The sequence below is a fragment of the Apodemus sylvaticus genome, chromosome 5 (assembly GCF_947179515.1).
Source record: "Apodemus sylvaticus chromosome 5, mApoSyl1.1, whole genome shotgun sequence".
NCBI lineage: Eukaryota > Metazoa > Chordata > Mammalia > Rodentia > Muridae > Apodemus > Apodemus sylvaticus.
In genome coordinates, this window is record NC_067476.1 from 92,324,969 (window position 1) to 92,469,147 (window position 144,179).

A 144,179-nucleotide genomic window follows, 5' to 3' on the forward strand; every position below is an offset into this window, starting at 1 on the left:
TGTTGTTTTAAAGAGATTAAATTTAAAATGTATTTGTGGCACACATTAGGAACCTAGCAGTAGCACTCCACACATGATAGTTTACAGTTGGAGAGATTGGAGACTATGTCAGGAAAGCCCCTTGTCTTCCTGAGGCAGGAGGCCTGCCTTTGTAACTCATCTTTTTTTTGGGCTGATTCTTTGATCTATCTCCTGCTGTTTAGTTATCTTTAATTAGAAGAATGCATAATCAATTTTCACCTTTAGATTGATCTGTACTTAAAAACAGAGTTTGGGATTTTTTTGGCCCTCGTCCTGGCATGATATCAGGTCCCACAGGATGTATGCTTTTGTAGGATCATGCTGTTCTTTCTATATCCCTGGATTTACGGTCTAGCCTTCACTTGAGCTCAGGAGTCTGCCCTAATTACCATTCCTAGGCTGAATCTACAGAGAAGTGATATGGTCTTTAGTGCCAGGCATAGGTGAGATCAAATATTGCCTTAATCATTTATTGGGTTCAATCCTAAGTAAATAATTTTGCTTTTGAGAAACCTTACATTCACATATGAAAGGGAGTTCTTAATACTCTATTCAAAAAGCTTGAAAGTCAGGTGTTGCTGGGTGATGCCTTGTATGATCCTCGGGTCCTAACAGTGTGTATTGTAGTGAATTCCACCCTGTGAGCTGTCTTCTCTGCCAAGGTCAATGCAGCCTTTATTCTTTGTTTTAATAACAGCAGTGGCAGGAGGGGATGGAGGCTGGACTTTTCAGTTTGTTCTGGCCCCAGAATCCCCCTGGTTGTTGTTGTTTCAGTCTTTGTTTTAGGTCAAGGGAAATAAATTCACCTTGTTCCCTCATGTGTTTATTTTCTCAGAAGCAGACGCAGCTCAAATTCTTAGAACAGACTGTTCAGCTTAGCAATGTTCTGCTTGAGAGGTTGAGCTGTATCCCTCCACTGAGCAAGTTTGTCCCAGGTACCTTGCATGGGTAGATACTTAACTTATTGTTAATAGGTTAACAAATACATTTCCCTCAGGTTGCCAAAAGACTTTGTATATCTTCCAATATGAAACCCTGGTATGGTTGCATAATTATAGCATAATAATTATTTTTTAGCACAGAAATCCCAAGAAGTCAAATTTTAGTGCCCAGAAAATTAACAGTTTAATACTAAACTGTGGAAAATTGGGACAATTATATCAGAAGTTTTGAATGTGCCTTGAAACAGTTCACCAGTGTCCTCAAGTTGTGGGTGTCCAGACAGTGCCTGAATCGCCAGTAACTCCCTCTCATACAGTTTCCTATGGAATTCCTAATGACTATGTGTACATAATGATATCCTTTTCAACTTGTACCTTGGCATAAGTCTTGTACTCTGCATCAAAAGAATGATGATAACCATAGTATTTGCTATGAAAGTAGAAATAATTGATATATACAAAAGTTCACAACAGAACTCATCACCCAATAATCCATCTAAGCAACTATTGTTTTCAGCTATAATTTGGGTGTAGCTCTAATCTATAAAAGGGCCTTAGTAGATATTTGTATTCTGGATAATGATCCAATACCATGTTACTTGTTGTTTAGCTCAACAGCTTTGGCTGTTCCATGCCCCTTCAGGGTGACCCCTGCATATTAAACAGATTGCTTTGCTTTCTGTGTTCTCCCCGACTTTTTGTATAAAACATAGCTTCAGGGTCACCTTGCATTTTTCCTGCCCTGGCTCTCAGGCCATCAACTTTTTGGAAGATGCCTTTATTCCCTTGGCAAGAAATATGGCTGGAGATCAAGGCATAAGTTCTGGATGAGCTTACTTGTTTCAGAGATATCAGCATTTGCTCAATGAATCACTGAGCCGAGTTGGTTTGGGAGACGCCACCCGACAAGGTATAGAATAATGACATCAAGCAAAATGTATGTACTGACTGGAGCTTGAGTATGCTCCAAAGGAAGCCCTGGAGAGCAGAATCAGTAGGGAAGATGGAGGGTATTTGTCTAGATAGTGTGAAACAGAGACTCTACATTGAGTAACAGATGATTCCTGGCTTGTTTTGGATTGTTTAAAGTCTTTCATTGTGCTTTTAGATACTGCTATAAAACAAATTGTTCTAGAACTGAATAGTTTATAAGAATGATAATTTTTTTCCGTTTATTAATTTATTCACTCCACACCCCAATATCAGTCTCCCCTTCTCAATCCACCACCCCTATTCCACAGCATCTTTCTCCATTTCTTCCCTCCCCTTCTCCTCCAGGAAAGGGGACACTCCACAAACTACCACTTCTGGCACATCAAATCATTGCAGGACCAGGTGCACCCTCCCAAAATGAGGTCAGACAAGGCAGTCTAGCCAGGAGAACAGGATCTACAGGCAGGCAACAAGTTCAGAGGCAGATTACCCCACCTCCAGTTGGTGGTCAGTCTCTGGGATCCCCCAAGGTTTCATGTTAGTTGACTGTTAGTCTTCCTGTGGAGACGTCAGAGGATGATAACTTTATTATCTTATTCACTACACACCCCAATATCAGTCCCCTCTCTTCTCAATCCCCCACCCGTACTCCACAGCATCTTTCTCCATTTCCTCTCTCTCCTTCTCCTCCAGGAAAAGGGACCCTCCACAAACCACCACCCCTTTTTGTTTAGAGTGGGTTAGTGGTGTGGGGAATGGCTCTACTAGATGGTTCTAGCATCTTTCATGGTGTTTTGGGCATTGGTGGGTACAGCAGGGCCCAGTTAGATAACCTTTTCCCTCATTTCCTTCCTGCCTATTGTCTTAAGGCTTCTCCACGTGCTCCCTTCATGTGAACTAGTTAACTTCCTCAGCGTGTGGCAGCCTCAGAACATTTGGTCAGTTTGCTAGTAACCAAAGGCCTCAGTGCAGGCCTCCTACCAGGCAAAGCAAGAGGTAATTGCCACCTTTTCTGTCCTAGCTTTGGAATGCAATTGTATAGTAATCTGTGGGTTAAAAGTGAGTCACAGATGACTGCAAGTCACAGAGAGAAAGCACAGACTCACCTGTCAGTTGGTGAAACATCATCTTATACCTGAGCAAGTGGGGTAATCTTGTTTTAGTCATCTCTGGGGGGAAAGTTCTACTGGAAGCTCACCTACAATTCCAAAACATTTGTATTTGTGCTTCTTAAACTCATAAAGGCTGACAGACACAGCCCTAAAAGTAAACGATTGCCGCCTGCCGTCCTTCTGCGTCCCCCCCTTCTCTAGTTTCAGTCTCTCTTCCTTTTCTATGGAAGACATTTCTCTGCTTCGTCGTCATGCTTTTGCTCTCTATTGATTCACAGATGGATTTGGGCACAGGCCTTTAAGCTCAGTGCCTGGGGGGCCAAGGCAAACAGATCACCACACGTTCTAGGCCAGTCTGGTCTGTATATCAAGTTCTAGGCTAGTCAATGCTACATAGCCTGTCTCAAAACAAAATGTTCAAAATAAAACGAAGTGCTCTTTGCATTCAGTATGATTAAAACATTCCAAGGAAAGAAAGAATATGATGGAGGAAAAGGATGAACATCTGACAGCGCAAGGACAAAGGGACAACGGTGGGACAAACAGCCAGGGGTACAGAGTGTGGAAGAGCACACAGGCGAGACCAGAGGAAAGAGAATGGGGAGCTTCACCAGCTGTCACAGAGCAGGGGATTTAGAGATGGGGGACGGGCTTGGGCATATCCTTAAACCACTGAAAGTACATTTAAGGGGGATGGCCATAGCACTTGCCAGGCCTGCAGTGGGCCACGTGACCAACCCACCCCTGCCAGACACATGCTAAAGATCCTTCCTGTTCTGGAAAACTCACTCAAAGCTACATGCTGGTGTAAGTAAACAGGACTCTGGCATTTTGGTGCCTCTCATTCAGGACTGTAAATTATGTGCACTAGACTTGATCCTTTTGTCCACCCTCTTGTCCCTGGTCCTGTGAGCTACTATGCTGTTCCCTTTTCATGAAGTTTCCCCGCTAGCATTCATTCATTTCCTGTTTTTCTTATGCCCAAATCCACAGTCGTCTGTATTTCACCACTGAGCTTTCTCAGTGCACGCAGCCCCCCCCCCCACATACAGTCACAGAGACACAGACACATACACAGACGCATACACACAGAGACACACACAGACGCACCCAGACACACACACACACACACAGACACACACACACACACACACACACACACACACACACACACACACGTCTCACTTTTGGTTCTTTTTTCTTTTCTTTTCTTTTCTTTGACTTTTTTCTTTTTTTTAAATTTTATTCGATAAATTTTTTATTTACATTTCAAATGATTTCCCCTTTTCTGGTTCCCCACTCCCCAAAAGTCACATAAGCCCCCTTCCCTCCCTCTGTTCTCCCACCCATCCCTTCCCACTTCCCTGTTCTGGTTTTGTCTTATACTGCTACACTGGGTCTTTCCAGAACTAGGGGCCACTCCTCCACTCTTCTTGTACCTCATTTGAAGTGTGGATTATGTTTTGCATATTCCAGTTTTCCAAGCTAATATCCACTTATTAGTGAGTGCATACCATGATTGATCTTTTGAGACTGGGTTACCTCACTTAGTATGATGTTCTCCAGCTCCATCCATTTGCCTAAGAATTTCATGAATTCATTCTTTCTAATGGCTGAAATCCATTGTGTAGATATACCACATTTTTGCATCCACTCTTCTGTTGAGGGATACCTGTGTTCTTTCCAGCTTCTGGCTATTATAAATAGGGCTGCTATGAACATAGTGGAACATATATCCTTATTACATGCTGGGGAATCCTCTGGGTATATGCCCAGGAGTGGTATAGCAGGATCTTTCGGAAGTGACATGCCCAGTTTTCTGAGGGACTGCCAGACTGATTTCCAGAATGGTTGTACTAATTTGCAACCCCACCAGCAGTGGAGGAGTGTTCCTCTTTCTCCACATCTTCGCCAACATCTGCTGTCTCCTGAGTTTTTAATCTTAGCCATTCTGACTGGTGTAAGGTGAAATCTCAGGGTTGTTTTGATTTGCATTTCCCTGATGACTAGTGAAGTTGAGCATTTTTTAAGATGTTTCTCCGCCATCCGAAGTTCTTCAGGTGAGAATTATTTGTTTAACTCTGTACCCCATTTTTTAATAGGGTTACCTGGTTTTCTGGGGTCTAACTTCTTGAGTTCATTGTATATATTGGATATTAGCCCTCTATCTGATGTAGGGTTGGTGAAGATCTTTTCCCAATTTGTTGGTTGCCGATTTGTCCTTTTGATGGTGTCCTTTGCATAAGCTATTGGTGTTATGTTCAGGAACTTTCCCCCTGTACCGATGTCCACAAGGGTCTTCCCCAGTTTCTTTTCTATTAGCTCCAGAGTGTCTGGCTTTATATGGAGGTCCTTGATCCATTTGGAGTTGAGGTTCTTACTGTCTGTGTTCCTGCGTGCTTGATAAAAGCTGTGGGCTAATATTCGATCCGAGCCACTAGATGGCGACCCTGCCTAAAGTAGACACTGAAAGGCTGCTACTCTCCAGTCAGTTGTTTCCTCTGCCAAAGCAAACATCACTTACACTCCAGGCAAACCCCACCCCAGTCTAGGCAAAAATCTCTGTAAACTAGTTTTGCTGGGGACACGTAGCTTCAGTAATTTCCATTTTCTTACCCAGGGACTGCCTCCACAATGGATTTCCCCCCACCCCCCAATATACGTTCCTGCTGAATGCCAGAATGGTCAGTTTCCTGCTTATCTTCCATTTCTCCAGCATTTTGTGTTGTCTTTGAAGAGTTGTTTGCTACTTGTTAGGATTTTTGTTGTTGTTGTTGTTGCAATAATGCATTATAAACTATAAACAAGTGCGTTTGAAATGCCATAAATTTACTGCTATGGTTTGTAATTTACAATATGTTTCTGTCTTAATAATTTATCAAAGGCTACTATGAATAAAACATGCAAGAGAATCTTGCAAATACATGTGATACCGGTGATATGGGATTTTGGACATATGCAGGCAGTCTAAAACTAGCTAGCCTTTCTTTCTGGAGCTGAAGTTGTTTTTCTGGCTAATACTTATATACTGAATCAGCTAGTATATTTATTCTGAGGATTACTAGATACCAGTGTCCACTTACTATGCAACTGAAAGACCATTTATTCAACATAATATACATCAATTAATGAACTATAAATTTACACATATTTATTTGTGTCAAATTCAGCCTCAGACTGGAGATATATATAGGCTGACTAATCATTTGCAGGTTTTGCTTGGCTCATTTTTTTTGTTTGTTTGTACAAAAGCAATTGATTTGCATTGGACAAAGAATGACTTGTTCTCCAGCTCAGCTAGATGAAACACTGGGCCAACCTATGTTAGCCTGGGGAAAGCTAGACGCTGAACAGCCTCTCGTGTTCTCCTCTGTGGGCTGGTGAAGGTCAAGGGGGCTGGAGAAAAATCTCCACTCTGTCCTGAGCATTGCGGTTTCTGCCAATGGCGTCTGTGTTCAGTGTTCCTTTGTCTCCGCACCTCTCACATCTGAAACAGAGGGAGAGAGAACAGTCTGCCATCTTGGCCAGATGCTATTGTCCCCGCAAAAACACACTCTTACCTCCAAGGGTAGGGGATAGTTTAATCTAGAGCCAAATATGAGTGGGTGCAGGCCAGAAATGCAGATTTAATTTACTTCTAATTCCATATGACAACAGTTTTGTGAGTTTTATTTTTCCTCTTTTTTTATTAGATAAAGTCTTTATTAACATTTCATTTTGTGAAGTTTTATAAGTAACACAGTAACAATATAAAATAAGACATATTTTACATGCATTGAGAGAAACACCAGGTGGCTGGATTACAGTAAGTTAGGAAATCTCTCTTACAGGCTGTAAAGACCATTTGAACATATTCTTAGATTTTTGGTGGAAGCTAGTCATCTGTGAAGTTAGTGCATTCAAAGAGTCTCACCTAATGGTCACAGAAACAGAATTGGGCAAAAACTGGCTACAAAGGGGCTTAAAGATAGCCCCAGATAAATAGTAATTAGGCCCTGGATCTGTAACATTTCAAACTCCATAATTACTGACTTTCTAACAGTCAGCCTGCAGAAGGCTCAATGTAAGGTGCATTTCATTGCTGGGAATTTTTGTTCATAGTGTCAAAGACTGGAAAGAGGACATTATGCTGCTGTCTGGTTGATTAGTCCAACAGTGGAGAGGCTCTAACGGCTATGAGATAAACAGAGACCTAGCTTAAGCCTATTTTTTCCTAATGTCTCATATTAGGCCTAAATATTTAAGGCACAGTAGATGGTCCCTTAGGAAAAACACCAAGTCTAATCTCCTTTCTATAGATCTGTAAAGTCAGATGGATTTTGAAGAAAAATTGGTCCCTTATGCTCTAGGAGATCTACGTAGGGAGCAGATGCGAGAGAACATGAGGCATTGGGCAGGAAAAGTGAGGTAGAAATACATGCTGTGGCTTGTAGGTAAGAGAAACAGACCTACAGAGTTAGAAAGAGCAATTATCAAATTCATCTGGAACAACAAAAAACCCAGGATAGCTAAAACTATTCTCAGCAACAAAAGAAAATCTGGGGGAATCAGTATCCCTGACCTCAAGCAATACTACAGAGCAATAGTGTTAAAAACTGCATGGTATTGGTGCAGTGACAGGCAGGAGGATCAATGGAACAGGATTGAAGATCCAGAAATGAACCCACACACCTATGGCCACTTGATCTTCGACAAAGAGGCTGAAAACATCCAATGGAAAAAAGATAGCCTTTTCAACAAATGGTGATGGTTCAACTGGAGGTCAGCATGCAGAAGAATGCGAATCGATCCATCCTTGTCTCCTTGTACTAAGCTCAACTCCAAATGGATCAAGGACCTCCACATAAAGCCAGACACTCTGAAGCTAATAGAAAAGAAACTGGGGAAGACCCTTGAGGACATCGGTACAGGGAGAAAGTTTCTGAACAGAACACCAATAGCGTATGCTCTAAGAGCAAGAATTGACAAATGGGACCTCATAAGGTTACAGAGTTTCTGTAAGGCAAAGGACACCATCAAGAGGACAGATCGGCAACCAACAAATTGGGAAAAGATCTTCACCAATCCTACATCAGATAGAGGGCTAATATCCAATATATATAAAGAACTCAAGAAGTTAGACTCCAGAAAACCGAACAACCCTATTAAAAATGGGGTACAGAGTTAAACAAAGAATTCTCACCTGAAGAACTTTGGATGGCGGAGAAGCATCTTAAAAAATGCTCAAATTCATTAGTCATTAGGGAAATGCAAATCAAAACAACCCTAAGATTTCATCTTACACCAGTCAGAATGGCTAAGATTAAAAATTCAGGAGACAGCAGGTGTTGGAGAGGGTGTGGAGAAAGAGGAACACTCCTCCACTGCTGGTGGGGTTGCAAATTGGTACAACCACTCTGGAAAGCAGTCTGGCGGTTCCTCCGAAAACTGGGCACCTCACTTCCAGAAGATCCTGCTATACCACTCCTGGGCATATACCCAGAAGACTCCCCACCATGTAATAGGGATACATGCTCTACTATGTTCATAGCAGCCCTATTTATAATTGCCAGATGCTGGAAAGAACCCAGGTATCCCTCAACAGAAGAGTGGATGCAAAAAATGTGGTATATCTACACAATGGAGTACTATTCAGCCATTAGAAACAATGAATTCATGAAATTCTTAGGCAAATGGATGGAGCTAGAGAATATCATACTAAGTGAGGTAACCCAGACTCAAAAGGTGACTCATGGTATGCACTCACTAATAAGTGGTTATTAACCTAGAAAACTGGAATACCCAAAACATAATCCACATATCAAATGAGATACAAGAAGAAAGGAGGAGTGGCCCCTGGTTCTGGAAAGACTCAGTGAAACAGTATTCGGCAAAACCAGAACGGGGAAGTGGGAAGGGGTGGGAGGGAGGACAGGGGAAGAGAAGGGGGCTTATGGGACTTTCGGGGAGTGGGGGGGGCTAGAAAAGGGGAAATCATTTGAAATGTAAATAAATTATATCAAAAAAAAAAAGAGAAACAGTGGACAGCACAGAATAGAATAGGTGCAGGAACAGAAAGAAAAAATCTTAAAATCCAAACAAGCAATATAAAATGAAGGCAAGAAATACTTGGGCTTGAGTGTTTTTTAAAAACTGAAAGGCCATGGTGTTGTGTACCTTTAATCCCAGTAATTGGGAGACAGAGGCAAACTGATCCCTGAGTTTGGATCTCTGCCTCTGTACAAGGTCATCTTGGAATACAGAGTGAGTTCTAGGATAGTCAAGGCTACAAAGAGAAACCCTGTCTCAAAAAAAAAAAAAAACAAAAAACAAAAAACGCAAATGAATGAATGAATGAATGAATGAATAGAAAATTGAAAGTTAATGTAACATGGAAAGGAGGTTTAGTGAGCCGCCCAAACTGGGATCCAGCTCAAGGGGAGGCTCCAAGGCCTGACAGTTGCTGATCCTATGGTATGCTCACAGACAGAGGCCTAGCATGGCTGCCCTCCTAGAGGCTGAACAAGCAGCTGAAAGAATCACATAGACAGAAGCTGAGGACCCCTGTGGTTAAATTAGGGAAAAACTGGAAGAAGCGGAAGAGGAGGATGTCCTCATAGGAAGACCAGCAGTCTCAACTGATTTGTACCTCCAAAATGTCTTAGACACTGAGACACCAACCAGGCAGCATACACCAGCTCTCCCCATCCCCCACCCCCAAGTATACAGCAGAGGACTACCTGGTCAGGCCTCAGTGAGAGAAAATGCACCTAACCCTCAAAAAGCTTGAGGCCCCAGGGAGTGGGGAGGTCTGGTGGGATGGGGGTTGGGGGGAGTGGGACATCCTCTTGGAAATGAGGAGGAGGGATGGGATAAGGAACAGCCAGAGAGCAGACCAGGACGGGTATAATGACATGATTGTAAAAAAAGATGAAATACTATTACTACAATAATAATAATCATAGTCATAATCACAATAAATTAATGATAATGATAAAAAATAAAAAGAAAAGGAAAAAGGAAAGTTAATGTAACAGAAAAAAAAATGATGTCAGTTTCTATTTTTTTCTTGCAGTAACCATGCTTGACTCTTCCCCTTCCTGAAAGAGCTTGAGGAGCAAGCGTTGACGCTCAGCTGCTCTTTTGTTTGTTCTCTAGATCAGACACATCAGACAGATTTGTGGATGTGTAGAGTCTCTGTGGAACTCCAGCAGGCTGCTGGTTAGGCTGAATTCAGCAGCCAGAGTCAGAACCCCTAAGGAGTTTTCCAGCCCTAGGGAATTGGGTGTTTCTATTGTTTCCCTGTGTGCTTAATGGGATGACTGTCTTTCCAGCACTTCAAATCCCTCCCACGACCACGCCTCTCTTTTATTTACCTTTTTGCTGAGTACAGTCAGTGGATCCTTGCTCACGTTGCCCATTTGCGTTCATGTAGGTTTGGTTGTGAAGTTCTAGTTCAGGTCTGTTAATCCTGGGTGTTCACACAGTTCTGTGATTCTCCCAAGAAACACGTTATGATTTTGTGGGTGGAGGATGAGCTTAGGACTTTGTGTGGTTGTAGTGAGTCTCCCCTCCCAGCTCTCTTCCCAGCAGTTTCTTGGGTTTTCTCCTTTCTAACCACAGTAATTTCAGTAATGGCTCAGGATGGCTGCCACTGGGTAATTTCCTCACATCCATACACTTTATGAAGCTTGTGGATTGTTCTAGATTAATTTTTACTTATTTAATTATTTCATTTTTTCTGTGTCTTTGCTTTACGGTTTCTATTTCTATTTTGTTTAAAAACTCTGAGCAGTTTGAGGCAGGATTGTCCTAATCTCCTGTGACTTTGTTTAGAGTTCTGGGATAGTTTATTGATTTTCTTTCAACTCTAATACTCTGTATTTCTGTATTCTCTAATTCCTCATAGTCTGCTGATGACCACCATGCACCTTTCCATGCCTCTCTCCTCTTTAAGAGGCTCAGAGACTAAGGCAGGCTCTGACTTTCAAATGATGAAAGCAGACTGTGGCTGTGGTATAAGGTCTGAGGTTGGATGCCTGGGTTGAAACCACTAAAATAACATTATCCTTTTGTATTTAGACAAACAAGTTCCCTATTTTGTCTTATTGACTTTATGCGGGTTAAATGAAAATGTAAACAACTGGCATATTTCTCCAAATTTCACATATGAGAAGTTGCATCCGCAGATCTTAGAGAAAGTATAGCTTTCTAGACAATTTCCTGAAGACTATGATTCAATAAGTGTGGGATTAGGACCAGACTTTATATTTGTAACAAGAACCCCAGGTGATATGCATTGTTAGTAGAGGTTGGAAAATGCTGATACATAACATTAGCATAGTTCAGGGTAAGTACTCAAAAATACTTACAGTGATGGAGGTTATAGAGCAAGGGAATGCTTGAGGGAAAGAGGGGTATATGAGACTGGAGATGGAGACAGGGCTAGGTCATGAAAACGCTGAATGTATGCCACATTATAGAATCAGTATTTTATCTTAAAAGCAAGGATAAGTCATTTAAAAGTTGAGTGCCTTGACTTGACACTCATTTTTAAAAGATTCATCTGACTTCATTGGAGAGGGGATTGTAAATGAGAGATACTAAAAGCTATAAATCTACTTAGAAAGTTGCTTTAGAAGCCAGATGAAAAAAATCTAGGATTGAATTCAAATGCTGGGAAATGAAATGGAGAGATACTTAAAGTCTAAATGGAGACTTGGCCCACTGAGGCTCTCCCCCAGGTCGCGTTAGGAGAAAGGGGTTGTACAGGAGGAAAGAGTCCAAATAGACTTATGGTTGTCCAGTGAGAAATAATTTTGAACAAATTGAGCTTAAGTCATTCCTGACTGAGTCCATTTGGCAGTTGGAGATTAAACAGATGTAACTTGGGGCAGAGCTTTGAGTAGCAGATGTACATGTAGAAAACATAGATTAGATGATAGTTGAAATCATAAGATTTCCTCATGATATTTAGTGGTGTGAACAAAATCAAAACCCTGATAATTAGCCAATAAACTGATGCTATTGGCTGAGCTTATGGAATTAGTCAAAGGAAGAGACTATTCTATGTGGGCTCATATTAAAAAGACAGATATCTTATGTATTACATTGTTTCTCAAGAAGACAATTTCCTAGGCTACCACTCCATAGCCTTGTGTTTTCCTGCAGGCTAAATATTCCTGCTCTGGAAAGGAGGAATAAAATGATTGGATGCAGTTGCTAATATTTTCAGTGATACATACATACATACATACATACACACACACACAGAGCAAGACATATTATGGGCTATAGCAGCTGGTTCTGAATAAAGGTGATTAAGTTTTCTGAATATAATCATCCAAAGAATTGACTTCCCTCCAAACTCTGTAACTTGGATTAGTCTGCACACTTATTGGCAGTAGAAATACTCACTGTATCCATTTCTCTGCTTTCATTTGGACAATGTAAACTGCTTGGCTAGTTAATTGAAATGATTCCACCGGTCACCAAAGTGACATACCACATGGTTCTCTCATCCATCTCTATTTCTTCTTCCAGCTAACTACTAAAGGGTGAATAACTGAATAGTGATAGAGGAAATTTAGAGGAAGAAATTATATACAAAGGTAAGCATCACTGACAGAAGTTTCTCTTTGTGAGACTATGAAACAGATTTATTTATAAACTGAAGTATTCCCTCTGTTAAACATTGTTTGGGGGGAACTAATTTGAACAAAACATTCTTACAATGAAAATATGTGTTTGGACTTTGTGGATTAGTGCATACCTCTGAGTCTCTGCACATTTTTTCAGGTATCTGAAATACAATTTTTATGTCTATAAATTTCTGTTTGTCCTTCAAAATTTAGTTAAAAATTGGCCAGCTAGGTGGGGGAAAAGGTCTCCCATTCATTTCAATCAATGTTTAATACTTTGAGGTCCATCATAGACCAAAGTGCTTTTCTAAGAACTTTAGAAACTGTGTACAAGATTTAAAATTCCTAATGGAGATAAAGACAAACAGAACTATTTTGAGAAGGCGGTAACACCAACTATGGCTGTAGTCAAGGCCCCCAAAACAAAACAAAACAAAACAAAACAAAACAAAACATCACCTTGTGCACTCAAACATCAACACTTATAAACTTCATCCTACTATGAGTATTATTTGCTGCTGGATTCAGAATGTTTCATTTCTTTCCCTCTCATGCTGTAAGTAAACCTGTCAATCTTGAGGATTCTGAAATGACTTCAGATGTAGTTTCAGCTAAACTCCAGGGACATCTTTGCCTATGGAGTGATAGAACAGGAGACATACTTACTCCATTCCTGGGTGTAGACTTGCTCACTTTGGTCCCATAGTTGATCCTGAAGCAGTTTTCTTACTTATCTCCCTCTCCACCCAGTACGGAAACAATCATTAATCATTTCAGCAAAGAGCGAAGATACAAATCAACTAAAAGATCAGTAGTCTGTTTATATACCAACAATAAACACACACTGAGAAATTGTGGACACATCTCCATCTAAAATAGCCTCAAATATAATAAAGTTTCTTGGGATAAACCTAACCAAAGATGTGAAAGACCTCTAGTGGAAACTTCAAATCTCAGAACAAAGAGATTGAGGAGGAAAATTAGAAAATGGAAGGATCCCCCCCACCATGTTCATGGATCTATAGCATTAATATTGTGTACAAGACAATCCTATAAGAAGAACTTTATGTATCCAATATAGTCTCAACAAAATTACCACAGAATTCTTTACAGAAATAGGAAGAAAATTCTAAAATTAATATGGAACCAGAGATGACTCTGTATAACCAAAACAATTATGAAAATGGATAATACTGTCAAAATTACTATTCCAGATTTCAAGATATATTATGAACTATCATAATAAAGCCATTATGGTACTATTGCTACAAAGTCAGAAATGTGGGCCAATGGAACAAAAATAGAAGAATGTATGTAGCTGTAGTCATCTGATAATCAACAAGAATGCCAAAATCATACATTGGAAAAAATAGCTTCAACAACAGTACTGGAAAAACTTAATGTCTACATTCAGAAGAATGAAATTATACCCATATCTATCACTCTTTACAAAAATTAACTCAAAGTTGATCAAACACCTCAATTTGAAACCCCAAACACTAAAACTGCAACAAGAAAGCATCAGGATCAACCTATAAGAAACAGTTATAGTAAAGGACTTTCAAAATAGAACTTTGTTGAGACCTCTCCGCTTCCAGATCCAGATCAGCCTGGGCAGCAACACCACATCTACAGGTCCTGAAAGAGGCAAGAGGGGCTTCCAGGCGGCCAGCAGGGAGAAGTTGGTGTGCTCTGGTGAATCCAGCGGGCCCCAGCAGGAGCCTTCAGGTGCCTGCTTTGGGATCTGAACAGCCTGGGCCACAGCACTCAGTTTCCAGGAAGTGTGGGAGACCTGGTGTGCACCCAGAGGCAGTCTGGGAGCTCACAGCACAGCTTGCTCCTGTGGCACAGAGCTTAGGTTCCAGTCCTGAGGCCTCTGGCAGGAGCCCTCAGATCTCTCTGCTTCCGGATCCAGATCAGCCTGGGCAGCAACACCACATCTCCAGGTCCTACAAGAGGCAAGAGGGGCTTCCGGGCGGCCAGCAGGGAGAAATCGGTGTGCTTTGGTGAATCCAGCAGGCCCCAGCAGGAGCCTTCAGGTGTCTGCTTCAGGATCTGAACAGCCTGGGCAACAGCACCCTGTCTCCAGGCAGTGCAGGAGGTAAGCTGTGCACCAGAGGCCACCTGGGAAGGTGCAGCTTGCACTGGTGAGAGCAGCATTGACAAGAGCAACTAACACCAGTGAGAACTAGATGGCAAAAGGCAAATGCAGGAACGTCACTAATAGAAATCAAGGCAATATGGCAACATCTGAACCCAATTCTCCTTTACCAGCATGTCCTGGATACCCCATCACACCAGTAAAACAAGATTTGGATTTAAAATCACTGGTCATGATGCTGGTACAGGAACACATGAAGGACAAACTTAAAGAAATTCAGGAGAAAATGGATCAAAAGTTAGAAGCCCTTGCAAGAGAAACACAAAAATCATTGAAAGAAATCCAGGAGAATACAAAAGCCAATAATGAGGAAACACAAAAAACACTTAAAGAAATACAGGAGAACTTTGGTCAACAGGCTGAGGTCATGAAAGAGGAAACACAAAAATCTCTTAAAGAATTACAGGAAAGCACAAACAAGCAAGCGAAGGAGCTAAGCAAAACCATCCAGGATCTAAAATCAGAAGTAGAAACAACTAAGAAAACTCAAAGGGAGACAACTTTGGAGATAGAAAGCCTTGGGAAGAAATCAGGGGACATAGATGCAAATATCAACCACAGAATACAAGAGATAGAAGAAAGAATCTCAGATGCTGAAGATACCATAGAAACCATGGACTCAACAGTTAAAGAAAATGCAAAATGCAAAAAGCTTGTAACCCAAAATATCCAGGAAATCCAGGACACAATGAGAAGACCAAACCTAAGGATTATAGGCATAGATGAGAGTGAAGATTTACAACTTAAAGGACCAGCAAATATCTTCAATAAAATTATGGAAGAAAACTTCCCTAACCTAAAGAGAGAGATGCCCATGAATATACAAGAAGCCTAGAGAACTCTAAACAGACTGGACCAGAACAGAAATACTTCCCATCACATAATAATCAAAACACCAAATGTACTAAACAAAGAAAGAATATTAAAGGCAGTAAGAGAAAAAGGCCAAGTAACTTATAAAGGAAGACCTATAAGAATCACAGCAGACTTTTCACCTGAGACTATGAAGGCTAGAAGATCCTGGGCAGATCTCATGCAGACTCTAAGAGAACACAAATGCCAGCCAAAACTACTATATTCAGCAAAACTCTCAATCACCATAGATGGAGAAACTAAGATATTCCATGACAAAACCAAGTTTACCCAATATCTATCCACAAACCCAGCCCTACAAAGGATAATAGGAAGAAAACACCAATACAAGGAGGGAAACTTCACCCTGGAAAAAGAAAGATAGTAACCTTTCATCAAACCCAAAAGAAGTTAAGCAATCAAATTTAAAAAAATAACGTCAAAAATGACAGGAAGTAACAATCACTATTCCTTAATATCTCTTAACATCAATGGACTCAATACCCCAATAAAAAGACATAGACTAACTGACTGGATACGTAAACAGGACCCTACATTTTGCTGCTTACAGGAAACACACCTCAGGGTCAAAGACAAACTCTACCTTAGAGTAAAAGGCTGGAAGACAATTTTACAAGTAAATGGTCTCAGGAAACAAGCTGGAGTAGCCATTTTAATATCAGATAAAATTGACTTTCAACCCAAAGTCATCAAAAGAGACTCTGAGGGACATTTCTTGATAGGACAAAGGAAAAATACAACAAGAAGAACTCTCAATCCTGAACATCTATGCTCCAAATGCAAGGGCACCCTCCTTCATAAAAGAAACTTTATTAAAGCTCAAAGCACACATTGCACCTAACACAATAATTGTGGGTGACTTCAACACTGCACTTTCCTCAATGGACCGATCAGGAAAACAGAAACTAAACAGAGACAGAATGAAACTAATTGAAGCTTTGGACCAATTAGATTTAACAGATATATACAGAACATTCTATCCTAAAACAAAAGAATATACCTTTTTCTCAGCACCTCATGGTACCTTCTCCAAAATCGACCATATAATTGGTCACAAGACAGACCTCAACAAATATAAGAAGATCGAACTAATCCCATGCCTCCTATCAGAACACTATGGAGTAAAAGTGGTCTTCAATAGCAACAAAAACAACAGAAAACCCACATACACGTGGAAACTGAACAATATTCTACTCAATGATACCTTGGTCAAGGAAGAAATAAAGAAAGAAATTAAAGACTTTTTAGAACACAATGAAAATGAAGACACAACATACCCAAATCTATGGGACACAATGAAAGCAGTGCTAAGAGGAAAACTCATAGCCCTGAGTGCCTCCAAAAAGAAAATGGAGAGAGCATACATTACCAGCTTAATGACACACCTGAAAGCCCTAGAACAAAAAGATGCTATTTCACCCAGGAGGAGTAGAAGACAGAAAATCACCAAACTCAGGGCTGAAATCAATCAAGTAGAAACAAAGAGAACCATACAAAGAATCAAAAAAACCAGGAGCTGATTCTTTGAGAAAATCAACAAGATAGATAAACCCTTAGCCAGACTGACCAAAGGCCACACAGAAAGTATCCACATTAACAAACTTAGAAATGAAAAGGGAGATATAACAACGGAAACTGAGAAAATCCAAAAAATCATCAGATCCTACTACAAGAGCCTGTACTCAACACAACTGGAGAATCTGGAGGAAATGGACAATTTCCTTGACAGATACCAAATACCAAAATTAAATCAGGACCAAATAGATCATCTAAACAGTCCCATAACGCATAAAGAAATAGAAGGAGTCATAGAAAGTATTCCAACCAAAAAAAGCACAGGACCAGATGGTTTCAGTGCAGAATTCTATCAGACCTTTAAAGAAGACTTAACACCAATACTCTTCAAACTATTCCACAAAATAGAAACAGAAGGAATACTACCCAATTCCTTCTACGAAGCCACAATTACGCTGATACCAAAATCACACAAAGATCCAACAAAGAAAGAGAACTTCAGACCAATTTCCCTTATGAACATTGATGCAAAAATACTCACTAAAATTCTTGCCAGCCGAATCCAAGAACACATCAAAATGATCATCCACCATGATCAAGTAGGCTTTATCCCAGGGATGCAGGGTTGGTTCAATATACGGAAATCCATCAATGCAATCCACTACATAAACAAACTCAAAGAAAAAAACCACATGGTCATTAAATTGGATGCTGAAAAAGCATTTGACAAAATTCAGCATCCTTTCATGCTTAAAGTCTTGGAGAGAACAGGAATTCAAGGCCCATACCTAAACATAGTAAAAGCAATATACAGCAAACCGGTAGCCAGCATCAAACTAAATGGAGAGAAACTTGAAGCAATCCCACTAAAATCAGGGACTAGACAGGGCTGCCCCCTTTCTCCTTATCTTTTCAATATTGTACTTGAGGTACTAGCTTGGGCAATTCGACAACATAAGGAGGTCAAAGGGATACAAATTGGAAAGGAAGAAGTCAAACTATCATTATTTGCAGATGACATGATTGTCTACCTAAGTGACCCCAAAAACTCCACTGGAGAACTCCTACAGCTGATAAATAACTTCAGCAAAGTGGCAGGTTATAAAATCAACTCAAGCAAATCAGTGGCCTTCCTATACTCAAAGGATAAGTAGCCTGAGAAAGAAATTAGGGAAATGACCCCCTTCACAATAGCCACAAACAGTATAAAGTATCTTGGGGTGACTCTTACCAAACATGTGAAAGATCTGTATGACAAGAACTTCAAGACTCTGAAGAAGGAAATTGAAGAAGACCTCAAAAAATGGGAAAACCTCCCATGCTCATGGATCGGTAGAATCAATATAGTTAAAATGGCCATTTTGCCAAAAGCAATATACAGATTCAATGCAATACCCATCAAAATCCCAACTCAATTCTTCACAGAGTTAGAAAGAGCAATTATCAAATTCATCTGGAATAACAAAAAACCCAGGATAGCTAAAACTATTCTTAGCAACAAAAGAAAGTCTGGGAGAATCAGTATCCCTGACCTCAAGCAATACTACAAAGCAATAGTGTTAAAAACTGCATGGTATTGGTACAGTGACAGGCAGGCAGATCAATGGAACAGGATTGAAGATCCAGAAATGAACCCACACACCTATGGCCACTTGATCCTAAACAAAGGGGCTGAAAACATCCAATGTAAAAAAGATAGCCTTTTCAATAAATGGTGCTGGTTCAACTGGAGGTCAGCATGCAGAACAATGCGAATTGATCCATCCTTGTCTCCTTGTACTAAGCTCAAATCCAAATAGATCAAGGACTTCCACATAAAGCCAGATACTCTGAAGCTAATAGAAAAGAAACTGGGGAAGACCTTGAGGATATCGGAACGGAGCGGGGGGCAAGTTCCTGAAGAGAACACCAATAGCTTATGCTCTAAGATCAAAAATTGACAAATGGGACTTCATAAAATTACAAAGTTTCTGTACGGCCAAGAACACCATCAAAAGGACAAATCGGCAACCAACAAATTGGGAAAAGATCTTCACCAATCCTACATCAGATAGAGGGCTAATATCCAATATATATAAAGAACTCAAGAAGTTAGACTCCAGAAAACCAAACAACCCTATTAAAAAATGGGGTACAGAGTTAAACAAAGAATTCTCACCTGAAGAACTTCGGATGGTGGAGAAGCATCTTAAAAAATACTCAACTTCATTAGTCATTAGGGAAATGCAAATCAAAACAACCCTGAGATTTCACCTTACACCAGTCAGAATGGCTAAGATTAAAAATTCAGGAGACAGCAGGTGTTGCAGAGGATGTGGACTGCTGGTGGGGTTGCAAATTGGTACAACCACTCTGGAAATCAGTCTGGCGGTTCCTCCGAAAACTGGGCACCTCACTTCCAGAAGATCCTGCTATATCACTCCTGGGCATATACCCAGAGGATTCTCCACCATGCAATAAGGATACATGCTCTACTATGTTCATAGCAGCCCTATTTATAATTGCCAGATGCTGGAAAGAACCCAGGTATCCCTCAACAGAAGAGTGGATGCAAAAAATGTGGTATATCTATACAATGAAGTACTATTCAGCCATTAGAAACAATGAATTCATGAAATTCTTAGGCAAATGGATGGAGCTAGAGAACATCATACTAAGTGAGGTAACCCAGACTCAAAAGGTGAATCATGGTATGCACTCACTAATAAGTGGATATTAACCTAGAAAACTGTAATACCCAAAACATAATCCACACATCAAATGAGGTACAAGAAGAAAGGAAGAGTGGCCCCTTGTTCTGGAAAGACTCAGTGAAGCAGTATTCGGCAAAACCAGTATGGGGAAGTGGGAAGGGATGGGTGGGAGGACAGGGGGAGAGAAGGGGGCTTACGGGACTTTCAGGGAGTGGGGGGCTAGAAAAGGGGAAATCATTTGAAATGTAAATAAAAAATATATCGAATAAAAACAAAAACAAAAAAAATTAAAAAAAAAATAGAACTTTGTACCCAGAAATTAAGACCAACAACTGAAAAATGGGACCTCATAAAACTAAAAAGCATCTGTACAGTTAAGGAAACAATCAGTTGAGTAAAGAAGAAATATTGGAGTAATTAGGATAGAAAATCTTTGAATCTATGATCACTACATGGAAGAAAAAATAAATAACATGCAAAAGTGAATGAATGCTATGCTAGTTTTGTGTCAATTTGACATAAACTAGAGTCATTTGAAAGAGGGAACCTAAATTGAGAAAATATCCTTATGAAATTGACCTGTGGACAAATAAACCTGCTGCAGGATATTTGATCACACTGTGAAACCCGAGATTTTGTTACAAAAAAAAAAAAAGAAAAAAAGAAAAAAAAAGAAAAAAAAGAAAAAGAAAAATCTGTTTCTAGTTGTGGTGTGGCTCAGCTCTTAATATACACCTCTAATCCCTCTGGCTAGAATATAGAAATGTCCTTTGTACACACTTTTTTCTTTTTTAGATTTTTCAAGACCGGATTTCTCTGTGCAGCCCTGACTGTCCTGGAACTCACTCTGTAGACCAGGCTGGCCTCAAACTCAGAAATCTGCCTGCCTCTGCCTCCCAAGTGCTGGGATTAAAGGTGTAAGCCATTACTGCCTGGCCTTGTACACACTTTTATTCCCAAGTAATGAAGGTAAAGTTAGTCTGTAGAAGTATCCAGGTTTAATAGTGATGTCTAATTGAGCAGCAGTTGAAGTGATGAATCAGAGAAAGATTTGACAGAACCTATTCTAATATCCTAATTTTCCCTGTTCTCATGAGAAGAGAGAGGAAAGAAAAGCTACTTAGGGGCAGTGCAGAAAGAGAAGGTGGCAGTTTTATTGGGAGAGTTTTACAGAGACAGGTTGAAGAGAGAACAAGCTAGACACAGGTAGAGATAGAACAAGCCAGAGAATGAGAAGGGGCTGGAGGATCAGAACAGATTGCTGGAGTTAGTTTGAGGCCAAGGAGAGCAATTAAGTCAGAGATCAGGAGAGAAACCAGATTGAGTCAGTCAGCTTGAAGAAGAGTTTGAGTCAGAACAGCTGAGTTGAACCAGCCAGCCAGAGCTCAGAAAGAACTAGGATGGGGTGAGCTTATTCAGCAGCAAGTCTCAGTGTGTGAAACATTCTAGGCCTAGATTAGACTGTACGAAGGCTAGAGGCTTCCAGAACTAGGCCCAGGTTAGCAGGGAGAGGTAATAAGCCTCAGAGATGTGACAATTACTTCAGGCAAATAAAAGACACTTTTACCCAAACTTGTGGTCCATTTGTTAAAATTAGTGATTGATGTGGGAGTGTCCAGATAATTGTAGTTGGAGCTACCCTTGAGAACGTGATCCTGGGATGTATTAAAATTATGCTGATCAGGAGACAGCAGGTGTTGGAGAGCGTGTGGAGAAAGAGGAACACTCCTCCACTGGTGGTGGGGTTGCAAATTGGTACAACCACTCTGGAAATCAGTTTGGCAGTTCCTCCGAAAACTGGGCACCTCACTTCCAGAAGATCCTGCTATATCACTCCTGGGCATATACCCAGAGGATTCCCCACCATGTAATAAGGATACATGCTCTACTATGTTCATAGCATCCCTATTTATAATTGCCAGAAGTTGGAAAGAACCCAGGTATCCCTCAACAGAAGAGTGGATGCAAAAAATGTGGTATATCTACACAATGGAGTACTATTCAGCCATTAGAAACAATGAATTCATGAAATTCTTAGGCAAATGGATGGAGCTAGAGAACATCATACTAAGTGAGGTAACCCAGACTCAAAAGGTGAATCATGGTATGCACTCACTAATAAGTGGATATTAACCTAGAAAACTGTAATACCCAAAACATAATCCACACATCAAATGAGGTACAAGAAGAAAGGAGGAGTGGCCCCTTGTTCTGGAAAGACTCAGTGAAGCAGTATTTGGCAAAACCAGAACGGGGAAGTGGGAAGGGGTGGGTGGGAGGACAGGGGAAGAGAAGGGGGCTTACGGGACTTTCGGGGAGTGGGGGGCTAGAAAAGGGGAAATCATTTGAAATGTAAATAAAAAATTATATCGAATAAAAAAAAGAAAATAAAAAAAATTAAAAAAAATAAAATTATGCTGAACAAGCCATGGGAGCAGTCAATAAGCAGAATGGCCTCCGTGCATCCTTTCCTGCCTCCAGGTTCCTACCTTGAATTTCTGCTCTGACTTCCTTCAGTGTTAAAGTGTCATCTGAGAGTTTTAAGATAAATAAACTTTCTGAAATTGCTTTTGGCTATGGTGTTTTATCACAACAATGAAACCCCTAACTAGGACAGATGACATAAACAAAAAGATAGAAACTCACAGAAAGAATCAAATACAAAGACTGGAGGTAAAAATCACTACATGGGACTAAACTACCAATCAGAGCATAAACATGAATGGGTTCATGGCTCCAACTACATATGTAGCCGAGGACTGTCGTATCTGCAATCAGTGGGAGGAGAGGCCCTTGGTCCTGTGGAAGCTTGTTGCCCAGCATAGGGCGATGCTAGAGGCACAGCGAGGTGGGAGTGGGTAGGTGTCTGAGTACCTCTTAGAGGCAATGGGGAGGGGGGGATAAGATCAGGGTTTTGAGGAGAGGAGACTGGGAAGGAGTACAACATTTGAAATGTAAACAAATAAAATAACCAATTAATAAAAAGAAAATCAGTACATAACAAATCAAAAGGCTCGTGAGTGAACTGGACATGACTGAGGAGAGAATCTCTGATGTATAAAGCGTGACAACAGGAACCACATAAGTGAAAACTGAAGGAAGAAAAAAAATCAAACAGTGCACAGGAACTGTAGAACAGCCATGCAAGATTCCTCACTTAAGGGTGCCACACAGCACCAGACAAACTGAAGCAATGCTTGAAGCAATAATTACCAATAGCTCTCAAATTAGTGTCAAAGATGAACCCAGATGCAAGATGCTGAGAGAACATGAAGTAGGATAGATTGCAAAACTAGAACCAAACAAAAATCTAGGGATAGCATATTCAAGCTGTTATATAATGACATTAAATGACATTAAAAAATAGTGAGTGAATGTACCTTCACTACAGAGAAGTAAGGATCAGATTTCCATCTGATTTCAGAATTCATGCAAGCAAATGAAGAGAGTAGTATTTTACTCTAGTAAAATATTTAAACATTGTAACAAACCCCGCCAAACTAAAATTCAATATTCTCAAAATTAAGAAAAAATCCCCACCAATCTAGTATTCCATATTATTTTTTTTCAAATATGATAGAGAAGTAGATTTTTTTCTGACAAATGAAAACTGGGGGAGTGGTATGTCAAAATAAGTCTCATTTCATATGTGTACTGTGCAGTCTTCTTAGGAGATCAAGACATACAATTTTCTCAGTGATAACTGAGATCAGCTCACCTTTGGAAAGATTGTCAACTCTTTCTACAAAGATCTTCATAAGCTCCAAAGTAACAAAAGAAAACAACACAAAACCCAACACAAAACAAACTGCCTTAGTGTTATATTGCTGTGAACAGACACCATGACCAAGGCAACTCTTTTTTTTTTTTTTTTTTTTTTTGATTTGGGGTTTTTCGAGACAAGGTTTCTCTGTATAGTCCCTCGGCTGTCCTGGAACTCATTCTGTAGACCAGGCTGACCTCGAACTCAGAACTGCCTCTGCCTCCCAGAGTGCTGGGATTACAGGCGTATGCCACCACCACCCGGCTCCAAGGCAACTCTTATAAAGGAAAATATTTAATTAGTGCTGTGTTACAGTTTCAGAGATTTAGTCTACTATCACCATGGTGGAAAGCATGGCACTATGTAGTCAGTCTGGGTGCTAGAGGAGCCCAGAGTTCTACATCTTGATTGGAAGGCAGCAGTGGGGACATCTGGTTCTCCAAAAGGCACAGGCAGGAGGGGACACATTCCATGCTGGGTGGAGTCTGAGCACTAGGATCCCTGAAAGCCCACCTACACAGTGACACACTTCTCCCAACACAGCCATACTTTCTCCAATAAGACTTCCAACAAATCTCAGGGTTGTTTTGATTTGCATTTCCCTAATAATTAATGATGTTGAACATTTCTTAAGGTGTTTCTCAGCTCTCCGAAGTTCTTCATGTGAAAATTCTTTGTTTAGCTCCATACCCCACTTTTTAATGGGGTTATTTGGTTCTCTGGGTTCTACTTTCTTGAGTTCTTCGTATATATTAGATATTAGCCCTCTGTCGGATTTAGGGTTGGTGAAGATCCTTTCCCAGTCTGTTGGTTGTCATTTGTCCTTTTGATGGTGTCCTTTGCCTTACAGAAACTTTGTAGTTTTATGAGGTCCCATTTGTCAATTCTTGATCTTAGAGCGTAAGCTATTGGTGTTCTATTCAGGAACTTTCCCCCTGTGCCCATGTCCTCCAGGGTCTTCCCCAGTTTCTTTTCAATTAGTTTCAGTGTGTCAGGTTTTATGTGGAGGTCCTTGATCCATTTGGAATTGAGCTTGGTACAAGGAGATAGAGATTTCACCTCACACCAGTCAGAATGGCTAAGGTCAAAAACTCAGGAGACAGCAGGTGTTGGCAAGGATGTGGAGAAAGAGGAACACTCCTCCACTGCTGGTGGGATTGCAAGATGGTGCAACCACTTTGGAAATCAGTCTGGCGGTTCCTCGGAAAACTGGGCATGTCACTTCCTGAGGACCCTGTTATACCACTACTGGGCATATATCCAGAGGATTCTTCAGCATGCAATAAGGACACATGCTCCACTATGTTCATAGCAGCCCTATTTGTAGTAGCCAGAAGCTGGAAAGAACCTAGATGTCCTTCAATGGAGGAATGGATACAAAAAATGTGGTATATTTACACAATGGAGTACTATTCAGCCATTAGAAACAATGAATTCATGAAATTCTTAGACAAATGGATGGAGCTGGAGAACATCATACTAAGTGAGGTAACCCAGTCTCAAAAGATCAATCATGGTATGCACTCACTGATAAGTGGATATTAGCCTAGAAACTTTGAATACTCAGGACATAATCCACAAATTAAATGATGTCCAAAAAGAATGGAGGAGTGGCCCCTGGTTCTGGAAAGACTCAGTGCAAGAGTATAAGGGAATTCCAGAACAGGGAAGTGGGAAGGGGTGGATGGAAGAATAGGGGGACGAAAGAGGGCTTATGGGACTTGCAGGGAGTGGGGACTCAGAAAAGGGGAAATCATTTGCAATGTAAATTTAAAAAAAAGACTTCCAATCATTCAAACACATGGATCTATGGAGGCCAAATCTATTCAAACCAACACACACACACACACACACACACACACACACACACAAGAATCAAAACATGAAAACTTTTTCATGGTTTTATCCTTTTTACAGCTTAAAAAAAATCTTCCAATCCATTGGGTAGTTGTGGTTCAGGTTGTTTGGTTTTAGATCTATGGAACTGAGGTGAATATCTTACATACCAAAGCAGAACTGGCCTCCATATTCTCTCAGCATCCTTCAGTTCCTACCTGATACACCTTACCCCTAACCATGAACTCTGTAGTCCAGGGCCTGGGTTGCCCTTCCCCCTCGAGGCTCTTTCTTCCCTATGTAATGCAGACTTTTTGGCCTTGAAGCTCTCCTCTTCTCTCTTCACCCTTTCATGCTCTTTCTCTATTTCTCTTATCTCTCTCCTCTTTCTCCCTTCCCATGATGGACTTCCCTGGCTTCCTTCCTTAGGGTCAGTAAACTCCTCTGAGAGCAGCTTCCCCAAAAACATGAGTTTAATATTATCTAATCTGGCTTGAATTGGCTCATTTTACCTGCTGCAGAGAAATCATTTATCATGCCCCTTTAAGCCCAGAACTTGGGAGGCAGATTCAGAGTGATCTCTGTGAGCTCAAGGCCAGCCTGGTCTACAAAGAAAGTGCCAAGACAGCCAGGGCAATGCAGTGAAATGCTTGATTCAAAGTAAACATAAACAGCACTCATTTCCCAAACCCTGAAACTTTCAAAGTTTTATTGGAAAATTTGTTTATTTTTATAACAGATGTCTGAAAAAGCCAAAGTTTGTTCAAACAACCCAGTAGAAGAGACACTATTCATCCTGTGTGTTGAGAGCTGTATCTCAGTGAGAGAGGACTTTTATTCATCAGCAATACTCCTAGTAAACAAGAAAATAAATAATTTACACAGCAGGAGTTGTTCTTTATGTTAGCTAGTTTTTATAGCCTCACCATGAATGAACCAATTATTTTCTTATTCTGTACACGGAAACACAGCATATTCTGCTACTGATAATCACTGTGGCTAGTCTTGGCAGAAACTGTTCTCACATTTTCTTCAGAGGTAAGCTTTGTGCCTAAAATAACCCAAGACCCAGACAGAAACCCCAAATTAGAAAGCTCTTCTAGGAGGCACTGCTGTGGAATTGTTCACCACACACCCACTTCCCAACATTTCTCCACCACCAATGGCCAGGAGCCAAAGCACAATGTGTGTAATCTGAGCTGACAGGGAATTTCATTTGTACTAAAATTGTAATATTTTGCCTAATTCTAATTTAATTTTAAAGGTTTGGAAAAAATGAGCAGACTGGACTGTCAGATATCATTATGGGAGAAAGATATCTATTGCTTTAAACTGTATACATAATAGGAACATTTAACTAAACTGTTTAGTGCCAGTAAAGACTAATTTTGGGAGGAAGCACGCTTTTTATTATTTTATAATTGTTATGATGGGAGTTTTGCCTGATAATCTCCAAAGGTTGAGTTCTCAGAAACTGCCCTATAAGTCTGGAATTTGTTTGCTGTTTCCAAAACAACAAAACAGCACGCCAACAAACACTCCAATTTATTTTTAAAAATGTTGTCTTAAAGCACATTCAATTCACTATTTCCTGAAGTATAAATAGCACTATCATTAACAGCAGATGATTATTTCAGAGCTTCTGAGCTAGACTTAAAATGTTATATACCTTATATTTGTATCTTATTATGGCATGATTTTTGTTTATCGGTGGTCCGTGAATCACACTGTGGTCTGATACGTTGGTCCAAAGGAACCATTCTCTCCTGCCTGAAACATCTCAAAAATGTTTAACACACATACAGTATCCACTCCTGTTTCATTAAGCTAAGATTTCTCTTGTTTTTCTGTGGTTCTCCAAAAGCGAAGAGAAGACCCAAAAAGTCTACCTTATTCTGTATACTCAGGGTTGGCAAATAGATTGCTGTGTCAGTCCCAGTAAAACATATTCTTTTTTCAGCCTCTTGCCTACCACACATTTTCCTTATAAACGAAATCTTTCCTGGAAGCACTGGGCACAACTGTATTTAAAAGGTTTCTGTATAATTAATTTTCTGTGTTTTCTCCCTTGGGCAAACATATGGACATTTGAAACATCATAGTTACAGTGCATGGTGTACATGATATACAGTTGACATTCATCAAGGAACTACCAAATAAACAAGCAAAATGTCATTTTTGGATGCAGATCTTTTTCATTTAGAAATTATGCAAAATTTGTAGTTGCTAAGGAGAAGAGAATGAATTTTCCTATCTTTGTATTCTTGGAGAAAGTGATGTTTTCAAGTGTTCATTCTGTGATATGGACAGAAAGATACTGATTGTAAATGTTATCAGATAATTGAAATGAGTTTAGTGAGACGACATTAGCAGTAAGGACAAAAATGTACTCAGGGTATATTTATGTATAGGATAAGTGAAGACCCAGTTAAACTTTCCATTCTCAGGAAGCCACATTGAAAAATCACCATTGTCACAGATGCTTGATGAACTCAGTTATCACTTTGGCTTCCTCAAGAAAGTCAGTGTGCAGCTGGCCCAGCTGCAGAGGATTTGTATGTTTGTAAGGTGTAAATCACAAGGTTTGTCTTTCAGTAGGTTCATGTTGATTTGTCAGTTTTACTGCCAGAGTTGCTGTGGGTTAGTGATGCAGAGATATACATTTGTTTGATGGTAGGGCCACAGGTGCAGGAGAGTCAATAAACATAAATATACTATTTTATTTTAGGACACATAAGTCTTATTCCCTGTTTAACATACCTATAAAAACCTGCAATTCTTACCACCATAGTTGATTTGAAATATATCATATATGGAACGATCTCATACTCACTCCACTGGTGGAGAAAAGGCAGAAGGAGAAAATAATTCAATGGCTCTAAATATGCACACAGAAAGAGAATATAGTTCCCTATTTCTATTATATCCCATGTACAAAATTGCTTTCATATTTCAGGCTGTGTATTTAAAATGGTGGGTGCACTAGAATGACATTGAAATTCCTTGTGATAGCTATCAGTCATTGATGGCTAAACAGTATTGACTTTATATCTGATCATAATCCAAGGTACTGATGGTGGAGACTAATCTTTCTCCTTCCAAGAATCAAAGCAAGACCTAATATGTATCTTGAAGAAACCATACTCCTAGTGGTAGAGATTTCTATAGCAATTAAATACTATAGAAATAGAATCATAATCCACTCTATATTTTCTTAGGTAAGACAGTATCAGATATTATTTGCTTTCATTTATCAGTTATCTTTAATTATGTACCTTTAGAAAAGGAGTATAGCAGTCAGGCCATAGTGAAGATGGGGTAGGAGATATCAGTATTCTTGACATCTTTTCAAAAACTTAGGAAAACTCACAAGGGACCAGGCAGCTGAAGGATCACTGGAACACTCACTTAGCAGAGGTTTGGAGACAACTGAAGAAGCCAGAGTGCCATGGGATGTCCGCACATGCCATGTGGAGTGCCATGATGGTCACATGTAACCTGGAAAAAGGGGATTACTGCACTGGGAACTAAATAGTCCCATAAACTGCATGCATGCCCCCCTACTGTTTGTAGTATTCATCATTGTTTACTCCATGGCTTGTCCTGGAGAAAGTACTGGGAGCTTTTTACCAGTAAACCACTTCTGTAGATCTCCCCAAAGAAGGAGATGTGATTGATGCCCCTACACACAGAAATGTCCCATGATCAGGACTGCCATCAGCCATTCCACTTATGGTCCAGACATCCATTGTAATGTCACTAAGCACATGCACTTCAGATGATGATTTTATACCTATCTTGTACATGTCTGTACATGTATATAGTAGGATTCTTTTTTGAAAATATTTTTATTTTCTATATTATTTGTTTACATTCCAAATGATTTCCCCTTTCCCAGATCCCCCCTCCCCATATGTCCCATAAACCTTCTTCTCTCCATCCATTCTCCAATCACCTCCCTCCTTTTTCTCTGTCCTTATATTCCTCTCCAATGCTAGATCAATCCTTTCCAGGATCAGGACCCTCTCCATACTTCTTCATGGGAGTCATTTGTTATGCGATTTGTGCCTTGGGTATTCAGAGCTTCTGGGTTAATTAATATCCACTTATCAGAGATTGCATTCCATATGTATTCTTTTGTGATTGGGTTACCTCACTTAGGATGATATTTTCCAGATCAAAACATTTGCCTAAAAATTTTGTGAATTCATTGTTTCTAATTGCTGAGTAGTATTCCATTGTGTAAATATACCACATTTTCTGTATCCATTCCTCCTTTGAGGGACATCTGGGTTCTTTCCAGCTTCTGGCTATTATAAATAAGGCTGCTATGAACATAATGGAGCATGTGTCTTTATTGCATGCTGGGGAATCCTTTGGGTATATGCCCAGGAGAGGTATAGCAGGGTCCTCCGGAAGTGTCATGTCCAGTTTTCTGAGGAACCGTCAGACTGATTTCCAACGTGGTTGTACCATCTTACAGCCCCACCAGCAGTGGAGGAGTGTTCCTCTTTCTCCACATCCTCGCCAACATCTGCTGTCTCCTGAGTTTTTTGACCTCAGCCATTCTGACTGGTGTAAGGTGAAATCTCAGAGTTGTTTTCATTTGCATTTCCCTAATGACTAATGATGTTGAGCACTTCTTAAGGTGCCTCTCGGCTATCCAAATTTCTTCAGGTGAAAATTCTTTGTTTAGATCTGTACCCCATTTTTTAATAGGGTTATTTGGTTCCCTGGGGTCTAACTTCTTGAGTTCTTTGTATATATTGGATATTAGCCCTCTATCAGATGTAGGGTTGGTGAATATCCTTTCCCAATTTGATGGTTGCCATTTTGTCCTTTTAACAGTGTCCTTTGCCTTACAGAAACTTTGTAATTTTATGAGGTCCCATTTGTCAATTCTTGATCTTAGAGCATAAGCTATTGGTGATCTGTTCAGGAACTTTTCCCCTGTGCCCATGTCTTCAAGGGTCTTCCCCAGTTTCTTTTCTATTAGTTTCAGTGTGTCTGGTTTTACATGGAGGTCCTTGATCCACTTGGAGTGAAGTTTAGTACATGGAGATAAGAATCGATGAATTCGCGTTCTTCTACATGCTGACCTCCAATTGAACCAGCACCATTTGTTGAAAAGGCTATCTTTTTTTCCACTGGATGTTTTCAGCTCCTTTGTCGAAGATCAAGTGACCATAGGTGTGTGGATTCATTTCTGGATCTTCAATTCTATTCCATTGTTCCAATTGTCTGTCACTGTGCCAATACCATGCAGTTTTTAACACTATTGCTCTGTAGTATTGCTTGAAGTCAGGGATAGCGATTCCCCCAGAATTTCTTTTGTTGTTGAGAATAGTTTTAGATATCCTGGGTTTTTTGTTATTCCAGAATATAGTAGGATTCTAAGGCTGCTCTGTATGCATGCCTATCTCAGACAGCAGAGCTATAGCCCTGTAGGCTGGCCAGTGCTTCAGAGGCCACACCTGGGCTATTTCTATCCATGCACACTATCCAGACCTCTAAAACCACATATTCTAGGCCACAGGTATTAACAAATATGAAATAATTTAAATAATTTCTTATATCATAGGAAAATAAACTGGAAATTAATCAAAGAAAATTTATGAAAGCTATACACATACTCAAGGATTGAACAATGCACTTTTAATGTCCACTGAACCATCAAAGAAATTGGGGGAGAAATTAAAAATTAATTCTAGAAACAAATAAAAATATAACTTATCAGAACATTTGAGATATATATAGCTGAGGCCTTCTAAGAGAAAACTTTACAAATGTAAGTACTCACATTTTAAAAATTAACAATGTGATGATGCACTTTAAGACTCTATCTAGGGAAAGAAAATAAAAAAGGGGGCTATAATATGGCTCAGTAGCTAACATCATATTCTACTCTGTTTCAGAGAACCTGGTCCAGTTCCCAGTACTCATGTTATATGGTTCACAGGTGCCTATAACTCCAGCTCCAGTGTGTCTAACTTCTTCTGGATTCCATTCTTATTTAGTACAGTGATAAGAACCGTAAACATCAAGATGGGACTTGAGACAACATATTGAGGAAAGCAAATAAGAATAACTATGTACTAAGATGATGTTACCATAATGAAACCCCCTCATTTGCATACTAAATAAAGTTACTTAGAGATTTCTAGAAACATAAAGTTTACACAGCTTCAAATGTCTACAGAATGAAATATGTAGGTACTATCAGAATCTCAGCAAATTGGAATGCCTAAGCTTCTTTTCCCATGGGTGTGGGAGGCTCAGTAGACTGCAGCTTCATGCCGTGCTACATCATCGGAGTTCCATCACTAGGGGAGTGGCTATGCAGAAAGATGAGACCAGCTGGTAAGGCTGTCCAGAGGCAAGCAGACATCTTGTCCATTCAGGTAGGTTAGCAGCATCTTCTACAAATTCATGTTGAAGACAAGGAATGAAGAGGAGTGTTATGTCCTTAGGTGAGAGCAAGGCTGGCAGTCTGTGGGAGCATTTCTGTAGCCAAGACAAATTTAGAGAGACTAGATTTTTCTTTTAATTTGGCATTCTTGGGTTTACTGTCATGATTTAAGGATGGCAATGTTGGGATTATCAAGTAAATGAGGTCTTTAAGCATGAACAACAAAATTCTGAAATATATAAAAAAAGAGATTATGAATACTTTTCCAAGCATGCTAAAGATATGCAGTCATGAAAAATGAGATCACATAGATAACTGAGCAGGAACATATTTTAAGATCTTTTATTTGAAACATAAGCTTTATTCATATATAAGACAGTTTTATTTGCCAGAAAGATTTGTTAGATACAAAATTATTTGTAGGGGTTTTGGTAATATTTGTTAATGCAAAGTCAGAGAGTGCATTCCACAGAAGGGATGCTTTGAGACTAACCCGTACCATGACATTAAATAAGAGGTATTGAATATGATTGCAGGGAAGAAGAGAGAAGCTGCATGTTCAGCTTTAAAGAAATTATTATGTGAATGATGTTGATCATGATATGAGAATAACCATGCTATAGATAACAACATTTAGTCATTGGACTTGCACTGAAGTTTAAGGCCGAGAGATTCAGTTCCCATTCGTGGCTCTCTGTCTCAGAATACGAAGCCTTGACATCACTACATCCCAGTCGGCATAGGCTCCTTCCAGATGGCGGGATATCTCAGTTCCTGCCTCATAGCTACGCCGTCCATGAAGCAAGCGCCAGTTGTCAAAGGTAATCACATCACCTAAGTAGGAGAATTTTTTGACATGAATAATTTATATTTATATGATTTACAATGATAGAAATTATTATTTACAAAGTATAAATTATGCCTTTGGTTGCAAATAACATTTTCTTGTTCAAATCTGTTGCTCAACATAGCAATTATAATTAATAGGAATAAACTATATTCACTAAGAAACCAAATAACAAGAAAATGATATAGTCAAGATGCCACCATTATTCAGTTTACATTAAAAAACAGAATATTTTCATTTGTAAACATAACTACACAATTTCTTTTTAAACTAATTTTGTTCTTGGACAGTTTTTACATGTAGATAAAACATTCTAATTACTCTCCTCTCCAATTCCCCCTTCTTTCTCATATCTCCTATCCTTACCACTGCCTACTCCCATGACATCCAGTTCCTTTCCTAAATTCTTAACCTTTGATCTTTTTTTTTTTTTTTGGTGACCTCTTTAGTTTTACCAAGGCCATGTGTGATTGTTGGGTTGAAATTCTCCATTGGAACTTGTCAGGGTCATCTGTTGAACACAACCATAGGAAATGGTTCCCCACATACATCATACCATTTAAACTTCATAGTTTGATAGATTTTTACGGACATCTTTCTATAAAAGATTTTTCTCTGTGCAAGACTTTTGTGTTCTATTTTTGCAAATTTATCAATACTAGATATTCTGTCCCAGTTTAAGTAACTATAAGGATAGTGAAGTTTTTGGCTGATAGCTTAAATTCTTCATATTTTATATGCATTTTTTTCAAAAAGGAAATACTGAGAAGAAAGCAGCATTTCTCCTTATATGAACTCCTATTATTTTTGTATGTATTTTTCCCATGATGTTTCTGTTTTATATGGTGTTATTCCTAAAATAAATCTGCTTTAACTGCATGCCAAAGGCTTTATGAAGTTATCTAGCTCTATTTATGTACTTTATTATATAAAAGAAAATTTCTAAAAAGAACTCAATTAGATTTGGTATATGTGTGTGTCTGTAGTTCCAGACTTACTACTTATGTGAATGAGGTAGGAGTATTACTGAAGCCAAGCTCTGGAGCTAAAGATGAGTTGTTATGATATATCAAGGAGAGAAGAATGGGGGAGAGGAAGAAGAGATGAGGTTCAGGGATTGAAGAGATGTCTCCGCAATTAAGAATATTGATTTTCCAGAGGATCCTTATTCAATATCCAGCACTTACACTGTGGTTCACAACCTGAAGATTTGATGTCCTTTCATGGACTCTGTGGGCATTGTATAATGTGTAGTGCACAGAAATGCATCAGACAAATAGACACATGAAAAGGTAAGTAAAGTCTTAAAAATAAAACGATAAAAATATGTTCAAATTGGCCAAACCAAGAGCAAAGAGAAATTATGCAAATAATTCTCTTTATTTGCAAATAACATGCAAATCTTTATGATTAGATCCATTTTTCAACATGGTGTCTATAATCAATAAAGATATGCTGTAGTCACTAAGAAGGGAGATCTTATGTGTTCCCTTTATGAAAACTGAAAGCTATGCCAAAAATGTACATACTTAATTAGCTCAACTTCACTATTCCATAATATATATGTATATATCTCAAAACATATATACAATAAACACTCACAATTTTATTGTAAATTGAAAAAATAAATATCAAGGAAAAATGTTCCAATTTAGTGATATTTTAATCAGCAGAGATTGCCTAGAAAAAATATCAATACTTCTTTATTCACTTCACCTCACTAGAATAGGCAGATGCCTGCTTTATTTTACTATTATTATCTTTGCTAGTTAAGTTTTATCAATAAACACTACTCATGTATTTTGGAGTTGGAGTTACAAAGATAATTTTGTTTAGCAAAAGAGTTTATAATAAATTTCATTTTCACTATTTTGGGAAGTGATGCCTTTTTATGAGTGTGGGTAATCTTCATGTTGTAATTTCTATAGCATTTCTTAGAATCTAGGCTGTGCTCATGAAACTTTAATATAATACAACATTGGGTGTAAGGAAAGAGCATTTTTTATTGCATTTGGCTTTAGTTAATAAAATAAGGAAAATCACACAGGTGATACAGAAGAGTTTTCAAAAAACTATCAGAGCAGACAAATGTAAAACAGTTTTAATATTAAACACAGGCTTCATCTGGTCTCTCTTTGAATGATTCTTAGATGGAAAGATCTTAAAATTTCATGTGCTAGGATTTCCATGAAAGTTTGACAAAAGTCTAAGTTTAAGTCTGGGGAGTCAGGGGCTGGTGAGATGGCTCAGAGGTTAAGAACACTGACTCCTCTTCCCAAGGTCCTGAGTTCAAATCCCAGCAACCACATGGTGGCTCACAACCATCCATAATGAGATCTGATGCCCTCTTCTGGTGTGTCTGAAGACAACTACAGTGTACTCACATATAACAATAAATGCATCTTTAAAAAAAAGTCTGGGGAGTCAGCAGTCTAGAAGTAGAGTTATCAAGAGCCTGCTATTCGGGTAAATCAGCTGCTTGTTAGTAGTCTGCAGTAGTACCAACCTGGATGACATTTTACTCCACTGACCTGGATTCATCTTGAAGGTATACTTGTATTCTTTGCTGTTCATGAGGTCCACAAACTCTTTCAGAGCTGCGTAGAAAGGCTGAACTTTTTCAATAGGGACATCGAAGACTGTATCTCTGGTTGCATTGTTGAAGTTGATCCGCACCACTTGGCCTTTATCATCCAACCTATTTTATTTAAGAGGCAAAATTAGCATCTAATAAGTGTCAATTTCTTTTGGAAGATATGTTTTAAATATAGTATACATAAAAACATCCAAATTAAACATGAAGGGGTGATGTGTTTTAGATACATGTTCTCATTATGCATATTGTGTCTACTTAGGTCAAGCTAAAATCCTAAATAACCTTTTAAAAAAGTAGGTTTTGAATTTAACTGTCAAGTTATAACTAAGACTCTTGATCTGCTATATGCAATGGTACATGCTTGTCAGAAGGGTGAGGCATTAGGATCTCAGGGGTGAACACAATGTGAACCACACAGTTTTCAGAGAGCAACTTAGATTTATTTTTATCTAAAATTTATTCCTGAAACTTATCTTTTCTCCATCCTTCCCATCCAATTTTCTATGTAGAAAATCTTCTGTTTCTACCCATAAATTATATCTGTTAGCGGTTTGCTGAATTCTCACTTGGGGGGTTGACAATACAAGTTTCATCCTCAGAAAGTCTCTAGAGCTAGAGGTTCCCTTTATCATCAACTCTGCTTTCCTTTTAGAGCACGCAACATTATTTTAAAACATTCATTATAATTTGGCTGAAAATTTTAAACACCTCCCTCTACTAAATCTAAGCTCTGTGAGTGTAGGGTTCTTTGTTTTCTCCTTTGATGCATCCCAAATACCAAGCAGTGCCTTGGCTCCAATAACCACTTGCTGACTGAAGGAATGAAAAATATATGTCAGCCTAGGACTTGATAGAGAGAGACAGAGAGAGAGGCACAGAGAGAAGTTAATTGAGCATGTAAAAAAGAAAAAGAAAAAAGTATTTTAATTAAGAATGAGGAGTAACTCAGTAAAAAGAAAAGTAAGCTGTTTCCCATCATGTACTCACAATGAAGTTTTAGAAAAAAATACCATAGTCTATGTAGGACATCAATTATGATTCTGCTGACTAAACACTTTATGAGAGATGTTGCATTCTTATCCATGTGGCCAAAATGATTCTGCTCCAGAGATGCACATAGGATGCAACTATGGCTAAGTAGCACTGTGCAGTCTTCTAGTATGATCCTTGCAGTGAAGATCTAATGAATGGACCTTGACATGACTGGGCAGGGAGTCATCTAGCTGTGTCACAATTTTTGCAAAACAAACAATATCCTAACTAGCATGAAGGGTGTTGAAAATCTTGGGGCTTGCAAGAAGTATCTTTTAAAATGAGGCCAAAACAAAATGAAAAAGTTAAGAAGAAAAGGCAAGAGCTTCTGGTTGGCAGGATGTAACTCCTGGATCCAGTTTCAGTTATATTCTGTCACTTCCAGCTGTAAAAGTGCTAACACCTATAATCATATTGATTATGACAAGGCAGAGTTTATATTTAAAAATGAAGCATGCATGAATTCTTAGTTACCAAAAAAATCTAGCATTGATTGGGAACAAATTTTATGTCACTTGGTAACTTTTTTAATGGAAAAACATACTTTCTTTTTTCTTCTAGAACTTAAGTCACACCTTTGAACATAATAAAAGATGTCTGCTGTTTAACACTTAGGCCAATTGTTCCAATGACAGTGAATTTATAAGGCTACTCACTCTATAATCTTGTGTTTAGATTGCACCGAGAAGTCACAGTAATCCACTCCAATGTCTGTAAAATCCACAAAGGTGGAGGAGAGAACATGGAAAGCCTGAGGGTTCTTCTCCTTGAGCTTTTGGCACACATTAAACCCATCTACGATTTCAGAGTCACCTCCTGTGACTGTTTGCTTGATACAGTGCAGAAGCTGAACCTGTAAGGAGAAATGAGAAAGAGTTAAAGATGATGGAACCTACTTTTAAAAATCAGTATGCTGAATATTCAGGAGATAGAAATTAAAAAAAATCAACAAACATTTTTTTCTTTTTTAATATTTTTATTTTCTATATTCTTTGTTTATATTCCAACTTTAAAAAAAGCTATTCTCTTATGTCAGTATTGAGGGGAGTTATGATGAAAAGTTGCTTATAATAATGTGATATGTTTCAAGCCTACTGCAGTTGAAGACATGGGCATAAGAATAATGCTCACTAGTAGGGCACAGATCCCAGCAGTTGTAGACAGGGAGCACCACATGCTGCGGCAGACATGGAAGCCAGTGACAAAGGTAGGTTTAAATTGGGTAGCGAACTGTGGATAATACTTGGGCTGCATCAAACAGAATGAGAATGCTTGGGATACATCAGACAGAATGAGAATGCAAATGGGTGACTGAGCTGATAGGTCAGAAAAATGCGTCGTCTACTGGATAATACAGTCCTGGCTACGGCAGATTGTTGTAGTGGGAGAGGTGAGCCAGGCTGGAAGGTAACGGGCTTTTCTCACCAACAGTCTTCAATGTCAGATGAAGCATTCTTGTACTTGCTGTTGTGCACAAGGGTCATCACTCTGGACATAATATGGACCAAACCTAAGAATACTGTATCTATTAGTCTAGTGTTGCACAGACACACTAATTTTTTTTTTGTTTGTGTTTATTCGAGACAGGGTTTCTCTGTGTAGCCCTGGCTGTCCTGGAACTCACTCTGTAGCCCAGGCTGGCCTTGAACTCAGAAATCCACCTGCCTCTGCCTCCCTGAGTGCTGGGATTCCAGGTGTGCACCACCACCACTCACCCAGACACACTAATTTTAATATGAGAATATGCCAAGCCATAGTTACTTGCCACTATAATGAGACAGTTCATACATGAAGATGTAAAGGCAATGAATTAGGGTGGGACTATGGGAGGAAATGGTAAACCAAACAAGGAAAGTATTAATTGTTCCATGTGTTAAGAGAACATGGTGAACATATTACAATTTGAAAAACAAAATAAAAATTAATTTTGTTTTTGTGAGTAGGGTTTTAATTGTTTTTGTGCCTCCTTTTGGTAAGTAAGTTTAGGTTGGATGATTTGGAGTACCTAAATGCAGAGCTTGGTTTTCTGTTTGGAAAAACTAATGGCATTCTCTTGGTAAGACTTTGTTTTTACTGATTCCAATACATTTTAGATCATTGTCTCACTGATGTGACCAAATATCCATACTTGGGTGGATATTAGTGTTAGTAAGAAAAATATTCACTTAGCTTGGTTTTCTCCATAGATGGTCTAGAACAGTGGCTATTAAGGCTTTATACAGTGATAAACATGCTCTTCTTTGTTGTGTAATATAGCAATCACAAGTTCCACATGGCCATTGTAAGCTTGAAATATAGTTATTATGACAAAAGAAGTTAATTTAAAATTATATTCCATGTTTCTTTTTCCACATGTCTGCACATGGTTGTATATATGTGCATGTTGGCATGCCTGTGGATATATGTTATATGTGACTGTACATGGACATGTGCACATTCATGCAGAGTCCTAAAGCTAGCATTAATGGTTTATCTCCATTACTCTCCACTTTATTTACTGAGGCGGGATTTATATGGTTGAACAAATAGGCTAACAAAATATGTTGATTGGAGGATATACTGTATGTTTTATCTGAGCTGAAATTACAGGAGAGGCGCAATGTTGGGATCTAAACTCTGGTCTTCACACATGCCTGGTAGGTGTTTTATCCTCTGAGCCACAGGTTTTATATCAATTCTGACAATTTTATGCATAAACTGTTCTCAAATAATAATTATTTTCTATATATTACTTTTTATGATGGTATTCAGAGTTTGGTAAACTTGTCTTCAGTTTGAAGATTGGAGAGACTGAGGTATCAAAGTATATAACAAAATTCAGTCAGTATGTGATAAATACAGTACTCAAACTTCAGCACATTTGTCACAATTCCAAAACACAGAAAGTCCCCCTCATTTCAGAGTATCCATTTACAACAATAATAGAAATCTAGTCTTAGGTAATTATGTGTCTTCATATGCAAAAGGTCAATTCTTGGAAGATAATTCAAACAAATTAATGATTGAATCTTTAAATAGAGCAACATTTTAACCTTGAAAAGCATGTGCATAAAGTGAACAAGGCATTTTAGAAAAGTTATCTCAGTATGTCAAGGAGAGACCAGGCAACATGGTAACACAACGGAGAAAGAGCCACATCAGCCACAAGTTTACAGAGCTCCAAAAGCTACAAGAACACAAGCTTGTTCTCAAGAGAATCACGGTGGTCAAATTCTTTTGAATTTTGCCATAATGGACCCACTGATTCCAATATTAGTTTTAAGAAGGCCAGTTGATATCTTTCACACATGATCAGGCCAAATATTATCTCTTTTTGTGTAGGTATGTCTTAAGACAATTTTATAAAAGAAAATAGATTATAGAATCTGACAATATTTTCACCACTAATCCAAAAGCTAAATATACTCCTGTCATATATAAAATTCAATTTTGTTTCACATAAATCATTCAGAATAAAAAAATTCCTTTCTAAATATTTCCTTATGGAAGCATGTGACTTTTGGCCTAGAGAAAAAGCAAGCAAAGCCACATCTGTGTGTCATTTACGATGTGTCTTCTCATCCTGATCAAGTGGAACCCAGGCCAGGAAAGTAAGTTTCCAGATCTCTTCAAATATACTGAAAAGAACACTTACCTTTCTATTTGTTAAAGAAAAGATCAAACTTTGGTATTAAAAGATTCTTCTTAAATCAAAATGGAAGACTCACAATGACACAGACAGCCTATATATGTTTATCTGCTAGAATGAAAGCAAGTCAGGAATTCCTTATTTACAAACTATGGAAAGCCATTGGCTTTGCAGGCCTCCTTTGACTTACTGCACACGTCATGGCTTCTCTAAAGCAGATTGCTTATGTTTCTGTCATGCACAAGATGCCTTAAGTTTTGAGCTACAAAGAAGTGTAAGATTCAGTTACTGTCCTTGAAGAGTTTGTAAAATATGACAATATCTATAAATAACCTATCACATTTCATATTACGCAAGTTAGTAACTCCAGTTCTGAATCATAATGGTGTGTTAAACATATAGGCAGAAATGTAGGTTCAAGTCCAGGTTTTTCATCCATTAGTGGTGGTCCTAGAAAACCTTATGCTTCCTGTTCCTGTCTAACACAGCAAGGCATGATCAAGCTTGTCTACCCTAAAGGATTTCTAAGATAAGTCATGTAAAGAAATTGAAAACTCCGAGAAAGCATAAAATATTGAGAAGATGCCAAGTATTGTATTCTATTCCAGGTATATTTCAGAAGCCATTGAATAATTTTTTCCCTTAGGATTTCAGTTTTTACTTAGAAACAAACTTAAGTTCACAAAAAGCAAAATCTAACTTAAAAGATCCAGTAGGACTTTTAGTTATCCAGATCCACTCTTTCAAGTTGTTCTACATTCAACGTCTCCAAGCAACTGTTAGCAGACAACTGTTAGTACTGAGTGGTTTGGCCTCTCTGTACCACATGCAGAATAAGTCTAACTGTTCCTTTCTTTCCCCAGCTCCTGTCCCAAAAGGTGATCCGAGGAGTCATTTCTCTGTCATCCTTTGGTTCAGAGGAATCATGTGGTGTTTTACAACCAGCATAATTTAAAACATATGAAGCCAAATACTAGACAAGCTTAGCTAACTAATTCTGGCAAGAACAATGGGTAAGAACCAGGGCACAGGGAATACTCGTTCAGTTAAGATGATGGCCAAAAAGAATTCATTTTGATTCTGGCCCATTCATTCTTAGTTAATTCAAGAACTGCCCTACTTTTTAATCTGTCTCCGAAGATATGGATTTGTATGTGGTTGCTTCAGTTCAGTTCACTTTAGCTAAAAACTGAAGGCTACACTGTCTTTAGTTTTCTGACTTTTTTTTTTTTGGTTTAGGATAATAATGATTTTGTAAAAATGTGTTTGGTTTAGGAAGATGATGGTTTGTAAAGATGGGGAAAGAAAGAAAAGATTTTTGCAGATAAAATTGCTATGCACGATGCTGCTTCTTTGGCAAGTAATCTTGTGGGTGCGATATGAGAGAGCATCCAATAAGAACTTGGTTATCTGTTCCTTATGCTGATATCCCTTTATAACACATTTTCCAGCTTTGCACGAGAGCAATCCACTTTCTTATCTCCTGAGTCTGAGCTAGCCTTATTAACTGCTTAGACAAATAAAATATCACTGAAGAGACCTTATGCTGATTACTGGCCTAGGTCCCAAGAACTCACACATGCCTTGGCTTGCTCTCTGAAAATGTTGCCAGTTGTCATGTGAGAAAGACAAGGCTAGCCTGTTGGAAGATAATAAACTGGGGGAGCAGAGGCAAACCATCTCAGCACCCTGTGAAGTGAGCTGTTTCCCGGCCAACTTGGCAGCTGACAAGAGCCAGATGACTGAAAACAATAACCACTTAGCTGAGCACAGCTCAAATAGTAAAAACACATGTGTGGAGTACCTAGCTGTTTATTATGATACTAATATTCATTATTATTATTTATCACTTGAATAGGCCTAATATATGCTGGTCAAACACTCTTACCATTGAACTACATCCACTGGAAGTATTTTGTTAAGCATTTCATTTCCCAGGTACGGCCCATCAGTTCAACTTTGTGTGTTTGATGCATGTATGTGGGTGTGAAAGTGTGTACATGCCCATGTGCATGCATGATGAGCATGGGGAAGAATGTCAAGTGGTCTTCCTATACTGATTGCTCTTTTAAGCTGTCAAATTGATGAGTGATGTGTGTGTGTGTGTGTGTATGTGTGTGTGTGTATGTATGTGTGTGTGTGTGTGTGTGTGTGTGTGTGTAAGCAAAGCAGCAGGTTAGCATTTCCTCAGTTACTCCTTATTTTAGGAACAGAATCTATCATTGAACCCCGGAGCTCAACAATTAGTTTCACTAGCTGCCTGGCATGCCTCAGAGAGCATTTTCCTGCCTTCCCAGAGCTGGGTTTACAGGCACATACACACGCCCACACCTTTTTACCTGGGTGACAGGTATCTGAACACAGGTTCTTATGTTTGTGTGGCAAATGCTTTTATCAATTGAGCCAGCACCCAAAAACCCAATTTGGAAAGTTTTTAATTCATTTGCTGAAACAAGGGATCACCACATGACTGCACACTATATTTCCACATTTCGTTCTTGTTTAATTCTTGTGGGAGTGATATGTGTGCAGAAGAATCCCAAAATATACTGCCGTCTTAAAATTTGTCTTTGTGAAGCAACATGCTCCAATAGTTATATCCAAGAAAAAAGATGAGTGAAAATGTCCATTCCCTTTAGAAAGTGAGGACATTCAGAATTTAGGCACAAGACATCTGTGAGTTCAGATTGTGTTTCAGCAAAGACATATCCAGCAATGAGATATATAATCTACACTTGGTCCAGGAGAACATTTTTTCTTGGCCTGACTTGTGGAAAATGTGTTGAAGCTCACCTTACCCCAGGTGGATGGTGGAGGGCTGGGTAGTCAGTGTGGAAGCTGAGCTTCCCAGTTGTATAAGCCACATTGTTGGCATCAATCTTGTCCTGCACTTGCCAAGTGTGTCTGCAAAAAACAAGAAACATGTGTTTTCAAAGGTTGATGCTAAGCCAGAGGAAATGTGTTACAATGCATTTGCTATGAGAGGGGAAATGGAAACTTTCCATTTTATGAAATAATTAACATAATGACTAACAGCCAGAAAAAATTTAACCTTTCTCTTAAGTGACTCTTTCTGGATTGCCATTTCTATGTTTCTCCTGTCAAGATGCTGAAGAACAACACACACGCTAGCCTCTCCCATAGGATTGGTAGAGAGGTACATATTGGGATTATGCGTCATTTTTAAAAAGTTTAATCCATTTGATTTACTACAGAGAATTCATACAATGTAAAACGAAGAACTTTAAGTGAACAAGGTGGCGGCATTTAGTACATCTAAATGGTAGCAACACCTATGAGTATAGCTATTCTAAAATCATGCTCATCCAAAGCAAAAACCCTGTAGTGGTTTGAATGAGAATGTTCTCCATAGGCAGAGATATCAGAACACTTGGTCTCCAGTAGGTGACACTGTTTGGGGAGGTTTATGAGGTATGGCCACATGAAAGAAAATCCACTACTGATGTAGACTGTGGGAGCTTCAAGCCTCACTATACTAGCAGATTTTCTTATGCTTGCAGTTGGAGAGGCACGCTCTCACCTTCCCGTTCCTGTCTGCATGCCTGCTGATGTTGTCATAGTGAATTTTTATCCCTCTGGAACTGTATGCCTCAATAAGCCTCTCTTTCTATACGTTGCTTTGGTCATGATATTTTATCACAGTAATAGCAATGTAGCATTTTTCATTTCTCATCTACAGTTTCTTCTCATTCTGTTCTCTTCTAGATCTCTGAGTATCACTGATAGTTCTCTGTCTTATATGTGTACCTATTTTGAATATTTACTACACATAGGATTGTATATCATTTGTCCTTTGGCTCCTGGCTTTTTTCACTCTGCATAATGTTTTCAAGATTCATTCACAGTGTTAAGGCACATGTTTTCATATCACTTCCCTTTATAGCTGATAACATTCTACGGTGTGGTGCTTGGTGTCAGAATTCTGCACTTTTTAAATGGAGAGAATACAGAGTGTTTCTCTATTTTCATTAGTTTGTCCATTTGGGCTGTTTCTACTTTTTGGTTGTTACAAATAGTGCTGATCTGGTCATATGTGTAAATGCATTTATTTGAGTACCTATTTCAAATTTTTTAAAATGTATTCATAAGAGTACAACAGAAGATCAAATAATTGCTCTGTGTTATACTTTTTGAGGAATGGGCAAACTAGTTTCTATTTTCTACCATTTTAATATAACTAGCTATGTTTTGTAGCAGGAATTATTAAAAAAGGAGCACACTGCCACTTCTCCTGGCCTGTCAGGCCTCAGCATCAAGTCCCAGAGGTCCCCCTCAGTGCAGCAATCTCTCTGAGCTAGTTCCCACAGCATCCTAGCTGTGTTCCCTCTCTGCCACAGACCCTGTAAATGGTGGACCTAAGTACCAGTAACCGTGGGCTGCGAGTTCTCCACCGTAGGTGGACCCACATTGTAGTAACCAAGTAAATTAAAACTCTTAATGTTTAATTAATTAGCTAATTGTATTTATGTATGTGAAACTCACAATTATAAGATGCCAATTTATTAGTTGCTTAATTAATTAGCCAATTGTATTTATGTATATGAAACTCACAATTATAAGATGCCAATTTACAATGATAAAAGTCTTATCCCAATTTCTAACCTTTAGATAATTTAACATCTGATTCCATCTTGATACACATCTCCCTCTCTCCTGCACACATGCATCTCTCTCTGACCTCCCAACCCTAGCTCTGCCTCTTCTTTCTTCTCCAATCACAGGCCTCTCACTGCCTCAATGTGTTTTGATAGGAAATATCTTGCAACAATATTTCAGGTTTTCAAGTCCTTCACACCTACACCTACATTTCATAGTGCCTGATTTTTGAGAATTGTTATTATAGTCTACTCAGTGTTATTACAGTTTTGATTTGTATGTTCCTAATGTCCAATTATAGTGCGCATCTCACAATGTACTTGCTGGACACTTGTGTATCTTTGTAAAATCATCTATACAAACCTCTTATTTTTACATTGACATATTTTTTGTTGAATCATAATAGTTTATTACATAGCTAACATAGTAGACTATTGATTAATTTGATTTGTGAAAACTTTCATGTATTCTATGGGCTTTTTCTATTTTCTTACAATTGTAAAGAAGATTTGTTTTTATTATGCATGTGTATATGGTACGTGTATGTGTATATGTATGTATTTGAGAATATGTGCACCATGTGTATGCAGTGCCTTTAGGGCCAGAAGAGGGCATCAGGTTCCTTTGAATAGATGTTTCTGAATAACAGTAACAGAACTGGAATTACATGTGGTTGAGAAAATCCCTGTGTGTTGGATGGAAACTGAACCTGTATCCTTGGCAAGAGCAGCCAGTGTTCTTAACTGATGAGCCATCTCTCTAGCCCTATGTTAATGAATGCTTTTTGATGCTCACGGGTTTTCAGTTTTTGTGAAATCCAATTTATCCACCTTTTATTTGTTGGCTATATTTTGCTGTAGTAACTACAATCCTGTTACTCAAGCCTATGTGTTCTCTTCTAAGAATTTTAAGATTTATAGCTTATTTTTAACTTATTGATCCAGTCCAGTTATTTACTCATTTGTTGCTGTTGTTGTATAGAGTTTGAGTTAGAGAATTCAATGTCATTCCTTTATCCATGGATGATCAGTTGTCCCAGCACCATTTACTGAAGACACAAGTATTTTCATACTGAATGTCTTTGATATCTTTTCTGATAGTCAGTTGGACATAATAAAATAGGCTTATTTCTTAGCTCAACAATTCTTTGCTTTATTTGTCTACCTTTATTCCAGTAGCACGAATAGTGATTATCAAAAATTTATTTTGTCTATTTGTAGCTCCTTCAACTTGTTTTTTCCCATTTGTAAAAGAGAAGGGTAATTTTGGTGGAGATTTTATGTACTCTAGACTAGCTTTGGTAGAATTAACATCTTATTGATATTAGATGTTTCAATAATAACACCAGATGTTCTTTCATTCATTTAAGACAATTTATTTCATGGATTTCTATATTTCAATTGTATGAGTTTTATTTTACCTCCTTGGTGCATTCTATTAGACATTTTATTAATATGGATTCTATCTCAAATTCAGAGTGCTTATTTACTTTTCAGAGTACTTATTGCTTCTATATGTAGACATAATTAAGCTTTACTTGTTCATCTTGTGTTCTGCATCTTTGCTGCTCTGAATTATTAGTTGTGGTAGAAGTTTTGATAGATTTCCTTTTTTTCTTTTTTCCTTCCTTTCTTCTCTTTTTTCTTTCTATCAATTTACTTATATCCACCCATCTATCCATTTATCTATCTATCCATAATCTACTTACCTACCTATCTTTCATCTATCTTTCTATTCTATATACCATTACCTATCATGGATTTATATGTTTATCTATGATTTACATACCTATCTTTTATTATCTATTGGTATGTATGTATGCATGCATGTATGTATGTATATCTGTCTACATCTATATCTATCTATCTCTATCTCATCTCTATCTCTATCTCTATCTCTATATAGATAGGTCTATATCTACCCATATCCTATTTATTTGAAACTACCCAAACTATATTTTATAGTTGTGACATCATTGGTCTACTCTTGTTCCAAATTGAAAATGATGTACTTTTTATTATTGCTACTTAGGTCATGAAATAAAACTTGAAACTATTACACATAGCCTGTCATAATCACAATAATTTTCTCCTTTCCAAAGTAACAAGAACCACGAATTATTATCATTTCAATATTATTTATTTACATTTCATTAGTCTTTACTCAAATATATGTCCATCCATACTGTGCTTAACTTTGCTCAGAAAAACATATATTTATTATGTCTTAAGTATCTTTCATTTTTTGCATCATTATGATTAGTGTGTGTATATATGCTCAAATGCATGTGGGTGTACATACTGTACAAGTGCATATAGACATATATAGAATCAAGAGGTTGACACTGGGAGACTTCCTAATCACCTTCCACTGTTTTTATTGTGGACTGGTATTGCAGTTGAACCCACAGCTCATTGATTTGGTTAGTCTAGTTAGCCAACATTCTCAGGGAAATCCCTGTCACCATCTTCTGAGCACTAGAATTGCACACAAGACACTACCCACCCAACCGTTTCCTGGGTGCTGGGAGTTGAACTCTGGTCTTTGTGCTTAAACAGCAAGTGCTTTATAGACAGAGCTGTACTCCTAGATCCTCTTTTAAATTTCTTAATCTATAGGTTTTTCTCTTCAAACTGTTCTCTCAATTTAGTGTTTGAAAAAATATGGAATTTTAACCTAGAAAGCATTGAAATTCATGCTGCCATTCAACACATTTCCCTGCTTTTGTACTACTAGAAAACAAATGGCTAAATGCAAAGGTTTACGTTCAAATGCAAAAACCTAGGTTGACCTAGGAAATGAATGGCAAGGCATGTAGTATCTGGCTTTCTTTATGGTACAGCTTTGTCTGCATAGATCATCAGTGGATACTCACTGTCACTTCAGTGAGGCAGTAGGGATTGCAATGAGATGGGAGGGGGTCCTCATCTCAGAATATTTGAGTTTAAGAAGTTCATGGTATGGTGTGGGATCAATAACCATGAATGTTAGAAATTGATCCAACAGGTCTCCATTTCATGACATAACTTTTTCCTAAAGAATGGTCTCCACAATGAGCTCACATTGTCCACAATAAAGTGCACAAGGTTGTGCAGTTGGAAGTTTTAGAAAGTGGTTTTAGAAAGCTATGAGTTACAGTGCTGAAACTGAGCTTCAAAATCCTAAGTTCAAGTTTCTAGAGCATCTTTTATTTTCATTTATTATTTTTATTTTCAAGTTTAATCTTCTATGAAAATAGCAGCAGAGCATTCTGAGGTTTGTTATGAAGAAAACAGCATAAGCCATAACATAAGAGAACACTAACATTCCCCTCCAGGCAAGTGTGGCCTCCCAAAGACAGAAACTATCATATTTTCCTATTTTTTAAAAAGCTTTATTTTAGCCAGGCATGGTGGCATACTTCTTTAATCAGAGGGCTTTAAAATCAAAATCTGTGAGTTTAAGGCCAGCTTGTTCTATAGAGTGAGACCATTTCTCAAAAAAGGGGGGATTTATTTTTATTATCTTGGTGCATGTATATGTGGGTACATATAAGTGCAGGACCAGAAGAGACCAAAAAGAATGTGAGATTCTCTGGAGATGGAGTTATGTGTTCTAGTGAACTACATGAATTAGGTGCTAGGAACTAAACACTGGTCCTTTGGAAGAAAAGCAAGAGGTCTTAATCACTGAGCCATCTTCCCAGACCCACAATTTTTGATTTTGTGTATTTTTCCTCTTTATAACCACTTACAATGAGTCTAATTATCTTTGATAAAATGGTTCAATATGTGAAGAATAACCTCCATCAGAAATAGAAATGCAGAATGTATACTAGAATGTATACTTAGAAAGAAAATCCTTAAGTGAAGACCAAACTAGAAGCAATGAGAAATGAAATATATACAACAGATATATTTCATTTAGATGGCTAGGAGATAAAAACAGAGATGACTTTGACATTAAGTAAAGCAAGCTACAGAGGCAGCTCCTCAATGGTTAAGAGGACTTGCTCTTTCAGAGGACCTGGTTCAGCTTCCAACACCTACATCTGGTGGTTAACAACTCTAGTTCCAGGAGATCTGATGTCCTTATTTGGTCCCCAAGGGCTTGCATTGTACATAGAGATAAATAGGTACTTACACATATGTGCATGCACACACACACACACACACACTAAACAAATAAATAAGTAATATCAAACACAGAAAGAATAAGATAAGGTAAGAGAAGGGAGGCAAGTAGGGAGGCAGTAAGGAAGACTGAACACGCGCCATGATGGGACTTCCATAAGAAGAACGCAAAACAAAGGAACAGAATAAATAGAAAAATCTCAAGAAAAAAAAAAAAACCTTGGCATTTTAAAGAAAAGATTGTAACTGCTCACTGAAGAACTGACCTCAGAACAACCCACACCAAAACATGGCATGGAAAACGACCAGACTTCAAAGAAAAAAAACTCACTGCCCAGGTAGAGATATTACATTACTCATAAGGAAAATAAAATCTGATTACCAATAAAACTCTCCTGACTTGTTAAACATGATGTGAACCAAGAATTCTTTATTTAGCCAGGCCAATTTTCAAGTAGAAGGAAAAGTCTTAAGCTGCTGTCAACATTTAAGAATCCAGAGAATATTGTTCCCATGGGCCTTTCCTGAGAAATTTACAAGAGGCTGGGTTTCAGACAGGCAAAATAAATACAGGCCCAGTGACAAAAGACTTGGTCTAACCAGCAAATTTATGTTTACTTAAACTAATGAGAGCACGTAAAAAAGATAAAAACAAACAAATAAACAAATCCGGGACATTGAGAATGTGAGTATCCCTGCCAGGAAAGCACACAAGGGCTGACGACACTAAATCTGGACAGTAATGACGCAAACCTTGTGGTCCTAAAAGCTTGGTTTTCCTTAAGACATGTGGTTGGGGTTTGCAGTGGCCGCAGTGGTCTATGTTTTGGCATGGGCCTTGTTTAAGAGCATTTGCATGATAATTATTTAGCTGTGCACTTATTTTATGTGACTATATGTTATATTATACCAAGAGGATACAGGATTGGGGAACAGATGGTGATTACAATGAGTTAGGGATGGATGGAAGGGGGAAACATTGGTTAAAAGTACAAAACTGCTGAGAGATGGCTCAGCAGTCAGGAGCACTGGCTGCTCTTGTAGAGGACCCAAGTTTGGTTCCTAGCACCCACATGGTGTCTAATAGCTGTCTATAACTCTAATTCCAGAGAATCTGATGTTCTCTTCTGGCCTTTAGGTGTATATATAGTGTACATATATGCACATAGATAAAACTTTGTTGACACAAAAAATAAGCCAAGAAATCTAAAAATAAAGTACAACTCTTCAGTATTTTCATTACAGTTGTTCATGTATGGTATATATGATATTTGCTGGGGCATAGTATATCCAGTTTGCATGCACACAGACCCTTCCACATCTGAAAGGTGGTAAATATGTAAATTAGTTTTTATTAACCATTTCATAATGTATTATTGTACATACTAATATCTTACATTTCTCAAAATTATACTGCAATAAAGTTGGAAAAATAAAATTTTATAGAAGATTTTTTTTTAAAAAAATTGTTTAATGAAGATAGGGAGAAACAGAAAGGTCCTTACTTCCTGTAAATTTTTGTAGCTCTGCAAACACAAGTGTCTAGGGTTTTACTGCTGTGAACAGATACCATGATCAAGGTAACTCATAAGGATATAATTTAATTGGGGCTGCCTTACATGTTCAGAGGTCCAGTCTATTATCATCAAGGTGAGAGGATGGTAGTGTTGGGTCAGGCATAGTGTAGGAGGAGCTAAGAGTTCTACATATTTGAAGACTACTAGGAGACTTGCTTCTAGGCAGCTAGGATGAGGGTCTTAAAGCCATGCTCACAGTGAGACACCTACTCCAATAAGGCCACACTACTCCAACAGGGCCATACCTCCTATAGTGCCACTCCCTGGGCCAAGCATATATAAACCATCGCATTTCACTCCCTGCCCTTCATAGGCTTGTTCAAACACCCGAGTCTATGGGAGCTGTACCTAGCCATGGCATAATAAAAAAGTGCATTTAGTTTAGCTTCCAAAGTCCTCATAGTCTATAGCAGTCTCAACAACATGAAAAGTCCAAAGTTCAGAGTCTCCTTTGAGATTCATACAGTCATTAACTGTAACAGGAAACCAACTGGGAAAACTCCAAATTCTATATATCCATGTCCAATGTCAAAGCAGTCTTTAAATCTCCAATTCCTTTTTTATCTTTGTTGACTGCAACGATGTTCTTTCTCCTGGGCTGTCCCACTCCCTGTTAGCAGCTTTCCTTGGCAGGTATCCCATGACTCTGGCATTTTTGACATCTTAAAGGCTGTAAGGTAACTTGAACTTCAATGTCTGGGATCCACACATGATCTTCTGGGCTCCTCCAAATGGCTGCCATCACTTCTCCAGCTCTGTCCTCTGTAGCACTCTAAGCTTAGGTTGATTCACTCCACTACTGCTGGTACCCTTGGTGGTCATCCATTCCCTGGGGGGTGGGGGGGTTCCACTGCAACTAGGCTTTACCAATAGCCTCTCATAGGCTCTCTTCATGGTGCCAAGCCTCACCTTCTTTGCATGGCCCCTTTAGTCTTGGGCCTTCAACTGCAACTGGGGATGCACCCTCACCAATGGCCTTTTATGGCTTCTCACAGTGCTAAGCCTCAGCAGCTCTTTATGACCCTTTCATACTTTCAAAACCAGTACCATATGGATGACTCTCAAACATTACCAAGTCCAGGTGCAGCACGAGGTCCAACCTTGGCTATCGGGAATACAGCTTCTTTGTGCTCTCAGAAAATACTTCCTAGAAGATTTGACCTAAGTGATGCTGGTCTCTTCTTAATCACCACTAATTTCTTAGTTTCAGCTAACCAGTATCATTTACTCCAGTAGTTTCTTCTATTCTGGGGTTTAACTCTAGAGTCACATGGCCAAAGCTCTGGAGTTCTGCTTCCTATAGCTGGCACATGATCCCTCTTATTATCTTACCAGCTTTCTGTTTTCAACTCCATCACAGTCTAAGCTTGGCTGTGCTGGAACTTGCTCTGTAGATTGACCTTAAACTCAGAGATTTGCATGTCTGTCTCCTGGGATTAAATAATGTACCACCACACCTGGATTTAAGCTTTTATTTACCTAGAGTTTGTTCTGTTTCAGGCTAGTCTTAAGCTCAGTGATCTGCTTCCTTTATCCCCTGGAATTAAAGGTATATATCACTATGCCTGGATTTTATCTCAACTGGGTAGGGAATAACCCAAACTAAAATGTTACAAAGAAAATAGAGTGGGATGTTAAGGCAAGTAACTCTGACTCAGATTTGTAACTGCAAAACGAGGATAATGACTACTATTGGATTTGTGAGGATTCACAATACTGATTGCAGAGAACTGAGTTTGATACTTAAAACACAAAAGATATATTATCAAGATCACTTTTCTTGTCTCAGAGACAATAGCTTCTCCTGGCTGCATAAGATGTCACTTAGGTGGCCATGGGCAGCAGAGTACTTTTGGAGAAGTGGCTGCCTAAACAGGCTACCACATTCATTTCTTCAAATGATTTCTAGGGAGAATGAGGCACAACAAATACTTTTTCTTCCATTCATGAGATGACCTCATAGTCACGTGGTTTTACTGGCAGCAGCACTAATTACTGTGAAACTTAATAAAGGAACCCCAGGGACTGGCTCTTGGCAGATAACATGAACGAACGGGTCACAATGGCTGCAGGCACAGAACTCCATGTTACCCTGCCTCAGAAACCCTAGTACTTACTAGAATACTTACTCATTTTTAAGGCTTTCCTCTGCCTCAAATGCTATAGTCAGTGGTGCATTTAAAACAACTCATTATGAAGTTACAGTGGTTCAGTCTTTTCAACAAAGGTTAAGATTACGACTAAATTCAGAACTCAGACAAGTTTTCTTTGTTTTTCTCTCAAGTCTGAATCACTTCTAGGTTGGTTTCCATACCCCACAAACCATTTTTCTTCAAGACAGGCTATTAGTCCAGTCCTCCCCAACCCTTCCCAAGCTGTTTCTTGGCGAGACATTTCAACAAAATGGGTTAGCTTGTTTTTTTCTTTTCCCGTTTTATCCTCACACTTCAACCATATTTTCTGGTAATATGCATGTCAAGCAAGTAGGTGTTTTACAGTCAGACTTGAAGGCAGTGCTAATGGTGGAAACAATTTCTGAGGGGATGGATGCCAGGGACTGTGACTATTTCACTCATACATCCACAATCTCTAAGACAATCTAGTTTGTGACATATTGCTGACCTGGTTTACAGACAGCTTTTGAAGGACCATCACAGTTCAATGGATAAATGGTAAGGCTCTTCAGTCTTAATCCCTAGACGCTATTTCAGTATTCTAGTTCTTAGCTCTCTGGCTAGGGTACTTGACAGACAGCCCACCAGAAACATCTATTTTTTTGTTTGACTTTATTCATCTGATGAAGTCTGCATGCAAGGCACTTGTACAGATGTGAAATGGGGCAGGGCTAGTAATGTTTTAGTCTCTTTTCAGCAAACTTTCCTCCTAGGGTCTCAGAAGGCATGCTGGGGATTAAAACACTCTGCAAGGGCAAGGCCAAGGCCTCAGCTGAGAAGAAACAGAGCTATGGGAAATTATACAACAGGCTTAGCTGGACTTGTCCCTTACAAGTAGCCTAGAGCAAATCTATGATTAAACTCTGTTCTGGGAACTAATTTAATATGGATGCCCTAGAGTGTTCAGATCTTAGTTTGTTTCTAAAGTCTTTAGAAAAAGTATGCCAGAGTATTTATATATTTTAATTATGATGGGGCTCTCGTAAGAGTTGTTTGGCAATAGATAGCATTGGATAAACATCAAGATCCTGTTTATTTTCTTTAACCACTTTTCTCTCTGTTCCTCATCTTCTTAATTTATTTCTGAAGTTAATTACAGAATATTTTGACTTTCAGTTCATTCTTCATACAGCCTAGCCCTTATGCTATGTATCTGTGCAATATGCTTATCTCAGTGAATAAAACAGTTTTAGAGAACCAAAACCCCTAAAATATAAAGCTGCATTTCTGGCCTCAGTGTAGAAAGAAAATAGTCTAGGCAGTTGTGCTCACAAGCCTTTGCCTCTTGTGCTTAATTTTCTGATGAAGAGTTGATACAAGTTCCTCATGAAATCAAGACAGTTGTCAATAAAGTTTTTTTTTTCTTTGAGACAGGGTTTCTCTGTGTAGTCCTGGCTGTCCTGGAATTCACTCTGTAGTCCAGGCTGGCCTCGAACTCAGAAATCTGCCAGCCTCTGCCTCCCAAGTGCTGGGATTAAAGGCTTTGCCACCAGCAATAAAGTTTTTAAAGTCCGGACTTGATGGAAGTCCTTAGGCTTGAAAACTCACTTAGTGCGAACTTGCATGTCAGATATTTAGTTGTTACTGATGGTATGATCATCCCCACTTTGACAAGAAAGATGCTCAATATGAATAGGACAGTGATATCTACACGTTTTAAGGATTATAGCAGAGTGGCTGGTTAATTGCTCAAACTGGACCATTTTCTACCTAATTCTTCTCCCTGACTTTGTGATGCACAAATGCATTTATGTAAATTGTTTGGCCCTGGAATAACCAGCTAGTTTATGTAGTCACACAATTAGTAAGATAGGAAAATTTGAGAGTTTGATATTTTTCCTTATTTGAGATCATTCAGATTTCTCAGTATTGTCTTTATAGAATCATAGTTTTAAACACTGCACAATCTAGCAAATAATCAGTAGGGATAGCTTATAGCAGTATTTGTTTTTTTCATATACTGAACTTATTAGAAATAAAGTCAGACTATTCAACAAAAATGTAGAAACTATTTTATGTTATAAATTAATGGGGGAGAGGAGAATTTACATTTCTTCTTTCCTCCTTGGCCTCTGAGAATTAAAAATAATTGTTTATTTGTGTAAGAAGTAATGAGATCTTATTTTCTATTGTAATGCCTGGATTTCAGAAGCAAGTACAGGTTCTAATCTCATAGAGCAGGTTTAGCTGAAGGAGATTCCATCCTTGCAGCCAAATAGGCTTCCAGATGAAGGATCATGCACCAAGAACTGTTGTTGGAAAAGAGGATCAAAAAGATCAGTTGACTAAGTGAGAAAGATAAGAAAAGTACAAACAATCGAAAAACCAACCAACCAACCAACCAACCACCCACCCACCCACCCAACCAATCAACCAACTAATCCGACTAAAATCCACCAAAATAAACAAATAACAAATAAACAAAACAAAACAAAACCGAAAATAAAATCAGTCCTAAACATGTTTGGCCTGAGTTGTCTGTTAAGAGAAAATATGACAAGGGACAGAAAGCAAGTAGCTTGTGTCCTGTTAAAAGAGTTTAGAAAGAAAGGAATGAAGCAGTTCTGAACAATGGAGAAAAGGACTAAATCAACCATCATCTCTTATGTGCTGACTCCAGCACACGCATTGAGCTGGTCCTAAAACCATAACTTGATTACCCAACATTTTCAGCAGTCAGGACTTCTGAATGACAGTGGTAATGAGATACAGATGTCTGTTTTACTAGTCCATGACAGGCATGAGAGGCAGTGGTGTATGTCTGAGTTGAATTAACATAGGGGTAAAGAAGTGATGCCACATAACATAGCATGGTCAATTAAATAGGTATTTATGATGTCACACATAAATATATATATATAGCATACACATTTTTTCATTTAAGAATAAAATAATGCATATTTGTGTGTCTGCATGTGTATGGTGTTGTGTATATGAGTAGCAGTGGCTCCTGGATCTCCTGGAGCTGGGGTTACAGATGGTTATGAGCTGCCCAACAATAAAGGCCCTGGGAACCAAATTCTGTTTCTTTCAACAACAGTATATGTTCTTAACTGTTGAGCCGTCTTTCTGTCCCTTAATGTAGTTTCTTTAAAGGGCATCTTGTTAGTTATATACTGCACCATGTTTGTTAGGTACATACTGCACCATGTTGATCCAACTTTGCACTAAATTGAGGGAGAATTTGACCACTTAGAATTCCTACTGGCATTTTTGAAATGTGATGTTACTTTATTTGCAATGTGAAGTATTCCTGGATTCTTTGAAGTCTGATCTATGTTTTTGTGTATTTCTTATTTCTTTAATTATAGAGAGAAAGTCAAATGTGTTTATATTAACAAGCAAATATCATTTTCTATAATATTAAAAACTCAAGCCCAGTTTAGAACAAAATGCCAAGCATAGTTCCTTACACATATTAATGTTCAGGGAAAACATTCTGTTTTATTGGCAATTATTTTTTTTCTTTAGACTTTATTCTAATTTACTCTAATTTATAATTATGGAAGATGGCACCATCCAGGAAAAGGGTAGCTTAGAATGACTGAGGTAAGTTATATCATGAAGTTAAAATAATTTCTCCATTAACAATTTCTTCATATATCTCCAAGGGGTTCCTGAAAGGTCATTATTTTATTTTTGTTGGTGGGTAGGAGTGAGAGTCTTTTCCTCCATTCTCTATTAAATTCATTGCTTTAAATCAAGATTTAAATCCTGAAAAATTATCACTTTTTAACATTCTTCTTTCCATAGTTGATAGACTGAGAGTGGGAGTTTGTTTCCCAGCTCTTTGTCCTTATTACAGGAGAGCTTTCATCATTGGGGCATTAGGATTGCTGAGCATTGCACATGGTTGCATGAAACAATATTGTATAGAAGATGGCCTGGCAGATGGCTTGACAGAATAATGACAAATAACTGAGAAAGTGCAGATATGGAAACTGAAGTGAACTTTGTCCTCAAATTAATCACCATTTTGATTTAGTTGAACATAAATTAATCATTATAGAATGCTCTGATAATTACTATATTCATATTATATTTGGTAGCCTTTTAAAAACATCTAGGCATGCATTTATTCAGTAAGCATTTATCTATGCCTACTATGTATAAAAAAATGCCTGAAAATCTGGAGTCGGTTGTTTTTTATTTTCCAAATCAATCAACCATTGAAATGCTAGCCAAGAACTAAAAATAGCTATCCTTATATCTCAAGCATTTAACATTCTCTAAGCTAGTAACTATATTTAAATGGAAAAGAACAGATGGGTATTTGTTTCCTAAGAGTGTAAGAGATGTTTGTGACAGGGAGTTGTGAGAGTTCAGAGGTTATATAGCACTGGAAATTCTACTGCTGTAGAGACCTGGATGTCCAGCAGGGACCTTTCCTCTCAACCAGAGCTTCTCAACTGTGATTGCACTTGAGAATCCTCTGCTGAGTTCTTAAAGCCCCAATGCAGAGGTCAAATATCACTCTTGATAGAGAAACTCTCTGAAGTTAGGCCTCAGACATCAGACAGCTGTAGTTGGTAAATGGCCTGCTCCAACATGTTTTTGGCTGAGATATGCTATTTAAGGTGCTCTTACAACACTAATAAAATCCATGTATATATATATATAATTTCATGTAATCCCAACTTCAAACTTCAATATCTCTTTCCCACATTTCAGAGGAGAGCAGAAAAGAAGGCTAATTTCAAAGAAGATATCCAATCTATCCCACCCTCCCTTAACATCAACAGCAACAGCCAAGTCTGACCTAGGCAAGCGAAACAAAACCAGCATGACAGCAAAACTCTCTGCTAGTTATGGAGCCCAGAGATTTAAAAACTGCAGAGATTGTGGAGGAAATGCTGGTAATACGTTGGGACTGTTGTTGTGAGGTGGAAGAAAGGGGTATATTAATATGCGTGCAAATGAGGGATCCTGGCACAGCTCGATCATCTGGGGAAGGTGTGTGGGATAGCATCAGCCCCTCAGGCTGGGTGCTAAGGTTTTGGATAAATGGAATCAGGAGGAGTAGCAGGTCTGATTTGTATACTATTTATTCCAAATATTTCACAATATTAGATCGGTGGCCAAGTTATTAAGCCCTACATATGTCAAACTATAAATCAGGATTAAGATTCTCACCCTCAATTAGATGGATGTGTGGTTTGCACTCTACTAGGAAACTCCAAAAGATATGAAATTGCTAATTGTTATGAAAATGTTAAGTGCATTCAAATAAACTCAAATGTTTATTATTTGTAAATGGAAACTAAGCACTACAACTTATAAGAAATTTATTTTGAGTTGTCCTGTTTAGTTCAATCTCAAAAGCACCTTCTCAAGTATTTTTATCATGTGTTAACAGCAAAGTAGAATTAGATCATAAAGAGGCAATGTAGATTTATACTTTTCCTCTTTTATTATTACTTGTGTGAATTTGGATTACAAATTGATTCTTTGCGCTTCAGATTGCCTCCTCATGAACTGGAAGATAATCTTTGTTTTAGAGACTTTAAAATAATTAAAAAATATAAATTTGAGTCTCTTAATCATTTCAATTATTTTATTTCCATTTATTGGTCTACTATTATTGCAAAATCTACAGAAGCACCAATTCTTGCAGACAGAATTACTGTATACATTTTATATAAGGCAAACTTTACTAATAGTGTAAATAAATTCATGTGCTAATGGTTGGGAATAGGTTGCCTATATTCAAACATGTCAGATTTTTTTCTATGAATAAACTCACTGAAATGATTAAGTAGATGATTTAATGTTCCTGATCATTTGTATGTCTTACTCTAAGTTAGGGACTACCTACTCCTATGATACCACAGCCTTGCAGGTCTGAGGAGGAAGAAGACTTCAGCAAATGATCAAGGTGCAGTCTGTTTATGCTCAGTAGATTGTTGGCATGTTAGGCTTAGATTCTGTGTTGCTAGATCTGGTTTTTCAAGAAAAGATAAGTCCACATAAATTTCAAGCCTCTGAATTTTAAAGTGTTGACAACTACTTCTATTTTCTTTCAACATCTTGTGGGCCAAACAAAACACATCTAAATATGCCTGTGTGCTACTAGTGTCCAAACTTTGGCTTGTGAAGGTCTCTTTCATTTGTAAAGCTCTTTATAATATAAGCTCAAAATAATTTCATTTATCTTACAATCAAAGCCCTCCTCCCTCTTGGAAATAGATCTAACTGTATGTGTCAGAAATCAGGCAGAATGCAAACCACCTGAAAACTCACCCATAAAATGTGAGGTACAGGAATCCAATTCTTTTCCCAAGTTTTATGATCTCGCCACGTTTGTCCGCCGCTCCGGTGAGTCTCACAATGCCTACTTTCTTGAGACTGGAAAGCCATTTGTATGCATGGTCATCATCATTTAACACATCTTCAAAATTCAGAGTAGGGAGCTGGAGCTCTGAGCCCCAGTACTGACATTCTGTAGATTAAAAATTAAATGGGTAAAAAACTAGATTATGTTGTTTTTAGAAAAGACACTAACAGTAAAGGAAAACAGTTCACTGGAGTTGATCTTTGACTTACAGTGTTTACTAAATGTTAATCATATCAGGAATGCTGGTCATCAAGTCATTCTTCCTTGACACTGTGCCTATTATACGATTCTTGCCTACAATGTGTCTGGCCTACAATGGTATTCAGTATATCCTATGTATTCAAATACTACAAAAGAGTTGATTAGCTAATGACATGATGGGTCCTGATATCTGTATCCTTAAGACTTCTTAACCCCGGCACTGTCTAAAAGCAATCATGAGATATTGTGTGCATAATAGGCAAGTTGTATCATTTGACTCCAGCGATAAAATTAGGTTTCTGCACTAGAACAACATTGAGACTATTCTGGCAAGACAGCAGGTACAGATTCTTTTTCTTCTTATTTTTTCTTCTTGGAAGCTGTCTCTATGATCAAGTTGTTCCTTAGGGTCAGCATGATGAAAGTGTGTCCCTGGGATACACAGACCCTTGGGTGGCAGTGCCAAAGCAGATAAAGCTGGAATGCCTTACTTTTGTTCTTTTGTTTGTGATGATGAAGTGCTCATAAATAAGTTTGCTTGAGAAAATAGACATAAAAATTATGAATGTGCAAACCACAGTCTCCTAAGGGAAGCAGAACTCAAAGGGCATGCTCACTGACCCACTAATGCTCTTTCTTTGCAGGGAAGGAAACAGCCTCAGTGTAGCAATCTCTCCCAACAAGTAAAAGGATGAGAGCAAACTCAAGAGTCTCACTATCATCCTGAGCAATGCTATTTATCCAACTAGGAAACATGTACTTAATCTATCCCTAAAACCTTTACTTTAAGAATGAAGAATAGGACCAGGGCTCCATATTGGTTCTCGGTCGCCAGAGAAATCAGACTGAGGTACGCAAATATAACCCGAGACCAACATCGCGGGGGTCTAAGCCCGACGGGCGTTGGCCTGCACCCAGGCCCTGGGCTGATCGGGGGTCCACTGGGGTGCAAACCCAGCCAGGAGTTTTTTTTCCTCCCGGGCCGGCGCGCGCACCACCACCATTTTGCCTAAGGGAAACCAGGGAGACCTAGCAGGCAAAACCAAACCTGCTAACAGGCATAGCCCGAGGCGGACATAGCAGGGGTCTCAGACGGTCAGGCCCCGGACTGCCCCCAGGTCCTGGGCTGCTCGGCGGGCCATCTGTGTGCCGACCCAGCCAGGAGGTTGTTTATCGGGGCCGTTTGCGCACCACCGCCATTTTGCCTACGGGAAGCCAGAGAGACCTAGCAGGCAAAACCAAACCAGCTAACAGGCATAGCCCAAGGCGGACATAGCAGGGGTCTCAGACGGTCAGGCCCTGGACTGCCCCCAGGCCCAGGACTGCTCGGTGGGCCATCTGTGTGCCGACCCAGCCAGGAGGTTGTTTATCGGGGCCGTTTGCACACCACCGCCATTTTGCCTACGGGAAGCCAGAGAGACCTAGCAGGCAAAACCAAACCGGCTAACAGGCATAGCCCGAGGCGGACATAGCAGGGGTCTCAGACGGTCAGGCCCTGGACTGCCCCCAGGTCCTGGGCTGCTCGGTGGGCCATCTGTGTGCCAACCCAGCCAGGAGCTTGTTTGCCCTGGCCGGCGCGCACCACCGCCATTTTGCCTACGGGAAGCCAGAGAGACTAGCAGACAAAACCAAACCAGCTAACAGGCATAGCCCAAGGCGGACATAGCAGGGGTCTCAGACGGTCAGGCCCTGGACTGCCCCCAGACCCTGGGCTGCTCATTGGGCCATCTGTGTGCTGACCCAGCCAGGAGGTTGTTAGCCCAGCAGACTCTCCTAGCACTCTCAGGGAACTCGCGCACGCCACCATCCTAGCCACCTGACACAACCAATTAACACCCACAGCTGAGGGGAACTTTGCACCGACATTGGCCTGCCAGGCTTTTGCCTAGACTCAGGGCCTGAGAAGCTAGGCTAGCCTTGTGTGCTCCAACCCGGTTGGGAGTTCTGCTGCCCAGATCAGCCTAGGCGGCAGCACCACATCTCCAAGTCCTGCAAGTGGCTAGCTGGGTTTCCGGGCGGCCTGCTGGGAGAAGTCAGTGTGCTCCAGTGAATCCAGCGGGCCCCAGCGGGAGCCTTCGGGTGCCTGCTTTGGGATCTGAACAGCCTGGGCAGCAGCACCCTGTCTACAAGCAGCGCAGGAAGTAAGCTGTGCAACAGAGGCCAACTGGGAAGGGGCAGCTTGCACTGGTGAGTCCAGCACTGACAAGAAAAACTAACACCAGTGAGAACTAGATGGCAAAAGGCAAACGCAGGAACTTCACTAACAGAAATCAAGGCAATATGGCAACATCTGAACCCAATTCTCCTCTACCAACATGTCCTGGATACCCCATCACACCAGTAAAACAAGATTTGGATTTAAAATCACTGGTCATGATGCTGGTACAGGAACACATGAAGGACATACTTAAAGAAATTCAGGAGAAAATGGATCAAAAGTTAGAAGCCCTTGCAAGGGAAACACAAAAATTATTGAAAGAAATCCAGGAGAATACAAAAGCCAACAAGGAGGAAATGCAAAAAACACTTAAAGAAATACAGGAGAACTTTGGTCAACAGGCTGAGGTCATGAAAGACGAAACACAAAAATCTCTTAAAGAAATACAGGAGAACTTTGGTCAACAGACTGAGGTCATGAAAGAGGAAACACAAAAATCTCTTAAAGAATTACAGGAAAGCACAAACAAGCAAGTGAAGGAGCTAAGCAAAACCATCCAGGATCTAAAATCAGAAGTAGAAACAACTAAGAAAACTCAAAGGGAGACAACTTTGGAGATAGAAAGCCTTGGGAAGAAATCAGGGGACAGAGATGCAAATATCAACAACAGAATACAAGAGATAGAAGAAAGAATCTCAGATGCTGAAGATTCCATAGAAACCATGGACTCAACAGTTAAAGAAAATGCAAAATGCAAAAAGCTTGTAACCCAAAATATCCAGGAAATCCAGGACACAATGAGAAGACCAAACCTAAGGATTATAGGCATAGATGAGAGTGAAGATTTACAACTTAAAGGGCCAGCAAATATCTTCAATAAAATTATGGAAGAAAACTTCCCTAACCTAAAGAGAGAGATGCCCATGAATATACAAGAAGCCTACAGAACTCCAAACAGACTGGACCAGAACAGAAATACTTCCCGTCACATAATAATCAAAACACCAAATGTTCTAAACAAAGAAAGAATACTAAAGGCAGTAAGAGAAAAAGGCCAAGTAACATATAAAGGAAGACCTATCAGAATCACAGCAGACTTTTCACCTGAGACTATGAAGGCTAGAAGGTCCTGGGCAGATCTCATGCAGACTCTAAGAGAACACAAATGCCAACCAAAACTACTATATCCAGCAAAACTCTCAATCACCATAGATGGAGAAACTAAGATATTTCATGACAAAACCAAGTTTACCCAATATCTATCCACAAACCCGGCCCTAAAAAGGATAATAGGAGGACAACACCAATACAAGGAGGGAAACTACACTCTGGAAAAAGCAAGATAGTAACCTTTCATCAAACCCAAAAGAAGTTAAGCATTCAAATTTAAAAAATAACGTCAAAAATGATAGGAAGTAACAATCACTATTCCTTAATATCTCTTAACATCAATGGACTTAATGCCCCAATAAAAAGACACAGACTAACTGAATGGATACGTAAACAGGACCCTACATTTTGCTGCTTACAGGAAACACACCTCAGGGTCAAAGACAAACACTACCTTAGAGTAAAAGGCTGGAAGACAATTTTACAAGCAAATGGACTCAGGAAACAAGCTGGAGTAGCCATTTTAATATCAGATAAAATTGACTTTCAACCCAAAGTCATCAAAAGGGACCCTGAGGGACACTTCTTCCTGGTCAAAGGAAAAATACAAAAAGAAGAACTGTCAATCCTGAACATCTATGCCCCAAATGCAAGGGCACCCTCTTTCGTAAAAGAAACTCTATTAAAACTAAAAGCACACATTGCACCTAACACAATAATTGTGGGTGACTTCAACACTGCACTTTCCTCAATGGACCGATCAGGAAAACAGAAACTAAACAGGGACACAATGAAACTAATTGAAGCTTTGGACCAATTAGATTTAACAGATATATATAGAACATTCTATCCTAAAACAAAAGAATATACCTTTTTCTCAGCACCTCATGGTACCTTCTCCAAAATCGACCATATAATTGGTCACAAGACAGACCTCAACAAATATAAGAAGATAGAACTAATCCCATGCCTCCTATCTGATCACTATGGAGTAAAAGTGGTCTTCAATAGCAACAGAAACAACAGAAAACCCACATACACGTGGAAACTGAACAATACTCTACTCAATGATACCTTGGTCAAGGAAGAAATAAAGAAAGAAATTAAAGACTTTTTAGAACACAATGAAAATGAAAACACAACATACCCAAATCTATGGGACACAATGAAAGCAGTGCTAAGAGGAAAACTCATAGCCCTGAGTGCCTCCAAAAAGAAAATGGAGAGAGCATACATTACCAGCTTAATGACACACCTGAAAGCCCTAGAACAAAAAGAAGCTATTTCGCCCAGGAGGAGTAGAAGGCAGGAAATCATCAAACTCAGGGCCGAAATCAATCAAGTAGAAACAAAGAGAACCATACAAAAAATCACCAAAACCAGGAGCTGGTTCTTTGAGAAAATCAACAAGATAGATAAACCCTTAGCCAGACTGACCAAAGGGCACAGAGAAAGTATCCAAATTAACAAACTTAGAAATGAAAAGGGAGATATAACAACGGAAACTGAGGAAATCCAAAAAATCATCAGATCCTACTACAAGAGCCTGTACTCAACACAACTGGAGAATCTGGAGGAAATGGACAATTTCCTTGACAGATACCAAATACCAAAATTAAATCAGGACAAACTAGACCATCTAAACAGTCCCATAATGCCTAAAGAAATAGAAGGAGTCATAGAAAGTCTTCCAACCAAAAAAAGCACAGGACCAGATGGCTTTAGTGCAGAATTCTACCAGACCTTCAAAGAAGAGTTAACACCAATACTCTTCAAACTATTCCACAAAATAGAAACAGAAGGAACACTACCCAATTCCTTCTATGAAGCCACAATTACGCTGATACCAAAGCCACAAAAAGATCCAACAAAGAAAGAGAACTTCAGACCAATTTCCCTTATGAACATCGATGCAAAAATACTCAATAAAATTCTTGCCAACCGAATCCAAGAACACATCAAAACGATCATCCACCATGATCAAGTAGGCTTTATCCCGGGAATGCAGGGTTGGTTCAATATACGGAAATCCATCAATACAATCCACTACATAAACAAACTCAAAGAACAAAACCACATGGTCATTTCATTGGATGCTGAAAAAGCATTTGACAAAATTCAGCATCCCTTCATGCTTAAAGTCTTGGAGAGAACAGGAATTCAAGGCCCATACCTAAACATAGTAAAAGCAATATACAGCAAACCGGTAGCCAGCATCAAACTAAATGGAGAGAAACTTGAAGCAATCCCACTGAAATCAGGGACCAGACAAGGCTGCCCCCTTTCTCCTTATCTTTTCAATATTGTACTTGAGGTACTAGCTCGGGCAATTCGACAACATAAGGAGGTCAAAGGGATACAAATTGGAAAGGAAGAAGTCAAACTATCATTATTTGCAGACGACATGATCGTCTACCTAAGTGACCCAAAGAACTCCACTAGAGAGCTCCTACAGCTGATAAAGAACTTCAGCAAAGTGGCAGGTTATAAAATCAACTCAAGCAAATCAGTGGCCTTCCTATACTCAAAGGATAAGCAGGCTGAGAAAGAAATTAGGGAAATGACCCCCTTCACAATAGCCTCAAACAGTATAAAGTATCTTGGGGTGACTCTTACCAAACATGTGAAAGATCTGTATGACAAGAACTTCAAGACTCTGAAGAAGGAAATGGAAGAAGACCTCAAAAAATGGGAAAACCTCCCATGCTCATGGATCGGTAGAATCAATATAGTTAAAATGGCCATTTTGCCTAAAGCACTATACAGATTCTATGCAATACCCATCAAAATCCCAACTCAATTCTTCACAGAGTTAGAAAGAGCAATTATCAAATTCATCTGGAACAACAAAAAACCCAGGATAGCTAAAACTATTCTCAGCAACAAAAGAAAATCTGGGGGAATCAGTATCCCTGACCTCAAGCAATACTACAGAGCAATAGTGTTAAAAACTGCATGGTATTGGTACAGTGACAGACAGGAGGATCGATGGAACAGGATTGAAGATCCAGAAATGAACCCACACACCTATGGCCACTTGATCCTCGACAAAGAGGCTGAAAACATCCAATGGAAAAAAGATAGCCTTTTCAACAAATGGTGCTGGTTCAACTGGAGGTCAGCATGCAGAAGAATGGGAATTGATCCATCCTTGTCTCCTTGTACTAAGCTCAAATCCAAATGGATCAAGGACCTCCACATAAAGCCAGACACTCTGAAGCTAATAGAAAAGAAACTGGGGAAGACCCTTGAGGACATCGGTACACGGAGAAAGTTTCTGAACAGAACACCAATAGCGTATGCTCTAAGAGCAAGAATTGACAAATGGGACCTCATAAAATTACAAAGTTTCTGTAAGGCAAAGGACACCATCAAGAGGACAAATCGGCAACCAACAAATTGGGAAAATATCTTCACCAATCCTACATCAGATAGAGGGCTAATATCCAATATATATAAAGAACTCAAGAAGTTAGACTCCAGAAAACCAAACAACCCTATTAAAAAATGGGGTACAGAGTTAAACAAAGAATTCTCACCTGAAGAACTTCGGATGGCGGAGAAGCATCTTAAAAAATGCTCAACTTCATTAGTCATTAGGGAAATGCAAATCAAAACAACCCTAAGATTTCATCTTACACCAGTCAGAATGGCTAAGATTAAAAATTCATGAGACAGCAGGTGTTGGAGAGGGTGTGGAGAAAGAGGAACACTCCTCCACTGCTGGTGGGGTTGCAAATTGGTACAACCACTCTGGAAATCAGTCTGGCGGTTCCTCCGAAAACTGGGCACCTCACTTCCAGAAGATCCTGCTATACCACTCCTGGGCATATACCCAGAAGACTCCCCACCATGTAATAAGGATACATGTTCTACTATGTTCATAGCAGCCCTATTTATAATTTCCAGATGCTGGAAAGAACCCAGGTATCCCTCAACAGAAGAGTGGATGCAAAAAATGTGGTATATCTACACAATGGAGTACTATTCAGCCATTAGAAACAACGAATTCATGAAATTCTTAGGCAAATGGATGGAGCTAGAGAATATCATACTCAGTGAGGTAACCCAGACTCAAAAGGTGAATCATGGTATGCATTCACTAATAAGTGGATATTAGCCTAGAAAACTGGAATGCCCAAAACATAATCCACACATCAAATGAGGTACAAGAAGAAAGGAGGAGTGGCCCCTGGTTCTGGAAAGACTCAGTGAAACAGTATTCAGCAAAACCAGAACGGGGAAGTGGGAAGGGGTGGATGGGAGGACAGGGGAAGAGAAGGGGGCTTACGAGACTTTCGGGGAGTGGGGGGGCTAGAAAAGGGGAAATCATTTGAAATGTAAATAAATTATATCGAATAAAAAAAAGTAAAAAAAAAAAAGAATGAAGAATGGGTCAGTGGAACTTTTCCTCTTTGAGGTCAACATGGCTATTTCTTTTGTAATAGAAACCTTTTAGGGGATAGTAGATTTAGATTTAACAGTGAAAAGATGCATGCAAATGCAGAGAGCCACTTACTACACTAATAAGGGTTAGGGTTAGGGTTAGGGTTAGGGTTAGGGTTAGGGTTAGGGTTAGGGTTAGGGTTAGGGTTAAAGACCATGATCCATGGTAATCTCTAGAGAAATTTAATTTTCCAGCTCCATGAAAATCCCCTCAGATTATTGGTAATTTACACATGAGCATAGATTATAATTTTTAGAAAATGATTTCTATTGTCATGAAAGCTGCATAGACAGAGGCTTACCATAATAATGTTAAGTAGAACTTTCCAAATCTGTGGAAATATCATCTGTGTGTTCAGGAACCAGAGCTACTAGCGACACATTAACCCTCAATTTATGAGCAATAGGATAGGGAATCAATTTTTCCATTTATTTGCTTTTAATTTTTAGTTAAATGTTGAACCCTTTGTATGCAACGGGTTTTGTCATAGACACAGCATGCTGGGGAGGAAAGGAGGCAGAGCAGCCTGCCTTTAAATCAATGTTCTGCCTTTTACCAGCTTGTTCCCGCAAGTCCGAGTTTCAGCTTACTTTCCTAAACAGAGATTCTTACCTTCTCTCTGCAGCTCGTTTGTAACTGTTTCATGTGACTATACAGAGAATCTATTATAGCAAATCACACATAGTTTTTTATAATTATAATGCATTCCCTAACATTTGCTAATAATTTCTAGGAGTCATACATAGCGCTTGATGTTTTACAGTTTTATTTCTTTTATTGCCACAACAAATATGTGCAGTAGATGTTTTTAGGATTGTCAAATTCAAAGGGTGAACAGTAGCCCAAGGCATGCAGCTAGCAATTTTCAGTGCTAGTTGGTCAAATCCACGTGACAGATCCCAATGGTTACTTGAACATATAACTTGATGCTTCAAAATACTATCATCATGAACATTTTTTTTGAAGTTATAATTACATTTATTTTCAAAGTGTGATGATTATTTTTCTTTGCTTTTCTGTGGTGCTGAGATTGAGTTGAGAGTTCTTGTAGGACAGGGAAATGCTTCACCTAACTTTTTTCTTTTTCTTGTTCTTTTTTATTTGACATATTCGTTATTTATATCTCAAATGATTTCTGCTTTTCTCCTCCCCCCTCCCTGAAAGTCCCATAAGTCCTCTTCTCTCCCCTTGTTCCCCAATCAACCCCTTCATGCTTCCCTGTCCTGGTATTCCCCTATACTGCAGCATTAAGCCTTTCCAGGACCAGGGGCCTCTCCTTTTTTCTTCTTGGGCATCATTTGATATGTAAATTGTTTCTTGGGTATTCCAAGTTTCTGGGCTAATATCCACTTATCAGTGAGTGTATACCATGTGTGTTATTTTGTGATTGGGTCAACTTACTCAGGATTACATTCTCCAGTTCCACCCACTTGCCTAAGAATTTCATGAATTCATTGTTTTTAATAGCTGAGTAGTATTCCATAGTGTAAATATACCACATTTTCTGTATCCATTCCTCCATTGAGGAATATTTGGATTCTTTCGAGCTTCTGGCTATTATAAATAGGGCTGCTGTGAACATAGTGGGGCATGTGTCCTTATTACATACTGGGGAATCCTCTGGGTATATGCCTAGGAGTGGCATAGTGGGGTCCTCCGGTATTATCATGCCCAGTTTTCTGAGGAACCACGAGACTGATTTCCAGAGTGGTTGTACCAGCTTACAACCCCACCAGCAGTGGAGGAGTGTTCCTCTTTCTCCACATCCTCACCAGCTTCTGTTTTCTCCTGAGTTTTTGATCTTAGTCATTCTGATTTGTGTGAGGTGAAATTTCAGGATGGTTTTGATTTGCATTTCCCTTATGACAAAGGATGCTGAACATTTCTTTAGGTGCTTCTCAGCCATTCGATATTCCTCAGGTGAAAATTCTTTGTTTAGCCCTGTACCCCATTTTTTAATAGGGTTATTAGGCTCTCTGGAGTCTACCTTCTTGAGTTCTTTGTATGTATTGGATATTAGCCCTCTGTTGGATGTAGGGTTGATATCTTTTCCCAATTTGTTGGTTGCCATTTTGTCCTTTTGACAGTGTCCTTTACCTTACAGAAACTTTAATTTTATGAGGTTCCATTTGTCAATTCTTGCTCTTAGAGCATAAGCTCTTAGTGTTTTGTTCAGGAAACATTTTCCCCTGTGCCCATGTGCTCAAGGGTCTTCTCTGGTTTCTTTTATATTAGTTTCAGTGTGTCTGGTTTTATGTGGAGGTCCTTGATCCACTTGGACTTGAGCTTAGTACAAGGAGATAAGAATGGATCAATTTGCATTCTTTTGCATGCTGACCTCCAGTTGAACCAGCATCATTTGTTGAAAAGGCTATCTTTTCTCTACTGGATGGTTGTAGCTCCTTTGTCAAAGATCAAGTGACCATAGGGGTGTGGGTTCATTTCTGGGTCTTCAGTTCTATTCCATTGATCTACCTGCCTGTCACTGTACCAATACCATGTTGTTTTTAAACAACATTGCTCCGTAGTACTGCTTGAGGTTGGGGATACTGATTCCCCCAGAAGTTCTTTTACTGTTGAGAATAGTTTTAGCTATCCTGGGTTTCTTGTTATTCCAGATGAATTTGAGAATTGCTCTTTCTAACTCTATGAAGAATTGAGTTGGGATTTTGATGGGGATTGCATTCAATCTGTATACTGCTTTTGGCAAGATGGCCATTTTTACTATATTAATCCTGCCAATCCAAAAGCATGGAAGATTTTTTCATCTTTGGAGGTCTTCTTGGATTTCTTTCTTCAGAGACTTGAAGTTCCTGTCATACAGATCTTTTACTTGTTTGGTTAGAGTCACACCAAGATACTTTATATTGTTTGTGGCTATTGTGAAGGGTTTTCCTAATTTCTTTCTCAGCCTGTTTATCCTTTTAGTATAGGAAGGCTACTGATTTGCTTGAGTTAATTTTATATCCAGCCATTTTGCTGAAGTTTTTTTATCTGCTGTAGGAGTTCTTTGGTGGAGTTTTTTGGGTCACTTAATTATTCTATCATATCATCTGCAAATAGTGATATTTTGACTTCTTTCTTTCCAATTTGTATCCCTTTGACCTCCTTATATTGTCTAATTGCTGTAGCTAGAACTTCAAGTACTATATTGAAAAGATATGGAGAGAGGGCAGCTTTGTCTAGTTACTGATTTTAGTGGGATTACTTCAAGTTTCTCTCCATTTAGTTTGATGTTGGCTACTGGTCTGCTGTATATTGCTTTTACTATGTTTAGATATGAGCCTTGAATTCCTGTTTTTTCCAACACCTTTAACATGAAAGGATGCTAAATTTTGTCAAATGCTTTTTCAGCATCTAATAAAATGACCAGGTGGTTTTTTTCTTTGAGTTTGTTTATGTAGTGGATTACATTGATGGATTTTTGTATATTGAATCATCCCTGCATCCCTGTGATGAAGCCTACTTGCTCATGGTGAATGATCACTTTGATGTGTTCTTGGATTCAGTTGGCAAGAATTTAATTGATTATTTTTGCACTGATATTCATAAGGGAAATTGGTCTAAAGTTCTATTTCTTTGTTGGATCTTTGTGTGGTTTTGGAATCAGTGAAATTATGGCTTCATAGAACGAGTTGGAAAGTGTTCCTTCTGTTTCAATTTTGTGGAATAGTTTTAAGAGTATTGGGTGTTAGGTCTTCTTTGAAGGCATGATAGAGTTCTGCACCAAAAAGTATCTGGACTTAGATCTTAGACATCTTAGACTGTCAATGACCACTTCTATTTCTTTAGGGGTTATGGGACCATTTAGATGGTCTATCTGATCCTGATTAAACTTTGGTAGTTGGTTTCTGTCTATGAAATTGTCCATTTCATCCAGATTTTCCAGTTGTGTTGAATATAGGCTTTTGTAGTAGGATCTGATAATTTTTTGAATTTCCTCAGTTTCTGATTTTGTTAATTTGGATACTGTCTATGTGCCCTCTGATTAGACTGGCTAAATGTTTATCTGTCTTGTTGATTTTCTCAAAGAACCAGCTCCTAGTTTTGTTGATTCTTTGTATAGTTCACCTAACTTTTAAATTTAAAATTTTAAAATCAGATTTCTCATTTTGAGATACCTACAAATGCCTTTCTGAAATCAGAGAGTAAAGGCTAAAGGCAATTTTGAACTGGTAACAGAATATAAACCACTAAATGCTTCACTGTTTAAAATGTGATTTGCAGAGATGGTCCTATGTGTAGCTCATTGCCAAATCCAACCTATGATCTTGAATATAGATTAATTTAATTATCAGACAGGATACTACGTTTCACTAAATATGCCTTACAAAGCATTCTGTGATGTCTGCACAGAATAATTAATCATCAACATCCAGAGAGTGATTTCAAAACATGTTCCCGTTTTCCTCCAATTGCAAAGGAGAACTGTCAGGGGATGCAAAAGAAAATACATTTGACCAGAGTCAAACATTTGTCCGGAGAATACATTAACAACAAACGTAAGTTTCACACTTGGGTCTGCATACATAAACAGAACAGAAATGATGGAATACTTAAGGTATGGGCCACCCTTCCTCATTTAACTTATGGCCTTACTAATGAATACTTCCTTGAACATACGCTTCACACATCATAAAATTTATGATCGGGCTCCATGCCGGGTTTCAAGGAACTGTTTGTGTAAGCGTTCCTACTGAGGGCTAAACATCACATTCCTGGGCCCTGAGTTATGTTTCAGAAAGGAAAAGACACAAAGAAGGTCTTTAGTTAGAGATTCATGAGCACAGAAAGCTGGTTTTGAATGTTATTTCAAAAATTTAGGACCTCCTGTCCACCTGCACCATGCTGGGTTTTTGGCTCTGAAATGGCTTCTCTAATGTACACAGCATCAGTTAAATTTTTACTCTTTTTAAAATATCTTCATGGTGTGTTTATTATATTTCATTTCATAACAATGTATAATAAAACAATATAATAATCATTTTATTATATTTCTGGCTTTTTCCTTATGAATAACTTTTAAGGGTTCCACTAAAACACAATTATTATTCCTAAGAGAGGAGAGAAGCCAGAGAAAAAAATGGGGGTTGAGTCTCTTTCCTTCACTGGATGGGTGCTGTACTCTTCCTGGTCTTGTCCAGGGAACTCTTCATAGCTTCAGGACTCTGCTCACTTGTCCTCTCAGCATTCAGATGAGATGAGGATTTGAAGACAAGAAGGTAATGTGGTGGAAAACTTGGAAGCACTAAGAGGGAGGGAAGCCTCTGTAAGGACTGCTAGTGTATAGATCACTGCTGCTGGCACCACTGTTCACCAGTGTGGGACCTTATGGGGACACTTCTGTATACATCTGTAGTGTCTCTTGGCTATGGATTAAATATCATAGCACCCTTCATTGACTGACAGCTTCTCTTCCTGGTATCCACTTCTGGGTTCTTCCAGATAGGAATATCCCTTTATACCAGGAAAGAGAATGGTAGTTTCATAATAAGACAGTGGCATTTATGAATTGAAATGTAGCAGTAGCTTCTGAAATGGTTTGGTTCTGGAAACGTGCTGGGTTTGCTCATCAAGGGTCAGGTGTTTTCTTCTTGGCTCAGGCATGGAACATACCAGAGTGCTTATCTCTTCATGTTGAAATCCTATCAACATCTATTCGTTAAAAGTTGTTATATGCATAAAGATTGCCTGCATGTAATATTTGTAAGAATATATAAGCATTATAATTGAGTTACCTCTTTGGAAAATGGGGTAGATAGTTAAAGAAACAAATACAAATATATAATAATAATAATATTGTGTCAAGTGCTTATGAAGTTTGTAATAATGGTAAAGAGTTGCTTGGAGTGGAAAGTGAACTAGTTCAGACACAGAACTTCATCTCTGCTTCTCCTGCTAAATTACAAGAGCCTCACAAACAATGGAGATCATGTTATTTGTCTTTATGTTCCTATAAATAATGTCTTTGCCTGGCATGCCTATTACCATAAGTAGACTTTACAGAACAAATTGTGCTCTGCACCTTTACTCTTTTCTCACTAGACTTCAATTCAGGACATATCTAAGTCTTTTATTTTAAGATTTATTTATTTTTATTTTATGTATAAAATGTTTTGTCTCCATTATGTAAGTGTATCATATGTTGGCAGTGCCTGCAAAGGTCAGATGAGTGCATCAGATCCCCTAGAACTGGAGTTATTGATGGTTATGAGCTACCATGTGGGTTCTGAGAATCAAACCCCGATTTTCTGGAAGACCAGAAGCACAGAGCCATCTTTCTAGCCTACCTCTAAAGTCTAGACTGAATTGTATGTGAATTATAAATGTGGCTTCTAAACAAATCTTAGCTTTCTGGGAGAAGAGAAACAGATTATTTTTTAAATTTTTATGACACTGGAATATTGTATATCCATAGCTCTGTGACAAGAATGGCTACCTATCTGGAGAATGCAATACAAAAAAGCATCCAAGTGGCATCTGTAGGATGTCTAAAGGGGAAGGAGCACTTAAAATTCCAGGCTTTCTTCTAAGCATCTTTACAACAATTCCATAATGTATGCACCATCGTTCCTTCAGTTTATAGATAAAGACCTGGACACAAGAGCCTAGATCAGAGCCCAATATCACACAGATAACCTTTGTGTTCAAACTGGAGCAGCTAGCCCCTCAGACTGCAGAAACCAAGAAGAGAGAATTACATACTAAGAGAAATCAGCTCAAAAAATTTTAGGAAATGGGATTGCTATCCAAGATTTAGTGTAGACTAAGAAAATAGGTAATTCTATCTTACTCTATGCCCTTTCTGTGGTTATCCTGCAAGATATCCAAAATATAAGGTTACTGAACACTGTCTTTCATTATTTTAATTATCTGGTATGCATATACGTATGGAACAGCTAACTGAAGATAAATAACAAACTTCACAAACTGCATCCTTATGCAGAGGAACAACCTGTTTGCCACCTTTCTTATAAAGATTTATTTTTAAGTGTGCATGCATTTGTGCATTCCTGTGTGCATGTGTGTATGTGCATGTGTGTATATCATGTGTATGACTTCCCACAGAGGCAAGAAGTGAGTGTTGAGTGTCAGAATCCCTTAGCTGGAGTTGCAGTTGAGAGATGCTCAATTTTGGGGCTGGAAACTGAACTTAGGGTCTCTGTAAGAGCAGGATGCACACTGAACTTCTATGTCATCTCTCCAGTGCTGCCATCTCCCTTTAAGAACTCCAGTTGTATATTTAGAATCGCACTGAATGTAGATGTCACAGAAATGACATAAGGTCAGCTGCTGTGCTATTTTTCTAATGTAACTAAATTCCTTTCTCTTGATATGACTTCATGGTTTGTGAAACCCCATCTGCAGCATTCTGTTTTCCACTGGATACTATGTTTTAATGTGCAAAATCCCATGATTTCCTCAATGGAATGCGGTTTTAACTGGTCCGGACCATGCCCCCATAGTGAACTCACTGCTATATTTTTACTGATAAGATCATATCTCTTTGGCAGCTTTAACCTTTTGGGATCATCTTAGCTCTCCTGTTAACTAGAAAGATAAGAACTGAGTATTCTCCGACTATTCTCCCATTGCTTGCCTACTTCATTTCTGAAACTAGTTCATTGCAAAATCCACAAGTTCGCGTAGAGATGAGGATGCAGGTTCCACCTTACAAGAACCTTGTGTCAAAGCCAATGATTTGAGATTTGAACAGTCATTTTTGGGTTCAATGCTTTCCATCTGCATAGATTTTGGGAGGCAAGAAACTCTGTGTTAGCTGTCTAGCTAACATGGTATAAAAATAAGCAATCAAGCTATGGAACTATAATGAGATAATACCACTGAAGAACACAGTGGCTCCACTGCCTAATTGAATTTGCCTTTGTGCTGCAAGTAATCTAGATGAAGATATAAGAGGAACTGTGCCCACTCCACGGCCATGTATCTATATTTAAAATATACAGACTCTTCTAGCTCTTTATCAAAGTCTCTAGTCTCAAGTTTCCACACATCCTCCTCGATTTTGGTCTCAAAAAATGATGTTACTCATTTCAGGGTAAAACAATGCAAAAACTCAAGAAATCTCATCCACTCTCACCTTCTCACTCACCAACTTGCGTGTGTGTGTGTGTGTGTGTGTGTGTGTGTGTGTGTGTGTGTGTATTTATTACTCTTTGAGGAACTGCAGGTAAGTCAGTACTTTTTTTTGCCTCTTTCATCACAACTTCTAAGGGCTTAAATTCTTTTCCTGTTTTTCTCTATATTGCATTTTTAACCCCAGTATATGGTGGCTGTTATTCAATAGTCACCCATCAGGATAATGAATAAATGTCCAGTGCATGGTCAGTCAGCTGAGTCTGCTACCAAAGTGGTTATTTATCAGGATTTAATCAGCTAACGGAGTGGATAATGACCAGCTAATGCAACGTCTGCATTGGCAGATAGGTGCACACACATGGATCACAGTAGTCACAGAAAGAGGAGGAAGGTGTTCATTAATGCAGATACTCTTTGATTAACTCTTGGCTCTGTTACTCTTTCTTACTCCTTGAACTAGTTTTAAATTTCTACTGACCTCGTTTCTTGCTGAGATTAAATAGGTCAATACTTAATAAACGATCTCAGTGATTCTTATGGTAAATGCTTAAACACAGGAAGGACATATGGTGGCAGTAGAGTCTACAGAGGGTTGGTAGTAGCTCTGGTAAGATGTGGCCATGATGGCTTATTTTTGGTGATCGAACAAATTGAATGGTACAAATACCTATATTTCATCACTGACTTCCACATCTGGCCAAGAATGGTTTTGGCTTATATCACATGAGCTAGGATATGAGCCTTTCTTGCTAATGAAAAAGAAAATCACACATATGTGCTTCTTGATTTTTGACAAGGGTTTGTAAATATATTCTCTGCACTAAACTACCTTTCCACCATTACAAGAAACTTAAGTAAACACAGTTCTCTTAGAGAAAACCAGTTCTGTACAAATCTCTTTCTATGTGAAATGCAAGTAGATTTGAGAGACTCTTGACAGTTACCTGTGAGTTTTCACTTCTTGAGGCATGTGCTTTGCAAATAAAGCAGGGATTCTAGCTATGGGCAGAGAAGTCACATTCTGATGAAATGCATGGCAAAGAAAGGTTTTGCTATAAAAGGGGCACATGTGGTTGAGACGAGATGGTTTTTGGTGTGCAATGTTCTCAGTTTTCATTGCTGAAAAAATGAAATAGACTGTCTCAATGGGGAGATTTTCTTTAGATTCTCTCATTTTTTAAAAGAAATTCAGTTTCAATAACAAAAGTCATTAAATTCAGAGAGTAATGTAAAATATTTTAGCAACAAAGAGATAGGAAAAGCAAGGATTCGTTCATGTTGAAACCAATTAACAAGAAATAACAGGTCCCTTTATATGATTGTACGATGTGTTTTTTTTTCCATTTTATCTCAGTCAATTATAAATTTTACAAGCCACAAAATAAAAATTGAGTACATAATTACGTAAAATTTCACTTGCAAGTTAAGATACAATTGCATAAAAACTTCACATTTTATTCAATACAAGTTAAATTTATTAATATTGTGTGTGTACACAGTATGTATGTCAATGTGTATACCACACCACCCCTGTGGAAGTTGGAGGACAACTTGTGGACTTAGATCTTTCTTCCACCTTTATGTGGGTCCTGTGGCCTACACTCAGGTCTTGAAACAAGTGCTTTTATCCACTGACCTATCTTGCTGGCCCAAACTTTATTTTAATGAATATTAAACTTTGTTTCAAAATTTTCTCACTTATTTATCTGGGAAAGGCACATCCCAGGTACTGAGAGTCAAATTTTAAAAAGGACAGAGATTAGAGACTACGTCCTGCTGCCTATTATCCCACTAACAAAGAATGTGTCTTTCTTAAATGCAAATTCTATCCCTATCGTCTCTGTCTCATAAGCTCCCATTGTCCTCCATACAACTTTTTTCTTTTTGTGGTTGTTTGAGACAGGGTTTCTCTGTGTAGCCCTGGCTGTCCTGGAACTCACTCTGTAGACCAGGCTGGCCTCGAACTCAGAAATCCACCTGCCTCTGCCTCCCAAGTGCTGGGATTAAAGGCATGCGCCACCACCGCCTAACTTCCATACAGTTTTTATAGAACATCTTATGGCCATCTTTCTCCCTCTCCCTTCCCATATGGTCCACTTAGTAGGGACTTTCTTTCCATATGGTCCACTTAGTTGGGACTCTCTTCCCATGTGGTCCACTTAATAGAGACTCAAAACATCCATGAGTAAGTCCATTCTTCAGGATAAATTTGACCTTTTTACTTCTTTTTGTAGAGGAGGCATGTTATAATAAAAGAAAAGTCAAAAGGTATGTAGGAGAGGTTCATGGATTTGGAGGCACTTATGGTAATACATTAATCAGCATCAGTCAGAAAACTCCAAAAATATACAATGCAGAGGAAAAACTTATAGCAATAATCTCAAACCTGTAAACCTGGTTTGCCAATAAAGAATAAGGCAATGAAGGAAATGGTATACCAAAACTCTTATGTTGGAAAAAATCCTCATCCTTGCCTGTATTTCACCAAGCAGCATATGCAAATTATTTCTTATTTTGACCTTTGAGTCTCCTGTGTTGCCTAGCAATTTTAACCTCTCAATATCTAGCTCACTGTACTTTCTGAAATTTATCCTTTATTTTCTACTTCTGTGGTTTCCTGCATGTACTTCTCTCTGTGGGGATATCCTTTTTTTCTATCTTTTCCTGACAAACTATTCCTTAAAACTCAGAGTGGGTATCAACCTCTCCTTTCTTCATATTCTTTGCCTTACGTCATTGTCAATCTTCAGCACATGGTCTTAATGTACTTAATGTAGCTCATGTCCAAGCCTTCTTTTTCACCTTGGTATTTCCTTACATAGTTCCCTGCACAAAATAGATGCCAAATGTCTGTGCAGCTGAATGGACATGCATGAGAGAAATGATATTCTCCACATCTTCCTTTCAGCTCCGAGGAACAGTCTGGTCCTCTGCACAGCTGATTGCCATTTATCTTTTCATTTTGTGTTTGGCAGCCTGTGCCAAAAGAAGGAAAGTGGTGTGCATCTGGAACCCAGATTTTCTAAGCCCCGTATCCCTCATTCCAAGGGAGAAGCAGAGGAGGAAAATCACTACGAGGGCTAAAAATGCAAAGAGCTTTCATCAGTGGCACTCACTTTGTTTACAGGCTTTGGAGTACTAATCTTTGAAAACTCACATTGGCCTAGGGATAAAATTCTATAGGAAAAAGAAAAAGAAAAAAAAAAAAAGAAAAAAAGCCATCCAACCAATACTCTATCAACTCCACATCTTGGAAATATATTTTAAAATAAACTTTGCTTTAAAGTATTAAAATACTTTCCCGTGTCTACCTAGCAGCCAGTTCTTATGTTATTCATGTTCTCAGCCCGTCGCTGTACCAGCTTTTTCCACTACTCAATAGAGTGTACTATCATTTCCAGTTTGCTACTGCCTGATAGTACAGAGGAATGTAAGCTATGAAAAAGAGAAAGCTTCACTTGTCAGGAAATATTAGTGGAGGAGGTGTGATCGTTCCTCCTTTAGCATTTAAAAGCTTAAGCTCTGATAATAAAAAGGTTGACTTTTACTTCATGAAATGACACAGAGAAGAACTTAAAGGCAATGAAATGAAAATCCAAATGGATAGCAAAACTAGGGCAGCGATAAAGAAAAAAATCTGAATACCAGAAGAAATCTAAAAGTAAAAAAAGTTGAGATATGTCTATTTGATCCAGATAATGACTATGAAATTATGTTATTGTTGACCCCCCCTCAAAAAATTCAGAAACACACTCTGAAGGAATGTTGATGAATGTTTTCCCTATATATTCATCTATTTTCAATCACTTAGCAGGGACAGATAAAGGTAAATGGATTCTTGGTTCAGACACAGCAGTGGAACAAATCCTTATCAGCTGTCACAGTGCTGTGACCACACACTTAGAGGAATTGAATTTTTGACAAGACTAGCCTATGCTTAAAAAGAAGGGGAAACTCTGGTACCTATTGATTGATAAACACAGGAAAAGGAAAGCTGTCTTATAAGTTGATTAGTAAGCAACATCTCCACTTCTAGAGAACCATTGTAAGACTAGTTTTAAAATGCCAGGCAGTTATTACACATGAGGGAGTTTCAGGTTTAGAAGGAGTAAAGTAGAATCTCATTGAGTATATGACTCAGAGTTCCTGAGAGAGGTGGTAAGAGATTGGCCAAGTAGCCACTTCCTGAAATGGGTAGTAGTCTGTCTGATAGATGAACTTGTCGGTGGAAAGGGAGTTCAGGAACCGTGCCTGGCTTGTGGAAGTCAGAGTCCTAACCAGCAAGCAAAATTCATGTGTGTTAGAGTTTGCCTTTGACCACACAATTGTAATCTGTAGAACATAGGTAATCATGTGGAATTGGTAGAACAATATAGAATAAATCAGAGACCTTCTCACCCTCACAAATGCTTCTACTTGCTTGTGTTATTGTATATTTCTTAGAACTTCTATTTTTAATTTTTCCTTTATTTTGCCTATTATCTGAGAGATGTTATCATCCCTCTTTGCTACTGGATTCATCTTTTAGTTATCTTAACCATTTTTCTGTTCAGAGAATCTCTGGAGATCTATATAAATGCTCAAGAAATGGCTTGCATGCACCGTAAGTGTGAGCTCAGTTCTGTGTTCCTTTTTTTCACAGCTTCATTGTTCACACAATCTCATGGACACCGGCATAGGAGCTTGTGCTCTGTTCTGTTCTGACTTTAGATATCATTAAGGAGGATGCGCTTTCTCCGGTTGATGGCACTCCTTTGCAGAGAGCATGGAGGGAACATCCTGGACTCTCGGCTCTTACTTCAGATGACACAGGCTCAAGCCTGCTGAAATTTTCCCTGCTAGTACTTTAGGATATCAACATCTGCTATGTTCTCCATTTCAGTTTTGGCCAAATGATCTCTGTTGCTAATAGGATACCTGGGAAGTCCTGCTAGTGTATGACAAATTCAGAGGGGGCCACTCTCAGTCAGCCATTGAACTGAGCACCGGGTCCCAAATGGAGGAGCTAGAGAAAGGACACAAGGAGCTGAAGGGGTTTGCAATGCCATAGGAGGAACAATAATATGAGCTACCCTGTATTCCCAGAGCTCCCAGGAACAAAACCATCAACCAAGAGTACACATGGAGTTACCCATGGCTCCAGACACATAGGCAGCAGAGGATGGCCTTGTTGGACATCAAAGGGAGGAAAAGACCCTGGTCTGAGGAAGGCTAGATGCTGCAGTGTAGGGGAATACCAGGACAGGGAAGTAGGAGAGGGTTGGTTGGGGACAGGGGGAGGGGAGATGGGTTATGAGACTTTCAGGGGGCAGGGATCAGGAAAGGGGAAATCATTTGAAATGTAAATAAAGAATATATCTAATAAAAAACATTTCTCGCAAATGAATTGACTTTTCTCCTGAGTACATCCTTAGAAAATGAGAAAGAGATATAAATATTGATTACATTGATTTGATCATCTTGTAATATATATGTGTTAACTCAATAAGACATGCCCTGCAAATAAAGTCAATTCAAATAATAGTACTTTCTTCAATCAATCGTCACTATAAGTTTTTAGCGTGGAATGAAGAGTATTGCAATGTTACCTGGTAAAAACAATTCTCCTTGGAGCCTTGCTCTGGCCTGTTGAGAAAAGCATCTTTTCTTCAGCCAATTAGCTTCGAATTCACTGTAATGGTCATTGGGCCATGTGATATAAACCTTATAAGAGAGAAATAAGACAGCTATAAGACAGTTATCATCTATTTGTATGTTGCAGAGCTATACATTTCTGTCTTCTGTAATTTCTTCTCTTTTGGATGCTACTAAATTATAATGATTAGAAATAGAATTTTACTAACATGGCATCTCTGATTTCCATACTCTAGATATGTAATCCTCAGACTTCCTCTGAGAAGGTGTGACTACCAAGAATGAGAATTTGGAATAGAGAACGAAACTGAGAGAAGGATAGAAAAATGGGAAAAGACAGAATCTTCTATCATGTTTGTCCTGGTGAGCATTTGGAAATAAGGAAGAGAGAAACCTGTTCGATAGCACTTGTGGTTGACACTGAGAGTGATGACTTTAGGATATGATGTCTTATGAACCTAGTTAGTATTCTGGCTAAATAGTACTAATCAGTAAGATTTCTGAGCAAGTGCTGTACACCAGGCAGTAGGATAAATATTTCCACCCAGATTATCTCATTGGCCCCTGACATTTCTATGAACCAATTCTGTACTTTTCTAGTTTGGTAGAACAGTAAGCTGAGTGTCAGATGCACCATTTTCATGGTATCAATTGTATGATTGTGTTTCAAGGCCACTGCCCCCTAAAAGAATAAAAGGCAAAGTTTACATATTTTTTTAAAATGGTAGTCATTTTAAAAGGTAAAAAATTATACACTCTGAAGAGAAACCAGAGAACATCAGCAGGCTATATTTATGTGTATGTATATGTATAAAAACAGACCGCCATTTTGAGAGGGAGTGAGGAGGATATGGAAGGGGTTGGAGGAAGGATAAAGTGATGTGATTTCATTTCAGTTAAAATAAAAAGGAGATAGATTAAAAAGAAAAAGGAAAGAAAATGTTGCAGTAGTGATAACAACAGCAGATTTTTCCACTGAATATGCCTACTCTACCAAACACCGCACAAACATGTCCGTGGAGAAGATTTGTTCTATACATAACACATTAACGAAGAGCTACTTACATAACTCTAGACTAACACTTTTGATTTAACTCAACAAAGAAGGGAAAGACGATTTCGAAGTAATTACCTTTTTCCGGTCAAATGTCAAGTCATCGATTCTAATGTTCACATCCAGAGCTTCCAGGAGAAGTTTCCGAGCTTTTGCAGAATGTAGATAGCAGTCTGAACACTGACAGTTGTCTCTCAGCCATACTGCTGGGTAGAGGGACTCTGCCCCATCGTGCCAAAAGATCTGCATCAGATGGGCTCCATCTAGTGCTTCTGCCTTTAGGATGGCACAGTGCATGTTTCTGGCCTTTGGTGATAAATCCTACTAGCTACCTGCTAGGACAAATCAGTGTTAATTGTAATCTGCTGGCAGATTGTACCTGAGCCTGACCACTACAATACTGCAAGTGGACTCTGGACTCTGCCTACCACTCAGCAGTGTGAGCCTACGGTTTGATCGATGCTGGGACCTTTGTTCTGATTAGAGTATTTCACATGCTGTAAACAGAAGCACAGTGACAAGCTGTAAGATAAAAATGCCACATCGAATCCAAATCAAGAGGGTTCCTTGTTTTGTTTTGTTTTTTTTTTTAACAAATTTTAGATTGTAAAATAAGAAGCAATGTCACACACATTGTTATAACCACGTTTGCATAAATACTGTGGGAAAATTGCTATGCAAATGGAAAATGTAAAGTTAGCCTCTCTATTTTGGTATTTCAGTGCTGAAGACTGAGCTCAGGGTTTTACACACATGAGACACGTACTCTACTATTGAACTTCAGGCCCAGCTCACACCTCTGTGGTTTAACCAATGGCAGAGGCACCTGGCATTTGAAACAAAAACTGCTTCCATGATTCACAATTACCAATTTGCTTAAAGGGTAGTGTGATTTAGAATATGGTTATATTTCTTTTCTAGTTTTATTTTTTACACAGTATATTTTCTCACTGGAACATAAAAGTACCAAAGTCCTTTAAAAGCTTACTGGGCTTGTTTTCTGCATTTGCTCGTTTGGAATGTTTATGGGGGGAGTTTTATGAATCTACATTTTGAATGGAATGTATGGCTCTATTTTATTACAAATCCACCAATTGTAGCAATGCAGTAACTACAGCAGAAGAAATCTCGTGAAAGAAAGGTGCCATGGTGCTTACACTGGACACCTCTTTGACTGTATACCTGACCTTCAGGAATAAGGCAATGTTACAGACTTAACTTTTCTCGTTTTTCTGGGATTCTCAATACATATACAAAGAGCAGGCATTAGTAAAAAGATAAAATTTACAAAAAAAGAATCAAAATGTTTTAAGTGTTTCCAGAGGACAATTAACACCTTTAGTTCTCCTAACAGAAGAGAACAGAGGACAGTGCTACCTGCGATAAGAGAGGAAGACCCCTTCACCGTACCAGATACCGAGACAGCACCAGAGACTAGCCCAGCAAAGCAACTGAGACAGCACCAGGGACTAGCCCAGCAAAGCAACTGAGACAGCACCAGGGACTAGCCCAGCAAAGCAACTGAGACAGCACCAGAGACTAGGCCAGCAAAGCAACTGAGACAGTACCAGAGACTAGGCCAGCAAAGCAACTGAGACAGTACCAGAGACTAGGCCAGCAAAGCAACCGAGAAAGCACCAGGGACTAGGCCAGCAAAGCAACTGAGACAGCACCAGGGACTAGCCCAGCAAAGCAACTGAGACAGCACCAGGGACTAGCCCAGCAAAACAACTGAGACAGCACCAGAGACTAGCCCAGCAAAGCAACCGAGACAGCACCAGGTACTAGCCCAGCAAAGCAACTGAGACAGCACCAGAGACTAGCCCAGCAAAGCAACTGAGACAGCACCAGGTACTAGCCCAGCAAAACAACTGAGACAGCACCAGGTACTAGCCCAGCAAAGCAACTGAGACAGCACCAGAGACTAGGCAAGCAAAGCAACTGAGACAGCACCAGGGACTAGCCCAGCAAAGCAACTGAGACAGCACTAGGGACTAGCCCAGCAAAGCAACTGAGACAGTACCAGGGACTAGCCCAGCAAAGCAACTGAGACAACACCAGGGACTAGCCCAGCAAAGCAACTGAGACAGCACCAGAGACTAGCCCAGCAAAGCAACTGAGACAGCACCAGGGACTAGCCCAGCAAAGCAACTGAGACAGCACCAGGGACTAGCCCAGCAAAGCAACTGAGACAGCACTAGGGACTAGCCCAGCAAAGCAACTGAGACAGTACCAGGGACTAGCCCAGCAAAGCAACTGAGACAACACCAGGGACTAGCCCAGCAAAGCAACTGAGACAGCACCAGAGACTAGCCCAGCAAAGCAACTGAGACAGCACCAGGGACTAGCCCAGCAAAGCAACTGAGACAGCACCAGAGACTAGGCCAGCAAAGCAACTGAGACAGCACCAGGGACTAGCCCAGCAAAGCAACTGAGACAGCACCAGAGACTAGGCAAGCAAAGCAACTGAGACAACACCAGGGACTAGCCCAGCAAAGCAACTGAGACAGCACCAGAGACTAGGCAAGCAAAGCAACTGAGACAACACCAGGGACTAGCCCAGCAAAGCAACTGAGACAGCACTAGGGACTAGGCAAGCAAAGCAACTGAGACAACACCAGGGACTAGCCCAGCAAAGCAACTGAGACAGCACCAGGGACTAGCCCAGCAAAGCAACTGAGACAGCACCAGGGACTAGCCCAGCAAAGCAACTGAGACAGCACCAGAGACTAGGCCAGCAAAGCAACCAAGACAGCACCAGGGACTAGCCCAGCAAAGCAACTGAGACAGCACCAGGGACTAGCCCAGCAAAGCAACTGAGACAGCACTAGGGACTAGCCCAGCAAAGCAACTGAGACAGCACCAGGGACTAGCCCAGCAAAGCAACTGAGACAGCACCAGGGACTAGCCCAGCAAAGCAACTGAGACAGCACCAGGGACTAGCCCAGCAAAGCAACTGAGACAGTACCAGAGACTAGCCCAGCAAAGCAACTGAGACAGTACCAGGGACTAGCCCAGCAAAGCAACTGAGACAGTACCAGAGACTAGGCCAGCAAAGCAACCGAGACAGTACCAGAGACTAGGCCAGCAAAGCAACCGAGAAAGCACCAGGGACTAGGCCAGCAAAGCAACTGGGACAGCACCAGGGACTAGCCCAGCAAAGCAACTGAGACAGCACCAGGGACTAGCCCAGCAAAGCAATGGCGTTTGGCAAACTGCAGTCACCTACACAAACCTACACATAGGCATATATGCATACACATAATTAAAAGCAAAATAAACCCTTTGACAAAACAGAGAAGGAGCACAATAAAAAAAACCTGTCAGGGATCACCAAATAGTTTCTACAAAATGGCTGCTAGGCTATAAGGTTTGTAAGACACATATAATTTCTCATTTGTAGTATTAATTTTAAAATTCCATTCAAAATATAGCAAATATTCATGGTGTGTGTAAAAGTGGCCTGTGGGACATTTCTGGCCAAGAGCAGTAGTGTGACTGTCCTTTATAAATTTGTTCAGGCTTTCTTTTAGCACAGTGGCATCATGTGATACTTTGGTTCAGAAAGCACTATTCTTTTACTTCCTTGGGTACTGAGCAAAAGTTAGCACTCACATGTAACAATCTCATGTTTGTACATGTGGTATTATCAGATACAAAGATGACCATACCATATGGAAAATTGAGAGGATTACAATGCATTTAAAAATCTGGTGTTAAATAGTCTCAATTATTTGTTAGAAAAAATTTAATTTACTCCAGAAAGACCTGTGATTGATATTGCTTTATATGTCTTGATTCTACATTATTTTACTTCCTCATTAATCTAATATTGATTATTCAGTACAAATATGGGACATAGTTATAGTTCAAGCTTCCTCTATTTCTGATATTACCATGTATTATGTAAGTCTGTCCAGTGAAATATTTTTCCTTTTTCCACATAAGGAACATCTGAGTGTAGGGGAATGCCAGGACAGGGAATTGGGACTAGGTGGGTTTGTGAGCAGGGGGAGAGGGTATGGGTTAGGGGGTTTCTGGAGGGGAAACCAGGAAAGGGGATAACATTTGAAATGTAAATAAAGAAAATATCTAATAAAAATAAAGGAAAATAGGAAGATTTCAGGATACAAAACCAGCATAGGAATATTAATATTTTGAGAGCACAGTTCTATTTACAATATCATCAATGAAATGACTTGGGATTACTTTAACTTCGGAAACTGTGAAATTATTTGAAGACAAATATAAGAAATAGTATGCCCTCATGAATTAGGGTAATCAATATTGTTCAAGTGCCCATGATACTGAAATAATCTACAGATTCAGTGAAATTTATATAATAATGCCAATAAAATGATTCAAAGCAATAGGAAAGTTACTCCTAACATTTGTGTGGCAACAACAACAGTTTCTAAATAGCCAAAGCCACCAACCAGGAAAGAGATACAGAATTGGAGGCATTATACTACGTGGTCTCAAAATACGTTGTAAAGCAATAGTGACAAAAGTAACTTAATGCTGATATGAAAATTGTCAATCTAGGGAGACCAGAAGTAAACCAATGTATCCAATGTCAATATTTTTTTGCAAAATTTCCAAGATACTCAATAAAAAAGATGTCCTCTTCATATTGCTGGGAGTATTGGTTATTCATATTTGGAAGATTAAATTTGGATTTTTCTTTCAGAATGCAAAGACAGGCTATATTTGAAAACCATACCTAAGGCAAGGGTCTCCAAGCAAAAAGTATAAAGAAAGCATACAATGCTATAAGGAGAAGCAAAAAGGTCTCTTAAAGTGAAAGAGGCTCTTGAGAACAGACAGTTCTCAAAAGAAGATGCAAAAATAGCCATCATGTCTGTGAAAAATGGGAAATTATTTTCAGAGAATACAAAGCCGATCCACTGTGAGAAATCTCTTTGTCCTTGTTACAATCAGTATTACAGAATGAATGTCTTTAAGTGTTGGCAAAGAAAAAGAGAATGAACACTAAGAGGTACCAATTTACCAAGCAAAATAGTATAGAATCTGCTTTTCAAAAATTTAAGAACATGTAAAACTATCCAATGTTGGAAATTTTATAAGAAAATAGATTTGTAATGTTTTTAGCACACACACAAACAAACAAATCACATATGGGTACATACACAGACACATGTACAGTGATAAGTATGGGAAGAATTAGGCAATTATTAATTTGATTGTGACAATTATTTGAAAATTTATAGGTACATTGAAATATTCCATTTACTGCTTTAAAATAGACTGTCAATCATAACTCAACAAAACTCAGAAAAATCCAATCAAATAAAAAAGAATAAATTTTATTTATGTTGACAGCAAGGTTACATTAGTAGTAGAAAGCAGTGCTTAAGAAACAGAATTGTCATTACAGCTCTGCAAATAATTTGTGTTTAGTGAATACTTTCTCTGTCACTAAGAGCTCTGAACTGCATATACAACAACTCTTTACTTCTTCAAATCAACCTGTTGCACTCCTACAGTAAGCACTAGAGAACAGGCATGTCCGATTTACATTCATACATACATACATACACACATATATACATACATGTATACATACATACATAGCCATGAGGACATAACTGTGATCTCATCCCAGCACATTTATAGATACTGTCTATAGATAGTCTGCCTCCTATTGCTTTGAAAAAAAACCATGACCAAAAGCAGGTTGAAGAGGAAAAGATTTATTTTATCACATCATCCATCATGAAGGGACGTTAGGGCAAGAACTCAAGGCAGGAACTCGAGGGCAAGAACTGAAGCAGAGGCAGTGGAATCTGCCTTAAGAATAAAACAAAAAATTTCTCATTTTGTTTTATCATCTAGGTTTCACGTGTGTTGGCATGTATTTTAATCTCATTTCATCTCTATTATATGTTCATTAATATATTTATTTAAAATGATTTCTTTTTTTGTATGTGTATGTATAGATACCATGGAGGCCAGAAAGGGGCCTTAGATAGCGTGGAGCTGGAGCTACAGGTATATTTTGTGAGTTGTCTGATGTCCTAGGATGTAACTCTTGTCCTCAAATAGATCACTAAGCCCTCTTATGTGCCAAACCATGTCGGGAGCTTCTGTTTAAAATTTTCTGATTGAAATGCTCGGTATTCCATTTGGCACTTGAAGTGTTGTTACTTAATGGATACTTATGTGGTTACTTATATAGTGCAGATTTTTCCATCATAATGAACATGGTTTCTGTACTTAAAAATGGCACTGTGCCCTGCTGTCAACAGAAAACAGGAAGTTTCACCGGAGAAGTGATTATACCTGCAGACATCTGACCTAACCCACAGCAATCTCATTACAGCCTATACTGAGATTTTCATCTATCTCTTTCTAAATTCTTTTGCCTTCTCCTCTACTCAGAGCATTTGGACTGAAGAGGGATTTTCCCCAGAACCCATCTGGCTAAACAGTACATTACCTGGAGAGCAAAGAGCCCCAGACACCAGTACTGTGAAGAATGGAGGCTACCTGGGGGAGCACTGCAAGAGACACTAAGACTTAGGTTTCACTAAACTAAAATAATTTGGATGTCTAGGTAGGAACTTGCTGGGGCATTGCTACTCTTCATAGTCTCTTCCTTAGCTTCCTGATGAGTGTAAGTGACAATTTAAACAGAAACAAGGGGAAATGGCACTTGTTCTCAACTTTAACTTTGCTTCACTAACATCAAGGTTTTAGTGGAGTAAATAGGAAAAATTAAAAGAAAAGGGACATGAAAGATCATAATATTTAAAAGAAAACATTCTGAAAAGTCACATGCTTGTTAAACACTTTGGATTTGTTGACCTCCATTTCCAACTCACCCGACTTACAATTGGACTTAGTAAGGCATCGTGTGAATGCACTTAGTGACATATTTTTATGTTTTCCAGAAGAAAAGGAAAACAGTAGACTCTCCACTAGGAGAATGAAAATATTTATTTTATGCTTATTTTTATTTTGTTTTTAAAAGGAATTATTAGCTTATGAAACATTATTTTGGGTGTGGTGGGAATGAGCAGTTCTGCCTGGCTGGTAAAACGGCCCTTGGGTCTTGGCAGCCTCTTATCTGATCGAGTTTTCTTTTTACTCCACAGTGTTACCTTGTGTATGTTCCCTTCTTAATTATCTGCTGAAGTTTCCCTCTTTAGACTTTACCTGAGAATTCTGTTTGTCACAACTAGATTGTTTTTGGTGAATCCTACTTAAGGCATACCTGTGAGTTTTGACATTTTTCTGTTTCTTAATTTTATATTTTGAAATTTATCACCAATAAGAAAAGAGTTGTGAAACTTAGTTTGTATCCTGGTCTTAAAAATAAAATAAAGGCTAGAACTAAACTCTTAGAGCCAGGGAAAAACCATCTGTCTGTTCTGCTTTCAGTGTCCTTGTTAGACATAGAACCAGACAGGAAAATGGAGGCTGGGAGATCGTCTGTGTGATTTATCCACACCCACTTGTTAGTGGGAGATTGCCTTAGATGTGTGAATAATGTTTACTCTGCAATAACTAATTCAATAATGGTCTTTAGAGAGGATTGATAAAATGATGCAGGGACTTCATGGTAACTACATCCAAAAATCACAGGGTAATAATGTGGACCACTGAGCCCATAGAGCAGTTTAGTAGCATCTATGGAGGGCATCATGGATGCATTGCATGCCAACGTTTGTAAATTTCTATTTTCTCATCCTCATGGTAGCTTCAAAATGTTACTGTGTTGTGGAAAATTTATGTTAGTATCATCTTCTAGAGAGCAATTTCAGTTTATTAACATGATACTATCAAAACACCTGACCTTGTTCTCAAGGTCTTTGCTTAATTAACTTCACTGTTTGACATTTTATTTTTGGAGAAAAGAGTATGAAGAAGTGGGTTTCTTAAGCTTTATATTATTGAGTCTTAAATATATAAGCTACATATATTTCAAATTTTAAATCATACAGTTTGTATTTGGAAAGACTACCATTGACTGGTTGTGTTAGTGGTTCCTAAATAATATTACAGCTTAATAACATTGGAATACATACTCTTTCTAGCCCATGATATCTGCTACCTATAGACTTTTAACTTCAAAATTGTTAAAATTCATTTTTAGTTTTAAGTTGGTTGAATAAGTGGCTGAGGCATATCGTCATCCCTGAAGGTATTTCCATTTAAATAATGAATTCCATGAAACCATTAGCAAAACGACTTGGTGTTCTTGAAGAAGTTCACTATTCTGCCTGCCGGATTTCATTCGAAAATTTGCTTCATACTTTATAAAAAGGAAATGTTAACTTTACCACAGTGGAGTTAGCATATTTCAGTAAGAACTGAATTATGAGGCCTCTTGTTTACTGATGTAATAAGTACAAAATAATCTAAATTCTTTGAACCATACATTGATTATGAAAAAACTTAAAGTTTTCTTCAAATCTATTCAAGTTGCATACACTATTTTTTGAGCTGTATCAAGGGAACACAATAAAAGGGCAGACTCACCTGAACTGACCAACATTATAGAGACACGTGTTAATTTCAGCTCTTTTGGTTTAGCAAAGGGCCAAGGAATAATATGCATCACCTTCCTTTTGGCGGGGTTGTGGATTATTCAAAGAAAACTTAAAAAAAAAATCTCATTAGAACTTTCCTTCCATCACAGGCAATCAGCTCTGTAGACAGAGCTTTCTCTGTCCCTTCTACAAACATCCCGGATCACTTTGGGGATTGCAAAGTAATTTGACGATTGCACTAAGCCAAGCATAATTGGAAAAGACTAGTTGCCAAGAAGCAATCAGATCCACTACATTCCAGAAATCAAGCCTATTCCAGATGTCTGGTGGTTCATCCTACTGCAGCCCAAGGCTGTGAATGACATGTGCCTGGAGTTTGATGTAGATGCGTTCTTTCCCCTGAACACAGAGCTTAATCCAGGGGCCATTTAAGTAAGAGATCTGAGTTCTGTCATCCCTGTTACTATATATTCTCTGGGCACCAAACCACCCAAACACACTAAAATAGAGGAAACCATGGCTTTCTTTGGTCCTGGATATTCTTTGGAGAAGAAACCCCTGTGCTCCAGACATATCTTAGGACTGATCTGCCTCCAGTTTCCAGTCTGCTGGTCTGTTTACCTTAGAAGCCACTATGCTCCTTGTAGCCCTGCTTTGGCCCTGCCCCTATACACAGCTGAGGTTGGTAAAAGAGGAAGATTATAGCTTGATATGAAGGTTTAGCCATTTCTTTGGACATTTAACAACAACAATAACAGCAACACTAAAGCAAAGTAAAGAGCTCTCATAGTCCCCAGGGGAAGCAGCCAGCCAGGAAAAGAACTGTAATAGGTTTCTAGAAACCACAAAACCCCACAGCTCAAGCAGAGCTCTGCCCCATTTCCCAATCAACAGAGAGAAGGAAAAGCATTTCTCACCTGTCTTGTCTTCTGTGACGGAGCCAGCTGCTGCAACAGGAGCAAGCAGACAAGAGCTTTTACTTCTCTTCCACCTGATCACACTGACGGCTTGTCTAATTGCAAAACTCACTTGAAGAAGCCTATGCATTCTGCAGGGAGGAGCTGTCGCCTCTCACCTGAGCACAGGCGCATTGGCATCTACTCAGGCATTGAATATTCCAGCAGAAATGTCTTCAGAGAGCTTTTGATTAGTTGGAGTCTTCTCAGAAGTCTGGGATTGGCTCCCCTGTGCTAGATACTCTTTATTTTCTCCAGTATTGTTTGGAATAAACAGTAGCTGCTAGAGAGCCTTGGGCTCTGCTGAAGATACTTGGTTGCCCAGTGATTTGACTCACAACACACGGCCCTTAGGGCTACAAAAGGGAAAGACCAGGGCAGGCCACATGCCAAGTATTGGGAGCTTGGCTGACAAGCTTTTTATTTGCGGGAGGACGTAATACATGGAGGATTTGTTTGGCAGTTCCCAAGACCCAGTTCCTTACAGTGTAGCTATTATGTTAAAATAGAGTCTTTGGATGGCAACTGAAATCTAGAAAGTGATCAGGAGTCTGTTGGCCTCCTTCCACTCACACCACCCTTCCCAAGAAGATACAGCACACACCAGTTTGTAACTTGTTGCTTCTTGCCTCAAGGACTCAGTGTTTGGAAACAAAAGTAAGCAAAAGCCTTAATCAAAGAGAGAGAGGTCATGTTGCCCCACTCTCACGTGACCTCCGGAATACCAGTGTCACCCACATTCCCCAGAGATGCACTGTCATCTGATTTCATAGTAAAACATCAACTGTTTCCCTATATCATCTCCTCCATTAACTTCCTTCTTCAAGTCTACAAGTTATATTACTGACACCCAGTGTCCAGGAAGATAACAGCAGGCTTGGCTTTCACACACAGGATGGTATAGATGTGGGCTGTAATACTACATGCTGTCAGCCTTGGAAACCACAGGAACAGAAGGTCTAAGATGCCAGAAACAATCAACAAATTATACATTAATAATTCATGAAACAAATGAAATGGGCATACTCGACTTTTCCTTCATTTTTTGTGCTGTCGTAACTATTATTGGAATAAATACAGATCCCACTTAAAATAAAAGGGCTATCAATGCCCAAAGAAGCCATGAATTTGAAAAAGAGCAAGAAGAAGGGTTATATGGAAAGCTTAGAGCAAGGAAAGAAAAGGGAGAAATGATACAATTATACTAATCTCAAAACATAAATAATTTGAAAAATAAGATGACAATAGAAATGCTATATGTGAACAAAGTTGTTGAAAACATGAACATGGTTTCAAGTACTGTGAGTAAATAAAAAAAAAAAACCAAATCTGTCAATAGATAAAGTTAAACAATTTTAAGTAAAAAATTAATACTACAAACAGGCAGATAAACAAAAACAAGCAGGCAAATGAAACATCAGTCTTTCCTGGAGGGGTTCTCCCAAATGAACCCAGATGTCAAATGTCTTTTGGACCTAATGATTTCTTGTTAGTTGGCTATATACCCAGTAGCTGTATTGCTGAGTCACATCACAGAGGTGATTACTTTTAAAATCACCTCTATCCTGTTTTCCATAATAGTTGACCTTATTCCCATCCTCCCTAAAAGTGTACAACAGATCTCCTTTACCAAGAATCTCTCAAACACTTATTTTTAAATCTTCTGGACAAACCCCTCTAAGAGCAAGAAGTGACATACTATTGTGGCTAAACTATTATATCTTTAATTAATAGACACTTGAAGGAGTGTCCACCTGCCTATTGTCCATGTGTGTCCTCTTTTGATAGACTTCTATTCAGCCTTTTCTGTCTATAATGAATTTGTTACTGAGTTGAGGCTCATATTTGTTTGGAAACTAATCCTTAATTAGATGCATGTTGGTCTAGTTTTCTTTTGTTATAATAAATATCATGATCAGAAGCAACTTGGTGTAGTTCAGCATACACTTACAGGAAAAGTTCCTTATTGAGGGAATTGAGAGCAGGAACTCAAAAAGAAACCACAGAGGAATGGAGCCTGCTGGCTCATTCTGTGGCTCATGCTCAACTTTCCTAGCTGCCTTGGGATGGCCCCACCCCGTGGTGGGCTGGGCCTTTGCCTATCACTCATCAGTCAGGACAATCTCTTAAACACATGCTGTTCTAGTTTGCTTTCTATTGCTGTGGTAAAACACTAGCCAAAAGCAACTTGGGGAGGAAAAGGCTTAGTTCACTTTATACTGACAGGGAACAACAATCAGCCACTGAAAAGAACCAAGACAGAAACTCAAGCAGGGCAGGTACCTGCCAGCAGACACAGAAGCAGAGACCCCCTGAGGAACACTGCTAACTGGTGTGTTTTAATGGCTTCTTCAGCTGGCTTTCCTATACAACCCAGAGGGAACAGTCTATAGGTGACCCCTTGCACGATGGGCTGGAAACTCACTTCCATGTCAGTCACTAATCAAGAAAATTCACACTTGCCTAGAGACTGATTTAAAGGAGCCTTTTCTCAATTGAGATTCTTCTTTCCAGATGACTAACTAGTACGAAGTTGACAGAAAAGTAACAGGGACACGAGGTGGGGGTGGGGGACAAGCCATTTCTGTCTAAGCAGTTGTTCCATTGAGATTCTTTCTTTTCAGGTGATTTTAGGTTATGTAAACTTGACAATAAAACCTAACTAGGACCTACTTACAAATAATTTATCCTGTTTCATCTGTCATATCTTCTGTTTTAGAAATTGTTTCCTTGGCTGTGCAGAAATTTTTTAGTTTGATATACTCCCAATTAAATATTCTTGCTTTTGTTAACTATTTTCTGTGTTATATCAAAAAATATTGTATAAATAGCATTGCGGCACTATTTACAGTGTCTAAGATAGGAAAGCCATCTAAATGTTTGTCAACTGATGCCTAGATTAAGAAAATGTACCACACACACCATAGAATACTATGAAATGAGATCTTTGCAAATGAATTTATAGAACGTTGTGTTAAATGATGTTAGGCGGACACACAAAAATAATGCCTAATCTTGATATCTGGTGCCCCAAATGGTCAAGATCATAGAAGCCTAGGGTAAAGAATGATGGTTGCCGGTGGATAGAGGCGGTAGTACGGACTTTACCGGAAGTAGTTATGAGGCATGAGTAAGTTCAGGACATCTATCACACAGGTAACCCTAGTTAATAAAGAATTAATAAAGTTATCTACTTGAAGATAGCTAAGACAGTAGATCTTAAATGTTCTCACAGGAAAAATTCAATATGATAAGTAGTAGATAGCTTAATTTAACAATTTCACTATATATGTATATCAAAAGAAAACAAAATATGCAAGACAACAAACACAAGAAACACACACACACACACACACACAATTTGTAGTCTAACTAATACCTTAACTAAGGTAAGTAAATTAGTAGTTCTTGGGATTAAAAGGCATACTTTTCCAGGACTTGGTCATTTCTGAATTAACTCGTTTGAGTCTTCAGCTTGATTTCATATGTGCCTTTGAGTTTCTCTTCTGATATTAGTGCTTTGAATTTCAGGAAAAAAATGAACCCAGTGGTTCCTAATCCAACGGATGAGCACAAACCTGTAAAAGCTGCCACAGGCTCACCGCAGCACCGCTTCCGCGTTGTCCACAGGCTTCTACCAGGAAAGGACAGGGGATGGTCTCAGGAGTCATGGCGACACAAGGAAAAATCCAGAATTTGCTGAAGAATTCTGCTGGGACAGTGGAAGAGGCAGTTCTGCCAAAAGGCAAGTGCAAGCCCCTCACAACTCCAAAGACCTCCAACTGCCAGGTTGCACTCACAGAACATGGAAACAACCCTAATAGCTGGACCCAGCCCCAACCCTGTAGAGAAAAAAGCCCAAGCTCAAGATTTGAAATCCCATCAACCCCTTTGCTTTCCCTAAGCTCTGAACTTGAAATATCACCAATGCCCCATCCAGGAAACCCTATATAAACCCTTTCTTTTGCTTTGTTCTCTGCTGCTTTTTGCCCAAGCAGAGGCAGCCACCCTCCTCCCAATAAGTCTTTTGTATAATGTTTGGTGTGTGGTATGACTTTGTGGTAGTTCTTGGCTCCTGAGTGATATGATACTTTTCCCTTCAGAGTTGTAATACTTTGGGGAAACCTTCCTCAGCTGGAGCAGAGCTATAACACTTTGGAAAAATTTTCTCCCACTGGCCTAGAGCAGAGCTCTAACCAGGGATGCCTCAGAGCTGTAACACTTACCATAAACACTTTGAGTCTTTCCAATAATAATAATTTTGTGATCAATAACTGTTAAGAATTATTTTGAGAATTAAAACTAATAGGCAAGTTCTGAAGTTTTAGTCATTTAAATCTGAAGAATTTTGTGAGAAAAAAACCCAGCAAGCTGCTAGTAAATGAAACTATTAGTATTAGTATTATGGTAAAAATAGACAATTTGATGTTTAAGATAGTGTTTTTATATGTAAACATGTTTGTCTAGATCATTTGCCAGTGGACCGGGTCTTTCCCAAGGGCTTGGAAATGCAGGTTTGGCACTGTCTTGCATTAAGCACTAACGACCCATACTGTGGAGCTTGGGCTTCAGCAGACTTCAATCATACCATGAAAGAAAGGCTGGTTTATCTATCGGATCAAAGGACCTGATCCAGAGTCTACACCATCCCTTTATTCCACGTAATGTTATAGAATCCATAACAAGATACAATAGGTGTCTAAAGAGTTGTGTCTGCTTCTCAGGTCTGTGAGAATTCATTCCCTTCCTTCTGTCCACAGAAGTTCTGCACCTTTACTAGATGTGTATAAGTGGATGGTCAAGGCCCATCTATATTTATATGCTATTTACATAGACGAAGTTAGAGAAATCTGACCTCATTTGAGCTCCCTAGTGTATGATGCAAACTGGAATGTGAAGAGATGTGGAAGAATCTAGGATTTCAGGCTGCAATCTGAAGACTGGGATCTAGAGAATGACTCCTTCACTATGACAATTTTTTGTCTGGAACTAAAAGGAATCTGGGAATAAAGGTTATAATGAAGGTACTTTTCACATTTAAAGGACAGAACATATCCAATAGTCATGTTATATAAGCAATGCCATACTGGTAAACGCTTAACTAGAGTCTCTTGGAAAACAAACATGAAAGCAAACATTCACTCCACTGTAGTGTTTGCTATTTATTGTGATCAAAGGTCAAAATAAAGCTAGGCTGACTTATTTAAGCCTACTAACATAATGTTACTAAATGGAAATTTGGGAAGATTGGTATATAATTAGTTTTCTCAAACATGTAAAAATTTACTCCAGAACATTAATGTTTATAATTGTAAGCTTTTGTCCACATGGTATAATAACCTTAATCAGTACTCCTATCCTGAGTTTCTAATGGCCTGCCCTAGTTTACAGTAAATACCAGCACACCACACATTCTTTTAAATACCCCTTGTATAAAAGGTCTGTTAGACATGTGACTCTAGGCACATTATCAATCTACAAATTAATCTGTACTTCACATCTTGCTTGACTAAAGGAGAGAAAGCATTTGAAGGAATCTAGCACAATTCTTGGCATTTTATTTACAACCAATAAATGTTACTGAAAGAATGAATCATAGGCATTCAATAAATTTTAATTTCTTTTTTATTATAATCTTTGGGGAAAATTCAAGCTTTTTAGTTTAAACTGTTCTTAGATGTCTGCAATTTTCTGCATTTGTCTTTAAGTCAGAGCCCTTTCTTAGAGAACTCCAGTGGTAGACATCTCATTTTCATGAAGTCCCCAAGAGAGCAATGCTCACTCTGCGTTACTCCTTTTAGAATTGGTAAAATTCCACTTGGCTACGGGTCTGTTATCTGAGTCCAGGGAAGGAAAGTTTGTTTTTATGCTCTGACTTTGTTCTCAGCTGTATTTTGTATCCCAAGACAGTAACAAAAAAGGGCTCTGAATTAAAACTTGAGATTTAGCTATTCCGCATGTTGTCCTCTGTGAGGAATGTTTTGAGTTTTGAAAATGTGTACAAAACAAGCAAGTGTAGAAGATTCAGTAGTGCTCTCAGCAATTTGTTTAATTCCACAAAAAATCCTTGGTGAAGAGCAATTTCTAGGTGTAATTTCTGTATCTCATGAACATAGCTATTGATTGGTGACTTATGTAAGCATTACTATTTTCTTAGTTGTTTATAGGAGTAGGTATCCAGCTCTCAGAGAGGATTTTTCCTTCTAAACTATTATGTTTCATGACTGCTTTTTAAAACCTTAAATGAGCAGCTTCTTCATGCTTAATATTTTACCTGACATCTAGGAGAAGCATGGCTTATAAACATGTCAAAGACCTTGTCTGTGTTACTTTGCTAGCAAAAACTAGTAATTTCTCCAAAAGAGCTTCAAAAAAAGGAGAAACTATGATGAGAAAATAAATGTATTGAAAACTCATTTGGATAGATGGCTGAATGGAAAAGCAGATTTGTAAATATGAACATCATTTTTGAAGAGAGTCAGGGGAAATCATCAGCAAGTTCATAAGGATGATTTGTGACTTGGAAAAGCTTAAGATATTTTCTGATTCAATGATCTGATTTTATAAATGATGAACATGGGATGCTGTAAGCTAGCATAAAACCAGATGCCCTCAGGGAACAATCTAGACATTTCTATTTTTAATACTAGTTAGAATAGGTTAGATATGATGATAACAGTAATACTGAAACAGTCTAGGGGCTTACCACAGTCTGTTCACATAAGCCTCATTCCCAACACAGGAAGCCTGGAGAACCTGCCTGATACCCAAGGTTGATGAACTCCTCAGTATTGTGACAGAGCTTGGAAAGTAAGCATGGACAACTATGCATGACATTTGTAGACTCATACTTGCAAGTGACCCATCACAGATATATCCTCAGTTAATCATGCTTTTCTTGAAGGACATTAAGACTCTTCCTAGTGTTTTTAGGAGGAAAACCGGAATATTTTAAATGGTCCAAATATTTTAAAACCCTTATTAATCACTTAATTATGAACAGACTTCAAATGTGTTAAGTCATAGATAGCAAGAGAAAACATGGAACACAGTGGGATATAGTAAGATTTACCTTAAAATAAGATATTTTGATCATTTGAAAGATATAGCTTTTCAAAGTACAGTCACCAACTTACCATGGGATGCTCACCACAGTTAATACATTTGTACCACAACCTCTACATCCAAGGCTCAGAAAACATTGTAGAAGAGGGCTCAGAAGGATTGTAAAATGACATCTTATTTCTTCTAAATATAAAAGGACATAAAGTGTGGGGGGGCGGTGGTAGTAGGGAGAAGGTAGATTTGGGGAAGTTGGGTGGTTGATTATAATCATTACACCTTGTATGAGATTCTCAAACAATCTATAAAATATTGAATTATTTTTAATGATATATTGATGATCTTTTTGGGTCTGAGTTACCTCACTCAGGATAATATTTTCTACTTTCATCTATTTGCCTGCAAAACTCAGGATGTCCTCATTCTTAACAGCTAAATAGTATTCTATAATGTAAATAAACCACATTTTCTGTAATCCATTCTCCTGTCCTGGGACAAATGGGTTGTTTCTAGTTTCTGTCTATCACAAACAAGGCCACTATGAACATAATGGAATACATGTCCCTGTGGCATGGTGGCGCATCTTTTGGGTATATTCCCAAGTGTGGTATTGCTTGGTTTTCAGGTAGATCTATTTCCAATTTTCTGAGGACCTTCCAGATTGATTTCTAGAGTGGTTGTATCAGTTTGCAATCCCAACAGCAATGGAGGAGTGTTCCTCTTTTCCACATACTTGCCAGCATGTGCTGTTGCCTGAGGTTTAATCTTAGCCATTCTGATTGGTGTAAAGTAGAATCTCAGAACCGTTTTGATTTGCGTTTCTCTGATTACTGAGGACTTTGAACATTTCTTTAGGTGTTTTTTTAGCCATTCAAGATTCCTCTGATGTGACTTCTCAGTTTAATTCTATGCCCCATTTTTGGGTTGAGTTATTTGGCTTTTTGGTGGTTAGTTTCTTGTGTTCTTTGTATATTTGGAAGTTAGTTCTCTATCAGATGTGGGGTTAGTAATGACTTTTTCCCAATCTGTAGGTTGCCACTTTGTTTAATTGGCTGTGTCTTTTGCCTTACATAAGCTTTCCAGTTTCATGAAGTCACATTTATAAATTCTTGATCTTAGAGAATGAGCCATTGGAGTTCTGATTAGGAAATTTACCCCTGTCCCAATGAGTTCAAGGCACTTTCCCACTTTCTCTTCTATTAGAGTCACTGTATATCAGGTTTTATGTTGAGGTCCTTGATCCACTTGGTCTTGAGCTTTGTGCAAGGTAACAAATATGGGTCTATTTTTATTGTTCTACATATTGACAGTCAGTTAGACCAGAACCATTTGTTGAAGGTGCTTTCTTTTTCCCATTGCATATATTTTGCTTCTTTGTCACAGATCAAGTGCCCATAAATTTGTGGTTTTATTTCTGGGTCTTTATTTCCTTTGATCAGTGCGTCTGTTTCTGTACCAATACCATGGAGTTTTTATCACTATTACTCTGAGGCAAAGCTTGAGGTCAGTGATGGTAATTCTCCCCACCACTCTTTTATTGTTAAGTATTGTTTTTGCTATTCTGGGTTTTTTGCCTTTCTAGGTGAATTTGAGAATTGTTCTTTCCATGTCTTTGAAGAATTGTGTTGGGATTTTCATGGGGATTGCATTGAATCTATAGCTTGCCTTTGGTAGGATGCCCATTTTTACTATGTTAATTTTGCCATTCCATGAGCATGGGAGATCTCTCCATTTTCTGAGATCTTCTTTGATTTCTTTCTTGTTAGACTTGAAGTTGTTGTTGTACAGATCTTTCACTTGTTTGGTTAGAGTTACCCCAAGATATTTTTTATAATTTGTGGCTATTGTGAAGGGAGTTGTTTGCGTAATTTCTTTCTCAGTCTGTTTATCATTTGTATAAAGAAAGGCTACTGATTTATGAGTCAATTTTTTTATCTGGTTACTTCAATGAAGTTGTTTATCAGCTGGAGAAGGTCTCTAGTAGATTTTTTGGGGTCACTTATGTATACTATCACATCATCTGCAAATAGTGATACCTTTATTTCTTCTTTGACAATTTGTATTTCTCAGATACTGGAAAACCAACCAGGCAGTATACACCAGCTGATATCATGTCCCCAACACATATACAGCAGAGGACCACTGGGTCTAGGTTTAGTTAGAGAAGATGCACCTAATCCTCAAGAGAGGAAACACTAGAGAGTTTAGAAGTCTGGTGGGGTGGGGTGGGGGTGGGGACATCCTCATGGAGACAGGAAGGTGGGGAGAATTATGGGATGTGGAAAAGTCAGATGGTAGACAGGGAGAGGAATAAAATCTGGAGTTTAATATAAAAAGATATATTGATTTGATTAGATACCTTGATTCTGGAACATATATTATGGAATCATGACTGAGTAGTTAAAAATATTTCTCTCATCCTCAAGACTACATTGTTACCTGGCTGAATTAGTAAGAACCATGTTGTCATAGAATATTTATATATCTAAAGAAAGGCCCAGTTGGGATATGCAAAAACATTGACTTAACAAAAAAGGAGTTGGAGGAATATAACAATATTCTTCTGTCCTAGTGCAAGGACCTGGCAGTAGAGGTGGAAGCATTCTTTTTTACAGGATAGTTCCAATGGCAGTTTATTTTGACTAAACCATTATTGAGTCCAATTCTAACTTGGATTTGATGGGAAGATCAATGGGAAAAATTGCTCCCCAACTTACTATGACTATTTGACATTTGTATATTAGTATTCTTACCACAATTGAATAAACTTTTCTCAACTTTATATACTTCAAATTAGATATTTCGATGCAGTCCCAGTAAATGTCAACTCCAGGAAACTGACATTTTCTGTTTTCCCCACAGACAGTACTTGATTGTGGTAAATTCACCCTGAAAAGGTTACTGAACAAGTCCTTCCATTCATCATCTTGGGGAATTTCTCTTGGTGACCTTTGACCTCTATCACCCTGCCAAAGATCTTTTATTGCTTTCCTTCTCCATTGAAGTGTAGTTCAAAAATCAGAAAGACAGCTCCTAGATAGATTCTCTCCTGAATGAGTTCTTGAATATACAGAAAGCTCAATAAGTATAACCTGAAAACCTGAATAATCAAATCAATAGATGGGTAAGTGAACTGATCAAGTTTCAAAAGAAGAAATACAAATATACAATAGAGACAAGAAAAATCTTCAATAATTATAAACATCAGAAAAGGAGCTGGAGTTGTGGCTTGGTAGTTAAGAACACTTGCTACTGTTGCAGAGGATCCAGGTTCGGATCCCGGCACCTACACTGTACATTCCACAGCTGTCTGCTGGTCTCTGTGGTACCAGGCATGCACATGACACACATTCATAAATGCATACAAATGCTCATATAAACATCAGAAAAATGAAAAATAAAACTGCATTGAGATTTTATCTTATCCTGATTCCAATGGCTATCATCAAGGAAACAAATTCTATTGAGTATGTAGAGAAGGAAGAATCTTTATATACTGCTGTTAGGAATGTAAACCATTGTGGTCACTATGGAAATAAATACGAATATTGAAGCAGCAACATAAAACAAACACAAACAAACAAACACCAATCCAAAATAGACCTACTACTCTATAATAGGACTGTATCACTTTTGGGTACCTATCTGAAGGAATCTGTGTCAACATGCTGTAGAGACACTTGTTTACTGATATCCATTGCAAGAGTATGTATGTATAAGAGTCAAGCTGTTGGATTATTCTAGACAATTATTAACAAGTAAATATATAAAGACAATCAGTGATGTCCACACTCATTGTGTGTGTGTGCGTGCCCACACACAGACACAGACAAAGACACATACACTCACCTCTTAGAGTTTATTCATCCCTATGAAAGAATGAAATTATGTCATCTACAGAAAAATTAATGGCCTGGAAATTGCATACTAAGAGAAATGAGCCATAGACTTCAGTACTTGAGAATGTGAATGCAGTATTTGAATATAGATTTGTGGACTCTAGATCATGTACGTATGATACTGCATACATATAAAAGTAGAAAAAAACTCTGCAAAGAAAGGAAGGGTTATAAGGGAAGAATAAGGAGAGAATAAAAGAGGATACAGACAAACGTGTTCTGATATTTGTGGAACCTGGATTTAAATTTAACTTGAGAGGAGAAGGAAGATTATTTGGTGAAAGGAGGTGAATGAACCAAGGAAAGATGGTGATGGGTAGACTGAGCAAATCATAATGACAAGTGTATTAAAAATGCCACCAAGAGCTCCTTGTTTTATGTGCTCACTAAATGAAAGAAAAAAACATATAAAGAAAGGATTGGTCTCTCCTTAAGCTGGTTTCAAATGCAATTATCTTCTAGAAAACCAGGACTTTTTTTTTTTTGAGCATTTATTTGGAACACATATTTTAATCAGCAGGTCATTTTCATGTTTAATTTTCATAAAACCTAAAGGTAAATGCTATTTTTTTTTAAATTGAGGAAACTAAAATTTCGAGCTGCTGGGTAACTTGCTCAAATTCTCAAAGCTAGTAATAAATGGGGCTGGATTTCAAATGAAATTTTGGCTTCAATGCCTGAGTCCCTTTTACCATCCTGCAACAGTGGAGAGCACCATATCTGTGCTCTAGAAAGAGTAAGAGCTAGTGTTCTGTCACTAAAAATGAGAAAAAATTAAGCATATAGCTGACTAATTTCAGTTAGAGGAAGCTATTCAAATAACAAGGTACCAGAATGCAACACGTTGGTTTTTAATCAATTTTAACAATGAAAATGATGAGCTAAATAAGCAAGGAGAAGGATTGTGTCTTTGGAACTTGGAAACATTCAAGGCAGAGAGAACAGCAGGATTAGAGAGAGGGTGAGAGCATTCCAAGGTAGAGCCAAACAAAAATGAGCAGAGGTCAGCCTGCCATATGTGAGGGACAGACAGACCATGGTGACAATTGGATGAAGGGGGAGAGATTGAGGTATACAAAAATTAAATCATTTCATATCTTGTAGAACACGCAAAGGTAACACCAACATTTATCCATGAATCTGAGAAATATATGGGAGATGGGGGCAGGGGGGCTTAAATTGTTTTGAAAGACAGAAGCTTTTTTCCTAACACCTTTGCATGAGTTTTCTCTGCCCAAGTTATTCTACCCTTTATTCTCTCCAAGACCTGGTGATATACTGGTTTAATTTTAGATATGAAAACTACTGCATTCTTTTTAGCCCCTGCTGACCACAAGTTAATCATTCTCTATAAAATGGCCTGCAGTTGTGGCAGATGTGCCTTTTCAGCAATAGCTAACTTCAGCAGACAGACCTAACACACCTACATCTCCTGAAGTCAGTGTACAGAATTTGACCATCAGGAAGATGTGTAATTAACATTCCTGGTGGTCCAGGAAACTCAGCATGCAAGGAACAATGCAGTAAAAATGTTGTCTATGAATGATAGAGCATGATGCTTCCATCTTCTAAGGTATTTCTTGGTTTACTCTGGAATATTGGCACGGCATCTATGGGATCATCTCAAGAGTTATTGGTTCCTTGTGTATCTTCAGGCAAAGGTCCAAAAGTTCAAAGATTCAAAAGTTCAATAGATTAGCAGCAGGAACAACAACAACAACAACAACAACAACAACGACTTATATTTAGGATTTGGTGATAAGATTTAGAAGTTACGTTTAGAAGATGACAAAAGAAAAAAGTGTTCATCTTACACCAGTCAGAATGGCTAAGATTAAAAATTCAGGAGACAGCAGGTGTTGGAGAGGGTGTGGAGAAAGAGGAACACTCCTCCACTGCTGGTGGGGTTGCAAATTGGTACAACCACTCTGGAAGTCAGTCTGGCGGTTCCTCCGAAAACTGGGCACCTCACTTCCAGAAGATCCTGCTATACCACTCCTGGGCATATATCAGAGGATTCCCCACCATGTAATAAGGATACATGCTCTACTATGTTCATAACAGCCCTATTTATAATTGCCAGATGCAGGAAAGAACCCAGGTATCCCTCAACAGAAGAGTGGATGCAAAAAATGTGGTATATCTACACAATGGAGTACTATTCAGCCATTAGAAACAATGAATTCATGAAATTCTTAGGCAAATGGATGGAGCTAGAGAACATCATACTAAGTGAGGTAACCCAGACTCAAAAGGTGAATCATGGTATGCACTCACTAATAAGTGGATCTTAACCTAGAAAACTGGAATATCCAAAACATAATCCACACATCAAATGAGGTACAAGAAGAAAGGAGGAGTGGCCCCTGGTTCTGGAAAGACTCAGTGAAGCAGTATTTGGCAAAACCAGAACGGGGAAGTGGGAAGGGGTGGGTGGGAGGACAGGGGAAGAGAAGGGGGCTTACAGGACTTTTGGGGAGTGGGGGGGCTAGAAAAGGGGAAATCATTTGAAATGTAAATAAATTATATCGAATAAAAAAATGTAAAAAAAAAAAAAAAGAAAAAGTGTTCTACAGTAAAGTCTCACAAACATGGTTTATTGCATGCAGTGTATTTGTGAAAACATGCTAATGCTTTTTGTTCATTAGAAGTCACATCCTAAATCTCACATTCTTTCCTCTTCCAGATAGATTTACAGTTCTTTTTTTATATGCTCTTAGTTTTAAAGGGTTTTGCAGCCTTCCCCTTTTTCTCCCATGATCATTTTTCTAATAAGTGCCCAGAGCTCTTGGCATAAAGAGAGTTACTCACTCCTCACCCCATAACATTAACAGCGGGAACAAATACTGGCACACTTTATATAAAAAAATTTGAAAAAGGCTGATCTATGATCTCATTATTTGTCTGGATACATCTAAATTCCTTAAAATTATTCTTTACTTTTTCCAAATGAACAATCATTCTATATAGAAAACAAAAAGCCACTCAGAGATAGTTCATCTGGTCTGTACTTGACTTGCAAAAGGAAAGTTTAATATTGAGATTTCTTAGAGAGAAACTTGAATTAAAAAAGTATCCCAGTGGGAAAATTGTTTGTTCTCTTAAAAAATTACTTAAGAAGGGTTAGGCTGGCCTATTAATGTCTCTGACAAATTGATAAGCATAGACATCCGAGACTGAGAACCTCATGAAATGCTAATGGAAACCTGGAATGCATTTGTTTTAGAGAACACTGACGTTACTTGGCTACTTTATATACTTGGTGGTAAAATTTTCCTCTTTTCTCTTTAATTAGTAAGAGGCACTATCACCATCTGCCTTATTACAATGATGTTGAATTTTTTATTTTTACCTTATACTATTTGATACTACTTGATATTACTGAACTAAGTAGCAGTAATGAATGGTCTCACACACACACAAAGTATGAAACATTACATCAATTTATTATTTTTGATGAAACTGGAAGTGAAAGAAATTAAGAGGAAGATATAGCTGCATAATTTGAGATAGTAAATATCTTTACATTATATTATATTAAAATCTTTTGTATCTGTTTCATTTTCTTCTACTATAAATTATTACATGATCATAAAAATTTAAACAACTCAGAAGCATAAGAAGTATACAAAGTTCTCATCATGTCTGTCAACTAGTTTGTCTGAGAAAATTATAGTGACACTTTAGGAGAATAAATATGTTCACTGTAAGCTGGGCGGTGGTGGTGCACACCTGTAATCCCAGCACTTGGGAGGCAGAGGCAGGCGGATTTCTGGGTTCTAGGCCAGCCTGGTCTACAGAGTGAGTTCCAGGACAGCCAGGGCTACACAGAGAAACCCTGTCTCGGAAAAAAAAATGTTCACTGTAGCACTGTTATAAAAAGGAAAAGATAATCTAATACTTAGGAATAAGACAGAATGACTAAATTAGTTTACATTTGCCTGTGCATTTGATACATGTGATGTAGTGGTTGGAATCCAACTGTTCTAGGTTGGGAATGGCTGAAGTTTGTGAATTGGGTTTATGTTTATTCTACATAACTTCCATCTTCCTTGTGCCAGAGACTGTTGGAAGAATCATGCTTCTTTCGTGGTAAAAAGCAGGACAGCAAGAAGGATCATCAACCCAATAAGTATTATTAAACCCCTGATTAAATCAGACCTGATACCCTATGTGTCAAAACAAGCCATATGGCCAGGGCCAACATGAATAGGCAAGAATTTTACTCTTCTTTATGGAGGAATTCAAGGTTGAGTGGAAAGGATAACCATTTTTCAAGAATATAAGGGCACTTAGCCACCAATATTTCACCAACTTAGAAATATTAGACACATCCATATATTCAGGTACAGAATTCAATCCATTCTAATTTAATTTTAATTCTATTTTTATTGGATATTTTATTTATTTACATTTCAAATGTTATCCCTTTTCCTAATTTCCCCTCTGGAAACCCCCTATCCCATTCCCACCCCACCCCTGATTCTATGAGGGTGTTCCCCCACCCACCCACTCCCACTTTCTTACTCTCACATTCCCCTACACTGGGGCATTGAGCTTTCACAGGACTAAGGGCCTCTCCTCCCATTGATGCCCAACAAGGCCATCCTCTGCTACATATGGGGCTGGAGCCATGGGTCACTCCAAGTGTACTCTTTGGTTTGTGTTTTAGTCCCTGGGAACTCTGGGGGTTCTGGTTGGTTGATATTGTTCTTCCTATGTGGTTGCAAACCCCTTTAGCTATTTCAGTATATTTTAAAAATTGTATCCTGAGTTTATGGCCCACATCCCATTCTCTTGTATCTAACTTCAGATTTGAGGCATGGTTTCAGACAGAGCATAGAAAGACATGCTCTTTTTTTCATTCCTACTCCTTTCCTTGATTTTTGCGATTATGAAAGTAGATATATTAGGCCCATCATCTCTAACTTAGCTGGTCACAAAATTTCCACATGTATCATTTGGCAGGTTCTGCATGAAGACTAGGACTGACTGCCCACATCGCCCTATGACTAACATGTTAGCACAGGCTATTTCTGTTGTGGGATACAATAGGACTCTGTAAGATTTTCTTATCGTCAGGTTCTCTGACATGAAATTTTCCTAGCCTAATGTTCTTGAATCCTCTCAGCTTATATGCTCAATTATCCACCCTATAGTCTCTTGATGCTATTGCCGTATACTCAGAGCTTCTTGGGTGTGTCCTTGACAAAGTCTTTCCTGTCTAACTACCTTTTGAAGTTTCGTGTTACCTGGTACAATCTAACACATTCACCTAGCTTCACCATTCCTCCAACCCTCTTGCTTCAGTAGCCATAGAAGCAAGATGTGTGCTAGCATTCCCTAAGTAGAGGTCGAACTATGTAATGAAAGGGAGGCGCCAGGCTTTTATAGACAGCCCTGATGCCTTCAAGTGGTCACTGAGAGTCTTTGTTCATTGTGTTTGACTTGAGTTAAAGGCATCTTTCTCCCTCTCACAAGAAGCAGGGGGTTAAGAAAAAGGCACAGAGGTCTTATGGACCACTGAACACCACTCCCGGGCACTTTTGGTTCCCTAACTTCCTCTTTACATAGCTTGGAGATTATGGGGGTGGAGAGAGAAAAAGCTTATTGGGACATGATTAGAAAATTCAGATCTACTTTTTCTAAGTAAGCTTCAGTCACATTCTGGCCCACAGCTGTTTGGCCTTTAAACCACAGCAACAACAAAAACAAATCACATCAGCATTAGATAACAAGAGTGAACTTGAAGAAGATAAGACAAAGTTTCAGATTAGATCAGTATTATGTAGTATGTAGTTAACTGGAGTTTCCAGCCAAGACCAGTCATGGTATGAATAAACTTGTTATGTCTGAAGGGTGTAATTTGAGTGGCCTGCCTTGGTTAAAAATGGACACCCTTAATTTTTTTTTAAACAGGTGGGAATCTAGAAATAAGTATATGTCTATAGTGACCAAACCAAGAAAATCGTAATCCTTTGTGTTTGGACTTCAGCTGTCTGCCACCTGTGCTGTGGTGAGCCAAAATTGGGTTAAATATTGGGATGACAGACTTCCTAGAGGTAATAATGTTATAGACAAATACAGAACATTTTCATTCTTATTGACATTATAAATAATAGCATTAACCCTAAGATAGATTTTGGATGCTCATAATAATACAGAGGAAAAATGTTGATGAAAGAAGAATTTGTTTTCTTACTTCCCAGGTACATGACCATAAACAGTTTAAATGCTCCAAATTTCTATATTTTCATCTGAGCATTGAGAATCCCAATAACTACTTTATATTCTCATTGTAAATAAATATATAGCCGATTTTCTATCTTTAAGCAGATACATAGTAGGTGTTCAATAGTTATTTCTTTTAGTATATATATATATACTAAATATATATACATATATATTCCCCTGTGAAGAGACACCATGGCCAAGACTACTCATAAAAAAAAGGATTTAACTGGGGCTTGCTTCAAGTTTCAGTTTCAGAAGGTTAGTCCATTATTATCATGGTTGGGAACATGGCAGGTTTGGAGGAGGAGAATTAGCTGAGTATGAGAGAGGGAGAGAGGGAGAGGGAAAGGGGGAGAAGGAAATGGGGAGAGAGAAAGGGAGAGGGATAGGGAGAGTGAGAGAGGGAGAGGGATAGGAAGAGTGAGAGAGTGAGAGGGGGAGAGGGGGAGAGGGAGACAGGGAGACAGGGAGAGAAGGAGAAGAGGAAGAGGGGGAGAGGGGGAGAGAGGGAGAGGGCGAGGGAGAGGAGTAAAGGGAGAGGGGAAGAGGGAGAGGGAGAGAGAGAGAGAGAAACTGTGCTTGGCATAGGCTTTTAAAATTTCCAAGCCCACCCACCAAGGCCACAGTTGTGTGTCTATGGGTGCATTCTATTACAAACACGCTTGGCTAGGGAACATTTACCTCAGTTCTTGACCTAACCTCTGTGTAGAAACTCCTTTGTTTGAGTAACTTTTGCTTTATATAGGCCATAGTTTCAGTGAATCTGGTAAGGGAATTCATGGTTTGGATTATAGCTGTATCATCAAAATAGAAAGTAAATAAAAGAAAGTGTTCTATTTTGGGAGGTAAGGCCCAGAAAATATTTTGGACAACATCCAAAATATGCTGATATTTAATGTAATTTCTCCCACAATTTGTTGTTTTCTTTTCTTCATCTTAATGAGTATACATACTACACCATCGCAGCCCTCTTTTCCTCATTCTAATGAGTACATACTACACCATTACATAGCTCTTTTCTAGGATTACCAGCTGAATAATAGTTAGCTCTGTGTGGACGGGGCAGGTGTTGCTGGGCTCCCATGGATGCCAGCATAATCAGGAGAAACTTCTCTTTGATTTGCATGGGGTTTTATGATCTGGCAGTGAAATACTCCAATGGTGTCCTGGATTGCAACTCTTGTCTCCAGCTGGTGGTGCTCTCCTGAAAGATTTTGGTACAGTTTTGAGAGACTGGATGATTGTGGGATGTCCCAAGAGGAGATAGTTAGCAGGGGATACCAGTAAAGGAACAATGAAACTTAGTTTGCCCTAATTTAGTTATACTGTGCTTGGCTAAGACTTCTTGGAATTAGCGTTAGATCATATATTTTTGCCATATTTAAGTGCAGCACAATTAAAAAAAAAGGTTTCAGATAACAATTAACTCAGCCTTATGAGTCCAACAAAGCTTAAGACATGTTTACATTGAAGCTTTTTACAAGGTACATATGGCTTCATCTCTAAGAAGAGTTCTTGTTGACTTAGAAACAATGTTCAAGATAAGGGTCTAAGAAGAATGATAGAGGTAAACACAATCCCTGTGGGGGTCAGGAGTTATCCTGACCCTAAGGTAACACAGAGTCACTTAGGCTGTTGTAAAATACAGATGACATCTCTCCCAAGGATGAGTTTTATGGCCTAGAATTTATGTTCAATGTTTTAGGGGAATGAGTCTGGGACAAGTAAAGCATAAATTCTGGAAGATATTGGTGGAATCTGGTCATGAGGCAGCAAGGTATCACTAGGCTGTAAACCATATCCATTCCCAGCATTCCAGAAGGAGGTCAGGTAATATATCTTTCCTTTGAAGGAAGCCTGCGAGTTTGACTTTCCTAGTTTCTCCAGTGCTTCTCTATGTACACAAGCACATTTTGCCCATACAGCTGATGAACAAAGAGGCCATGCAGTTGAAGGTGAGCAGGGAGGGCCTAGAGGGAGAAAATAAAAGGGAGAAATGTAATTAAAATGCGATCTCAAGAATAAACACAAAACATAACCCTGCTTTTTTATTCAGTTCTTTCATGAGCAGGTATTACAGCACAATGAAGTCATGTGAAAATTTCATATTGCTTAGTTTTTTTGAAAAATTTTAATGCTCTTATAAAAAAAATTTCTATGTGATTAAAAACACTACAGTTTTAGAATATATTTATAGAGATATATTTTATATATGTTACAAAATCAAATTGTTTTCTCCCGAAACAAGGCAAAGTATAATGTTATATTAACTCACTATAGAGTTAAAAATATGTATTTGTCCCATAAGGTCATAATAGAGTTGCCTGTATTTTCTACTAGAACCGCTCATTCTCACATCAAGCCTTGAGTTCATGTCAAATTGATTTATTTTTAGAACATCTGGAAATCTAATTGTACTTTTCCCTCATATAGATTAGTAATTCCCAGGATTTTTTAGGTATATCAAAGGATTTCTGGAATGTAAGGCTGGTATTTAACCTAGATCAAGGTTCTTGTGTGATACAGCACACACTGTATTACTTGTCTGAGATACTTGTTGCAATGAGCACCACTACAGTCTTGAATTTGTATTTCCCACAATTCATATGTTGAAACTTTGTCATCCATGTGTTGGTATTAGGATGTGGGACAGTTTGGGGTAGTTAGTGCCTTTATAAAATTGAATATTAATATCCTTTCTGCATTTTACCACGCAAGGAGGCAGAAAAGTGCTGTCTACAAATCATAAAATGGCCCTTACAGATAGTGCACTATGCTGAGGTGATTCAGTTTGTTTCAGTGTAGACTCTGATATTTGTGTAATGATGAAATTATCTAACAGCACATTTCTCAGAATGGTATCCCCATTGGAAGTCATACTTGATCTAGGACTGAGTGTTTCCCAAAGATGTGGTGGGGCAAATATTATCAATGTAAAAAACTGTTGAAATGGTCTTTTTCATGTTGCAAGTTTGCTCAGTAGGTGTTTGGGACCTCATTGATTAAATCCACACTTACTGTGGTTAGCAGGAACTCCTGGTTTCAATAGTGTGTCTCCCCACAGATAGGTTTACTATTTGACAAAGGCTGTAGTTCTCTTTTATTAACCCTTTAAGCCACATAAATACTAGCTACTGTTTAAAATCAGTGTCTATCCTACTTATTTAAGGATCATCTTATTCAATAGATTGCTAAAGAGAAAGAGTTGCCCAGAAGCACAAATTGTAGTGTCTCAGTTTACTTAACAGAGTTCAATAACTGCCAAATAGAATTGACCTAATTTAGAATTAAAGGGGTAGAGCCCAGATACAAAGCAAAAAGCCCAGATTTTTTTGTTCCCCAGAAGAAAAAAAAATTACAACTTTTGGCATTGTCCGTAGTTGTTATTTAGTAAGAACTCTTCCATTTTACTCTGTAAACCCGTGTGGCTGCTGATTGGCTAGCTCTGGATAACTCAGTGGCTTGACCCAACACTGCAGTCAATGCCAACCCCTCCTTAATGACTTACCACCTACAAATGCAAGTAATTGGTTTGGAGTATTTCACTTGCAGAAAGTGAAATACTGCCAAGATGTCTAGTAATACAGTGTGACACATCATTTTTCTAGGATGTATTTAAATTGTTACTGAAATCTTATTTGTTAAGAATTCAGAATTTTATTTTGAAGTCACAATTCTTTGAATAGTGAAAAGATGTTGAGATTTATGTAAGTAGAAAAAAAAAGTTCTGTTTAATTCAGGTGAATTAAGTTTATCCCAACTATAGATTGTAAATACCTAATGTTTCATGGTACAATTATTATACAGACTTACAAGGCATCTTTATATATAAAGTATTAGTTGAGGAGAGATGATGAAATTAATTTATGCTGCATATAATCTATTTAGGCAGGAAAACATCAATAATGGGTATTAAACACTCTCTTGGCTGTGTTAAGAAATTTGCTTTAATGGTGGGACTTCAGGGGATAACTGGATCAACAGGTAGTGGTTATACATTATGGTTTGTCTTTATGCTGATCTAAGTGAGACCATATTCCATAGGCTTGCATACTTGGAATACAAGGTCTCAAGTTGGTGGCTAAGATTGGGGAAGTTTTGGGAAAGTATAGCCTTGTTGGAGAAAGTACATCACTTCAGGTAAGCATTGAGAAGTTGTTTTTTTTTTTTTCCAAATAAAGTCTCTTGTTTAAAAATCCTCCCAAATAGAAACAACATTCAATATAATTATCCAGACTCAAAGCCTGTAGAGCATCTATACAGTTAGAGGTAGTGCCTTCATAGCAGGGCTAGTTCGTGCTCTGCTTTGCTCGTTCTTGAAATAGGATCTCAGCTTCCTGCTACATCCACTCACAGCTATACTTAGTTGTCCTTATGAACTTCTCCCCTGGACAGGCAAGTCAAATAAACGTTCTTCTATAAATCACTTCTGATAATGTGTTTTAACACAGTCGCAGAAAAGTAACACATACTGTTGGTTTCTGTGCAAAACGTCCTGTCTGCTCGCTGTGCGGCCTCAGGGATATGGTGGAGCAGTGGGCTGCAATGAGATGCACCAGGCCAAACAGTTCCACATGGGATTTTATTTAAGATAGGGAAGGGGTAGTGGGCAGGAAGGAAGGAGAGAAAGAAAAGAAAAGAAAAGAAAAGAAAAGAGAGAGAGAGAGCGAGAAAGAGAAAGAGAAAGAGAAAGAGAAAGAGAGAAAGAGAAAGAGAGCAGGGGGGGACACTGCCGGGTTATATACAGGTGATGAAGTAGTTACAGGTAAAGGTGGACTATGGAATTCTGGGTAAATGATGGCTGTTGCCTTGGCAACAGACCTATACATTGTCTTAATTGTTGCTTGTACGACATCATAAGCCTCGCAGGTCTTGGTATCTACACATACAATCTTTGTTATCAACTTGCCTGGTCTGGGAATCACCTAGAAGACACATCTTCTAGGATGTCTGGGGTATCTGGGATGGAGTATCCAGAGAGGTTTAACGCAGGGTGAAAGACACACCTTGACTTTGGGAGACAGCATCCGATGGGCTGGGATTCTGTTCTAAATAAGAAAGTGGAAAGTGAGTAGCTGCAGAACCTGCTATCTGCTCCAGGGTTCCCCACACATTCTGGGGAATATCTTTAAAGCAACGGCCTGATTTCAAACCATTAGCCAAATAAATCTTCCTTTCTTCTTTCCCTTACACAGCTTTTGGTTATTTTGTCAGAAATTAAGGCAGTTACTAACCCAGGATGTCAAGGTTTGAATGAGAGTAAACCAAGCCATTTACCCATCTGTCATCTAACATGCCATAAATATATAAATTAATAAATTATATAAAATTTAAAATTTTAAAAAGTCAATATTTAACTATAAATGATCACTTCAGGTTAGAGAGACAAAATTTCAAGAAACAGAGTGTACTCCAGGTCAGTAAGATGGGATAAAACCCAGACTGAGGGTATTATCTTACTGAAAGAAAAGAAACTGAATGATTTAAAAAGGATGTTAGCATAACAAGCCAGATACAAGCCAGGAGAGGGAGTGCCTTGCTGGACAGAGGTCAGCATTCAATTCCCCCAGACAGAAGCTTTGTCTTTATTCCACAGAGGAGGGCATGCATCTCAATGAGTTTGCAGTCCATAGAGTTAAGTAGGATAGATACAAGTATTTACCTGTCTTGAGTCGGCAAATTGAAATGCCCTCTGGTTTCTGCATCACTTTTACTTGGAAGAGAAAAACCTGAGAGAAATAGCTTAATAGCTTCTTCTTTTCTTTTCCTTCTCCTCCTCCTCTTCCTCCTCCTCCTTTCCTCTTCCTCCTCCTTTCCTCCTCCTCCTCCTCCTCCTCCTGCTCCTTCTCCTCCTCCTGCTCCTCCTCCTCCTCTTCCTTCTCCTCCTCCTCCTCAACATAGGACACCTTTAGTAACATGAACCCTCATCTCAGGTACAGTTTGTTCTATAAAACTTAAACTGTTACTGTCTAGTTTCTGGGGCTGCTATGCCAAGGGTCAGTGCCTGGACTTTATTGGGGCCGCCAAAAGTAAATAGCAAAGAGAGGCCTCTTGATAATTACCATGCTGATTTTCTAGCAACAAAGTCTGCTTTGTTTAGAATACATTTAAAAAGTAACTCTTGAGAGGATTCTCCAAGAACAGAATTATGGACAAACTGGATGGCTGGGGCTTAAAACATAGGAGTGTCTTAATATTCTATATAGTTGTGTTGCACTTTACCCCTTTTGAGCATCTCCAATTATTTTCACTCTCATGTGAATATATTCTGAGGGAAGTAAGGATTTCAGAATCCACTTAATGACAGGGACACTGACATTGGGGATTTTGTGATTTACAGGAGGAAAGTGTGTGGGTTGTGCTTTTTTAATAGCAGTCTAGGGTTTTATGGTTGGTTGGCATTTTGATATTTTGTTTAGCATTGTGCTGCCCTTTATGAGCTTGCAAAAGATGAGCATTGTCTTGGGCATTCAAGTACAGTCAGTGTTAGAAAGCTGTGCTCTTATTTGGTAACAAAGCATGAAGAGGAATCAACTCAGGCATTCAGTATCTCTATGTGGGCACTAGAACTCTAAGAGAGTAAGCAGACACAGTATTAACCTTTGAAATCCAGGACATATTGGGTATTAATTTTGTGTTTGCTACAGAGCCAAAGGACTGGGAAATTTCAACCTGTACACCCATATTATGCAAAGTAGAGAGCCTGGGATTTTATGTGCATTGGTTTAGACACTCAAGTGTTGTGTAAATAAAAGATATGAAAGTAGAAGGGAGACTAGTTGGGAAGAGGAAGGGAATCAGACAGAGTAGGAGGGCATGGAGACCTTATTTTTAAAAAATAAATAAATTGAAGCTCACGTTAATGATGCTAAAAGGAAGCTTTGCACATCAGGGTGTTTCTAGCAGGTTTTTAACTCATTTAAAATTTACTTTATAGGTATCTCCTCTAGATGAACTATAAGTTCTATGAGGAACAGGGATAGGAATCGCCCCCTCTTCTGTAGTTCCACAGTGTAGCAAAGAGAAAGCTTCTTAAATGTTTCTTACATTAGTAGAAAGAACTTACTATTTCTTAAAATTGATTTATTAATTTATTGACAAGCACACATACACAAAAACACATCATACACACAGATGAACACAACAAATATGTACACACACAAAATACACATACACACCCATATACCACACATTCCACACGCACCACACACACATTGAAACTGATATTATTTCTACTAGTTACTGTTCTTATTTTCACTTTTTCCTCTTCCTGACCCTCATTTTCTCATCTTCATGCTTTGGCTAAAAGGGAGAATCTCAGTTGTTTTCTTAGTGACTCTCATGACCTCATAATAATGTGTCTAGCTTCTAGTCTTTCTGTGTTAATCTTTTTTACTTTTTATTTCCCATTAAGAAAGCATTTGCTTGAGCTGGAAAATAATTCTCACCTGACCTAGTTTCTCTCTTAATGGCTTATTCCTTTAAGAACTCTAATGGAGCTTGTACTTAGGAAATACAAAATTATGCGTATATGTATGTATATATATATATATATATATATATATATATATATATATATATGTACATATATAGCTTTTCTTTTTACAATGAGTTAGTTTTTCAGATTGAGATGAAAAAATTATTCTTCTGGTGTAGGGCTCTAGCAGAAGCATAGAATAGACCATATTTTTCCTTTCCTTAAGATTTGTTTTGACTAATGTTCTAAAAATTTGGGAGATTCTGCATTCAGTTAATTATTTAAGTAAATAATTAATCATTAGATTCTCAGTATATTGTTGTAATGTGGTACCAGGGAAATATTAGTGATTCCCCCCAAAACAGACAGAAGCTGATCTGATGCAACTCACAGCAGGGTCTTTATTCTATTTGAGCTATCTTGGGCCCCTCCAACACACCACCATCATGTAGGACTCTTTTGGAGGTGGTGGGACAAATATCTCTTGGTGCAAGACTTTATAGTAAGTAGCAAGCTGCAGCAGGACATGGAAGGGTTAAATGTGCAAACATCTAATTGGAAAGCTACTGTGAACTTTAAAATAATTGGCTGTTTCTGGGAGTCATAAACTTGATTTCTGATTCCCTCTGCATCGGTGGTCTTTAGGCAGGGGCTGGGCTTGTAACCTGGGGGGTGTAGGTTTGTTGGGGAAATAACCTGGAGACACTGGTCTTGTTGAGGGTGTAACCTGGAGATGGCTAGTGTTGTTGTGGATTAGCCTAGACTGGAGCTAGGCTTGGGTTTTGTTGGGGGGCAATTTGGAAACTAATGCTAGGTACCTGTTAGTCTACCTGAGTTCAAATTTAGGTCAGGTTCTCTAAAATGGAGTCTAAACTTAAAAGATTTGGCCTCTTAGTAAAATATTTTAAAATAAAGTGTGTTCTGCAACCACAGAAAATTTAAATTGATAATGTCATTTGTAAGAGAAGAGTCAATGGAATATTAATTAGAAGGATCATTTTCTTTGATTGTATTTCCAAGATCAAACATAGACAGCCTTCATCCACAGAAACATTTTCCTCTTTAAATTCCCATTGACAACTTCTTTATGATGAACTGTTACAGGGCATCTATTTTGACTTGCTATCTCTGCTCCACTCAGCGCTTCTCTTTATTCATGTCAGACATTACTCCAGGCAAGGCGTGTCAACAGGAAATAGCATCAGTAAGTTCCTGTTGTCAAAAAAAAGTTCTCCTATTGAGAAAAATGGACAAAAGACCACTAAATAAGTAATTTCAGACCATGAATGTTATGGAGAACATAGATCAGGATACAATAAGAGAAATGGGAGCATGGGGAGATCTGTTACTTATGAAGGACCACTGTATTCTGTCGCTTAAAACAGTTACAATTTAAATTTCCTTCAGTTCTTTGGGTTAGTTCAGTACAGATGGCTGATGTACTTACTTCACATTGTAAAGACTAAGGTCACTCAAATGCTAATGTTGGAGTAGATTTGTTGGTTCTGGCATGTTCTAGATGGCTTCTGTCTTTCCACAGTCTATTTGCCTGTGAGCCTTTCCATTCAATGGTCCAAACCAACATGCCTCACACCTTACTGGATAGCATCCATGTAGTAAAAATGGAAACTTGTTGGCCTTTAAAGTTGTGTTCAGAGTTGACCCAGCATCACTTTCCCAAGACTATATTGGTTACACAATCCACAGATAATATAGATTCCAGGAAAGAAGGTGCATGGTATCTCTTTATGTCTGTCTTTAATTAATCAGAAGTTATATGGTATTTGCTTAATGAACCTTTTCACTAGACATTCAGTTTTATGAAAGTGATATATTTATCACTTCTCAATAATTTTATATAATTATATACTAGAAACTACAACAAAAAATGCTAGGATGATCCAAGATAGTGAAAGCACATAGGCATTCTTTTAGAATCTCCTATAAATAAAATAGGGAAAACCAAATAACAGCTATCAAAAGAGAAGGGTAATGGCTGAAAAAATTAACCTAATAGCAAAGCAAAATAGAATACTTAAAAAAAAGAGCAGAACAGGGAAAATGCTCTGTCTCAAAGATATTGGCAAGTCTTGAATATACACCTGTCCCAGTTAGAGGAAGTGACTGAAGCAATTTTTAAGATAGACAGATTAAAAATTCAGGATTATTTTTTCAGAAACAGATACTTTATGGCAAAAAAAAATAGTGATGAAGGTAGTCCAAAGTCACAGTGGCAGCAACAGAGGAAAGGGAAACCAGGAAACATGTTTCTGGGTATTAGGCTGGAACGGCACTGAGATGACTCTTGCTGAGTTGGTAGATTGGTCCCCAGACTCTTCAGGAACCCTATGCTTGGAAATTCAGAGTAAATATCATGTGATTGTACACTGAACATGGCCAGCAGAGTGTTTCTAGAAGGAACTTCAAATCCGAACTGTACAATATTCAGGCAGGTTGTGGGAGACAGTGTCATCAGTAGACTATAGAAACAGGTTTCATGCAGTGCACTCAAGATCTGGAAGGACACTCAGCGACCAGTGTTCACAACAATGCTCCTGAAGGCTTGTTTTGAGCTGTTACCAGCATCTGTGACCTGTCCTCTACAAAGGACCATCTAGGGATCTTACAAGCATCTGGGAGCCAAAGAAGAAACACCAAATGTTGAGACTGAAACCATCAAGCAGGCATGGCTACCCTCAGATTCTCTCCCTTCATCCAGTGCTCCCTTCAGATTTATTTCTCTGTTATTAATACCCAAATGTCAGTTTTGTAAGATAGCTATGCCCTGTTGCATTTTTGTCATATCTTTTATTTTTATCATTTCTTTTCTTTATTATTTTATTTTATTTTATTAGATATTTACTTTATTTACATTTCAAATGATATCTGCTTTCCTCATTACCCCTTTGAAAACCCCTATCCCATTCCCCTTCCCCCTGTTGGCCAAGCCTCCCTTACAGCCTTTCTTGCAGTGTCTCTTTGTTTATCTTTCTGAGACCTGGAAGTCTTAGGTTATCTAACTGCTTTTCTTTAGTTCTCTTTTTTTATTCTATCTTTAGCTAAAATTGTCTCTTCTCAACTCCAACCTCCATTGTTTCTCCTTTCATTTCTCTTTACTTAATATATTTTTTTCTATCAATCAGATGCTAGCCATTAGTTTTACTGTTTTTGCTTATGTATTCATACCTGGAATAGGCAATAATGTGCAGTAGCACAGTACATTTCAGTTATCCCTTACCTCATAAAATGATTGGAATTTAAAGGGTGGTTTGACTGTCATTGTCTGATCATAGCAGGCATACCCTTTGATAGTGATTGTTCAGACACTTAGTCTACTTTCAGGAAGTACTGAAGACTGAGACTGGTGTAATTCAGTTCCTTTTATACTGTAAACTTTAAAGAATAAGATGATTACAAAGTCAGTGACCTAACCCAAGGTGCTTAAGTACCAAGGCAAACCCACAAGAAATAGGAAAACCAAGGGAACCTATCTCCATGAAAAAAATTACCAACCCACAGTAATGAACTCTAATGACAGGGAATATAGATAAAATCCTCCCCAAAATTTCAAGCAAAACTTTAAATCAAAGAGGATGCAAATAAGCTTGAATGACTTCTAAGAGGACACAGTTGAATAAGGTAATCCCATGAAAATGGATCTCAATAAAGATAGAAATCCTGAAAGAAATTAAACCAAAATTCTGAAAAATTTCAACAGTTCAAATAACAGCTTTCATGGAAACCCTCATATAGTGAATGCATCAAAAGGAGGACAGACTATGACAGTGTGAGTATAAGGCAGAGGAATTAGAACATTCAGAGACTGACAAGGATAATAAGGTAAGAGAAGAACAGTTAAGATTCACATGGCATTGAAAAGATGAAATACATGAATATTGGGTATATAATTTAAATAAAAGTATTGCATAAAAGTCCATATTTGTAGAAAGAGATCATCCCGATACAGGAGGCATTTAGGAGACCAAGCATACTAGAATAACCTTCCTTTTTCAGGTTATTGTCAAAACACTAAGTATACAGAGCAAGCAAGAGATATCAAATCATGCATGGATGTAAGGTTAGAAGAATAATAGCAGATTTCTCAAGAGAACTTTAAAAGCCAGAAGGGGTTGGCAATCTATAGTTTTTATTTTAAGTTCTTAACAACAACAGCTGCCAGCCTGGACCCAACAAAACTATGTGTCATACTTGAAAGAAGAAAAAAACAACCTTTCAAGATAAAGATTAGGCTAATGGATTCATAACTACTAAGGCTTATCAGAAGGTACTTGATGGAATCCATTAGACTGACAAGAAAGATAAACATGACCATGATGTTACAAGAGTTAAACCACTGGAATAGGAGCTCAGCAAATAAAGAATAAGAGGAAAATACAAAACACTAAAAAATCAACAACACAACAGGAATTAACTATACCCTTTCAATAGTAACTCTAAATATTAATGATCTAAATTATTAATAAAAGACATGGACTATCATATTTGGTTAGAAAGCAGAGCACCACCAATTTGGTTGCCTCTAGGAAACATAACTCCTCATTAAAGATAAATGTAACTTTAGGGTAAACATCCCAAGTAAATTGAACTAGGAAATGAGTATTAGTTTCTGTCCTAATACCTGTCAAATTGTTTTGAAACCAAAGTAGTCAGAAAAGACAAAGAAAAGCGCTTCATACTGATTAAAGAGAGAATATTTTAAAAGGCCATTACAATTTAAAGCTCAGATATACAGGTGCATTTAATTTCATAAACAAATATTATTAGATATAAAGTCGTAGATTACTTCAGCATGATGTTAGTATGTGACTTCAACATTATACCCTCATCAATAGATATTTCATCTCAACAAAATATAAAGAGAGACACGAATGTCTGGCATGACATCACAGGTCAAGTGAACAGACATTATAGAAGAAAATGTTATTTAACTATGCACCTGAGAGAGAATTGACATAAACCTAAAAAGAAGCCCCAGAACTATACACAAATCTAATCAACCTATTTAATAAATAAGCTAACGAAATGAAAATATAATCATGAAAGAAAATGACCAGTAAGGAAGTTAAACAAATATTCAGAGAACTGTCAACTAAAATAAGTGAGATTTTTATCTTGCCCTAGTCAGATTGGCAGTAATTAAGAAAACAAAATCCTGATGACAGCTTTACCATTTGAATCAACTGTAGCACTCCTGAGTACCCAAAGGACTCCAAGTCAACACATCACCGAGAAACATTACTGCTGCAGCATTATTCAAATAGCTAAGTATGGAATGTAGCTGTCCAACAACAAAGAGAGAGATAAGTAAAATGTGGTATACATGCACACAAGGATTTTCAGCCATAAAGAATAATGTGGTTATGTGGTTTGCAGAAAATTGATGCAACTGTAGGCAGTCACATGTACAGAATTTACCCAGGCATAGGAAGGTAAACATCATACATTTTCTTTCATATGGTTCTCCAATGCTTTATATACAAATCTTGTGTAAATATATGACATAATAGTAAAAACAAACCTATCTAGAGAAACAAAATGGACCAATGATGGGGAGGGGTAAGAAAGAGGATGGCAAGGGTTTAGGGGACATGTTCAGTGTGCAGCATATGTTTGTATGAAAATATTTTTTATGTGACATTTCACTTGTACAATGAACATATAACATATTTTCTTTTAAAGACTGACAATGCAGCAAAGGTCAAGAATGAGTGATAAAAGGAAATACTTGGTTCACATGGGCCTCCTCACAGAGTTGCTCTTCTGCAAAGTAGTGCTAATACACTATAGAGCTCCTTCTCATGGAGCTATGAATAGGAGCTCAGGATTTCATTTCACATAATCTAAATAGATTTTCCTAATGTTGTCTTGTATTATATCACTGTTGGCTGTATCCCTGGGCAGGTGAAACAAGAAAGACTTAGAAACATATTTAGGATTTGAATGGTTGATGACTGAAACTTTCATTGCCTGGTATTGTTCCTTTACAACATTTTTAAAAAGTAGGACACCCTTTGTCTAGGTAAATTTAAAAGGTAAAATACAAAGTTCTCTTTTGGGGCAGATGCACTCTCTTCAACATACTTGCACTTTGTAACTATGCAGAACTTCCCTTTCTTTATGAAGATGTATCCCTGTCTGGTGATAAAACTTGACCAAATGCTATGAGATATTGAGCACACATAGTTCGTGACACTCTAGGCAGCTTTTATTAAAAACCTGATCTTGAATCATTATAATGAGACATGGCAGAAATATATGCTTATATTAATAATTTATAATTTAGAACTCTTATGTTTTGATTGAGCAATGGTCTTTTGTGTTGAATATACGTACCTATAACTTTCTTATTTTAGAACCAGTTAAATTTCTTCGTCATCAGCTGGGTTTTCAGTGGTGACTAGTCAGCACACAGCAATAATTATGTTTGTCCATATCAAAACCACTAAGAGAAAAATGAAAGTACCAGCCAACCAGATGTTTTGTCTGCATCATGAGCAACTATCATTTAGTCTGAACTGACTCCCTATATCCCTTTAATTGTCTTTCTGAAGTGTTCAGAAAGCCCTAATTAATGGGAAGACCGGGGTTTTTTGTTTGTTGATGCCAAAGAGATGAAATTAAACCATTTGCAAAAGCTTTCAGTTTTAATCTAGATGTTTGTGCACTGTATCTACTATACTATATTAGATATGTGAATTTTCAAGAAGATTCCTGACCCTTCAGATGCTTCAGCATGTTAATAACACTTTGTAGCATCAATCTTCTCCAGATTTATTTTTTCAAACATACTATAATATGTTCATTATCGTTTTGAATACATTTTATCTTGATATTCAAGATCCTCAATATAACTACCCTTGTTTATATATATATATTTGTGACCAGATTTGATATTCTTTATTGGTGGTGATTTTCTTATGCTCTAAAGGATACTCAGAAATATCCCTGTAGCTTACCATTCACTTTCACATTCTGCTCTGTCCTTTTTGAATTATGTGGGTTTTTTCTCTTGAATAAGAATTTTCCCGTTTACGACATGGATAGATAATATAATATGGTCTCTCCCTTTCTTGCAAGTGACTAAGAGGGAGAGAGGAAGGGAAGTAGAGAATAAACAAGGAAGGGGGAGGGGAAAGACTGTGGACTGTAGGGGTTTATAACTTACTAGTGATATATTAATGGAACAGATACTGTTTGTTATACATTGTGTCAAATATAGAGCAGCAGTTTTAATATATGTACCAGGAGTACCACAAGCTACATTGTATCATTTGGGCCTTAAGAGCATATGAGCTGATGATTGTTATTTCTAGATTACAGAATAGGAAACATGCCTTGGGCACCTCACTCACATGTCATAATGCAAGAAGTCAAGAGAGAAAACATGATTCAAAGCAACATAGACTGAGTCCCCAGCCTTGTTTTCCACTAAGCTAAAAGTTGTACTGATTTAGCTGTCAACCTCAAGGCAGTTTGCTTGCTCTCATCTTCCTGTTATTGAAAGATGGATCACCTGGGACAAAAAGCCAATGGAGTTTCCACAGTCTCCGTGCATTTCTACTCCACAGCTCTTACTTGCCTGTAATGAGTTTCTCAGACCCTCTTCACCAGGCACAGCTTCCAGAGCTAAGCTCAGCTCAAACATGAAGCTTTTGGGAATGAATTAGGAAAGTCTATTTAGCTGTTTTTGTAGAAGGAAAAAATGATACATAGTACCTTTTCTCCACTTCCCAAAATAAAGCATCATTTGAGCTTTGAAATTTGCATGTGGCTAGACCTTTATGAAAATGTCCCAAGTAAATTTGAACGAACATACACTGAAAAATCTCCTGTTGTTTTTCCTTTCCAAGTAGAACACTAGGTTCGCATCCCTGAGATCATTAGGTGACTGGTAAACCATTTGCAAAGCAAAGCTCATCAGTTGTGACAGCACTGGATTCTTATTTGGACTTTTTCACATTCAGTATTTCCTTACCCATCTGGCACACAGCGTCTTTTCTATGTTTTCTATTCATCCTACAAAATTCACTTATTATTGAGTTTATACAAACTGCCTAGCTAGGAGTTAGTTTATCCATATATACATTTAAGTGGGTTCTAAACAAGGTACTAGGGATGCTACATATATTACTACATTTATTTGACCATAGACTTTGCAGAGCTGGTGTCATCATGGCTGATTTATGTAAAGAAAGCCCAACTATGGCCATCGTGGACATCAATGTAAGCCCGGGACAGACATTGAGCCTAGAAATTACTCTATCTGCAAGTCTCTCACACTCTAAAGGCTCTCATCCTTGCAACAAGCCAGAGCTTTGTGGGCTGAGTTATTGTTTCTGTAACATAAAAAAAGAACTTGAAGGAACTAAGCTTGACAGATGCAGAAAGGTGATACCGGGTATTTGATCAAGTTCCTGCAGGAAAGGAATAAATGGGAGCTGAGGGTCCTTGAGTGGTGAAGGCCATGGAAGAGATAACTACTATTAACAATTAAAGAGATTAAGGAGTGTGCACACTCACTCACACACACACATACACACACACACACACACACACACGCATGTGCACACACACACACACACGCATGTGCACACTCATACTCACACACACACACACACACACACACACACACCAACAGTTGTGGATTTGAAGATTCAATATTACTAAAATGGCTGTACTGCTCAAAGCAATTCATAGATTCCATAAGGCAACTTTATTACATTTTCTAAATAATGATTTTTTTTCAATATAAGAAACCAAAGCTATCTTAGAATCATGATAAAACCAAGAAACAGGCAAAGAAATTTTGAGCAAGTGAACACTGAGGAAATTAACACAGAAACAGAAGCAGCATACTGACTAATGGAATGGAATACAGAATTCATCATGCATCTGTAGCCAAGTGACATTTGACTAAGGCATCAATAGCATCCTCAGGGCTAGGAGAGTCTTTCAATAAGTGCTTCTGTGAACATTGAATACTTATGTCTAAATAATGCAGCCAGACTGCCATCTCTCTCAATTTATATTAAAAAACTGAAGAGAGAGACAGAGACAGAGACAGACAGAGATGGAGGGACAGAGGGAGGAAGGGAAAGAGAGAGAGAGAGAGAGAGAGAGAGAGAGAGCGAGCGAGCTCAGGATGAATTAAAGGCTTCTCATATAAGACACCAAACTAGGAAGTTGCTAGGAAGAAACAAAGAAGAATTGTTTCTGGACATAAGAATGAGCAAATATTTTTATTTGTTTGCTTTTGCTTTCTTTTTGGTAAGACCTCCAAAGTTTGGGGAAAAAGAGAAAATAAATGAGGTTCATCAAATAGAGGATGAAGAGACATCAGAACAAAGGCCAGTCATGGGAGAAAATATTTACAAACTGTATATCTGAAAATGGACTTATATGCAAAATGTATAAGGAACAATAGCAAAAACTTCAAATGAGAGCAACAAAGAGCCCAGTGAGTAACCAAGGAAGCCTAAACAGATGCTTTTCAAAAGAAAATAGCCAAATGACAAAAGCAAACACACAGGCCCCAAATCACAGATGATCTGGGACCTGCTAATCAGAGCTGTTGCTGGATTTCACCTCATCCCAGGAGGAGCAACTGGTACCAAGGAGGCTAACAAGATGCAGAAAAGAGGAACTCTGGGACATCGTTCATGGTGATTTAAATGTATGTAGTCACATGCAATACAGAATGGCAGTTCTTTAAAAACACAGAATAGAAGTCTCCTGTGATCCGGCACTTTCACCACTGGCAGAAACCCAAAGAAAATGAATTTCAAATGTTGGAAAGTCATCTTAGCTTTAATGCTTATTGCAGTGCGATTCATAGTAGATAATAAATGTTCTAAGTTTCATTATAACACATTCTAAGTGTTCATTATTGACAAATGAATAGAGAGAAGCTAGGTCACATACATCCACATACATCTTTCTTCTTCCTACTTCGAATTATTTCTATGATTTAAGCTGAGTCTCTTCATTCTTATGCCCCTTGTTATTATTTTGACTTCCTAGTAAGGAAAGTAAATATATTTTTTTCTTTCTTTCCCCTCTGTTCCTTCCCTGCCCTTCTCCTATCTCTGCACCTGTGGTTTTATTTTGGCCTCTCATGGGTTATCTCAATGCTCATGTTTCGCTGCACCTCCAGGTTAATAACTCAATAGTGAAAACTTTTGCATATTATATTCTACTTTTAACCCAATATTTGTTTTATTTAGTTTCCAGGACCACTGAAGACAAACCCTGAACTCTTGGATTCTAATTTGAAGATGTACTGGTCATTTTAGGAAGATATTTGTTAGGGAATAGGATGGACCATAAGAGCAGAGACCACTGGCTCGTGATGAGACAGCATGGCTGCTGATTACAGGGTACAAAAGGGTTAGCTAGGCTTTGGCAACCTGCTTCATGGGTAGCAGGGTCATGTGCAAGCACCTCTTGGAAGCTGCTGCATTGTGGACTGCTAGTGTTTAATGTAGCTGTCACGCTCTTGGCAAATACTAAACATCCTCAAGTGACTATTTTATCCTTAGTAATAGTGATTATCATCTGAATGCAGCACAGTGACTACACAGGACCCAAGTGCTGAGTAAATTTTTGTTGAATGAACATGGAAATGAATTAATAGCTTCTTTTGTAAATAATCTTTTCATGACAATTTAAAGGCAAAAGTGGCATTGCATGTTTTTGTAGCGGTAAGCTTTTTACAGAGGAAATGAGAAAACCCTCTAAAGGCTGGCCGCCTGTTAATGTTGTTTCACTACTGTGGGCTGTCTCTTCAGATCATGTACTGTGCTTTTTCTGTGGTGAAACTCTTGGAAATTAGAGGGTTTGTGGAAAATGTGATTATGGAATAAGCATTTATAATAGTATAGCCTTTGCCAATTTCTAAGCCTGAATGAGTTTTTGTTTTAGCCAAACAGTTAAAAATTGTGCTATTTTGAAAGTGTTTCAAGTGACCCAAATGCCTTTAATTTAGAGAAGAAATATGCTTCTCCATTCCTTGTATTTGTAGTTAAATATATGCACATATTAGCTTTCACTGGGCCAGATCATGTGCCCCCATGTTAAGCACAGTATAGGCTCAGACATTTTTCTGGGCTTATGCTGGGGAATCCATGTGTCTGTCCCCAGTCTTGGTTTAACTAAATCATGACCTCTTTACTTACAGTGCAGATAAAGGGTATGCAAATAGAAACACCTAGTTTACAGAACTGCTGGACAGCCTCCTAATGCAAGGGGTCTGTAGAACTTCAGGTCAATGCCTCCAGGTCCTCACCGGAAACCACTGCCATCAGAATGAAACAAGAATTCACTAGTCCATGTCCTCTCAGTGAAGACCATTGTCATCAGAGCTGTAATAAGGCTGGATTGGGCCACCAACTCCTGGCCTACAGGCAAGAAAGCATACTAGGCTGCGAGGTGGAGCAAATCCCACCACGGATAGTCTAAAGTTGCAGAATGGTGTCCATGTTGTTACCATAATGCTGTTCACATTGAGAACTTATGGAGACTATCACCACAGGTAAGATCAGGTTTGAGGGGCTGAAAACTGGACTTTTCCAGGTTAGCCAGGATATTATGGTTCTTATTCTTGCCCCTTTGTTGTTGGTATCACCAGGCTTGGGATTTTCTTCTCTTTAATCTATTTTTCTTTGGAGGGGAAGGTTGAAGAATTTCTTCTATGTGAGTCACCATGCTCAAGCATAAACATCTGGAAGCGGAGGGCAAGCTAGTTTTCCAACTGCTCTTTCCTACTATACATCCATTCTTCATAGACAAATTGGGCGGGAATGTGTGTGGTGTAAGCACATGTATGAAAACTTCTCTCATGTATACGGGCATACAGATGTGTTTGACTTCTGAGAATCTTCCTTAAAATGAGGAGTTAAAGACTATTTCATAGGATGTAAGACATATAATGTTAAAAACGAAGTCAAAATATTTTCGTTTTCCCTGAAGAACACGCAGAGTGACTGTTCTTAAATCAAGTTTCTCTTAGTGATCTATCCATTGCAACATCATATGAGAATAGTGTCGTGTTTGCTTGGTATTACTGCAAACGCTTTTCATAGACAGGCTTATCAAATCCTCACACAAACCTAAAGAGTATCCACTCAGTGGTGGAGGAATTAGAGGCTCCAAAAGATTTCTTAATTTGCTTAGATTTCCCAAGTGACATGTTGCCGAGGTACAGTGTGAACTGTATCAGTATTTCCCAGGATTCTGAGGGTGAATGAATCTGTAATACAAGGCTAAGAAAAACTAGGGAGAAGACCGTGGGATGGGGGAGGGGAGAACAAACTGGGGTGGGATCAAGTGGCACCTGTTGCATAGGAAAATTACAATTCAGAGGGAATACAGTCTGTAGCTTCTGCTCTTCTTGATGGATATTGTCATAGACTCTTATGAAAAATGTCAATGGTTGACTCTGGTCAGGGGCAGAACTTACACTTTTGAAATTTGCTTGTTCTTGGTATGAGAGCTGAGCCAAAATCAAAGCAAGAAATGACACACAGACACACATTTCTTTAACTGCTTGCAGGATGAAAATTTTCACAACTAGAAAATGCAAGCTATGCCGAAAGCCCTGGGGTAAGGAGACTTCACCTCATTAATCATAGCAGTCAGCTTCCTCTCCATAAACTGTAGATTGTTGACATACAAAATAGCCTTCATTTTTCAAAGAAATGTTTCAAAAAGGCTGATGGTGAGATATGTATAAGAAATGTGAACTGAAGTCCAGCCAGTGTTTCAGGCCTGAAACACTGAGCCCCAAGCAATGCAACCTTTTAAAGTCTTATTAGGATCCCAGGCCCCACTGGGAGAAGCTAGAGTGTCCTTGCCACAAGTATAGAAGTGTGCTATGGTCACCCTGTGGGTGTGTACATGCAAGTCCTTGAAGAAAGTAAAATTTACTGCAATGCAAGATTCATCTAAGCAAAGAATCACAGAGTGACTCCAGCAAAGGCAAGACATGTACATCTCACCCACTATAAAATCAAACAGACAAAAAAAAAATAAACCCAAAAAACAACAAACAAATCATCATCAACAACAAAAAGATCATTAAAAACAAAAACAATAAAAAACACTTTGATAAAAACTGGGTTAGAATTTTTATCATTTACTTATTTATTTATTCCTTTGCTTATTTAATGTGTTTATATGGTGTATGCATATGTGTGTGTGTGTGTGGTACGTGGGCACATGCATGCATAGATGTGTATGCCTAGGAAGGTCAGAGGTTGAGGTCCTGTGCCGTCCTCAGTTGATCACCACCTTACCTTTTGAGACAAGGCCTTGTCCTTTGACCAGGAGATTCCTATTTCTACTGACTGGTCAGTCAAGGAGCCCCAAGGGACCACATCTGTCATTTCTTCCAGCTCTAGTTCTTCAGTACGGACAGGGTTTCTTCACTCTGGAGTGTAAATGGGGCTGGGATCTGAACTCAGGTCTTTATTCTTATGTCTACCCACTGAGCCACCCCAGGTCAGCTTTGAATTTGTTTTTCAACTAAGGCAACTGGGTAGGCATCGTTTTCTATTCACAGGGTATTTATTATATATCCTAGAATAGAAGGAAAACTAGTGAGTCCTTCTGCCCAATTTCCTGTCTGAGGAAAGAGAAGAAATAATTTGGCAGCCAATATGGAAATGCAACAGTCATAATACCACTTTTTAATATTTTGCCTACATTCCTAGATGGCTCTGAATTCTGGAGAGAGTCACTTTACCCCCTTGTACCTCAGTTTTCCCATCATATAAATTAATAGAAGACATTGTCTGAACATAATCCTGAGAAGATTATTTTCAATATATGTGGGGAACACTTTGGGTAGCATCTGCTCAATAAATCTTTATTTTTGTCTTTATTCTACAAAAAGTTTGGCTGAATGTCAGACCATTTAATGGATTCTTTGAGAGTTGTAAGGCTAACAGAATATAAGATAAAAATCTAGAATCTTGAATGGAGTCCATTGTGGGTATATTTAAGATTTTTAAAATTTAAACAATATTTGTTTCTGTGTATGAGGAGGCATGAGTGACAGTCAGAGTGCAGCTTGTGGAGTTGGCTTTCTCTCCTGTCAACCTGTTGGTTCTGTGGATTGAACTCAGACCATCCATCTTTTATAGAAAACACGTTGACCTTATGATCTATCTCAATGGCCCAAGTCTAAGAAGTTTTGAAAGATTTATGAGGCTAACCATATTGGTTACAAACCAGTGATGATTTGTTTCATATATATATATATATATATATATATATATATATGTATAAGTGTATATATGTATATATGTATATATATGTATAAGTGTATATATGTATATATGTATATATATGTATATATATGTTCATATCTGTCTATCTATCATCCATCTATCATCTATCTATCATCTATCATCTACCTACCTATCTATCTATCTATCTATCTATCTATCTATCTGTCTGTCTATCATCTATCTATCCTATGGACTGTGGGTATCAGTTATAGATAGCTTCTTTGCTAGAGGTTGAACTCAGTGCTCACTTCACCCTTCCAGCAATAGGACCCTGTCTGCCTTGAACTTATGTGGGTCTTCTGAGTGTTCCAAAGTCCTCCCTCTGCACATTGCTTAATTTTGGGCCTCTGTGTTAACTCTCATCTAATGCAACACAAAATCTTTGTGATGTGAGATGACTAAGCCACTGGTCTATGGGTATAGCAGCATACCCCCTTTTCTTGCTCTTTCTTTTGGGTTTGTGGCTCTGCCATTGTGTTGTGCCTCACCAAGTGCCCAGAAGCAGCAGAGCCTGAGGATCATGCAATGATAACTTCTAAGAGCACAATCTAAATGAAACCCTTTCTCTTCTCAATGGCCTTTCTTGTTTTTTTAAATCACAGCAATGTAACACAACTAATTTAACTTTTTAACCATATGTAATTTCTCCCATCATTTGTTGTTACAAAGAAAAGAAATAAATTGCTTCTTAGTGATGGCCCTTACTAGCAATATTGACTTTTCAAACATGTTAGCTAATTATTTTTTTTACTGTGTCTAACAATAGCTGCAACAACTATGTGATTGCTTTCTGTTTTAAATAACACTTCAAATACTGTTTGATTCATAAATGAAGTCCAGAGCTTCTGTAATTTCCAAGAATTACCCACAGCCTAGTTCACTACCTGGCACAGACTAAGTGGTTCACAAACACTGGCAACAAACAAAACAAATGAACAAAAATTCCAACGAAGGATGTGTTTGTACGTGGATTTCTCAGGAAAGAGAGTATATGATTTATCCTTGATTCTCAAACATTTCATTGTCTAAGAAATGAAGTCCAATACTTTCAGCAAATATTTATCACTGTATGAGTAACCAAGTCTGATGGCTAATGACAAAGTGGGGAGGAAGGTCTTGGTGAGCCTGGGTCCCTGCCATAAGGATAGACAGCGCCAAGTGATGTCACCTTCTGGACTCTGTGGAGTCCAAGACTCTTATCACCATCTCTTCCTTACCTTGAAATTCCCATTTTCTGTCTGAGATCATGTCCACACGACTCAGGGGATCACAGGCTGTTTATCTAGCCACTAATGAGATGTTTTGGTTTTGTTGGAATGCAGACTATTAGCACTAAAAAGAAGCTTGCCTGTAGTCTATTTTGGTTTTCAGATCTGTAGCAGATATGTCATTGTGCCTCCTCCTGCCTCCATGGGGACATCTCTAAAGATGAACAGCACTCTTCTGTGCCTATGAGATCCTTCTTAACATAAGTGGTGAGCAGCCATTACCTGTTGATTGAGATTGACATACAGAAGAAAAACAAATTCTCCAGCCTCGGTACATCTCAATATCCTATTACAACTGTCAAAGTAAGAAGATTCCATTTGATTTGTCTGTCTATAAGCTGTAGCTGAGTGCTTTGGGGCAATATTGTCATTTTCAGGCTGGAAGCTATGTGCCTTTATGAGTACCAAATATCCTATTTGTTCTGATTAATTTTTTTGTCCTCATTCTTTGCAGAATAAAGAAGAAAGTCCTTTAAAGTTATCATTTACCTTTTCCCTGAGACAAATGTATACAGCAGATAAATCCTTTCTTTGCACAGAGGATAGAAGAATAGGGTCTCTCATGAACAGAATGTGAACTCTTGCGTACTTTGTGTATGGATGCAAGTGAAAAGAAAGTATATTTAAGGTTCTGATGAGTATTGGACCAGGGAAGAATTGAAATAAAATACATTTCACATTTTAATTCATTTATTTTAAGAGCAGAGAAATAGCTTTCAACACAGAATGAGTGCATAGGAGGTATGCCCCCCCCCTTTTTTGCACATTTCCAATGAAAAATGGGAGAAATTTAAGATTTTTCCATCAGAAGAGTGGAAATCAAATGTATAATTCTGGTACAGGCTAGATCACACTCCCCCTTACTAGGAAGGTGTATGTGAGCGATAGGGTAAGGTACTCAAAAATACAGCACTTCCCCCCCCCCCCCCCCCGTTTTCTTTTTTACATCTCATCTTTATCATATGCGCTGGTAAACTGGCTTCAGTCCTAGCCCCTCTCTCCTTTGCACTAGTCCGTCATTGAGATATGAGAATTATGACTGTAAATTAGAAAATAAGCCAGTATTATATGAAAACATTTATTGGCTGAATAACAGAACTTACATAAGGGGTTTCTAGAATTAGACCCTCCCTCTTGAAATATAACTTTCCGATAAACAAAATGAAGCAATACTATTTGAGCCCTAGGAAAAAAATATGCTGGCAACTTAAATCATAGACACTAGAGGAGTGTTAAGCAATCTGTTTCTTTGATGATGCAGTGAAAGACACAGTAAGACTGCATCACCATCATGAGTGAGCGACTGCCCCAAAGGTTTGCTGTCTGAAATGCTGGATCTTCAACTGATACAAACCCACAGTGGAACCTTGGACATCTTACTGGTGGTGATTTGCATGCAAATTCCCAATAATACTCTTAAAACAAAACAGAAACAGCTAAGAACATGGTAAATAAATAAGAGCGAAAGGAGAACCAAGTAACTTCCTTGGCTGGCAGGCAGTGAGACACACCTGGGACCTCATCTGAAAAAACAGGCGCCTCAGCCTTCAGAGACCAAAGAGAAGGCTGCTGATGCAACGGAGCCACCCACCTCGTCCCCACTAGGTATGTCCAGACAGTCGCCAGGATGAGGAAGTTTAATCAGTCTTTCCACACAAATGCATCCTTTAGATGGGGTCAAAAGAAGAGATTCTGTTAGAGCAATGAAACCCTTTAGGAAACAACCCAGGGATTCGTTTTAAATTGCTTTTTTTTTTTTTTTTTTGCATGCGAAAAATCCTTAATAACAATATAAATAATGCACAACACCAAACTATTATCAGAATAACTCAACTTATTAAATTTTTCTTTCTTTTAAAAAGACGATTTCACACGTGTTCTGAAAGTGCAAATTTGGATAAAATAAAGCAGTTACAATGGAAATATTAGCCTGTCTTCTGTCCCCCACCCTCCAGATAGTCGTTTTTCAGTCGACCTAAGCGGGTCCCATGGCTTCTGATGGTATGTGCCAGAAGCTCATATTTGTCTCTGAGCCCCACAGAGATGGCTAGTGTCTCCTTCAGCAAGGACCTGGTGTGGACCAACATGCCCAGGAAGTCCTCATTGAGTCTGCTTTCCTGCCGGCTATCCTGCTCCTGGCCCTGCTTGAACTTGCTTTCCAGCTCAGTGAGGGACTTGTCGGAGTTGGAGTAGGCATCTCCGATCTGGTGGGACTCCCGCCTCAGGTACTTGCCATAGCTCTCTTCCCCATCCAGGTCGTAGGAAATGCTTTTGCTGATGCCCTCCAGGACGCGCCCAGCATCTTCCACCTGGCGGCCCAGTACCGTGAACTCCTCTCGAAGAGTGAGGCTCAGCAAGCTACTGCCTTGGCCCCCTTCTCCCTGGGAGCAGCGCCGGCGATCACTCACCCTAAAGAGCAGCTGGCATTTCTCAGGGTCATCATTCTCCTCGTAGTCTCCATCAGGCACGAAGTAATGATGCAGAGTCCCATTGGACATTTCTGGGTACAAGGGGCCGTCAAAGTAACCTCGACACAGGTGGCAGAAGAAACCCATCCAGATCAACTTCAGGAACACCATTCTGGATATTCGGGAGAAGCGTTTTAGTCCAGAACAAGGAAAGAGGTCCCCCAGGGAGTCAGCGGCTTCGGATGAAGGCGCCCTCCTCAGGCGCAGCGCGCTTGCCGCTCTCTGATCCAGGTTCCTCCACAGGCTTCATGTGGCTCTGCAAAGAAGCGGTATGCACCACGGTCCTCAGCGTCCCTGGTCCTCTCCCTACTGAGCGGCTGGCTGAGCCTTTGCAGTTTCAGTAGGACAGCAGGATCCACCGAGTGGGGACCAGCTACTCCAGGCGCTGGCTCTGCGGTCACTTTCTGAGTTCCCTCTGGCTCCAGGGAGATGGAGCTAGTAGCTAAGGGAAGCTGTTCTGACACTATTTCAACCCCTGGACTGGGTGGGAATGCAGAGTTGTCTTTCCCCTTGGCTAAAGATATCCTGAGGATTGCAGGACTCTCAAATTACAGCTCATTTCGTCACTTGGAAGCCAGGGAACAAGTTTGGAAAGAAAGCTTTCACCAGTTCCCTTATTAAAGGTACAGGCTATCTTTTTCAAGATTGAAAAAGATGCAATAAGACATAACTTGAACAGGGATTGTAGAGGATGATTATAAACATGCAATCCAACTGCTATTAGCATATTTAGGAAAGAGGTGATTGCTTCGGAGAAATAACATTTCAGACATGTAAATACCAGGTGATATATATATATATACATATACATATATGTATATATATATATATGTGTGTGTGTGTGTGTGTGTTTTGAAAATATATCTTATATATTTTCAATATATATTCAATATACATTATATTTATTTTCAAATATATATGTTTGGATATATATATTACTCATTTTCAAAACATTATTTTTTTAAACACAGAATTTGAAGTATTGGAAATAGTTTTGTTTGGAAATGGTTTAAGGTTTATTAAAAAATCAATACTTTTGAAACAAAATGAATATAGATAACTGATTTTCTATATTCATAGTGCATAGTTACTAATAAAAACACAAATAAAAGTTTCCAGTTTAATTGATAAGAGGACACCTGAGATCTCTATGCAATCTCTTAGATAAAACACAAATAAAAGTTTCCAGTTTAATTGATAAGAGAACACCTGAGATCTCTGTGCAATCTCTTAGATAAAGTCCCAGTGAACCTCACTGAGTCTTTTGTCTAGTATTTTACTGCTGTTATGAAAAGGCTGGAATATTTATCCACAGTTAGAACATTAAGCAAATTGTTACTATCTCATAGTTAGATTGTATTTAGCCATTAAGGTACAAGGATTTAAATTTAAGGTTAAAAAAGAAATCTTACTGTTTTGAAAAAAATATTTGTATTCTAATAGTAACACAATAGTAACATTATATACACAAATAGTAACGTTACCATCTCTGGTTTAAAAAAGCCACCCAAACACCTGTCAAGCTGCCAATTCTCTAGCATCTCCATAAATACAAATGTACTCAGAACACCATTTTCCATGGCCATTTCAAAGTAACGAAGAAGCTCCTACTAGTGTTTAAGTTGTGGGTTCAAACATTACACATTCTCTGTCAATCTCTTTTTAATGCTCATAAAACTTGTCCATCACATCCAATTTCTTCAACTGGTACTTCTTGATTGAACTAACCCATTTCTAAGTCTATACTGTTTCAGCACCACATGGAAACCCTTACGGAGTTTGTCTCTTGGATTCTGGGCATATTTCCCAAACTGTTTTGTACCTTAAAAGCAAGGGCCACCAGATTGCTGCTGTGCCTGCTGGGTTTCTCTAGGCTTCTGGTAAGTGATACCAAGGTTTTGTGGGCTCAAAGCTACCATGCTCACTAAAGGTCCAATGATGGAGTAGCTCAGTGTATGCCCACAGGGGAGCTTACAGCCACCCTGGACACAGTGGCTGCCATGTTGTCTATCAGCCAGGTATTTGGAAACAACAAGGGTGTTTCTGTTGTTCTGAACTCTTGGTAACAAGCCTGCTGTTGCCAGCTGAGCTTCAGTGCTGACCTAGGTGCGCTCTCCTCTGACGGCCCTGATGGGCACGGCGGGTCCGGGCGCTGGCTCTGTGGTCACCTTCTGAGTTCCCTCTGGCTCCAGGGAGTTGGAGCTAGTAGCTAAGGGAAGCTGTTCTGACACTATTTCAACCCCTGGACTGGGTGGGAATGCAGAGTTTTCTTTCCCCTTGGCTCAAGACCCCATAAGACTTGTGATTTCAGCTTTCATGTGGTATCCTAAATGCTGTTCTTTTGTCTAGACATGTGTAACAATAAAAAGAACACTAATATCTACAAACAAACAAACAAAACACCCCATATCCTCTTTTCCCAAAAGACTATTTTAGGTTTTGATTTATGACTTGATTGAGGCCATCAATTTGTTCAAGTATTTATTGAACATTTATTATTTATCAAGTTTTGTTTCTAGTATTGAGAATACAATAAAACTAGAAATAAACCATTGAAAGCGTTCCTAGAGCTTTCAATCTGGGAAGTGCAGGGTGAGTTAAAGTAAAAATAAATAAACATGTTGTATATTGAATAATTTCAGGATCGTGGAGAAGAGAAACAGGGACTAAGTGGAAAGAATATGTAAGCAGGAAGATTCTATTTCCAGAGCTGTTTTCTAGTTCTGCCTTGAAATACAACTGAGCTACTTACACTGAGCATCCACTGTTCTACAAGAAGCTCTCTCTGCACCACAAGCGACAGCTTTCATTCTGATGCATGCAGCCCTGTTGTCAGACTCATCGTCATTCTTACTGTCATGGGCAATCCAGATTCCTGGAAGACAATGAAGAGTCAATGGACTAACTAGTCATGTTTGATGTGAAATCACACATACAGACTTTTTGAAGTTTTCTCTAGACACTCAACATCATGAAAACATCGACCAAAGCAAGGTTTCCTTAGTGCTAGGCCAACTAGAAGACCAAGGCTCATTTTTATTTTGTCCCACCAGAAATATCCACTGAGCTGTGGTGGTCAGAACACATTGCCTCATTCCCTTTCCCTGGGACATTCGCCAATGACAGCTGATGAATTCAAATAGCCATTTTACCAAAAAAAAAAAAAAAAAAGTATTTACTTCCAAATTACTCTGCTTTGTGCAAAATCTACCCTCCTCTTTCTTACTAACCAATTTAATTATGCAAAGTTATATTAAAGACTCACTACCAGTTTCATACTTACACAGGATGTAGTTTTAATTAAACATACATACAAACATATACAATAAAAAATTCAGCCTATGACAGGCTTGCTCTCTAAAAAAATTACAGAATCATGAATAGAAGAGATAAGAATGTTTACTTTCTCCATGTAATAATTTCATCTAAAGATCCAAATACTGTGACTTTACATGTACCAGTGAGTACATATAAATTTCAGTCTAACAAAACTAAAAGGAAATATCATTGATTTATATACATTTTTAGATTAGGATTTCAGATTGACTTGGTCTAAAAGGTAGTTTTCTCTCTCTTGCTTCCACTGCATCACTTTTTATTTGTTGTTGGATAACACCATTCACTTGTGTGTCCAAGATATGCATTCTCTTATAGGATGTGTTGCTTAGGGTTTCTATTGCTGTGAAGAGGCATCATGACCATGGCAACTCATTTGAAAACATTGAGGCTGGTTTATAGTTTTAGACGTTTAGTTCTTTATCATCATGGTGGGGAAATGTGGTGGTATACTGACAGACATAGTGCTGGAGGAGGAGCTGAAAGTTCTACATTTTTATCTGCAGGCACTAGAAGGACACTGCCACACCAGGCGTAGCTTGAGCATATGAGATCTCAAAACTGACTACACAGTGACACACTTCCTCCAACAAGGCCACACCTACTCTAACAGGACCACACATTCTAACAGTGTTACTCCCTATGGGCCAAGCATTCATACACATGAGTCTATGGGGGCATTCCTAGTCCAATCACCACACAGGGCTGTTTTGTAGTTACACATATACTAATTTTTTTTGTATTGAACAGGTAGATTTTCTATTGTTTGATCCAAGCCTCTTATATCAGCATTAGTGCGCACAATTGACCTCATTTGATTTATTCACAAATCAAGATTATGATAGCATACGTCAGTACAAACCTTTTTGTTTAGAAAAATAAGGGCTCTGTGTGTCTAGCTAACACACAGTTAGAGGCATACATACAAGCTACATGGCTGGGTAATTTAGGGTCCTATTTAGCAAAGGGATAGCATGGCGATAGAGTCCATACTGTCTCTGAATGGTCTCCCTTCATCATATCTGATTTTTACAAAGTACACCGGGGAAACACTGCTTCCTTTATGCAATAGTGAGCTTAGACATTTGCTCCTGTGGCAGGGTCTCCATATGCTGTATTTGTTGATTTCCATAGCATCAATATACTGGTAAAGAAAAATCTATCTTTATTATGACCAGCATTATTGAATGCAGAGCTGAGGAATGAATGCAGTAGTGTATATCACACAGCATTCCTCCCATGCAGATACATTAGATGTAGGTGAACTCAAGACAATAAGAAGCAGTAAAAGCTTTGCAACTCTGTGGTGAGTTTCACATAAATGTCTTCTTTGTTATAATATAGCTTTTAAATCACCAGCTTAGATGGTTTAGATTTTTTAAAACAGTAGTATTTAACAACTGGCTTGTAAAATTCCTGAAAATCTAACAACCAACATTCAAGAAGCAGCACAAGCCAGGTCCAACAATCTGTCTTCAGCACACCATGATCTTTTGAAAAAACACTTCATTTTTTTTAAAACCTCATAACAGTTTTTATTGCTTAATACTTAATCTGTGCCAAATTCCATCTTGGGTTAGTTTGCTAGGGTCAGAGCTATGGTGGCTTCTGGGAGTCTTCTTTGGAAAAGTGAAGCTAGAGGTAAAGTCCAAACCTGACACACAGGACAGAATATTCTAGAGTAAAAGTGAGGTGTGTTATCTGCTGATAGGGAAAATATTTGTGTCTAGACAGAAGACTAAAGACAAGTGGGAAAGCAGACCTCAAGCAGCTTAGGCATATAGGAGGATCTTAGAGGAGTCTTTGGAGTCACCCCGGTAGACAAATGAGTCCTGCTGCCCAATCACAACTACGTATCCATGTTTAATTCCCAGCCCACAATGCTAGCCAAATTGGCACTCTTGAAACTTCTTGTGTTCTTCTTTATTTTAGTGTACTTTTAAATCTGGTTTCTCTTGATCAACCACTACTTTAGTGAAGACAGCAGTAACTTAGGTTAACTTTGTGAGCTTAAAACTTGGCGTTTTTCTTTTTTTTTTTAAAAGGTTTTCTAATCTTTTGCCTATTCTTGATTATCATAATAGTTCAACTTCTGTACAAACAAGGCTCAAATGCATGGAGTACATAAAGTACATATTAGTTTCTCTTGGTGCTGTGGTAAATAGCCAATGAGAATCAGCTGAGTGGATGGAAGGTTTATTTGGTTCACAGGTGATGAATAAATTCATTATGGCTGAGATGCTGTAGTGGGTAAACACTTGAGACAGCTGTCATGGTGCATGCATAGCCAATGAGAGAGAGGGGGAGGGAGAGAGAGAGAGAGAGAGAGAGAGAGAGAGAGAGAGAGAGAGAGAGAGAGAGAGAGAGAGAGAAAGAGAGGAGAGAGAGAGAGGAGAGAGAGAGAGAGAGAGAGAGAGAGAGAGAGAGAGAGAGAGAGAGAGAGAGAGAGATTTCTTTGCCTGCCTTTTGTTCTCCATATAGGATCCTAATCCATGAACACTGTTGTCCACAGTTAAGGTGGGTCTTTTCCCCCTAATTAACTTAATCTAGAAAATTCAACAGAGGCATGGCCAGGATTTGTCTCCTAGGTGATTCTAGTTCCTGCCTCTAAAGTTAACTATATTTACCATCAGAAAGTTTAGAATGATTGGGTTCCCAAAATCTACCTTGGGATCTCAAGAGACAGTGTTACACTCCCAGTTTCTCCAAATTAACAGTCTGAGATCCTGGACGTAATCAAAGAGTATGAAAGGACAAAAGGCATCTACTGTGCCTGGGAACATAGATGAAGGTCCTGAGGTGAGAGGAGCAAGGTTGTTGAATAGATGGTGACATTACAAGCAATGGATATATTAACATTTTGGCAATGATTTTAATACACAAAAGTGAGTCAAAAGTACTTACTGAGGAGTGATTGTTTAAGAAAGGTAAGAAGAACAGAGGAAGAACAACTGAAAGGAGGGCCATGGAGACAGCACAGTTGGTAGAGTGCTTACTATGTAAGCATAGGCTTGATCCCTGGAACTTATCTAAACGTTAAGCATGCTGAATGCCAGTTATGCTAACAATGAGAACATACAGATAGGAGGATTTCTGGAGTTCTCTGGCTAGTCAACCAATTCAATAAGTGAGCTCCAAGTTTAGTAAGAACTTGTCTCAAAAATAAAGTAGAAAGTACCTGAGGAATGACACTAAAGATTGCCCTTGGGCTTCTATGCCCATACATACAACATGTGTGTGCATTTATGTGCATGTACATATGTGCATGTGCACACACACAGAGAGAAAGAGGCAGAGACAGAGAGAGGGAGAGAGAAAAATGCAGGGAAAGAGAAAGAGAAAGAGAGAAAGAGAGTAAAGAGACAGACAGACAGGGGGCGGGGGGGGGGGGAAGATGAGAGAAAGATAAACAAGAACCGGGAAAGGAAAGTTGCAAGGAGATAAAGAAAGAAAACAAATAAAAAAGTTAAATACATTTTAAAGTCTATTAAGTATGTATTTGTTACATTACCTAGAATATATTGTTTTATATAACATCACTGGTTAGGGATGGGAAGGAAGCCATTAGTGTCTTGAACAGAAAATAGGTATTCTAAATAATCTGAATACTTAATGTATTTAGTCTAGGTAAAATATATTTTTAAAATCTATTATTATTTAGGGGTTTTCTAAAGCATTGATTTTCTTCTTGTGAGTCATGATGTTTTTGGGAGGGTCTATTGATCCTTTCACAGGGCTCTTCTAAGACCACTGGAAAGTGCAGATATTTACATTACAATTCATAACAGTAAAAATTACAGTTATGAAATAGCAATAAAAATAATTTTACAGTTATGGGAATTTATGGAATTGATAGAATGAAATTTTATATATTAAAAGGGGATTTATTACATGCTATGATATAGCTAAGTCAGCAATGACTCTTACCTGATGGGAAGGCCAAGAATCTAGTAGTTGTCCATGAATCTGGGTGTCTCAGCTCATCTTTAGTATACACTGAAACCCCAAAGAAGTAGTTCTAATATCAATGAAAAAAAAACTTCTTAGTAGCAGAATAGATAGACTTGCCATCCAGAGTGAGGACAATCAGGTCAAAAGGCAAAAGTGTTTTTGTCATATGTCTATTTATGTGGATTACTACCAGAAGTGTGTCCCAGGTTTATAGTTGGTTTTTTGACCTCTAATGATCCATCCAAGAAAATCCTACACAAGTGTGCCTATTGGCTTGGGATTTAGTTAATTCCAGAGGTAGTCAAGTTGACCATCAAGATCAGCCATCATGGTCTACAAGCACTTTCTCCACTATTACTACCACATTCAGTGAGTCATATCTTTCCATCATTTTACTCATGAACATGGAATACATGAAATCCTACAAGAAGTACAGTTAGAGTCTAAAGGAAAGGAAGGACCCCATGGTGGAGGAGGCAAGAAGATTTTGATTCAACTTTGCTGACAGGGATTCAGGAACAATGTATTATATGTAGTATTTGTGGGAGATGAAAAGAGAGGACAATTAGTCCTCAATGATTGGAGGCAGTCATTGAAAATGACATGAAAGGATGATGCTGAATTTTATCAAATGCTTTTTCAGCATCCAATGAAATGACCATGTGGTTTTTTTCTTTGAGTTTGTTTATGTAGTGGATTGCATTGATGGATTTCTGTATATTGAACCATCCCTGCATTCCTGGGATAAAACCTACTTGATCATGGTGGATGATCATTTTTATGTGTTCTTGGTTTCGGTTGGCAAGAATTTTATTGAGTATTTTTGCATTGATGTTCATAAGGGAAATTGGTCTGAAGTTCTCTTTCTTTGTTGGATCTTTATGTGGTTTTGGTATCAGCGTAATTGTGGCTTCATAGAAGGAGTTGGGTAGTGTTCCTTCCATTTCTATTTTGTGGAATAGTTGGAAGAGTATTGATGTTAGGTCTTTGAAGGTCTGATAGAATTCTGCACTGAAACCATCTGGTCCTGTGCTTTTTTAGGTTGGAAAACTTTCTATGACCCCTTCTATTTCTTTAGGGGTTATGGGATTGTTTAGATAATCTATTTGGTCCTCATTTAATTTTGGTATTTGGTATCTGTCTAGGAAATTGTCCATTTCTTCCAGATTCTCCAGTTGTGTTGAGTAAAGGCTTTTGTAGTAGGATCTGATGATTTTTCTGAACTTCCTCAGTTTCTGTTGTTATATCCCCCTTTTCATTTCTAATTTTGTTAATCTGGATACTTTCTCTGTGCCCTTTGGTCAGTCTGGCTAAGGGTTTATCTATCTTGTTGATTTTCTCAAAGAACCAGCTCCTGGATTCATTGATTCTTTGTATGGTACTTTTTGTTTCCACTTGATTGATTTCAGCCCTGAGTTTGATGATTTCCTGTCTTCTACTCCTCCTGGGTGAATTAGCTTCTTTTTGTTCCAGAGCTTTCACATGTGCCATTAAGCTGCTAGTGTATGCTCTCTCCCATTTCTTTTTGGTGGCATTCAGGGTTATGAGTTTTCCTCTTAGCACAGCTTTCATTGTGTCCCAAAGATTTGGGTATGTTGTGACTTCATTTTCATTAAATCCTAAAAAGTCTCTGATTTCTTTCTTTATTTCTTCTTTGGCCAAGGTGTCATTTAGTAGAGTATTGTTCAGCCTCCAAGTGTATGTGGGCTTTCTGTTGTTTTTGTTGCTATTGAAGACCACTCTTACTCCATAGTGATCTGATAGGAGGCATGGGATTATTTCGATCTTCTTATACTTGTTGAGGTCTGTCTTGTGACCAATTATATGGTCGATTTTGGAGAAGGCACCATGAGGTGCTGAGAAAAAGGTATATTCTTTTGCTTTAGGGTGAAATGTTCTATAAATATCAGTCAAATCCAATTGGTCTAAAGCTTCAAGTAGTTTTACTGTGTCCCTGTTTAGTTTGTTTTCCTGATTGGTCCATTGAGCATAGTGTGGGGAAGACCCTTGAGGATATCGGTACAGGGGGAAAGTTCCTGAACAGAAATAGCGTACACTCTAAGATCAAGAATAGACAAATGGTACCTCATAAAATTACAAAGTTTCTGTAAGGCAAAGGACACCATCAAAAGGACAAATCGGCAACCAACAAATTGGGAAAAGATCTTCACCAACCCTTCATCAGATAGAGGTGTAATATCCAATATATACAAAGAACTCAAGAAGTGAGACCACAGAAAGCCAAATAACCCTATTAAAAATGGGGTACAGAGCTAAACATAGAATTTTCACCTGAAGAACTTCGGATGGCTGAAAAGCATCTTAAAAAAATGCTCAACTTCATTAGTCATTAGGGAAATTCAAATCAAAACAACCCTAAGATTTCACCTTACACCAGTCAGAATGGCTAAGATTAAAAATTCAGGAGACAGCAGGTGTTGGCAAGGATGTGGAGAAAGAGGAACACTCTTCCACTGCTGGTGGGGTTGCAACTTGGTACAGCCACTCTGGAAATCAGTCTGGCGGTTCCTCAGAAAACTGGACACGTCACTTCCGGAGGATCTTGCTATGCCACTTCTGGACATATACCCAGAGGATTCCCTAGCAGGTAATAAAGATACATGCTCCACTATGTTCATAGCAGCCCTTTTTATAATAGCCAGAACCTGGAAAGAACCCAGGTATCCCTCAATGGAAGAATGGATGCAAAAAATGTGGTATATATACACAATGGAATACTACTATTCAGCCATTAGAAACAATGAATTCATGAAATTCTTAGAAAAATGGAAGGAGCTGGAGAACATCATACTAAGTGAGGTAACCCAGTCTCAAAAGATTAATCATGGTATGCACTCATTAATAAGTGGATATTAGCCTAGAAAATTGGAATACACAAAACATAATCCACATATCAAATGATGTACAAGAAGAACGGAGGAGTGGCCTGGTTCTGGAAAGACTCAGTGTAGCAGTATAGGGCAAAATCAGAAGAGGGAAGAGGGAAGTGGGAAGGGGAAGAACAGTGGGAGGGAAGAGGGCTTATGGGACTTTCGGGGAGTGGGGGGGCAGAAAAGGGGAAATCATTTGAAATATAAATAAAAACTATATCGAATAAAAAAAATAAAAAGAAAAAAAAAAAGAAAAAAATCAGAAAAAAAAAGAAAATGACAGCAGGTATTCATTTACTGTGTATACAGTTCTA

At 38.5% G+C, this 144,179-nt stretch overlaps 2 protein-coding genes across 2 annotated transcripts; both read right to left on the reverse strand.

The window, feature by feature from the left end:
* Positions 1 to 32,550: 32,550 nt before the first annotated feature.
* On the reverse strand, positions 32,551 to 81,795 carry Bbox1 (gamma-butyrobetaine hydroxylase 1). The gene is made up of 7 exons (XM_052181393.1): positions 81,577 to 81,795; positions 80,399 to 80,513; positions 58,701 to 58,899; positions 42,779 to 42,884; positions 37,009 to 37,205; positions 35,256 to 35,422; positions 32,551 to 32,711 (listed from the first exon to the last, which is right to left on the reverse strand). The coding sequence occupies exons 1-7, from the start codon at positions 81,793 to 81,795 to the stop codon at positions 32,551 to 32,553; spliced, it is 1,164 nt and encodes a 387-aa protein (XP_052037353.1).
* Positions 81,796 to 132,143: 50,348 nt separating this feature from the next.
* On the reverse strand, positions 132,144 to 134,166 carry Fibin (fin bud initiation factor homolog). The gene has a single exon (XM_052181394.1). The coding sequence runs from the start codon at positions 133,796 to 133,798 to the stop codon at positions 133,145 to 133,147; it is 654 nt and encodes a 217-aa protein (XP_052037354.1). The 5' UTR covers positions 133,799 to 134,166; the 3' UTR covers positions 132,144 to 133,144.
* Positions 134,167 to 144,179: the final 10,013 nt, after the last annotated feature.

What these genes read in the sequence shown, in the direction of transcription:
- Bbox1 (XM_052181393.1), bottom strand. Translation starts at nt 81,795, where the DNA reads ATGCACTGTGCCATCCTAAAGGCAGAAGCACTAGATGGAGCCCATCTG. An exon ending in CCCTCCACCATCCACCTGGG is followed by an intron (nt 37,206 to 42,778) that starts GTAAGGTGAGCT and finishes TTCTCCTTACAG; the next exon opens with GTTCAGCTTCTGCACTGTAT. An exon ending in TACCTTCAAGATGAATCCAG is followed by an intron (nt 32,712 to 35,255) that starts GTCAGTGGAGTA and finishes TCTCCTACTTAG; the next exon opens with GTGATGTGATTACCTTTGAC.
- Fibin (XM_052181394.1), bottom strand. Translation starts at nt 133,798, where the DNA reads ATGGTGTTCCTGAAGTTGATCTGGATGGGTTTCTTCTGCCACCTGTGT.